Here is a 144,179-nt window from a genome sequence, read left to right on the forward strand (position 1 = left end):
ACGGTATGCATATTAATATTTTTCACACTCAAACATTTAGTACATAAAATCAATTATTATTGTTATTTATTAACTTTTTTTTTATATCGTCAATACTAAAACAAGAACAATATTATAATATACTATGATTAATCATACTTCAATTTTTTTTAAATGTATCACTAAAAAACCCGTTGGAGTGTATAATTGTAACACGAAACCCATTTTAGTAACTACAACGAGTGATCAGTTTTAATTAGTATTTTTTTTAATATCTCTAATTAAACACCGCAATTGCCTAAGTTTTATTATTATATTCAAAAAATATATGTGGGTGTATGAACTATATATTAATAAAAATATATATGAGTATATGTTTGTTTATGGGAATATATTAATATATTAATATTTTTTACGATAACACTATTATATAATACGTTAATTATGTTTTTCCACGGGATGCATATTAATATTTTTCACACACAAACATATTAGTAAATAAAATCTATTATTATTGTTATTTATTAGCTTTTTTTCATATCGTCAATACTAAAACAAGAACAATATTATAATATACTATGATTAATCATACTTCAATTTTTTTTAAATGTATCACTAAAAAATTTGCCTGAATTGTATAATTGTAACATGAGATCCATTTTAGTAACTACAACGAGTGATCGATTTTAATTAGTATTTTTTTTAAATATCTCTAATTAAACACCGCAATTACCTAAGTTTTATTATTATATTCAAAAAATATATGTGGGTGTATGAACTGTATTTTAATAAAAATATATATGAGTATATGTTTGCTTTATAGGAATATATTAATATATTCTTATTTATGTAATCTAATGAGAACTATATATACTGATAAAATATATATGAGTGTATGAACTATATATTAACAAAAATATATCTCACTGTATTTTTTTACGGGAATATGTTAGCATATGTTTATTTATGATATTCTTTCAAAAAAAAAGTTTATTTATGATATATATTTTACGATAACAAAATTGTATAATGCATTAATTATGATTTTTCACGGAATACTTATTAGTATTTTTCAAACTAAAACATATTAGTAAATAAAAACTATGATTATTTTTATTTATTAACTTTTTAATATCGTCAATTCTAAAATTAAATATATATTTGTTCATATTAAAATTTAATAATTTTATAATTTTTTATTACTACCGATCAATATAGACATTATTATGCCTTGAATACTTTACATATTTTCACCATGGACAAACAAAAATCACTATTGCAAGCGCAGCCGATACTCGACACGCGGCGGAGCCGCGGCCATACAGCGCGGCGAAGCCGCGCTACCCGTGCTGTAGGATTATCTCTAAAGTAATGATAATTATTATACACTTGAAAAATTATCGTTGCTAAATGTTTTATACAATATAGCTTAAATGCACGGGTTAAGTTGTCAATGACTAAACTAATACTGATACACTGGACATGTTTAACTTAAATACACGGGTTCAGTTGTCAATGACTAAACTAATACTGATACACGAGACATTTTATCATTGATACAAGGTTTATAATAATTGTAATACACGGGCCATGTTGTTATTATACACTTGAAAATTTGTCGTTGCTAAATGTTTTATACAATATAAAAAATTCTACACAATGTTAGAAAGGGATAAGGTGGCTATATATTAAAGTTTCATAAATTGCTAAAATGCATAAGAGAAGTTGGTATCGATTAAATAGAACTATTATACTTGAGACAAGCTGTCGTTAATAAAATTCACTAAAACTTTGACATTAATTAAACGAAATTATCATGCACTTGAAAAGATTTGTGATCTTATTTCATAATTAACTTAAATGCACGGGTTAAGTTGTCAATAACTAAACTAATACTGATACACGAGACATGTTTAACTTAAATGCACGGGTTAAGTTGTCACTGACTAAACTAATACTGATACACGGGATATGTTATCGTTGATACAAGGTTTATAACAATTTTATTTTAATGAATCCAAATATCATAAAATTAATTATACAACCACTACAAATAATTAAATAATTATTCACAATCTCATTATTATTAACCTTCACCCTATATCTTTTTGTCCAATCATTCTCTACTTTTAAACGACATTTTATTCATTAATTATTAAATACAAACTTATTTTCATGACTACTAAAACAAAAATTCATTTTCCATTACTTTTGTACATGCTATTAATGCATTATTATCTAAATTTTCCATGGAATAATTTAAATATCAAACTCTTACTGAACCCGTGCGAAGCCGCGCTACCCGTGCTGTAGGATTATCTCTAAAGTAATGATAATTATTATACACTTGAAAAATTATCGTTGCTAAATGTTTTATACAATATAGCTTAAATGCACGGGTTAAGTTGTCAATGACTAAACTAATACTGATACACTGGACATGTTTAACTTAAATACACGGGTTCAGTTGTCAATGACTAAACTAATACTGATACACGAGACATTTTATCATTGATACAAGGTTTATAATAATTGTAATACACGGGCCATGTTGTTATTATACACTTGAAAATTTGTCGTTGCTAAATGTTTTATACAATATAAAAAATTCTACACAATGTTAGAAAGGGATAAGGTGGCTATATATTAAAGTTTCATAAATTGCTAAAATGCATAAGAGAAGTTGGTATCGATTAAATAGAACTATTATACTTGAGACAAGCTGTCGTTAATAAAATACACTAAAACTTTGACATTAATTAAACGAAATTATCATGCACTTGAAAAGATTTGTGATCTTATTTCATAATTAACTTAAATGCACGGGTTAAGTTGTCAATAACTAAACTAATACTGATACACGAGACATGTTTAACTTAAATGCACGGGTTAAGTTGTCACTGACTAAACTAATACTGATACACGGGATATGTTATCGTTGATACAAGGTTTATAACAATTTTATTTTAATGAATCCAAATATCATAAAAGTAATTATACAACCACTACAAATAATTAAATAATTATTCACAATCTCATTATTATTAACCTTCACCCTATATCTTTTTGTCCAATCATTCTCTACTTTTAAACGACATTTTATTCATTAATTATTAAATACAAACTTATTTTCATGACTACTAAAACAAAAATTCATTTTCCATTACTTTTGTACATGCTATTAATGCATTATTATCTAAATTTTCCATGGAATAATTTAAATATCAAACTCTTACTGAACCCGTGCGTTAGCACGGGTATACTACTAGTTATCTTTAAAAGGGTTTGCTTCTCTTCCTTTTTAGTCATCACTCTTCTTTTTCTTCTTATTTGTGCAATGAGTGAAGAAACTAAAAATATCTTTCATTTGTGAGCAGAATCAACAATGTTGGGGCTAAAAAAGGTGGTGATGACTATAAAAGCTAAAATAAAGTCATTGAAGAAAAAGAAGGAATATAATAAGGTGGAGAAGAGTGAGAGTATGAGAATGGAAATAAGGAGCAGGAAGGCCAAAAAGCTCATTGAAGAGACTCTCAAAGTAGCTGATTCACCTAAGTCCAAAACTTTTGTCTTATGATGATGCTTTAGGTTTTAGAACTTTTTTTAAAATAAATTATGATTGTAATTAAGTTTATTTATTTTGTTCATCCTATGTTGTTTCAAAGAGATGTTGGTAACATCCACCATGAACCAATCTAACCAAGTGTTAGTGACATGACATATTTGTGGTGAATATAATTCTAGTAGTTGGATATTGCGTGAGGAACATGTGTTGTATTTTTTATTTGTTTTTGATATATGGGTGAATGTTTTCTCTGTGTATTTTATGACATAAAAATTGATGAGACCAAATAAAAGTATAATTTAAATAAAAAGGTAAAAGCTTATCTAGCTAATTTTTTGGTAATATTTTCTTTTATAAAATATGTGGTTCTTTTGAATCAGTGTGTTACGAATTAAAACTTATTTAAAAGAGAATTAGTCGTTTGTGTAATATGGCTTGACTCGAAATATCAGCCTTCACAATTGTAGGTGGATGATCAATTTCAAAAATACATTTTTTTTTAAGATAAAAAATACAAAGAAGCTAATAATAATGTATTTTTATTAGCTTGTTAGCTAAAGTTAACAAAAATACATTCTCTTTTTTAGGGGTTGTTAACAAAAATACATTCTCATTAGCTTCTTAATTATCCTTATCATATAGACACAAATATATATGACTTTGTTAGCTTATTAAGGTCACATGTTTTTGTTAGACGAAGTATAAATATGATCTGACATTCACATACATAATTACGATGTTACAAGTTTGAGTTGCATTTGCCGGTTAAGGTAGAACACGCATGATTTATAGTCCGAACAATTATTACGAATCTCATTGCTTTTAGATATATTTCCAAAATTAATTTCATGTCTCTTTTTTATTTTTATTTTTGACAAAATGTCTTTTTTGATTTTTGATCCGCCCAATTATTGTGAATCTCATTTCTTTCAAAAAAAAATTCCAAAATTAGTTTCTCATCTCTTTTTGGTTTGATGACAAAGAATCATATTAAATTTTTACAAAACGAGCATAATCACTTTTTTGGGTTGATGATATAGACACAAATGGAAAATTTTAGGTTCAAATCCGAATAACCATCTTTGTGGTATTTGGCTGTAGTTTTCATGCTGTGAAGCAAACAAAGTGGGGTTAACAATGGAGGACAAGAAGATCATGTACAAAGTGGTTTCTGATAAAAAAAAAACAAATACCTGCACATGAAAAAGAAAGTTCAAAGGAACCACAAAGATACTTTGAAAAGAAAATGACTTTTGCATGAATGTCTCATTCAAATGCCTTTGTCGATATATTCATACCACCACACATCTTATTAAAAACATGACTTATCAAAGATATATAGCAGGGGGAAATATTCAGTGACAGAACAACGCTTTTTATCTTAAAGATTTGGAGGATATTTATTTATCTTCTAAATTGTGCTCTTCCCGTAAAATTATAATTTAGAATAGTACTAAAATACACAAGAGCACTAAAATAAAATTGTGAGTCAATTCTAACTTAACAAGACGTTCTTAATTCGAATTCAATCATAAGAATGGAACAATTTTTTATCATCCATTATGATCCTACTTGGTTTAGCACAATTCACACACAAAATTACCAAAAAGTATAAAAAAAATAAAATGATTGAAATTTTCAACTAAAACTACTCGGTTTAGCACAATTCACACACAAAATTACCAAAAAGTATAAAAATCGGTTTAGCACAATTCACACACAAAATTACCAAAAAGTATAAAAAAAATAAAATGATTGAAATTTTCAACTAAAACAATTTAAATTAATAAACAGCTCACAATGTTTTTAATGAAATTTTCTAACTCACTAATAGTTTTTTTTTCCTTTTCAATTTGATCAATAACTCACTAATGTTACAACATCAATCAGCTATAATCACATTATTTGGTTGCTACTACTTGGGGGATGTAATATACGAGAAATATAATATTTTTTAGAGGGGAACTATTAAATGTTGGGGATTTGGTGGAACATATAAAGTTCATCTCTTGGTTTTCATTCACTGGGAGAAGGAGTAGAATTTTAAATTATGTATTTTTTAGATTGGTGGCGAAATCCTTTAGCATGCTTAAAATGCATCTAAGGATATCCTTGTAAAAGTTTGAGTATCACTTGCACTCAAGTTAGTACCTCTATGCTTATGAAAAAGAAAATAAAAACATCAGCTATAATCACCCAGCACAGGTTGAGGCATTTCGTTGAGTTGAGCACATGAACAAGGGACCGATAATCCAATTCAATCACAAGATTAAGGCCAAAGTCGCAAACAAGTTCATTCGTCATGCAGACTTCTATTGTCTCAGCGGACCGTGAGCAAAGTCGAGGCAATAATGATACTATCAGATTCATTTCTGATATTTTTCATTAATCCTACACATTTAGATTTAGATAGAGAACCTAACATACATAAACACGATCCCTGCATTGTCGCCTTTATTTAGTGATGTTCCACTTCAACAGTCATGTGCTTACAATTGAACAGAATTATAAAGTGAAAGTTCAGTTGAACTCTCTCAACTCATGTTAAATCACATGGCGAGATTACTCCTAAACAGATAACCAAATCAAATTGAAACGACAGATGTTGACAATTTGAACTCGCTTAAAATACTATAGTTTTGCTTTGAATTTTACAGCATGTGAAAGCTATCCCCCACAATCACAAGTACAACAAACTTCATACTAGCAATATTCTTAGAACATCATTTAACTCTGAAGACACTTGGGCGTTCCATGAGTCATAGTAATGGATGGATACAAAAGTGCTTACTAATATAAGCGGTTACGATAAAGCATTCGAAGTTCCTTGCAAGAAGTGCATGTCCATGGTCGCAATGGAGGGTCCATGCAATAAGAATGAATTCTTCGACATCGACAAACATCACAATTCTCAAGTAAATCTTCAGGTTCCCGACCACCGCAAATTACACAAGCACCTGCCTGTGAGGACTGTATAAGCAAAATACAAGTCACAAATCATACTACAGTAATGCATAAACTTCCAGCCAAAATGTGTACAGTAAAGATTAATGAGTTATTCTAACATATCATCAGAATTCAGAAGTGCGTTGTAGAATAAAATATTAGGTTAAATATGTTTTTGTCCCGTAAAATGAGCAAATTCTAGTTGTCTCTTAAATTTTTTTCTTTGGTTTTCATCCTTCATGTTAGAATGAAAGAATCTTATCCAAATATTTATCATTCACAAAATTAAAAAGCGCAGGTACTACTATTTGATTTAAGTTTTAAAATAGTACGAGAATATTAAAAACAATTAAGGATAAGCCAACAATAAATATAGTTTAATACGGATAAGCATACCTCTAAGCTATTGTCTGGAAATTCTTGATCAATTGGGATATAAAAATCTGAGCTAGTGTAATCACATGGAATTGTCTGGTAGTATGCTTTTTGATCACTGGTGTCTGCATGCTCAACTTTCATGATCTTCATAATACTTGCCTTGCACAAAGGACAGTTTGAAACTTTCCCCATTGCTTTCTATAAATATTGAAAAACAATAATGAGAATGAAAGAAACATTGAAAATGACATCTATAGAGTAAAGTTATACAAGACTGTCAAATGAGTTCTACATATTCGATTCAAAGTTCCGTATATAAACCATAACCTATTGTAAGGGAAAATTAAAATAAACAAAAATACTACAGCAACAACAAAATCCTTTTCACAGTTGAAAATCGAAGATGCATTGGAACGTTTTTCCGGTAAGAATGAAAGGATAACAAAGCATATAACCAACTTTCAAATTCATTCAAAAGAAAATAGCCAGCATAAGACAAGACTATACTAATCAATTAATAGGCTCTGATGTATAATAATAAAAAGATATTGGCAAAAGACATACTCTGCGATCAACCCAACCCTGGATGCATGAAAAACAAAAACGATGTCCGCACTCCAAAATCCCCCTTGTTGAACTGAAATCTGTCCAACATATAACACATGACAACTCATTTGACGTAGGGGAGTCATCAAAATTATCAACCACATCACCATCGGAGAACTTTTCAGCAGCACTGGAACATAAATCTACTGATGTTTGTGTCAGAGGAAGGGGATCTTCTATAAACAAAGTTGAATTTCGGAGAGTAGATATATGATTCGAATCTCTGCTCTGCTCAATGCCATCTGAACTTCCATCGATAGTTCTACTTTGACTAGATAGTCCAGCATCAAGTCCTTCACTATTTTCTTGAATATTGTCAATATTGACATGGCGAGAAAGGCTAGATGTAACTGCAGCTTCAGTGTCTTGCCTATCTATTTCGCAAAGTTGGTCATCTGTGTTTAAATCCAAAATTATAGGGGCAAACGTCACTTCACCATCATTTTTCACAACCCTTCTTCCTTTACGAGAATGTCTAGCCGTGGTACTAACATCATTTCCTCTATTTCTTTTACCTTTCCTTGACAGTCTAGGTGGATATGAACTTGACTCCCCATGCTTGAAAAAAGGAAAGTAGAGACAAATAAGATTAACGGACAATCAAGAAGAACATAAACATAATTCATTTACTTGGTCCATCATATAACATAATGCACCTACAGGATTGTAATGCCCTTCTATTTATGGGATTAAATAAATTCATTGTATGTTTGTTCTTGTACCTAAAGACACATGCATAAATAACAAGTTGAGAAAATGGATACGCATTAACTGTTAACATGAGTATTAATTACACCACATATCACATCCTGAAAGCTGAGCCCTATTCAGAAAATTAAGCAACATATTTATGAATCAGAATTCAGAACATGCTCGGAAACATGAAAATGAACATTGCATATAACGATTGAATTCTTAAAAAAAAAATATAACGGTTGAAAAGGAGCTAGAGGCGAATAGAGAGAGCAAAAAGCCTGTTGTTACCTGTTTGAGTAAAGAAGAATCTTCCAAAACAGAAATTCCACAGACCCCAGAACTGAAGTCAGTATTTTGCCTTTCAGACACAATATCACATGATCTGCCTCTGACCACTTTATTCTTGGACAAGGTACTTGCTTGAACATTGACTGGAATTTCCATTAATAATGGCCCTACTTCTTGTCCACTGAAAAAAATAATGATAATAATAAGTTAACTTAAGAACAAGTGTTCTCCAAATTTTACTAGACAGCAGATTATAACAAAGGGAAGCATCAGTAACATGAACTCCAAACTAAATAACCGCCTTATTTGTTAATAAGGTCAATGATGCTAAACCTCAAACTACAAAACAGCCTTCAGCAAGCTCAGACTCCACACAGAGAAGCCCACCACATAACATAAATATACATAACACATAACAACAAAAACCAGTGAGGTTTAACTCGTCAGCTTTTACCACTAACAACACTCAAAAACAATCTTTACTTAAAATTTAAGCTACTAGATTCAGGTCTACGAATGGTTCTATACCTGTAAAAGTAAATTTCAGTTTAAACCAGACACGACCCAAAGCAAAACTTGTCACAGCAAATTGAGCAGTTTATGCATTTCCAAAAGTCATTTAAATTCACACTCACAAAATCCCATGGTGCTGTCTTTTTTCTATCAAAAGGCCCTAATAATTTTATAAAATCCAATGCATTTTGGTATAATTCTACAATAATTGGGAAGAAAAAAAGAGAGAACAAAATCACCTTTGCAAAATATAAGAACCTTCTGGCACACGCCTTCCTTCCTTTATACAGTCTTCAACCCAACGGTGGTTGACTATATATATTCCTAACTTACGGGCAATGTCATACTTCTTTCCTTCAAACTTCCAACACACCTGAACATTCAAACACAATATTCAATTATAAACAGAACATAAACTGAACAAGAACACAGAATGCGATTAAACAAATGTCATCAAACCTATATCTATGTAAAATTAAACTAATAAGTATCTAAACATTTGGAGAACTCTTGTTTAAAAGCTAGCTACAAAGGAGAAAAAATTAAGCCACTTAAACGCTCCACTTAGCATCTCGTAGACGCATAGTACTCAATGTGGAGCATCGGCCTCACATAATAGTGTTGTTAAATAGCTGCTATAGCGGAGCTATATCTCTATTGCATAGCGAAATTTGAACAAATCGTTATTGTTCATTGATACGCCATTTGGTATAAATTATTGTGAAATAGCTGCACTATAACACTCATGTGTAGCGGAATTTGAACAAATTGCTATTTTTTCCTATCCGCAATTGACAACACTACCCATAATACACAATCCCTATCATAGCCTTTCGCTGAAAGCTGACATCCCAGCGGCTTCACTCTACAACACTTCATTCAGCCTCAAATAGTTTTCTGATCAATTCTATAAAAAAAAATTCCCTCTCTTCAACTTTTTTCTTTTTAATTTCTAATATTCAAATTTCCTAAAATTTCACTAATTCATCCACTTCATCTCTAACAAATTAGCGAAAAAAATCCTAATAAAGTTAGATTTTGTTAAATCTGAACACTGTATACAAGCAATCGAACTACACAACAATCAAAAAGCTAAATTCTTTAACGAAAACGAAGAAACTAACTAACCAGATGCGTAATTGACTTCGACATATCTCCAACGTAACTGGCACCGGAACGCGAAATGAGCTTAATAAGATTGAATCGCTCGAGTTCACGGTAACCACTCACTGTTGCAACCACTCGATCCATACCTTGAACCTTACAACCTGCTCAATCGAATTCAGCAAGGAAAAAAAAAAGTAAAATTAAAAAAGGAAAAGCGTCGAATTCAACAATTTTAAACAGAATCGAAACGAGAATTAGAATTAGGAGAAATTGAAGTGAACGAAACCCTAACACAGTTGAAGGATTCGATTATGAGCTGAAACTCGAAACCCTAGAGAGAGAGAGAGAGAGAGAGAGAGAGAGAGAGAGAGATTAACCTTTGTATTGTTCAGTGAAGAAGCTATTGCCGGGAAAGTTCAAAATTTCGAAATTTTGAAGTGAAAAAGAGATTAATAAAGAGTTTAATTGTTGTATTTATATTAACATAGGGTTATATTTATTGGGCTATTTTATTAAAATTTGTCTAAAAAATTGTATAGAATTCATCATCAAATTGAACAAACAAACAAACAATTTAATATTATTACTTTCTCTATAAAATATTAATATAAATTAAAAGGTCTTTAAACTATTCTCTCATTTAACTATTGTGGCCTAGAGACTAAATTGATGTATTTTCCACAATTTAAGAATTCACAAACTAAATTGATAAAAGAGTGATAATTTATGTGTAAATTGTCTTTTCATTTTAAAAAGTTCATAAATTATTACTTTTGAAGAATTATTCATTTTTTTTTATCAATCAGCCTCCATTTAAAGTTTATTATTCCATAGTTGAAACACTGATTCTTACATAGTGCAATGTTACACTAACTTAGAGCTCTTTTGGATGAACTTATTTTTAAATTTATGTAAAACAATTTAAGCAAATAAATGATATTTATATATTATTCACAAACTTTTGTTTTTGACAAAATATATTATTCATAAACTTATAAACTTATTAAGGTAGTTTGTAAAATAATCTAATTTTCATTAGAGAGAATTTATTAATTAACATATTAACATAAACACTTATTTTGTAAAAGTCACTTTGATTCCTGAATTTGTAAGGAGTGGTCACAATAGTCACTCAATGTATCAAAATTTTAAAATAATCCTTGATTGTGCACTTTGTTAGTCAAAATATTCTACGACGCTAAAATAATCCATCAATACTCACAATAACTCTTTTCATACAGGGACTGAAATGAAAATAACTAGGTATTTATAAGGACTGATACGACAATAAATAAATATATTGAAGTACTAATATGAATATTAACAAAGTACTTTAATATCAGAGACTAAGTTGACTAACGAAGTGCACAATCAAAGACTATTTTAAAATTTCAATACAATAAAAGAGTATTGTGGTTATTTGTTACACATTCAAGAATCAAAATAACTATTAACCTTTTTATTTATTTATATAAGCTATTGCAATAACATACTATTTTTCATAAATTTATGGAGTATAGTAAACCACCAAATTGGACCTTGTCTTTTTACCAAATTCTCAATTTGATCATTGACTCTATTAATAACTCAAAATGGTCTACATCGTTATCAAACACTTATAAAAATAGAATAAAATCACTACTTTTAGCTGCAATCAAGGCTGATTTAGAGTTAAAGGACGCATGCCCGACTGATTCGGTGTTGAAGGAACTAACGGAGGGATCTAACTAAAAAACAATTGACAAAGCATTAACCATTTTAAGTCATCAATAAAATTAAGACTAAATTGAGAATTCGGTACAGGGACAAATTTGATGGTTTCCTCAAAATTTATGTTATTGCAATACCTTCACTATTAGACGTTGAAGAGAGACTGACCAAAAAAAAAAAAAGAAGTTGAAGAGACAAACGACATCGTTTTATTTCAAAGCATTGCTTTACCAATTACCATATCGTCATCATCAATTGATTTCATTTTCGAAACCCTAACAAACCTTCATCATCGTTTTCCTCCAATCCACCTCTTTTCTTCTTCAATTCTCACTCATCCTAGCTTCCATTCAACTTCTCAATTCACACTTTCTTCAATTTTCACCCCCTCTTTACAAAACCCTAACTCACAGTGAGAATGAAGAAATCTTCACAACAAACAGTGGCAGCAACACATTCAGATCTACCTGACGAGTGTTGGGAGTATATCTTCAGATACGTCGTTATAGACGATTTGGATTCTGTATCCCTTGTCTCCAAACGGTTCCTCTCTATCTCGGACCGTCTCCGATTCTCAATCCTTGTCGAAAGTGAAACACTCCCTATCCTCAATCGCCTCCTCGAAAGGTTCACCAACCTCAAATCCCTGAGTTTCTCGTTTTTTCACAACGACAACCTTGACATCAACAACCTTCTCTGTAATATCTTTCATTTTCCATTGAACAAACTCACATCTCTAGATATTTTCGCTCTATGCCCCTTTCCCTCAAATGGGTTTCGAGTTTTTTCAAAAAAGATTGCAACTTTGACCTCTCTAACTTGTTCCTACAGTTTTCTTAGTAACAACGACCTATCACTCATTGCAGAGTGTTTCCCTTTGCTCGAAAAACTCAACATCTTTCGGCCTTTTGATAGACAACCTTTATCTAGAGTAAACAAACTTAACTTTATTGATGGATTGTACTCTCTGTTATCCAAGTGTCGATTTATACAACATTTGAATCTTAACCACGCAGGTTTTCTGAACGATCAACATGTTGCCGAGTTGTCTTTGTTTCTTGTTGGTTTGAAGTCCATTGACCTTAGTTTTTGCTATGATCTGACAGAATCAGCCTTGTTTTCGCTCGTAAGAAACTGTCCTTCACTTAGTGAGATTAAAATGGAACGCACAAGTATTGGGAAAGAGAGTGCAGTGAGATCTAATATTTTGAGGGATTTTGTTGGTGCAAGCTCTCAACTGAAGTCTCTCTGTTTGGCTCAATGTGAGCACTTGAAAGATGAAAACATCATATTGTTTTCTTCCATTTTCCCCAATTTGGAGCTGCTTGATTTGAATTATTGCGATCAAATATCTGAAGGTATTTGTCAAGTTTTAAGGAGATGTTGTAAGATTAGCAATTTGAATTTAAATGGATCTTCAAGAGTGAATCTACTTGGGATAAACTTTCTAGTTCCCAAGCTAGAGTTGTTGGACTTGTCATATACGAAGGTTGATGATGAAACACTTTATGTCATCTCAATGAATTGTCCTGGGCTTTTGGAACTATTACTGAAAGGTTGTGAAGATATCACACCAGATGGAATGAAACACGTGGTAAAAAACTGCACACAATTGAGAAAACTGAAAAGTATGTTTGGGGGGTTTTCTTATTAGCAACGAAATTAGGAAACTCTTCTCGCGTCGGGGATGCCTTCTTCGCACGCATCTTTGAGATGATTTTTGAACTTTGTAAGTTGCTTTTGTTTTTAGATTTAATTGTCCGAGAAATTACTTTTTTTAAAATATCTACTCCCATATGTGCATTTATGATAAGTGAATGGTTGCGAGTTGTTGTACATTCAAACAACTCCCACACAAGGTCAACACTCTTCAAATTACCCTTCAACATTGTTCAGCTGTTTAGTCAATGGTAGTGAGATCATGTCCTTCAAACCCTTTTAGTGAACGGTTGCTAGACAACCATCATCTTTTGTAGTGTATGAATCTCATGTCTTTTCACTAACAATTTTTGTTCAATTTGTCATCATTGCATCCAAATATGGTTTTTGATAGAACACTATGGCGTCATTTGATCCATGTAGCCGACCCCACTTAGTGGGATAAGGCTTGGTTGTTGTTGTTGTTGTTGTTGTTGTCATCATTGCATCATTTGTTTGCTGATGTTGTTGAAATTAGTATCTTACGTTTGATTTATGCCGCTGGCTTAAGTTCGATAGCATTAGTGTAGTAATATTATATCACTTGTCACAAATCTGTCAAAAATGTTTTAGACTTAGAAGAGCATTTCTCTTTACTGGTTCTGTAACTTCTATTTGGTTCTTTAGTCTAGTGGTAGCGGGAAGACAGTTTATTTCATTAGCTACATTACACGCAGGAGAATCAGAAGTATGATATCTGAGAAAATCTGTTGTTCAATTTGTGGACTTTTGATTACCAAGGAAAAGCAAAATAAGTAGAATGCTAATAATTTTTCAAATGCAATTTCTTTTCATTATGATAGTTTTTCTAATTTAGTTACTTTACCAAGGTTTTGGTGACATTGTAGATGTTGCAATTTTGCTTAAACAACAGAAAGAGTATTATATTGTGTACTTTTTTGAATTTGTTTATATGGATTCTTTCATCTAAGTAACTAAATAGTGTATTATTTTTACAGTAGTTGGGACTTATGATCTGTTTGGGACTTATGTTTCCTTGTATTTCCTTTAAGACAACCCGAGTATGTATGTACTGTATTAGCACAAAATGTATGATATCGTGTTACTGTGTTGTAGACTACCTAGGAACCATAGTTGTGTTGTTATTTCAGTGATATCCTACACTATTGGTTATGTACGTACACTTTTGTGCGCCATAGAATATCTATAGCGTTTGATTTTTTTATGAGAAAATTTGATTTAATTATATCCGTTGGCTTAATTGAAGGCAGGCACAACAACTAATATCACATGTATGACATAAATGCCTTACTTATATGAGTTAGGATCCTATCCATTTCTGCATTTCCCAAAAGAAATTGAGGTGTCTATTACTATAGTTTTAAAACAATAAAAGGGGATTAATGCACACATTTTTAGAATTTGTGACATAAATTGAATTTATCATAAATATCTCAACACTCATAACAGATCCCAAATTTCATGTAATTTAGATCTTTCAAGTAATTAGGATATTTCTTGTAACAAGATAACTGAATTTGTAATTTCTAAAATTTGCATATAGTGGCAATCCTTGTTATTAGCCTCAGTTCTTGTGCATGAAGTTTTTATAATTTGGCAGGACAAGCTCCATAACCATATCAGAGAAGTATCATTTATTACTTGACAGCAATCACATACTCATTCTGAACAACTTAAAAAGATGATCCAAAGCAAAACTTAACCAAACTGAATCTACCGTATGCATTCATATAGTTGTGTCTTATTCTCATTCCGGTATACCTTTATATGTTACTCAGTAGTAAACAAAAAAAGGCATTCTGATATGCTGCATGTTTTTTAGTGAACTGCTGTTAAGATTTGCTTGTTTTGATGTCTGTCTAGTTATTGATCAGTTTTTTGAGTGGGGTTTACTACAGTGCCGCGGCTGTTATATAGCATACATGACAGCAGCAGCTTCAATTGATGCAAATTAGCTGATGTAGTTTTAATTTAGGGAGTGTTGGTGTCAGTGTGGTGAATTTGTCTTGGTCTGCACTGTGTGATTCTGTCTTGGTGTAGTGATGTATTTTCAATTTATGGGGCTGCTGTTTGGTAGAAAGGTTATAATAATGCCTCGTCACTACTCTTCTTTATCTTATATTCGCAAATGCCTCGTCATATGATTTTGTCAAGTTTGCTCTTTGAGATCCTAGTTAATATATGTATAAAATTTTCTTTTTGGAATCCAGATGTGTTTGTGTCATTCTAATAACACATTTAATTTAGGTAATTTAGGTATATATGAATAGGATCCTAAGTCATTTTGTTTCCATCATCAAAGTTCTGATATCTAGCTGTTGGGTCTTTATTTCTGCGGTTGTGGTTGTTAATTAGGTGTAGGCTTCACAGCCAATTGAGTGACATTTGAAATAATGTTCATTCATTTTGTGTATGCTGCTACAGGTTACCGGAGATCGAGGCAAAGATTGCAAGATTGCAGTTCAAAGAAAAAACCTGTCTTGTTTGATTAGTGTGAAGTGTTCCAGCTGATCTGTTGAGTGACAGATTTCATTAACCTTGTTACTATTTATTCTGACTGCTGGGGTTACTCTTGTTTTAATTTGCTAATGAATTTGATGAAATGTATCAACCTTAGGTTAAATCAGACAATCATTTGTTTCTTTTACTTGAAAAGAAGCCTTTATAGGTTTGTAAGTGATTATCTATAGAAAAAGTCAGATCAGGGAGAATCTAATATATTTGTGAATTCCATGTCATATTGGTTTGAATCGGTTAGAAATTTGTCTAGATATTCTGTAAAATGGTGTCTTGTGAGATACAAAAACTTACATTTGCTTTCATCAAGTAAAATGATGAATCTTGTAAAGTTGAACAGTTGCCAGGCTTGCGCAGTTACTCAAAATACAAACAAAATAGACAATCATTGCATAGCTTAGACCATGCAATCTACATACATATGCTTCTACCTTGTCACAGCTAATCTAGAATATATACTATATGCTACATAAGCTAGCTACTTACAGAACAACAAACAGATCACCAACTCAAATTCAGCAGCAACAAATTTGGCATTCATATCAGCAACTTAAAGTTAACAACTAATATTTAATATAAGTAGTTCTAATGTTCTATAAATCTAAAAGTGGTTGCTGCAAAGAAAGCTGCAAGTAATGACCTCATTATTGAAATACAATTCTTGAAATACAAATTAGCAATACTAATTCTTGAAAATGGTTCATAAGCTCTAGGAATAATAGTATATAATACTTGCAACTTTTTATAAAGTCTATGTTCTGGCATATTGTGTATTATAGTCGCAACCTTTTTTGAAGTGATCTTAAAATTTTTAAGTCTTTGACCTGAAAGTTTCTTACTTGAACACACATAACCTCAAAATGTTATAAGATCACTTCGAAAATGGTTAGGCTCCCATTTGTACAAGTAAGAAAGTTTCATAAAAACATATAAACTTTGATATTAGTAATTTGCAACTTTCATATAAGCTTTAACAAAAAAAAAACTGGCATTAGGAATTTTCGTAAAAAAGAGAGTATAGGAGATTCTAGGGCTGGAGCAACAATGTTTTCTATTTTTTTCTAACTCACAAAAGTTTAAATTATTGAAGAATAATGTACTTTTGAATCATATAAAAAAATAGCATTATTGTCTTAAAAAGTTATGTAGAATTCAACTTCAAATTGAACAAACAGTCAATTTAATCCTATTATAGTTTAGTGACTAAATTGTTGTGTTTTTCCATAATTTAAGAATTAATAAACTAAATTGGTGAGAAAGTGATAATTTATGTATAAATTGTCTATTCATTTTAAAAAGTCCATAAATTATTATTTTTGAAGGATTATTCATTTTTTTTGGGGGTTAAACAACCTTCATTTAAGGTGAATAAGTGATGAATCCTTAGTTGAAATTCCAATCCTTACATAGTGCAATGTTACACTGACTTAGAGCTCATTTAGATTGACTTATTTTTGAATTTATGTTAAACAGTTTATGCAAATAAATAATTTTTTACGTATTATTTATAAGCTTTCAAGGTAGTTTATAAAAAATCTGCATATGAAAATACAATTTTCATTAGTGAGAATTTATGAATTAACATATTATCATAAAAACGTATTTCTTTGTATAAGGTATTTTTCATAAGTTTTAAAATAAGTCATTACAAACAAACCCTTGGAGCATCCACAATGATAGTATACTAATAATGACTTTAGAAATAGACCACACATGTACACATCATTTATTTATATTTTTTTTTAATAAAAGTATTTATTAAGGATCCAATAACTTCAATGGGAATACATTATAGAAACTCCAATAGATTTATTAAAAAAAAAAAAAAGGAATTCCAATAGATGATTGTTAAATAGGCCTCATTATCTGCATATGTACTATGTCTTTTTTTTTGTCATGAGTGTAGTAGTTAGAGAAATTCACCTTTTAGATGAATAAGCGGGATGTTCGAGGTTCGAACTCGACCCCAATATGTATTATGCATTAAAAAAAGAATCTAAAAATAAGTAGAATAACATGAATTTGATTTGGGGTGTACGTGGGTCAGTTTGAGTTGCGTTTGGTCAAACCCAAAATCCGAACAATGTAGGGTACTCCCGTTTGGGTGAGCTCAAATAATCAGTCATTGCAAATAGGGGTCATTTAAAATTTAGTCCATGAATTTGTTAATCCTTGTTTTTTGCCACTACACAATTTAATCACTTAAAAAACTGGTCCCTCAATCAAGTTAATGGCTGTCACATCATCAATTAGCTGACTAAAAGTTGATTTTTTTTTAGAGGGACTAAAATAAAAAGTTGATATATATTCATAAAGACTTATGATCACGATGATATAGCTGTGAGAAGTGAACATTGACATAGCTATTTGATGAGAGGAATGCTAGTAACACACATTCTACCACATACATTTCAACACACTCTTTTTGATTGATTAAAATTCAAATGGGTCCACCAAATCATGTGGGTCCTATGTAAATTTGGTGGGATGAGCCTCATGTGGATTTTAACCAATCAAATAATGTGTGTTGAGAAGTGTTTATTAAAATATGTGTGGCTAACATTTCAAATTTGATCAACATTTAGAAGTTGAAGTAGACAAACGGCATCGTTTTATTTCCTTTCAAAAAAAAAAAAAAAAACGGCATCGTTTTATTTGAAAGCATTTAGGAGTGAACTTTAGCATCGTCGTCATCAATTGATGCGATTTTCCAAACCCTAACAAATCTTCATCATCATTTTCCTCCAATTCACCTCTCTCTGCAAAACCCTAACTTACCAATCAGTCTCTTCTTCTTCTTCAATTTTCACTCATCCAAGCTTCCATTCAACTTCTCAACTCACCTTTTCTTCAATTTTCACCTCTCTGCAAAACTCTAACTCACAATGAAATGGAAGAAACCTTCGCAACAAACAGTGGCAGCAACACATTCAGTTCTACCTGACGAGTGTTGGGAGTGTATCTTCAGATTCCTCGTTAAAGACGATTTGGATTCTGTATCCCTTGTCTCCAAACGGTTCCTCTCTGTCTCGGACCATCTCCGATTCTCAATCAATGTCGAAAGTGAAACACTCCCTATCCTCGGTCGCCTCCTCGAAAGGTTCACCAACCTCAAATTACTCAATCTCCACCCATCAGACATCATCAACCATGACCTCAACAACCTTTTCTGTAATATCTCTCATTTCCCATTGAACAAACTCACATCGCTTGATATCTGCTATCTACCCTCCTTTCCCTCAAATGGGTTTCGAGTTTTTTCACAAAAGATTACAACTTTGACCTCTCTCACTTTTTTCTACAGTTTTCTTAGTAACAACGACCTATCACTCATTGCAGAGTGTTTCCCTTTGCTTGAAAAACTCAACATCTTTCAACCTTTCGCTAGAGTACCTTTCTCTAGAGTAAACCACATTAACTTTATTGAGGGAATGTACTCTCTGTTATCCAAGTGTCAATGTATACAACATTTGGATCTTAGTCACGCTTATTTTCTGAAGGATCAACATGTTGCCGAATTTTGTTTGTTTCTTGCTGGTTTGAAGTCCATTCACCTTGGTTCTTGCTGTGATCTCACAGAATCAGCCTTGTGTTCACTCGTAAGAAATTGTCCTTCACTTAGTGAGATCAAAATGGAATACACTTGTATTGGGAAAGAGAGTGCAGTGAGTTCTAATATTTTGAGGGATTTTGTTGGTGTAAGCTCTCAACTGAAGTCTCTCTCTTTGGCTCGCTGTGGGCACTTGAAAGATGAAAACATCATATTGTTTTCTTCCATTTTCCCCAATTTGGAGCTGCTTGATTTGAGTGGTTGCGATCAAATATCTGAAGGCATTTGTCAAGTTTTAAGGAGATGTTGTAAGATTACTCAGTTAAACTTATTTGGATGTTCAAGAGTGAAGCTACTTGGGATAAACTTTGTAGTCCCCAAGCTAGAGGTGTTGGACTTGTCATATACGAAGGTTGATGATGAAACACTTTATGTCATCTCAAAGAATTGTCCTGGGCTTTTGGAACTATTACTGAAAGGTTGTGAAAATATCACACCAGAAGGAGTGAAACATGTGGTAGAAAACTGCACACAATTGAGAAAAGTGTATTTGGGGGGTTTTCATATTAGTAACGAAATTAGGGAACTCTTCTCGCGTCGGGGATGCCTTCTTTTCAAGTATTTTTCTGCCGACTTTTGAACTTTGTAAGTTGCTTTTGTTTTTAGATTTAAGTCTGAGAAATTACTTTTTTATAATGTCTACTCCCATATGTGCATTTATGATAAGTGAATGGTTGCGAGTTGTTGTACATTCAAACAACTCCCACACAAAATCAACGCTCTTCAAATTACCCTTCAACATTGTTCAACTGTTTAGTCAATGGTTGCGAGATCATGTCCTTCAAACCCTTTTGGTGAACGTTCACTAGCAATTCTGGTTCAATTTGTCATCATTGTTTCATTTGTTTGTTGTTGTTGTTGTTGGAACTAGTATCGTACGTTTGATTTATTCCGCTTGCTTAAGTTTGATCGCATCAGTGTAGTAATATTATCTCACTTGTTCACTAGTTTTGCTTGTTTTGATGTCTGTCTAGTAATTGATCAGTTTTTTGGATGGGGTTTACTGCACTGCCGTGGCTGTTATATAGATATATGACATAGCAGCTTCAATTGATGCAGATTAGCTGATGTAGTTTCAATTTAGGGAGTGTTGGTGTCAGTGTAGTGATTTTGTCTTGGTGTAGCGATGTAGTTTCAATTTATGGGGCTGCTGTTTGGTAGAAAGGTTATAATAATGCCTCGTCACTACTCTTCTTTATCTTATATTCCCCAAATGAACAAGTTGTTGCGCCACTTTTTGTTGTTGTACCACTACCGCACAGACTTTCTTTCGCACATCATATGATTTTGTCAAGTTTTCTCTTTGATATCCTAATATATGTATAAAATTTTCTTTTTGGAATCCAGACGGGTTTGTGTCCTTCTAATAACACATGTAATTTAGGTATATAGAATAGGATCCCAAGTCATTATGCTTCCATCATCAAAGTTCTGATATCTAGCTGTTGGGTCTTTATTTTTGCGGTTGTGATTGTTAATTGGGTGTAGGCTTCACAGCCAATTGAGTGACATTTGAAATAATGTTGATTCATTTTGTGTATGCTACAGGTTACCGGAGATCGATGGAAGATTGCAGTTCAAAGAAATTTAAGCAAGTTTGGATTAGTGTGAAGTGTTCCATCTGATCTGTTGAGTGACAGATTTCATTAATCTTGTTACTGTTTATTCTGACTACTGGGGTTACTTATGTTTTCATTTGCTAATGAATTTGATGAAATGTATCAACCTTAGGTTAGGTCCATAGGTTAAATTAGTTTCCATCTTTCAAGAGCTTCTCAAATGAGACAATAATTTGTTACTTTTACTTGAAAAGAAGCCTTTATAAGTTTGTAAGCGATTATGTATAGAAAAACTCAGATCAGGGAGCTTCTATTATGTTTGTGAATCCATGTCATATTGGTTTCAATCTGTTTGAAAGGTATCTACATATTATGTAAAATGGCGTCGTGTGAGATACAAAAACTTACATTGCTTTCATTAAGTAAAATGAAGAATCTTGTCAAGTTGAATGAATAGTTGCCAGGCTTGTGCAATTACTCAAAATACAAACAAATATACAATCATTGCCTAGCTTAGACCATGCAATCTGCCTACATATGCTTCTACCTTGTCACAACTAATCAAGAACATATACTATATGCAACAAGTTTGGCATTCATATCAGCAACATAAAGTTCATGAACTAATATTTAATATAAGTAGTACAGCTGAAAGTTGTTTGATAATAAGAAAAGTGCAAACTCTTTGAGGAGGTTGCTGCAAAGAAAGCTGCAAGTAATGACTTGAAATACAAATTAGTAATACTAATTCTTGAAACTTTTTATAAAGTCCTGCAACCTTTTTTGAAGTGATATTAAATTTTGTAGTCTCTGACCTGAAAGTTTCTTACTTGGACACACATGACCGCACAATGTTGTAAGATCACTTCGAAAAAGGTTAGGCACCCATTTGTACAAGTAAGAAATTTTCATAAAAACTAATAAACTTTGATATTAGTGATTTGCAACTTTCATATAGGCCTTAACAAGAACCCACTAGATAAACCAAATAAACATTGATTTACATATGCAAATAAATTTCATAAAAAAAGAGAGCATACGAGATTCTAAGGCTGGAGCTACAATGTTTTCTAATTTGTTCTAACTCGCAAAAGCTTAAAGGAATGAAAAATAGTATACTTTTTGAATCATATAAAAAAATAGAATTATTGCCTTCAAAATTATATGGAATTCAACTTCAAATTGAACAAACAGTCAATTTAACCCTTAAATTATTACTCTGACATCGGTTTAGTCCACAAATTATTGATATAAATCAAAAGGTCCTTAAATTATTCTCTTGTTCAACGATTATAGTTTAGAGACTAAATTGATGTATTTTTCTATAATTTAAGAATTCACAAACTAAATTGCTGAGAAAGTGATAATTTATGTATAAATTGTCTATTCATTTTAAAAAGTCCATACATTATTATTTTTGAAGGATTATTCATTTTTATTTTTATTGTTTTTGGTCAAACAATCTCTTAACGTGATGAATGATTATTCTCTTAACGATTATTGTTTTTGAAGATAAATAAATGATGAATCCAGAACTAAAACTCTAAACCTTACATAATCATATTGCTCTCTTAACGTGTAACAAATGATCATAATAGTCCTTCAATGTATCAAAATTCCAAAATAGTCATTGATTGTGCACTTGATTGTCGAAATAGTCTCTAACGTTAAAATAGTCTATCATTAATTTGTTCCATATAGGAACTCCTATGCCAATAAATAAGTACTTATAGATACTGATACAACATGACAAATGAGAGATCAATAATATAATATTAATAAAACATTTTAACGTAAATGACTATGTTGATTAACATAGTGTCAAATCAAGTACTATTTAGAAATTTCAATACATGAAATATAATGTGATTATTCCTTATAAATTCAGAGATCAAAATACAAGGGTTAAATATATTTTTGGTGTCTATAAATATATCAACTTTTCGTTTTAGTCTCTCTACAATTTTCCTTCAACTTTTTGCCCCTATAAAAATTTCAATAATTACTTTTGGTCCGTATTTTTAAGTTAATTTTGTATTTTTTTAATGAAATTATGGAGAAATGTGTAGAATATTGTAAAATCTTAAAAAAAAATAGATTTTTTTTTTAAAAAGCACAAATTAAATATGAATTCTTAATCGCCAAAAATATAAAAATTCATATTTAATTCATGTTTTGTTAAAAAATTCTATTTTTTTTGGAGAGATTCTTATAATATTATAAATTTTCTGCAAATTTTTATTCAAAAATATGAATTCTACATGTGAGTTGAAGATGCCAAAACTAAAGATGGAAATTTTTAGAAACTAAAAGTTGAAGAATTTTTTTAAAATGACTAAAATAAAAAGTTAAAACTAAAAAAAATATTTAATCCAAAATACAATGTGTTATTCATTAACTGGGCTATGATATCTTACGATGAGAAGTGAACATTGACAAGTTGAGATAGCTATTTGGGGCCGTATGGATTAACTTATTTTAGAGTTTATAAAAAACAGCTTATGTAAATGAATAAATTTTTATGTATTATTTATAAGTTTTTAAAGTAATTTATGAAAAAACAGTTTATGAAGATATAATTTTCATTTGTGAGATAAATTAAAATAAAAACTTATTTATTTAAATAATTTATTTTTGATAAGTTCAAAATAAGCTCAATCCAAAAGGACCTTGGTTTTGAAGTAGACAAACGACATGGTTTTTGATTTGAAAGCATTTAGGAGCGAACTTTACCATCTTCATCATCATTTTCCTACAATTCTCCTCTCTCTTTCTTCTTCAATTTTCACTCATCCTAGCTTCCATTCAACCTCTCAATTCACACTTTCTTCAATTTTCACCTCTATCTGCAAAACCCTAACTCACAATGAAAAGGAAGAGACCTTCACAAGAAACAGTGGCACCTACACATTCAGATCTACCTGACGAATGTTGGGAGTGTATCTTCAGATTCCTCGTTAAAGACGATTTGAATTCTGTATCCCTCGTCTCCAAACAGTTCCTCTCCATAACCAACTCTCTCCTATTCTCACTCACTGTCGAAGATGCAACGCTTCCTATCCTCGGTCGCCTCCTCGAAAGGTTCACCAACCTCAAATCCCTCAGTCTCTACCCATCAGACATCATCAACCTTGACCTCAACAACCTTCTCTGTAAGATCTCTCATTACCTATTGAAGAAACTCACATCGCTCAAGATCTCCAACCTACACACTTTTCCCTCGAATGGGTTGCAAACATTTTCACAAAAGATTACAACTTTGACCTCTCTCACTTGTTCCTACTGTTTTCTTCGTAACAACGACCTATCACTCATTGCAGAGTGTTTCCCTTTGCTCGAAGAACTTGTCATCAATAACCCTTTAATGTTCAAGTATTGCAACCCTTCAATAACCAACACGCCCACCAACTTCATGAATGGAATGTACTCTCTGTTATCCAAGTGTCGATTTATACAACATTTGGATCTTTACTGGGCTTCTTTTCTGAATGATCAACATGTTGCCGAGTTGTCTTTGTTTCTTGTTGGTTTGAAGTCCATTGACCTTAGTTTTTGCTATGATCTGACAGAATCAGCCTTGTTTTCGCTCATAAGAAAGTGTCCTTCACTTAGTGAGATCAAAATGGAACGCACAAGTATTGGGAAAGAGAGTGCAGCGAGTTCTAATTTTTTGAGGGATTTTGTTGGTGTAAGCCCTCAACTGAAGTCTCTCTATTTGGCTCGTTGTGAGCACTTGAAAGATGAAAACATCATATTGTTTTCTAACATTTTCCCCGATTTGGAGCTGCTTGATTTGAGTGGTTGCCATCAAATATCTGAAGGTATTTGTCAAGTTTTAAGGAGATGTTGTAAGATCAGGCATTTGAACTTATCTGGATGTTCAGGAGTGAAGCTCCTTGGAACAAACTTCGTAGTTCCCAAGCTAGAGGTGTTGGACTTGTCATATACGAAGGTTGATGATGAAACACTTTATGTCATCTCAATGAATTGTAGTGGGCTTTTGGAACTATTACTGAGAGATTGTGACAATGTCACAGAAAAGGGAGCGAAACATGTGATAGAAAACCGTACACAACTGAGAAAAATGTATCTGGGGGGTTTTCATATTAGTAACGAAATTAGGGAACTCTTCTCGCGTCAGGGATGCCTTCTTTTCAAGTATTTTTGTGCCGACTGTTGAACTTTGTAAGTTGCTTTTGTTTTTAGATTTAAGTCTCTGAGAAATTACTTTTTTTATAATTTCTACTCATATATGTGCATTTATGATAAGTGAATGGTTGCGAGTTGTTGTACATTCAAACAACTCCCACACAGAATCAACGCTCTTCAAATTACCCTTCAACATTGTTCAGCTGTTTAGTCAATGGTTGCAGATCATGTCCTTCAAACCCTTTTAGTGAACGTTCACTAGCAATTCTGGTTCAATTTGTCATCATTGTTTCATTTGTTTGTTGTTGTTATTGGAACTAGTATCTTATGTTTGATTTATTCAGCTCGCTTAAGTTTGATCGCATATCTGTTGTCAAAAGCGGCCGCGCTGACCACTATAGCGAAAAAGTCACGACCACTGCGCCAGGCCGCATCGGCGCGTGTCACAAGTGGAAAGCGGTCAAAGCGGACCTGTCAATAGTAAAAAAATAACTTGTACTAGTTGTATATAATTGGTATTGGCAATTTTCGATTTTGCTATCCCTTTTATTTCATATTATGAATACTTCATGAAATTTTGAGTAATGTTTAACGTATTTTAGTATTTCTTTTTTAATAGTATGATATTTAGTATTAAATTTATTAGTGGCCGCACCACCGAAATAACGTCCGCCGCGCGCCGCGCAAATTTTTGTGTTGGCTGCGCCGCACCAATTTTTGTGTTGGCCGCGCCGCGCCGTATTTACCGCATTGACAGCAGTGGATCACATCAGTGTAGTAATATTATCTCTCTTGTCACAAATCTGTCAAAAATGTTTTAGACTTGGAAGAACATTTCTCTTTACTGGTTCTGTAACTTCTATTTGGTGTGTTTTAGTCTAGTGGTAGTTGGAAGATAGTTTATTTCATTAGCTAAATTACTTAATTGCTACGTAATGACTTAATGACTTTCACCTCAACCACACAGGAGAATCGGGAGTATGATATTTGAGAAAATCTGTTGTTCAATTTGTGGATTTGTGATTACCAAGGAAAAGCAAAATAAGTAGAATGCCAATAATTTTTCAAAAGCAATTTTCATTATGATAGTTTTTCTATTTTGGTTACTTTACAAAGGTTTTGGTGACATTATAGATGTTGCAATATTGCTTAAATAACAGAAAGAGTATTATATTGTGTACTTTTTTGAATTTGTTTATCTGGATTCTTTCATGTTAGTAAATAGTGTACTACTTTTACAGTAGTTGGATGCTACTCTCTACTTCATTTGGATGAATATATATATCATAACAACAACATTGCTTCATATATGTTTCTTTCCAAAGATTAATTGCATTTGATTCTGTGAAATATTGTTGCAGTAGACAAATAATTGGTCAACTGCTTTCTTGCTGCATATGACTGACCTGATATATCTGTTTGGGACTTATGTTTACTTGTATTTCCTTTGAGACAACCTGAGTTTGTATGTATTGTATTAGCACAAAATGTATGATATTGTGTTGCTGCATTGTAGACTACCTAGGAACCATAGTTGTGTTGTTATTTCAGTGATATCCTACACTATTGGTTATGCACGTACACTTTTGTGCGCCATAGAATAGCTATAGTGTTTGTGACTGTTTTACGAGCAAATTTGACTTAACTATATCCGTTGGCTTGATTAAAGGCAGGCACAACAACTAATTACACATGTATGACATAAATGCCTTACTTCTATGAGTAAGGATCCTCTCTATTTCGCAAAAGAAATTGAGGTGTCTATTACAATAGTTTTAAAATAATAAAATGGGATTAATGCACACATTTTTAGAATTTGTGACTTAAATTGAATATTTATACACCAAATCTATAATAATGGAGATGTCTATTTATTTTAAGAAATGGAGAGGATCTCTACTCAACTTATTTCAACAACTTCTAAGTATGTGGCTGTGTATAAATGTACCCTTATCATAAATACCTCAACACTCATAACAGATCCCAAATTTCATTTAATTTAGATATTTCAAGTAATTAGGATATTTCTAGTAACAACATAACTGAATTTTTAATTTTTAAAATTTGCATATAGTGGCAATCCTTGTTATTAGCCTCATTTCCCTTGCAGTCAGTTTTTATTGTTCGCCAGGACAAGCTCCAATGCCATATCAGAGAAGTATCAATTATTACTTGAAAAGATGATTCAAAGCAAAACTTAACCAAATCGAATTTACCATATGCATTCATATGGGTGTGTCATATTCTCATTCCGGTATACCTGTATAGGTTACTCATTAGAAAACAAAAAAAAGGCATTCTGATATGCTGCATGTTTTTTAGTGAGCTGCTGTCAAGTTTTGTTTGTGTTAATGTCTAGTAATTGATCAGTTTTTTGGGTGGGGTTTACTACACTGACGTGGCTGTTATATAGCATATATGACAGCAGCAGCTTCAATTGATGCATATTAGCTGATGTAGTTTTAATGTAGTGAGTGTTGGTGTCAGTGTAGTGATTTTGTCTTGGTCTTTTCTGCACTCTGTGATTCTGTCTTGGTGTGGTGATGTAGTTTCAATTTATGGGGCTGCTGTCTGGTAGAAAGGTTATAATAATGCCTCATCACTACTCTTCTTTATCTTATATTGGAAAATGAACAAGTCGTTGCTCCACTTTTTATTGTTGTACCACTACCACACAAATTTTCTTTCGCACATTGTATGATTTTGTCAAGTTTGCTCTTTGAAATCCTCATTAATATATGTATAAAATTTTCTTTTTGGAATCCAGATGAGTTTGTGTCCTTCTAATAACACATTTAGTTTAGGTATATATGAATAGGATCCTAAGTCATTATGTTTCCATCATCTAAGTTCTGGTATCTGGCATTCTGGCTGTTGGGTCTTTATTTTTGCGGTTGTGGAATTGTGGTTGTTAATTGGATTTGGGATTCACAGCCAATTGAGTGACATTTGAAATACCGTTGATTCATTTTGTGTATGCTACAGGTTACCGGAGATCGAGGGAAGATTGCAGTTCAAAGAAATTTAAGCAAGTTTGGAATTAAAGAAAATGTGTCTTGTTGGATTAGTGTGAAGTGTTCCATCTGATCTGTTGAGTGACAGATTTCGATAACCTTATTACTGTTTATTCTGACTGCTGGGGTTACCTATGTTTAATTTGCTAATGAATTTGATGAAATATATCAACCTTAGGTTAGGTCCATAGGTTAAATTAGTTTCTGGCTTTCAAGAGCCTTTCGAATGAGACAATTATTTGTTTCTTTTACTTGAAAAGAAGCCTTTATAAGAGTGTAAGTGATTATCTATATAAAAACTCAGATCAGGGAGCTTCTAATATGTTGAACAGTTGCCAGGCTTGTGCAGTTACTCAAAATACAAACAAACTATATAATCAATGCCTAGCTTAGACCATGCAATCTGCCTACATATGCTTCTACCTTGTAACAACTAATCAAGAACATATCTATATGCTACATAAACTATCAAGTTTGGCAAATTCAGCAGCAACAAGTTTGGCATTCATATCAGCAACATAAGTTCATGAACTAATATTTAATATAAGTAGGAAAACTAGAAGTTGTTTGATAATAAGGAAAAGTGCAAACTCTTGGAGGAGGTTGCTGCATAGAAAGCTGCAAGTAATGACTTCACAATGTCTAATTCTTGAAATACAAATTAGCAATACTAATTCTTGAAATTTTTTATAAAGTCTATGTTCTTGCATATTGTGTGCCTGCAACCTTTTTCGAAGTGATCTTAAATTTTGAAGTCTTTGACCTCAAAGTTTCTTACTTGGACACGCATGACCTCACAATGTATCATCACTGTGAAAAAGGTTAGGTTCCCATTTGTACAGGTAAGGGATTTTCATAAAAACAAATAAACTTTGATATTAGTAATTTGCAACATTCATATAGGCCTTAACAAACAAAAAAAAAAGTGGTATTAGTATTTTGCAGCCCCTGTCAATTTAGTTTTTGAATTAGTCACAAAAGAGAGCATTGATTTCCTGTCAAAAAAAAAAAAAAGAGAGCATTGATTTACATATGCAAATAAATTTCATAAAAAAAGAGGGCATAAGAGATTCTAAGGCTGGAGCTACAATGTTTTCTAATTTGTTCTAACTCACAAAAGCTTAAAGAATGAAGAATAGTGTACTTTTGAATCATATAAAATCACAAAAGCTTAAAGGAATGAAGAATAGTGTACTTTTGAATCATATAAAAAAAATAGAATTATTGTCTTCAAAATTATGTGGAATTCAACTTCAAATTGAACAAACAGTCAATTTAAACCTTAAATTATTACTCTGTCATTAGTTTAATCTATAAATTATTGATATAAATCAAAAGGTCCCTAAATTATTCTCTTGTTCAACTATTATAGTTTAGAGACTAAATTGATGTTTTTTTTTCTTCATAATTTAAGAATTCATATATTAAATTGCTGAGAAAGTGATAATTTATGTATATATTGTCCATTCATTTTAAAAAGCCATACATTATTATTTTTGAACGATTATTCATTTTTATTTTTTATTTTTTCTGTCAAACAACCTTCATTTAAGGTGAATAAGTGATGAATTCACAATTGAAACTCTGATCCTTACATTGTGCAATGTTCTTACATAGTGCAATGTTATACTGAATTAGAGCCCGTTTGGATTGACTTATTTATGAATTTATGTAAAACAGTTTATGCAAATAAATAAATTTTTACTTATTATTCATAAGCTTTCAAGGTACTTTATAAAAAATCTACATATGAAAATACAATTTTCATTAGTTAGAATTTATGAATTGACATATTAACATAAAAACTTATTTAATTGTATAAGGTATTTTTCATAAGTTTTAAAATAAGTCAATATAAACAAACCCTTATAACATCCACAATAGTAGTAAACTAATAATGACTTCAGAAATAGACCCCACGTGTACACATCATTTATTTATAATTTTTTAATAAAATTATTTATTAAAATATTATAAATAAGCGGGATGATGGTTAGAGAAACTCACCTTTAAGATGAATAAGAGGGATGTCTGAGGTTCGAACCCGACCTCTACATGTATTATACATTATTCATTACCAAGTGAGTTAAGCTTAGAGGGACGTGTACTGAGTTCTTTATGTGTGCATTAAAAAAAAACCTAAAGATAACCAAAATATCATGAATTTGATTAGGGGTGTACATGGGTCGGTTTGAGTTGCGTTTGACCAAACCCAAGACTCGAACCATATATGGTACTTCAGTTTGGGTGAGGTCAAAAAACCACCTGTTATACTATTGGGTCGGTTTTGACAAACCAACTAATTTTCGGTTTGAGTTTAGTTGGGTAGTGAGTCACCCAAATTATTTTTCTCTATTTTGTTAATATTAAATAACTAATGACATATCCTCGTATATAACTAATGGCGTGAACCTTTCGTATCCCACTGGTGTGGATAACAAAAGACACGACTTAAACATGTTTTAAATATCTCGAAACTGATAATAAATACGTATCGATCCCATTTTTAACATGTAAATAATTTGCTGGGTCAGTGGTCTACCTGTTAATATTAACATAATATGATAATCATTATTCATGTCATATTCATATAGCTAGTTTTCCCGTATTAGCATGTCATAAATCTATGTTATATTGCACACCATTGGTACATCTTATTTTATATTATCCCATAACCCGTACAAAGTTAAACTCTTAATTCTTTCTCAATGACACTCTATTGAATCAAAAAATATTTAGAGTGTAATAACTTAATTCATGCCTCTTTTCATATGAGTTATGAAATCAAAAGCCAAGTCCATAATCTTTAAAAAAGGTTCGGTATTTCTGAAATTGAAGTGAGGTAGTTAGGTGATTGAAGAGGCCAGTTTAAGGATTGGATTTTGAAAGGAATTGATGAGAATTTGAATCAGATCGCATGCGAATAATCTCGGTTGTAATCCAGTAAAGTTTGAATTTCGAGTTTGAATATTTTTTCTAGAGGGATAGAGTGTAACATTCCAAATATAATGAAGAGAGTAATATGGGAAATACGCATTGGAAGTCCAAAATCACAAAATCATTTCTCCTCCTCCCTTTCTCTGTTCTTCCAGCCGAGAGTTTTCTCTCTTCCTCAGTCCTCACCCATAAGGGCAATATGGGAAATATGAAAAATAAGTTTTTGACAGCTTTTACATGAGATAAAATTCATGGAAGTGACAACCCTTAGCATTTCTTCTCCATGGAAGTGTATGTGACCTTTTCCCCAATTTCTCTTTTTCCTAATTTCCTAATGTGTAGTTTTCGGTAATTAAAGGTTTGTTGGATTGATAGGAGCTGCTGTTGAATATGGATTTGGAGAGATAAGCTTAATCTGATTCAGAAGCTGATGGTGAGTTCTATATTGAGCTTGAATTTGATTAGATAGAAATGGATTTGTTATTTTGGTTATGGTGGAATTTTAAGAAATGTTGCTTAAAATTTGTATAGACCTAGTCGTAAATACTTGTGCAGGAATCGTTTTTGAGTGTGAATTAAACCATTGAAAAATAGACAAAATTTAACACGAAATAGGCTTTGGAATGGACTAATTCAGTTATGTTATGATGGAGAAAAATGAGTTACTAGTTTCAGCTGTTGAATCAAAAATTCTGCACTAATATAGTTGGAATGTTTATGTTATAATTTTCGGTACAGTGGTCTGTTATTTAATATTGTTTTTTTTTTTTTTTTTTTGTTTTTGTAGGAAACTATTGTTATCACTCTCTTCGCACTTTTGAAGTTTGACATATCTATTTGTGAACATTGAGAAATTGGAGGAGGCAAACGACATCGTTTTATTCAATTTTCACCTCTCTGCAAAACATCATATTGTTTTCTTCCATTTTCCCCAATTTGGAGCTGCTTGATTTGAGTGGTTGCGATCAAATATCTCAAGGTATTTGTCAAGTTTTAAGGAGATGTTGTAAGATTAGGAATTTGAATTTAACTGGATGTTCAAGAGTGAATCTACTTGGGATAAACTTTGAAGTTCCTAAGTTGGAGGTGTTGAACTTGTCATATATAAAGGTTGATAATGAAACACTTTTTGTCATCTCAAAGAATTGTCCTGGGCTTTTGGAACTATTACTGAAACGTTGTCAAGATATCACACCAGAAGGAGTGAAACATGTGGTAGAAAACTGCACACAATTGAAAAAAATGTATTTTAGGGGTTGTCATTTAAGTGACCAAATTAGGGAACTCTTCGCACGCATCTTTGAGATGACTTCTTCGCACGCATCTTTGCGATGACTTTTGAACTTTGTAAGTTGCTTTTGTTTTTAGATTTAATTGTCAGAGAAATTACTTTTTTCAAATGTCTACTCACAAATGTGCGTTTATTCATGCATGATAAGTGAATGGTTGCGAGTTGTTGTACATTGAAACAACTCCCACACAAACTCAACACCCTTCAAATTAACCTTCAACATTGTTCAGTTGTTAAGTGAATAGCTGCGAGATCATGTCCTTCAAATCCTTTCAGTGATCGGTTGCTAGACAACCATCATCTTTTGTAGTGTATGCATCTCATGTCTTTTCACTAGCAATTTTGGTTCAATTTGTCATCATTGTATCATTTGTTATTTGTTGTTGTTGTTGTTGGAATTGGTATCTTATGTTTGATTTATTCCGCTTGCTTATGTTTGATCGCATCAGTGTAGTAATATTATCTCGCTTGTCCCAAATCTGTCAAAAATGTTTTAGACTTAAAAGAGCTTTTCTCTTTATTGGTTCTGTAACTTCTATTTGGTGTTGTAGTCTAGTGGTAGTTGGAAGATAGTTTATTTCATTAGCTAAATTACTTAATTGCTATGTAATGACTTAATGACTTTCACCTCAACCACACAGGAGAATCGGGAGTATGATATTTGAGAAAGTCTGTGGTTAAATTTGTGGACTTGTGATTACCAAGAAAAAGCAAAATAAGTAGAATGCCAATAATTTTCAAATGCGATTTTCATTATGATAGTTTTTCTATTTTCGTTACTTTACAAAGGTTTTGGTGACATTATAGATGTTGCAATATTGCTTAAATAACAGAAAGAGTATTATATTGTCATTGTGTACTTTTTTGAATTTGTTTATCTGGATTCTTTCATCTAAGTAAATAAATATATAGTGTATTACTTTTACAGTAGTTGGATACTACTCTCTACTTCATTGTTGCAGTAGACAAATAATTGGTCAACTGCTTTCCTGTTGCATATGATCTGTTTGGGAATTATGTTTCCTTGTATTTCCTTTGAGACAGCCTGAGTACGTATGTATTGTATTAGCACGAAATGTATGATATTGTGTTACTGTGTTGTAGACTACCTAGGAACCATAGTTGTGTTCTTATTTCGTGATATCCTACACTATTGGTTATGCACGTACACTTTTGTGCGCCATAGAATAGCTATAGTGTTTGCGACTGTTTTACGAGCAAATTTGACTTAATTATATCTGTTGGCTTAATTAAAGGCAGGCACAACAACTAATTACACATGTATGACATAAATGCCTTACTTATATGAGTTAGGATCCTCTCCATTTCCCAAAAGAAATTGAGGTGTCTATTACTATAGTTTTAAAATAATAAAAGGGGGTCAATGCACGTATACATTTTTAGAATTTGTGACATAAACTGAATTTTTAATTTTTAATATTTGCATATAGTGGCAATCCTTGTTATTTGCCTCATTTCCCTTGCTGTCAGTTTAGTATTTGCCAGGATAAGCTTCAAAGCCATATCAGAGAAGTATCACTTATTACTTGAAAAGATGATCCAAAGCAAAAATTAACCAAACTGAATTTACCGTATGCATTCATATAGGTGTGACATATTCTCAGTATACCTGTATAGGTTACTCATTAGTAAACAAAAAAAGGCATTCTGATATGCTGCATGTTTTTTAGTGAGCTGCTCTCTAGTTTTGCTTGTGTTGATGTCTGCCCAGTAATTGATCAGTTGATGCAAATTAGCTGATGTAGTTTCAATTTAGTGAGTGTTGGTGTCAGTGCAGTGATTTTGTCATGGTCTTTTCAATTTATGGGGCTGCTGATTGGTAGAAAGGTTATAATAATGCCTCGTCACTACTCTTCTTTATCTTATATTCCCCAAATGAACAAGTTGTTGCGCCACTTTTTGTTGTTGTACCACTACCACACAGACTTTCTTTCGCACATCATATGATTTTGTCAAGTTTGCTCTTTGAGATCCTAATTAATATATGTATAAAATTTTCTTTTTGGAATCCAGATGGGGTTGTGTCCTTCTAATAACGCATTTAATTTAGGTATATATGAATAGGATCGGAAGTCATTACGTTTCTATCATCGAAGTTCTGGTATCTGGCTCTTGGGTGTTTATTTTTGCAGTCGTGGACTTGTGGTTGTTAATTGGGTGTGGGTTTCACAGCCAATTGAGTGACATTTGAAATACTGTTGATTCATTTTGTGTATGCTACAGGCCAGGTTACCGGAGATCATGATAAGATTGCAGTTCAAAGAAATTTAAGCAAGTTTGGAATTAAAGAAAAAGCTGTCATGTTGGATTAGTGTGAAGTGTTCCATCTGATCTGTTGAATTAAAAAAATACTGTTACTATTTTTTCTGACTGCCAGGGTTACTTATGTTTTCATTTGCTAATGAAATTGATGAAATGTATCAACCTTAATTTCCATCTTTCAAGAGATCAGATGACTTTAGGAGTAAGCTATGGTTTAGAAGTTTGTATCCATTAGGCTGAATACTTCCTGCCGTTCTTAAAGCTAGATGTTTTTGATAAGGTAGTCTTTTAAATTTTTTTTGCAACAAGTTGGTCATTTAATTTAAGTCATAATATTTTTCCACCATTACCCTCTTTAAAAATAGTTTACGTGGATGTTTAATGCTGAAGTTGGTCGGTTCAAATTCACTTATCCCAAAACTATGATTCATAGGCGTATTATCCAATATTGCTGATAAACAAAATCAATCGGTTGCTTAATTTATGATGTTGTTCATGAGACCTTTATCAAACAGGGAAAATGGTTGTCGTTTGTATAACTACAAGAATATTGCTAATAAGATTCGGCAGTATTTCAACTTTGAAAATACTGATAGTTATACAAAATCACGCAATTGACAGTATTGATAGTTCTACAATTGAAAGTACCAACAGTTACACAAAACCAAAGAATGAAACGGTAACATAATCAAGAAAGAGAGGGAAAATGGTGTTCACCTGTCCTTCCTTCGAGCACCAATGACGTAATATCACGCAACACAGAATACAATAAACCCTTTTATCATGAATGTATGCTGCCATTTCCTCTTCGATCGGTCTTACTTTCATCATATCCCTTTAACTTACAAATAATATTTAAATTGCATCCACTTTATGCATATGTTATCCTCAAGCATTTTTCCTGTTTGCTTAGACAGTTCAGGAACAAATTGAAACTTGCTCTGATTTGCTCAACAAAAGAAATATAAGTTAGAGGAGATGAGATGAGAAATTAGCTCAAGCATGTCAGTAACGAATGACTCATGTAATTCAACTTCAAATCCAACAAACAGTCAATTTAACCCTTAAATTTGTATAGACCTAGTCGTAAATACTTCTGCAGGATTAATCGTTTTTGAGTGTGAATTAAACCATTGAAAAATAGACAAAATTTAACACGAAATTGGCTTTGGAATGGACCAATTCAGTTATGTTATAATGGAGTGATAGAGTGTAACATTCCAAATATAATGAAGAGAGTAATATTAATTAGAATTATCTTTAAGTCAAATCAAGAAAAATAAGTATTTTAGTCCTTCCCAAAAGGGCAATATGGGAAATATGCATTGGAAGTCCAAAATCACAAAATCATTTCTCTCTTCCTCACCCATAAGTCCAAAATCCTCCATTTTTGACAGCTTTTATATGAGATAATGAGTATCTAAAATAGTACAAGAAAAATTCATTTTCCTATGGACGAAAATCATCATCACTCAAGTTGCCTCTTATTTTCCCTCTTTAACAAAACCCAATTTCTCTTTTGACTATTTTCCTAATGTGAGCATATGTTGTTGGATTGTTGAATATTGACATAAGGAATCAAGTAGGATCTGAAATTGAAGGATTGAAGAAAGCCTAAGACTTGGAGAGATAAGCTTAATCTGATTCAGAAGCTTATGGTGAGTTCTATATTGAGCTTGAATTTGATTAGATATAAGAGATGGATTTGTTAGTTTGGTTATGGTGGAATTTTAAGTAATGTTGGTTAAAATTCGTATAGACCTAGTCGTAAATACTTGTGCAGGAATCGTTTTTGAGTGTGAATTAAACCATTGAAAAATAGCGTTTTTGAGTGTGAATTAAACCATTGAAAAATAGACAAAATTTAACATGAAATAGGCTTTAGAATGAGGGAGAAAAATGAGTTACAAGTTTCAGCTGTTGAATCAAAATTTCTGCACTAATATGGTTGGAATGCTTATGTTAAAATTTTCAGTACAGTGGTCTGTTATTTAATATTGTTTTTTATTTTGAAGGAAACTATTGTTATTTAAGCATGTTGGATCTGTTGAATTAAAGAAAATACTGTTACTATTTATTCTGACTGTTGGGGTTACTTATGTTTTCATTTGCTAATGAAATTGATGAAATGTATCAACCTTAATTTCCATCTTTCAAGAGATCAGATGACTTTAGGAGTAAGCTATGGTGTAGAAGTTTGTATACAATAGGCTGAATACTTCCTGCCGTTCTTAAAGCTAGATGTTTTTGATAAGGCAGTCTTTTAAAATTTTTTTTTTGCAACAAGTTGGTCATTTAATTTAAGTCATAATTTTTTTCCACCATTACCCTCTTTAAAAATAGTTTACGTGGATGTTTAATGCTGAAGTTGGTCGGTTCAAATTCACTTATCTCAAAACTATGATTCATAGGCGTATTATCCAATATTGGTGATAAACAAAATCGATCGGTTGCTTAATTTATAATGTTGTTCATGAGACCTGTATCAAACAGGGAAAATGGTTGTCGTTTGTATAACTACAAGAATATTGCTAATAAGATTCGGCAGTATTTCAACTTTGAATACTGATAGTTATACAAAATCACGCAATTGACAGTATTGATAGTTCTACAATTGAAAGTACCAACAGTTACACAAAACCAAAGAATGAAACGGTAACATAATCAAGAAAGAGAGTGAAAATGGTGGTCACCTGTCCTTCCTTTGAGCACCAATGACGTACTATCACGCAATACAGAATACGATAAACTTACAAATAATATGCTGCCAATGGTTGTCGTTTATCATGAATGTATGCTGCCATTTCCTCTTCGATCGATCTTACTTTCATCATATCCCTCTAACTTACAAATAATAATTTAAGTCATAATTTTTTTCCACCATTACCGTCTTTAAAAATAGTTTACGTGGACGTTATATGCTAAAGTTGGTCAGTTCAATTCACTTATCTCAAAACTATGATTCATAGGTGTATTATCCAATATTGGTGTCAAACAAAATCGATCGATTGCTTAATTTATAATGTTGTTCATGAGACCTTTATCAAACAGGGAAAATAGTTATCGCTTGTATAACTACAAGAATATTGCTAATAAGATTCGGCAGTATTTCAACATTGAAAATACTGATAGATATACAAAATCATGCAATTGAAAGTACTAACAGTTACACAAAACAAAAGAGAGGGAAAATGGTGGCCACCTGTCCTTCCTTCGAGCACCAATGACCTATATCAAGCGACACAGAATACGATAAACCCTTTTATCATGAATGTATGCTGCCTGATAGATTTCTGGCAAGTGTACCAAAACGCTATCGAAGTAGTAAAAATATCGATCCCACGAGGACTGTGTTAATCTCAATTCAGCAATAAGGTTAATATTTAGGATGTGTAAAATATTTTGTTTGCCACTAGGCAGAAGATTTGGTTTGATTGCATAAAATTAAATAACATAAAATAAAGATTCGGTTAGAAAATAAGAGAGAGATGAGATCAGGTCTTTCGAATCATCTATGTTCCCCTAATTGGTATACTGCACCTATTCTTCTGAATGATTTTCTAGTTCCACGATAGTTAACAAAATAGTCCTAATCAATCCCTTGAGTTAGGACCCTCTTCTCAAACTAAAGCCCCTAATTCCTTAGGCGGTCTAATAATCTTTGAAGGTTTAAGCACGTTAACCTAATATCACTAACAAACGATTATCCATTCCTAGACTAACCCTGTTTATTAGAACAATTCAATTAGGTCTAAGTAGAAAGCTATGGTCAGTAGTCATTCATTCTCACTAAATCATGTTTATATTTGATCAGGATATAAAAAGCATTAAGAACAATTGAATTGAATAAAAACTAGATTGTCATTCACAATAAATAGAGTTTCACAGCAACATGAATCAATTAGGGTTACAAAGAATCATCTCAGACCTAATCTCTAAGAGATTTAGCTACTCATAATTGAGTTTACAAATTGCATAATCAATAGTGGAATCAAAACATACATGAACTGATAGAAGGTTGAAGAAATCGCCCTCCTAGCCGTCTTTAGGTCTCAAAATCGCACTTTTCTGTCTCCAATTCGTAACCCTTATGTTTGAGAGTGAGCTGAGCTTAAATAGGCAACTTCTGGATCGCCCAAAATCGCGCTACGGTTGTGAAAATCGTACCACGATTTCACTGCTTCAAAAACATGCATTCTGCCAAGCCAAAATCGCGCTACGGTTGTGAAAATCGCGGTACGATTTCTGGTTTTCCAGCACTTCCAGATTTTCTGCTTTTCACACCCCCAGTCTGTCTAAAATTGCTACAGACTCAATAAAAACATCAGCACAACTGTTTCTTCAAAATCTTCTATTTTTCTGCTCTTTTTGCTGCTTAATCTTGCTTGTGAACTCAAAAATGTCATGAAAAAGACTCTAAAAATAGTGCATGACTGACTGTCATCACTGCCATTTCCTCTTCGATCGGTCTTAATTTCATCATATCCCTTTGACTTACAAATCATACTTAAATTGCATCCACTTTATGCATATGTTATCCTTAAGCATTTTTTCTGTTTGCTTAGACAGTTCAGGAACAAATTGAAACTTTCTCTGATTTGCTCAACAAAACAACCATTTTGTTAGGCATAACACAAAAGAAATAAAAGATAGAGGAGATGAAGCTGAACTATTAAAAATTTATCTAGACCTGAATTAGTACAAGCATGTCAGTAATGTATGACTCATGTATGTCTCCAACAAAGACAATTGATATGAGCACTTTGATGTCTCCAGTCTCCTTACCAAGATCCCTATTGCATTCAATAGATTTTTACCTTCCCAACTGATTGGATTGCCCAAAGGATCTACATCAACAAGTACAAAGTCTCCGTCTTGCATGTCCCAAACATCTCGCATATTTGTATAACCTCGAGTTCTCTTTCCTTTACTTGAACTTTCACTTGTACTGCTGAAAGAGACTCAATGTGATTTCCCTCTTTTCTTGAGTTCGTCCAAAATTTCATATAACATTCAACTTTCTACAATACCTCATCGCACTTTCTACAGAAAGCAAAGCCAAACATGCATGATCAACAATGCAACATAACATGGTTTTTAAATTTGCAACAACCTTAAAAGCATCATGAATACTTTCTAGCACTATTGCTGATCACATGCATGCAAGTATGAGCAGCCTCTATTCCCAGTGTCATGCCAAAAATTGATTGACTTTGCAGCCTCTATTCACATTAATCCAATCACACTTGAAAAGTAACACCTTAGGACAAGAACGCCATGTACAATAAACTTATGAACATGGTGTTTGATTTTAAAAGAGATTAGTATCTAAGTGATTGACACCTATAAATACACAAAACAGAGGGTCAAACTTTTGACATAGTTAATAAATTTTTTTTTTTGTTCAGAGTTAATAAACTTTTGAATGGTTAAAAAGAAACGTTGTCTTCCAACTTAAATTAAAATTGTTAATGAAATTTCAAAAACTTCTAAAATAGTTACAACACTCTTTGAAGTTATTTTAAAAAATAATGATTTTTTTCCTTAAAAAAGTTGTAACAAACGATCTCATAGAGCTAATTTGTTACGAATTAAAATAAAAGTGACTTTAACATTCAATATTTGAGAGATTATTTCTTAGAGATTTTATAAAAAACTAGAATCTATTTTGTGTTTGTTTTTTGTAATAAAAATCATTTTATTTTAAAAAATTATTTAGTTAGTTACAAAATTATTTCAATATTTTTCCCTAAAAAAAATTATTTCAATCTCTTGACATTAATTTCTTTCTCCTCTAAAAGGGATTTTTTTATTTTTTAGTTTTTACAAAAAAATATTATGGAGTTGTTTTTTTGGTACAGAAAAATATGGAGTGGTTTTTTTTTTTTGAAACAAAAAATATGGAGTGGTATTTTTTTTTGAGAGAAAATATGGAGTGGTATTGTTGTGTGGAAAAAAAACAAAAAAATATTAAAAAAATGGACAAATAAATCGATATAGTGAAAGAAAGATTGTCACAAACAAAGCGCCCTAGTTCCTTTACGGAAACCCTAAAACACAATAAACCGGAGGCGCCGTATGATTTCTCTCTTCTATTTGCTTTCCCACCGGCGTCGTCAGTGCTCATACCATTCCCTGCCAATGAAAATGAATAGAAAATCTTCACTGGAAAATTTACCACCAGTGAAACTCTTCCGAAATCCAAAGAAAAGGAAGAAGAGAACTTCTTCTTTCAAATCTCCACAACAGTTGGTTCAGGAAGAAACATGTTCATATTTACCTGATGATTGTTGGGAAATTGTCTTCAGATTCCTCATCATCAACGACAACAACCGTCATCACTGTTTAAATTCTCTATCCCTTGTCTCCAAACAGTTCCTCTCTATCACCAACCGTCTCCTATTTTCGCTGTATGTCTCGGATCAAACACACCCTTTCCTTGATCACCTTTTTGAAAGGTTCACAAACCTCAATTCCCTCAACATCTCGCGTAAAATTCCCACTGATGCAATCCACTCTTTGATATCCAAGTTTCGATGTTTACAACATTTGGATCTTGAATGCTATTATGATCTGAACGATAAACATGGTGCCCGGTTGTCTTTGTTTCTTGTTGATTTGGTGTCTATAAACCTTAGTTATTGTTCCGGCCTCACAGAATTATCCTTGTTTTTACTAGTTAGAAATTGTCCTTCACTTAGTGAGATCAAAATGGAAGATACGGCTATTGGGCAAGAGATGTTAGAGAATAAGGATTCTTTGACAGATATTGGTGTATACCCTCAATTAAAGTCTCTCTGTTTGGGTGACAATAGGTTGTCAAGTGTCGAAAAAATCAATATGTTCGGTTCTTCTTTCCCTAATTTGGAGTTGCTTGATTTTAATAGTTGTCATTGGACATCTATAAATATCTGGCAAGTTATAAGGAGATTTGATATGATTACACATTTGTACTGTAATATCCCGCTTGTCAGCTAATGGGAAATTTCATCTGTTAAATGTATCAGAGGACTAAGATTCATGGAAAGTGATTTTTGGTGAAGAATGTTAAGTACCACGAAAGATATTAATGAGTAATGTCAGTCAAGAATGGGCTTATGTGTCAGTGTCAGGAAACACGACTAAGGCGAAGGGTAAAGTGGTAAAATGTCGCAAGCGACTATATAAGGCCACAAGGGCCATTTTTCCTCATTTCTCACTTCACTTTCTCTCTCTAGGTTTTTGGGAAAACATTTCTCTCCTCCTTCTCTCTAGAAATTCGCCTCCCTCTCCTCTCTAAGACATCTAATCTTCCTTCAATACATGATCAAGCATGGCTTAGCAAGCAAGAAACAAGTAGAGAAAGAGATTAAAGCATAGTTAGGAGGAAAGGGCTAAAGATCAAGAATGAAGAGGAAATTAGGGTTGATGCTTGAAGCTTGAAGATCAAGTGCAAATCATTAGGTGAGTTCTTAGATAGAACCCACCATTGGGATTATGTGTTTAATTGCAAGCAAAACATGATTTTTAGTTAAGATTAGAGAAATGAGAATTTTATACCCTAGCCTTGATCTAGTCTTGTACATGTTAATATTGCCATGAAAGATGTTTTATAATGTATATATATATTGCTGGATGTTTTGGTGCATTGCAGGAACCATTAGAATGAGTTTTGGGTCAAAAATTGGAAATTTGGTACCACAGACCCGAAGAACCACACTATTAGCGAAATTCTACGCTAATAGCGTAATTCTCCAGAAATGCCACGCTCCAGGGGCGCTATTAGCGCAGCCCTCTGGTTTGGCCAACTTACCTTTGGCCTGTTGGCCCTTCCTCGGGTCGGTGGTGCATTCCATAACTTTTCTTTCAACGTATTACAACTTTGTAACCCCAAAACAACATCTAGGTAATGCACATAACATCAAACGATTCTTGAAAAGAAAATCATGGCAATCTTAACAAGAATGGCAAGAGTGATTCAAGAGAGAATAGCCGATTTACTCGGGTAGCAAAGAACTAGGCGTGGGATGAAAGTAGAGCCTTGACATAGCTTGTCAAGAACTAGAATAGTTAGTAAAGAAATAGAATGTTAGGCATGAGTAGTATGCTTGATTAGATGCGAAGTGATATAAAGTATCCTATTCGTATAGAACCTAGAGTGCCATACAACTATGACAAGACGTGAATTGATCAGACATCTCTTCACATAGCAAGTTAAGCAAGCATATAAGTTTACCTCTAGTTGGATCGTATAGGAATCCGAGGTAAAAGAGATAGCTTGTATAGATTTAATACTCATGCATATATATAGAACAAGACTTTCAAGTTAAAGGTGCCATGTCTCTTGTGTCCACACTAGGATGGCTCAAGGGGTTTCCATTAGGTGAAATGGGGTTAGCCGTAAGGAACCCGCATGTCACTTAGTAAGCAAGATGTAGTGGTCGTGTCTCTTGTGCCCACATTAGGTTGGCTCAAGGGGTTTCCATTAGGTGAAACGGGGTTAGCCGTAAGGATCCCGCACGTCACTGCAGGAGTGCCATTGGTTATACCTTAGATAGGTTTCCATCGGATAGATAGGGATTGCGCTCGGGGTTACTCCACTCGGGGCTTTCCGTAAAATGAACTCAGATAATGCTTGTTTGTTAAACGCTAACTTATGAATGAATTTGACTGTGCATATTTATTAGATATATTTATGTTATGTCATAGAGCCTTGACATAGATCGTCAAGAATTAGTAGAGCCTTGACGTAGATCGTCAAGAATAGTAGAACATAGACGTAGATCGTCAAAACTAGTATGATAGCAAGATAAGATACGATGTTAGAAACATCGTATTTTGCATTAGAGCAAATAGAGAAAGATATGCCGATGACGATCTTAGGTTTCCCCTAATCGTCCGGTTTAGAATCGTGTCATGAATATAGTATGCTTAGGCCTCGATACGTAGAGCGTATTCTTGGCAAAGCGGTTTTAGATTCCCCCTTGACCGCCATGACACGTATAGAAGAGAAACCTATAACAAGTTAAGTTGAGGCTATGACGGCCCTAGTATGCACGACCGTCTAGTATGCAGTCCCCACACACGTATAATCAACCGCCAGGTTGTATTTTAGACACGTGGTGACCGTAGGTTTCCCCTGAGGTTACCTATAGCCTAGGATTTAGGGGAACTCACTGAGACCTTATGTCTCATCCCAATCCTTATTTGTTTCAGATAAACAGGTTGGATTAGCAAGCTAGTAGCCGAATGGATGATGCGACAAGTGTTCGTTTGTACCGCTGCAGGATGTATGGATAATCAAGGTTGCATATAATATATTTATGAAAAGCTGAGTTGTATTTATGTTGTACAAACGCATATGTTGTATAAGATTATTCATTCGAAGTTTTAATGTTGTAAATTTTAATGTATCCAGTACTAAACTAATACACATGCTAGACTTTCTAGATACGTCTAGTATGGGTGTTACATGTACTTAAACGGATGTAATGCAGATTTGGACATATCTGAAATGAACTTTGTACTTCCCAAGCTACAAGTGTTGGACTTGACAAAAACAGGTGTTGAGGATGAAACACTCTCTGCGATCTCAAAGATTTGTCCTGGGCTTTTGAAACTATCACTTATAGGTTGTTACTATGTCACAGAGAAAGGAGTGAAAGATGTTGTGGAAAACTGCAAACAACTGACACAGATTGAAGTGCCAGAAAATAGTGATAAAATTTTGGAACTCTCCATGAATCCCTTCTATGCTAGTGTTCTGAAATTGACATGAACATTGTAAGAAATTATTTTAATATCTACTTCTCTAAGAAATTATTTTTTAAAATTGTCAACTTACAAAGGTGCAGTCTGTTGTTTTTGTTGTTGTTGTTGTTTATATTGAGAATTCATAACTGAAGTATCTTGGGGTGGGAGTAAAATTCTATATTGAATTCAAATAAATGTGAAACAAAAATGGTATGAAGTTCATTAGTTATTTTATTGGCTAATTAGAACTATGATTCTTCGTTTAAATTTTTGAAATATAGATTTTGAAAAGTAAAGGGCTGGTTTTTGAGGATGTTATGCTTAGAGTTTTATAGATTTGTGTTAAATTTGACCACAGACCTACTATTATTTTCCATTTTTCTTTAAACTTTTTTGATAGAACCATCAAATAAAAGGATCTTGAGTTCATAGTTTTCACCAACAATAATAGATATCGACAATAACCGGTTTAATTTTAAATCATCCCTAGGGAACTTTTGCTGGTGTAAGGCCTTGCTGTACTCTAATTTAATAGGGATCTGGTTTGAGTTTCACCCACGTGCACCGGTTCTTAATGAATTCTTGTTAGAATTCTGTTAACAAGATAACTGAATCAGTCATCCTTAAACCTTACATATAGTGGCAATCCTTGTTATTAGGTTCTTAAATGTTTTCTTGTTAGAATTCTGTTAACTTGAGATTTAGTGTGCTTTTGTAGGTAAATTTAGTTATTTGACATGACAAGCTCCAAAACCATATCAAAAACTAGATTAAAATTATGATCCAAAGCCAAACTTGAACAAACTGAATTAAACATTTATATATGGTCCATGTTTTAGGTACGCTGCTGTAAAGCTTTGTAATTTGTTTTGATGTCTGTTTAATAATGGATCAGTTTTGTTGCTGCGGCTGTTATGGCATAATATGAAATTCATGTGGCTGCTATTTGGTAGAAAGGTTATATAGTTCTATACGCCGGAAATTCATAAATATTATCAGTTTTGATAGATCCGCTAAAATCAAGATATGCAGAATGTGTTTGTGTCCTTCTAATGTCTTTAGTTTTATGCACTTCTCAATCAATTGAGTGACATTTTCTGGTTGTGATTTTTTTTTTTATGCCTACAGGTTACTGGAGATCGGGGGAAGACGGTTGCGGTTTAAAGAAATTTAAGCAAGTTTGGAATTAAAGAAATAGGTAGAATGGAAAGGTTCCAAAGAAAAATTGAGGGCCCAGGAATTTGCTTTATTTTGTTTTTTTATTGAACAAGAATTTCCTTTATTTTGTTATAATTATATCGTTGGAGCAAAAAGTTTGTCTTGTTGGATTAAGGTCTAGTTTTCCAAAAGTATTTGTTCAGTGGCAAATTTTATTAGCCTCATTGTTACTGTTGATTCTGATTTGTTTGCTAATGAATTTGATGAAATCTATCAAGCTTAGGTTAGTTTCAGGTACACGTAGTTTCTAGCGTAAGATATTGTATACCCTCTTGATACAATTTATACAATTAGAACCAAATAAAAATCAAAATGATGAATGCATATATTATAGCAACCCTAAGATTGACATATTATTATTATTATTGCACAAATTCCCTTAATATTTCCTAGTAGAAACTAACTTAAATTCTCATTCATGTTGAAACTCATCCACACATTTCATGAATACAATGGTCATTATATTGATCCAAGAGATTGAACATCCACAGTGGCTCTTCACTCCACATGTAATATTTTTGTTGCCTTGGAGATTTTCACTTGTATTACTATATGTGAACTAGTTGTAAGTGAGGTCTAAGAAGTAAAGAATTGAGATGGTCTTTCCAATAGGAACGTCAATTCCAATCGGACTATGAAACAGAACATTTGAAAACATGCATGGAATACTGGTCAGAGAATTCGAATCGGACTAATATAGTATCACAAAGCATCTGTTTTACTGCACTTGATCAGTTTTTTATGTCTTAATCGTTTGCGAGTAAAATACCATTTAGATCATTAACCGGAACTTCATCTCAGTTTTTGATAAATACATTGATCATAAAGTAATTATCATATTGAGTGGATTTGTTTGATGATTTCTCTTAGTGACTAAGGGATTAAACAAGCAGTGATAAAGTTTACAACTCTTGGATTATTAACCGGAACTCCATCTAAGTTTGATAAAATTGATCAAAACCTGATTATCAGATGCTCTTTGTTAAAATACCCTCACAACCATTTCTGGTTATTAATGCAGTTATTGTGCTATTTAAGTATAAAATATGTTTTAACACACACACAAACACACACACACACACAAACACACTCTTTAATATTATTTAAATATACGAGGTAAAGTCGTTTGAATTTACGTCGAGTTTACGTGTTGATTTCAGATAGACAGAATAGACATGCTTAAATTTTGTATGCTGACAACCTTGAATAGAATAGAACCCCACGTTCAGGTCATTGGAAGCTAATTTTAGCATTGAATCTCATAGCAGAGTCACCGTAATATATTTTTTTATTATGCTAAAATATATGTTACCATGAGTGAATTTCAGGCACAAAATTCTAACTCTACACAAGCTAGTGAAAAACATATAGTTTGAACAAAATCCTTAGTGAAATATGTTCTTGTTACAGAAGATGAAAGTAAATGATGAAGACCTTATTTCTCAAACTTGCTGCCTTTGAAAAACTCTGATAAATTTTAATTGAGAAAAAGGTCACAATTAAGTATTTCATATTTTTCAAAGTTTAAGGCAAAGTATTATAAACTAAGTGGAACAATATGTTTTCATTGTATCTGTTTAATATATTCAATAACATCTCTCTATTTTCGCCACCCGCTCTTAAATAAATATAAAAAATATTATTTATTACTACTATTGCTATTGAGTGTAGCTCGACCTAACCTATTCCAGATGTATGATAAACTTTTGTTTTTATTTTGAAAGGATGATAAACTCTTCTATAGTCTTCGGAATAAAAAAAGGAACACAAGGTGTTTTAATTTTCAATTTCAGTAAAAATAAAACGTTGATTTCAGTAAAAATAATTAAGTATGAAGCAAGGGCTAAAAGCGTAAAAACACTTGACCTTCTACAAACCCTGATTTATACAGTTTTTTTACTACGTCTTGGCAAAACCCTGATTTCTCTGTGACACAGCCTTTTTGTGTTCTCAAAACCCTAACTCTCTCTAATGGCTGAAACAACAATTTCACATATGAAAAGGAAGAGAACTTCTCTCAAATCTTCTTCACAACAAATTCAGCAACATATTTATATTTACCTGATGAGTGTTGGGAAACTGTGTTCAGATTCACCATCAACAATGACGACAAAACAACAACCGTCGCAACATGATTTCTCTCTCCGCCGTATCCAAACAGTTCCTCTCCATCACAGACCGCATCACCGGCCGCCTCCGGTTATTGCTCCCTCTCCGCCGGAATCAAACACAACCTTTTCTCCATCGCCTCTACAGAAAGTTCACCATCCTCAATTCTCTCAATCTCTCGCGATATAGCGGTTATGACCTCGACGACCTTCTTTGCCAAATCTCTCGTTTCCCATCATTGAAAATCACTTCACTCAATCTATCCTATCAACCCACTGTTCCGGAAAATGGGTTGCGAGCTTTCTCTCAAAATAATACAATTTTGACCTCTCTCACTTGTTCCCACGTTTATGATATCAATGCCTCTCATTTGTTCCTTATCGCAGAATGTTTCCCGTTACTCGAAGAACTCGATCTCAGCCACATTGGAATGTTCATGCACACTATGGTACACGAGACTGAGAGCTATGTCCTTGGGGTACAGGCTCTCTAACTAGCACTTTTCAAAGTTTGCAAGGTTAATCTTTCTTACTTTCCCATCAACAATCAATCGCTTTTCCACTTGTTCAACAACTGTAAGCTTCTCCAGGAAGTCAACATGTTTGGTTGTCGTGAATTAACCAATGCAGGCATTGCTTCTGCTCTCCGTGAGAGACCAAAATTGACGTCTTTATTGTTATCAATATCACTTCATCATGTTGAATTCACTGCTTCACATTTAATTGACTCATTGGTGAGCTTGAAGAGTTTGACTTGTCTTGGTTTGTCTGCTTTGAATATCTCCAATGAGTTGCTCTACACTATTGCAAGGAAACGTCTTCCTTTGACAAGACTTCTCCTCAAATATTGTTCTGGCCGTTATTATGATGGACTCTTTTGTTTGTTATCCAAGTGTCATAAAGGTTTCCAACATTTGGATCTTGAAGATAATAGGTTTCTGAATGATCAACATCTTGTCAAATTGTCTTCATTTCTTGGTGATTTGGTGTCCGTAAACCTTAGTAATTGCAGTAAGATCACAAAATCAGCTTTGTTTGCACTTGCTAGGAACTGTCCTTTACTTGGTGAGATCACAATGGAAAATATTAGGGGTAGTGTAGCAATTTATGAATCTTCGGTGCATATTGGTGTATATCCTCGATTAAAGTCTCTCTATTTGGGTAAAAATTCATGGTTAAGTGATGCAAATATCATAATGTTTGCTTCCATTTTCCCCAATTTAGAGGTGCTTGATTTCAATTCTTGTAATAACATATCTAAAGGTATTTGTCAAGTATTGAGAAGATGTTGTAAGATTAGGCATTTGAACTTAGCCTTCTGTAAGAAAGTGAAGCTACTTGGAATGAACTTTGTAGTTCCCAAGCTGGAGGTGTTGAACTTGTCAAATATAAATGTTAATGATAAAACACTATATCTGATCTCGAAGAATTGTATAGGGCTTTTGCAATTATCACTTCAAAATTGCAATTATGTCACGGAGGAAGGAGTGAAACATGTGGTAGAAAACTGCACAAAACTTCAAGAGATTTATTTGGGGGATATTCATTTAAGTGACAAAACTAGGGAAATCTTCTCGCGTCATGGATGCCATCTTTGCTAGAATTTTGAAATTGCTGTGCTAAAGTATGAACACTGTAAGTTGTTTTTGTTTTAAGATTTACTTCTCTCAAAAATTACTTTTTCAGAATTTCAACTTAAAAATGTGCATTTATTCATTAGTTTGTACATGATAATTCCCTAAGGCTTTGTTTTGGAGTTTGGAGGGAGGGGAAGACTTTGGAGGGCTGAATATAGGGGAAAAGGGTAAAATCTTTCACAATTTTTGAAATTCTGATATGCTGCATGTTTTTTAGTGATCTGAGGTTTACTGTGTGATTTTCTCTTCATGTAGTTTCAATTTATGGGGCTTCTGTTTGGTAGAAAGGTTATAATAATGCTTCATCAGTACTCTTCTTTATCTTATATTCGCAAATCAACAAGTCGTTCCTCCACTTTTTGTTGTTGTACCATTACCACACAGACTTTCTTTCGCACGTCGTATGATTTTGTCAAGATTGCTCTTTGAGATCCTAATTAATATATGTATAGAATTTTCTTTTTGGACTCCAGATGGGTTTGTGTCCTTCAAATAACACATTTAATTTAGGTATATATGAATAGGATCCTAAGTCATTATATGTTTTCATCATCGAAGTTCTGGTATCTGGCTGTTTGCTGTTGTGGAGTTGTGGTTGTTAATTGAGTGACATTTGAAATACTGTTGATTCATTTTGTGTATATATGCTACAGGTACCGGATATCGAGGGAAGATTGTAGTTCAAAGAAATTTAAGCAAGTTTGGAATTAAAGGAAAAGCCTGTCTTGTTGGATTAGTGTGAAGTGTTCCATCTGATCTGTTGACTGACAGATTTCGATAACCTTATTACTGTTTATTTTGACTGCTGGGGTTACCTATGTTTAATTTGCTAATGAATTTGATGAAATGTATAAACCTTAGGTTAGGTCTATAGGTTAAATTAGTTTCTGGATTTCAAGAGCCATTCAAATCAGACAATTATTTGATGAAAAGAAGCCTTTATAAATTTGTAAGTGATTATCTATAGAAAAACTCAGATCAGGGAGACTCTAATATATTTTTGAATTCAAGAATTCAATGTCATATTGGTTTGAATCGGTTTGAAAGTTATCTACATATTATGTAAAATGGTGTTGTGTGAGATACAAAAACTTACATTACTTTCATTAAGGCAAATGACATTGATGATACTTGTATTTCCTATAAAACTGTTGGCTTGAAACCAGTCAATCGATTAGAACTAGACTATTGTTCACATTTGAGTAACTAAAGCTTCATACTCGTGATTGAAACCAGATTTCCCAAGTTTTCAAAAGATTATCTACACAATCGAAGGTTCCAAAGAAGCATGTGTTGATTGTAGAGATAAAGTTGCAGAACTTTTAGTAATTGATTTAGTAAAATATTTGAACTATGTTATTATTAATTAAAAATTGAGAATTCTATATGGAAAAGATAAAGAAGCTTGTATAACATGTTCTTGCAAACAAATCATCATATGACATTTGCAAATGAGGTTGTACAATTTATAGATAGCGATTGGTGATATGCCTAAGTCACTAATTATATCCATTGCATATCTAAATGATCGATTTGGTCCTTGCTGCTAATGAACTATTGAAGAGGGTAAGGAAAACTTTAACTACAACAAAATCTTGTCTTATTTGAAACATGCACAAGTACAGTAGTGGCAAATCTTGTATTATTAACTATAGAACTAGTAACTTAGACATATTACTTAAATCCTTATTTACTCCATTCATCCAAGCCTTGATCTCTTCTTAGGTATTGGGTGGAATCAAACTTTCTCGAATATCTTCATAAGATCTGACCAAGGAGGCATACAAAACGATTGATCCTTTTGTATAATGTTGACCAAATATTGAGAACATGATTATTTCATCGTCGTTGTTCTTGAGCTTCATCTGAATGAACCAAACGCTTCCATCTGAGCCGATCGATGGACGACGATAATCAACATTATCCATCCTCATCATGTATTTGGGGTTGAGTTGGCGATTAATTTTGTTTAGATGATCCTTCAACCTGGATAATTTAACATCAACCCGAACCTTGAAAGGATTGGGTTTTTCCACGTAATAGTAAACTGCGGCTAATTTGATATCTTTTATATAAGAGTTCATGGTTCTTTTTTGTGTATTCCAAATGATCCAATACTAACCTATTTAAATTATAAAAGTTTATGTGCATCATTGGCCACATAAGTTGTCGGTGCAATGTGAACCTCAGAAAAATTATACAATCAGAAATGTCCCAAACCATACAAAGTACGAGTTATAACACAGTGTTGTGTCGGCAAGATTAACTCATTAAACATGTTTTTATGAGTTGCTAAACCAGACTTGATTGGTCAGGCTAATGGTATCCACACTTTTTTATCCCTATTTATTGACAGTTACACTCTATCCAACCTCCGTTCACAAATTCCCCGTTTAAATACCCACCCATTCTTCACAAATTCTCATTCCTTCTTACATTCTATTCTTCTCTTTTATAGCAGTGCTCAGTGTATGCTCCAAATTTAGCTTTAATTTACCCCTCCTCTCCCATCTTCGCATTTCTTGGCATGCTCCAGATTTCTCTTTACACCTCATCTCCTTTCTGAGGATGCTGCAAATTAAAACTCCTCTCCCTTGTAAGGATGTTCGAGAGGGATGACAAATATTTCCCTCCTTCTCCCTCCATCTTCTTTAACCACAAATTCGCAATAGGTGTCTCATAAATTCTTGTAATAAGCATTATGATAATGTATATGTATTATGAAACTATTGATCAATTAATAAAAGTCTTAAATCATTGAGAATTTATATCACGTCTCATTACATTTAGGTTATTTTTTGGATAAATTACACAATTAGTCCCTTAACTTAATTTTAGGTAACACTTTCGTCCTTTATCTTTCACGATTTAGTCCTTTATCTTATAAAATGACAATATCTTATCATTTTTTATGAGATTTTTTCAATGAAATTTGATTTTCTAGGCTTGTATGATGAAAATTTTCGTTTGTCTATGAGTTTGATGATTTTTTTTGGAGTTTTGTTTGTTTTTTACATGAAAAAGGATAACTATGTTGTTATTTTATAACATAAAGGACTAAATCGTGATAAAAAAAAGATAAAGGACGAAAGTGTTACCTAAAATTAAGTTAAGAGACTAATTGTGTAATTTTGCCTTATTTTTTTGACTTTCAATTATGTCATTTTTATAGTGTATGTTATTTATATAAATTTATTTTATTTTTCCGTATTCCTTTTTTTTTTAATAAAATCTTATTCTTTTTTTTTTTTTTTTTTATAAAATCTTATTCGTATTGTTATTTCCATGTTAACATAAAAAATATTAAAAAGCCTTCCTTCAAAAAAAAAAAAATTAATAAAAAGCCTGAAAACACCTCACCTTTGTAGCGTCACTTTTATTTATTTATTTAATATTCACGTATCCAGTAAAACCCTTATTTTCACTACACCTATCCCTCGTTCTGTTCTCATTCGAAACCCTACAACACTCAAAACTAGCGCAGTATGACTTCTCATAGCTTCTATTTCCTTTACCACCGTTGTCGGCGGCGCTCATACCATTCCCGGCCAATAAAAAGGAAAAGAAAATCTTTACCGGTAAGTTTAACACCATTGAAACTCTTCCGAAATCCATTGAAAAGGAAAAAGATCAGAACTTCTTTCAAATCTCAATTGTGTTCAGATTTACCTGATAATTGTTGGGAAATTGTCTTCAGATTCCTCATCATCAATGACAAAAACCGCCATAGCTGTTTAAATTCTCTATCCCTTGTCTCCAAACAGTTCCTTTCCGTCACCAACGGTCTCCTATTCTCGCTTACTATCTTCGATCAAACACACCCTTTCCTTGATCGCCTTTTTGAAAGGTTTACAAACCTCAATTCCCTCAACCTCTCGCATTACAAATGTGACCTGGACATGCTTCTCTGCAAAATCTCTCGTTTCCCATTAAATATCACATCACTCAATATTTCCAATAATTTGGTCTTTCCTGCTAATGGGTTGCGAGCTTTCTCCCAAAAGATTACTACTTTGACCTCTCTCAATGCTTCCGACATTCATTCTCTTGAAAGCTCTCACCTTTTACTCATTGCCGATTGTTTCCCTTTGCTTAAACAACTCAACCTCGGTAAAAGTTTCAGAAAAAATCACACTAATTTTCTGAATGATCAACATGTTGCCCAGTTGACTTTGTTTCTTGCTGGTTTGGTGTCTATAAACCTTAATGGTTGTTATATGCTCACAGAAGTATCCTTGTTTTTACTTGTTAGAAACTGTCCTTCACTTAGTGAGATCAGAATGGAAAAGACTGATATTGGGAATGAGAGTGTAGAGATTAATGATTCATTGACAGATATTGGTGTATACCCTCAATTAAAGTCCCTCTATTTAGGTAAGAACTATTGGTTAACTGACGAAAACATCATAATGTTTGGTTCTTCTTTCCCCAATTTGGAGCTGCTTGATTTGAGTTATTCTGGTTCTTTAATATCTGGAGGTATTTGGCAAGTTGTAAGGAGCTTTTATATGATTACACATTTGAACTTAGAGGATTGTCCAAATGTGGACATATTTGAAATGAACTTTGTACTTCCCAAGCTAGAGGTGTTGGACTTGTCAGATACAAATGTTGATGATGAAACACTCTATGCGATCTCAAAGAGTTGTCCTGGGCTTTTGGAACTATCACTGATAGATTGTAATTGGGTCGCGGAGAAAGGAGTGAAAGATGTCGTGGAAAACTGCAAACAACTGAGAAAGATTTATTTGGATGATTTTCATATAAGTGATAAAACTAGGGAACTCATCTCTCGCCATGGATGCCTACTATGTAAGTTGTCCTTGTTTTAATATTTACTTCTCTAAGATATTTTATTTTTTTTTTTTAAATTGTAAACTTACAGAGGTGCATTTACTAACCAGTCTGCTGTTTTTGTTGTTTTGTTTATATTAAATTCAAATAAATTTGAAACAATGTGATTACTTTTTTGAATGATATAAATATGTTTGTCATCAATAGTGCTATGCTTAGAGTTTCATTGAGTATGAGTGTTATCTGGTGCTTGTTTGCAAGTGTTGATAGCCTTGTTTGTTGCAAATGAATTTTGCTGATCAAGGAGATGAAAGTATTGAATTGGTGTTTGAGTGCAGTATTTTGTGATTTCCAAGAGATCATGTATACAAGATATATTAATGGTTCAGGTGAATTAACTAGTGGTAGGAGCATAGATAGTTCTTTTGTTTTTATCTTCCTCTTGATAAAAATAAAACAGTACTCCAGAGACTAAAATAGTAGTTTGTTAAAAAACTATTAATTTATTTTTAATATTTTAGAATTTACAGTTTTTGGAGGGTCAAATATCTTACTGACTAGAATTTCATCTCTAAGGTGACCAAATGGAGAATTATGACACTTGTTGATTCATTTTGTGTGTGCTACAGGTTACCGGAGATCGAGAGAAGATGGTTGCTTTTCAAAGAAATTTAAACAAGTTTGGAATTAAAGAAATATATAGAACTAGAAGATTCCAATGCTCAAATGAGTGCCTGAAGAAATTTATTTATTTTGTTCAATTTCTCATTCATTGTTTTGTAATGATTGTTGAAGCAAAAAGTCTGTCCTATTGGATTAAAGTGAAGTTTTCCAAATGAACTGTTGATTGGCAAATTTTATTAACATCATTGATATTGTTTATTATGATTTCTGGGGTTACCTATGCTTTATTTGGTAATGAATTTGATGAAATGTATTTACCTTAGGTTAGGACAAAGTTAAAATAGATTCTAGCTTATGACAGCTGCTCAATGAGAGAATTATTTGTTAATTTTACTTTAAAGTAAGTATTTAGAAGTTTATAGGAGTATATCACATCAATTACCTGGACAAAATTTCAGGTGTGAGTAATTTAATCTTAGAGATATTACGCTACAAAAATCTGAATTTTTATTTTGAAGCTTTCCTAAAAAATTTCTTTATTAAAAAAATTATATCAAAAAGATATTACGCTACGAAAATCTATTTTAAAAAATGCTATAACAAACGGCGCTGAAATCTCTAAGAAATCATCTATCGAATATTGAATGTCAAAGTCACTTTTATTTTAATCGGTAACAAATGAGCTCTATCAAATCGTTTGTTATAACTTTTTTAAGGTAAAAAAAATATTTATTAAATAGTTTTAAAAGTATTTTATCTATTTTAGAAGTTTGAGAAATTTCATTCGTAATTATTCACAAACATTTCGGAACTGTAAAACTTCATCTGGGTATAGCTCCTAAAATGGATAATTGACTATCACTTGCCAAGCATTCATGATGGTGTCAAGCAAATCCGAGGATTTCATATGTTCTCCTTTGTAATCTTTGACTTTGCAATCCAATATGCATCCAACTCTCACATTTTTTAAAATATGAAATTCACACACTAAAATAGTAGATGTTAGAAATTTTTTGGCAACAACCTTCATCAGTGCAATATCGTTGTTAGTAAATATTACCTTCTACATTTTTATTTAACTTCAACATATTAGGACACTCTTGTAGAGCCCAGGTTAAATTTTCCTCTTTCTCCATAGTGAAAAAAGCAAATCCGACGACATTATATATCATCTTGGTTGAGGTCAAACCAACAATCTCATCAAAATGGCATTTTGTATTGACTATTTTTATAATTCGAATTCATCACCAATACAGTTGAAAAGATGTTAAACAATATCACAGATTCAGGATGTGCCAAAATATATCTTGTACAATTTTTGACCCATTAACCGTTCTACAATTGAAAACATAGTTGTTTTCTTCAAATTTGTTGAACTCTTGCATCTCTGTTCTCGAACCTCTGATTCTCAGTTTGTATCGGTGACGTGCATTATAAGTTTTTCTGGCGACTGTCACATTGTCTTTCTGTCTACCTTTCAAATCCAAAAGAATATTTTTCGGTTTTATCAAATTTCTTGTCATATCACCATCAATCTTTGTCTCATTCGTAGTTACTCGACCAGCCAACATAAGACCTTCTAATTGTGGCACCATCTTATGATTATGCAATCCTGAAAAAATATTGAGACCCTAGAGTTTTGTTGAACTGAAATAACCATGCAACCTAAAGGAACACCCACATTTGCTTGAACCTATGTCTTTTCGTTTAGACTTCTTCTTTGATCCTTTATACTTTCCACTTCTTTCACAAGCTTAAACAAGATTCGGTTGTCTGCGTCCGGAACCACTGTATGATTTATCTATTTTAAGCGTAAATCAAACCTATAGTTCTTGACAACGAGCCTAGTTAATCATCTCCTCTCTACATACTTCTTTTTCTCTTTCTGACAAAATATTCAACAACATCAACAAAATATACCTTTGGATCCGGCTTTGAAACAAAAGCAGGTTCAACCATATACATGGATACATAACAAAAAAATTGTGTAAAAAAAACCATTAAAATACTAAGCAAATGCGTAAACAAATGCATTAAAGTAATAAATTATTTATAAAAACTAGCTGTCAACCCGTGCTTCGCACGGGGTGGATTGCTTTTTTTTTTTTCGGATAATTTTGTTGGCAATCACATTTGTTAACGGTTAAAAGTGAACTGATTCTAAGGAGTATTGTTGAAATCATAGAACACTGTTGTCCTTTTCAAATATGGAAATGAACTAACATACCAACTAACATAACAACCATTGTTATTACACATATAGTGTACTGCAGTCAAAATATAGATGTTGCGATATAGTCAAAAACCTATTTAAGTTTGATTACCAAAAAAGGGTTGGATTATTATATCCAAACCATCGTTTCAACACATAGTCATCGAAATATTATACAAATTGTACATTGTTAACACATTTGCAGAAGTTGAGCTCCCAGCGAGATCCAAATCATTTTTAGCATAAGCAAAGAGAGATTCCTGTTGCAATAAAGAGAGGACAGAATAATGTATAAGCAAATAGATTTGCAATCTTAACACCAAAGAAACATGTTTCTTTCAAAAGTAATCAGTACCTTTTGTTGTTTATTGGTCGGAGTCAGCATCCATTTCTTGGCTTGGGAGAGAGGATTGTTGTCTGCGCTGAAGGGTAGAGGAGTTGTTTGTAGAATAGAGGAGAAATTGCATCTTGCGTGATTTTTTTTTCTCTGCAAACTTAATGGGCCAGGTTATTGGGCTTTGATGAAATTGAGAGCATTTTAAACAAATTCTCTCAAATGGGACATGGTAGTATTTGCATTGGTGTAAATAGCAAAACTAAGAAATAAGCATACATGTTTGTATTGGTTTGCTAATTGTTTTATTTGATAAAAATAAATTGAATTCTTGATAAATTGCTGAGTTTATAATCTAGTTAATCTAAATATAATTTTTTTTTGTTGTTGTTAATAATTTTTTTATTCTTGTCTAGTTAATCTAAATGTAATAACGATGTTTTTTGCCATGATTGAGTCACACTTGAATTCCAATTTGGTCCTAGGAGTGATGCAATTACATGAGCAAAATCTTTTCCACCCATTTCCGATTATAGTTGTGTTGATATTTGTTTCTGGGTCATTTATGAAAAACAATTTACATATTGTAATTGTGTTAGCGGTACCGCATAGTCTTAGATATTCGTGGTTTTTAGTTCGTAGAAAGTTACCAAGATCAGTTGGTAAAACCTGCAAAATGAAAAAAAGGAAATAAAATAGTAAATCATTTGTAAAAATGATAGAAACTTAAATGATAATAAATAATTTGAGATAATTGAACTCGAATATTATGATACTTACAAATTTTGGACCAATTGGTGAATTTTTGGAAATTGTGACTTGGAATATTAGGTCTCTGGTAATGCAAGTGGATAACCGATGATAAGATGGATATTCATTTGTTGTTGCAGAACCCTCGAATATCTTGGTTTGAAAAACACTATTTCCAAGATATGTGAAAGATATAAGTGGTTTCATTTTTATATTATAGTAATCTCTGAATTCGTCCCAACCAAAAGTAAGCATTGGTGTCGTCATGATTTTGTTAAACGTTACTCGATGACTATTACCAATACCATCTTGTAGCGTCCAATGTTCTTCTAATTCATCGAAATGTTCTGCAACAAAAATTGGATCTAATTCGCAAATTATCTGGAAAATAAAATAGAGAATGTTAATTGTTTAGTGAACTAAAGAGAATAAGTAAAAAGATGATAAAAGAAATTAATGAGTTATGTCATTAATACTTCCGTGCACACAGCTAAGAAGGATGGTCTATTGGATTCAATTGCCATTAATGGAGCTTTGCTGGTTTCTCCTCTTCTTTGATTTGGTGGTAGCTCACTGATGGAGGAGAGCTTGACTCCATTAGTGATGTATTTAAGAAGAAATGTTTTTAAAAAGAAAGTTTCGTTAAAAATTTAAAATATTGTAGTTGTTAGTAAGTATTATTGAGTTGCGGTGTGTAGAAGGAAGGAGAAGAAACTATTATTCTACAGAAGCTTTTTTTTTTCTCAATTGAAGTGGAGGAAGTATGTAGGATTATATATAAGGTAAGTTTTATAGGATGTCGATGATGTAATTTGCACATATTTTTTGGAATATAAAAGGTTTGATTGAGACATTAGTGACATAAAGACTGAACATGTTTCTTGCATGTTGTACATTCACACATAAACTTTATTTAAATAATAATATAATTATATTACAGACATTATATAATAGAGATTGAATAGAGCAGGATGCATAATTAATATTACAAACACAAGACAGTTGTAGTATGCAGAATTAAGTATAATCTGCCTGCCCTCATCAGCAGATTATTTCTTTTTCTCCTCCTTAATATAATTTTGTCCTTGTAATCTTTAAACTGATCACATAGATGTTAACTACTATCGACAATAAAAAGTTTCACACCCAATTTATCTGCAGGTTCCCTAGCTTCAGGGCTGACTTTGACTGGCATCAAACGCCAATATACTACAGGACCTATGCTAATAGCACTCACATGAATATTCACTTCTGGAGATTTGAAAAACTCCAATAGAGCTTCTCACAATGAACCAAGGGTAGATGCAATGCAAGGGCACAAACACCCTCACCACTCCTGTAAACCGAGCTCAAGAATATAATAGCATGTTCAAGTCCCTGAAATAACAGAAACTCTTATCAAATATTTGATTATCTACACATTTATAAACATAATTGGATAAAATGTGATGTTTATACAAATTTAAATTGATCCATGAAGTTATCCCGACACCATATGAGACTTGTTTTACCTCTATTCTAGATCTCTATCTTGCAAGTGTCGGGACTTCCAAAAAAAAAATCTTCATCAACTCTGAATTTTAATTTGACAGTATTTTACGTAGCCAACCTATGTAGAAGATAGTTGGAACACTGAACCAAATGCCAAGAAGTGAAACATAATATAAGTTAAGACAGTTACAACGTTGTTGTCATTATAGAATCACATTTAAACTCTAAAATATTATTAGATCAATTAAATTTGTAAGAAAAATCTTTTGCAGACACGTCCGATCTTGACGATACAAGTTCCTCGTGTTTAGGTTAGTACATTTGTTTTCCGTCTAATTTTTTCGTATTTGGATAAGTGATAGACTTGTTTCCCATAGATTTCTTACAATATCAAAGCTACATCATATCAAACTTAGCTTATAGTAATAGGCTACCAAATTTAAAGCAAAACAAAATTAAAATTGTCTTTGTAGAGCATTGACAATGTGAGTGAGTTAGAAAATATAATAAAAAAGTTATGATTTGTCAAGGATATGTGGAAAAGCTAAAAGAAGAAAAAAAAGGCGAGATAGAGAGAGATTACTCACCAAAAAAATGCACTCAATGCTGAAGAATGACATAATCATATAAAAGCAGATCCTCGCCTCCTAGAATGAATTCATCACTACATTTACAAAATTATACATAACCAATAATTGAATAAAAGAATGAAAAATTAAAAGATATTTCCCCTACTCATTTGCTGCCCTGATGATTAATATAAGACCTTCTTACCTAATCTATTTGGTTCCATCAAAGAATTTAAGTTTTAAAAGTATTGTAAAGAACTAATTCTACATAGCTTAAATAGATATGACACAACTATAGCAAAAATGATTGATATCAGCCGCCATTTCCCCCACTCACTTGTTGCACTGTGATTAATATAAGACCTTCTTGTACATACTCTAATTATACATGGCTTAAATAGATATGTCATAGTTATAGCAGAAAATATGGGATATCAGTCGCCAGTTACCAAAACCGAGAACATAAAAACTATCACCGCAATCTGCCATAGCGCCATAGTGACAGATATTCCATAACAATGCTAAGAAAAAGCATTAGAAACAAATTAATTTTTTCCAGAATCTCACCTTACAATATGTCTGGATAGTTGATCAGAAGTTGTTCACCTTATAAATTGTGCAATCTCACATTTCCTTCTCATGTGACTTCTTTTTTTATTAATAAATTGTGCACCTTCTCTTGATTAACCAACCTTTTAGCATCTTCAAAAGCCTATAGAACAAAAATGGAATCACATTTCTCTTCCATCAAAAGTGCTACAACAATAACTAATTATACCTTAACCACTAAACACCACTAACCTTTGGTTCAGATTGTTTAGACACTTTATAAAGTTCAACACCACTAACTTGATCAGTACCATCATCATTCCCTTTGTACCTATACCAACTAAAAGACAATACGAAGTAACCCAAATTAACAACTTAAACTTGCCATATCAAGTTGCATAAATTAATCTCAAATTGTAATCTGCAGCTATAAACTTAAAAATCAGGAGGGAGATCCGCAAGCTTGTTGCTGATAGCAGGCACCTTAATGGATTTATTCACTCTATGCTTCCTGTCAAGAACACGTCAGGTTATAAATATCATATTATTACGGTTTCTTAAACTTTTAAAGTAACAGAAAATAACTATTAATGTAGCAACCATAAGAATTACCTCTTCAAATGTCTCCTTCTCATTTTGCACATGATTTGAGGTTCCACTCCCCTCCCTCAAATTTTGAAAAAGGAATACCTACCAAAAAAAGATAACTATAGAAACCATAGTCACAAACCAAGAAATGAAATCCACCAAATCAAAGGACATAATTGAATTCACACAAGGGAGACATAGAAAGGTAATAGCAAAGAAAGACTTTCTTTATTGGTCATGTGTTGGACATAATACTGGGAATTTTTTTTTTTAAGGCGGCCAATTGGTTAAATTTCTGGAAAATATTAGACATTTAAGAACCTCAATTCTGCTATCAATTGCTAATTCTTCAAAAACCATATAGATGACAAATATGTTTTCACAGAATGTAGAACCCTATAAACTTTGCTACTTGCATAATCATAAGCTTTATAGAAAATGTAGAGCATGAACTTCGGCAACAGACCGGAGTTCCCGTTCAAAGTTTCATATCCTACCCTCAAGTTTTTATTTTTTATTTTTACAATTGAATAAAAACTCATTTGTGTAAAATAAATCACAATTTCAACTTAATGAATTTAGTGGTACACATCATATTCATTGCTTTAGGTCTCTAAAACTGCAACATAGTAGCTTAAAAAATCTTAATATACATCATGCTAGGATTAACAAATGAAGATATTTGACAGATAAAAATGCAACAAATGATGCTTGTTAAGTGATACCAAACTTCAAAACAACTTATATTCATAGTTGTTCCTTAGCAACTTAAAAATACCTATTGTTAAGTGATACCAAACTTTAGCACATCAAAACAACTTATATTCATGGTTCAGCACAAATTCCTACTTCTGCCCCCAACTTCAAAATCGTCTACAGACTTCAAATCTGGACCAAAATCAATGAAACTGGTACAAAAACGTCCAGAATTTCGTTAGCTAACCATAGCATCAAAAATCACTTGATTCCAAGTTACAGGGAGTGAGTTCTTACCGTTTTAGTGGAGCCCTGTCCCAAATACGGGTTTCACCAAACTTCTTCCAAAAACAGCTTATTCCTAGCTTGTATCCCAATCAGCAGCCTAATTACAAATTTATCCACTTCTGCCCTTGCCCTAATCCTCCATAATCACTTTCTGTCAGCTTCTAAAACAGCTCAATTATGATTTAAGCAATTCTGTCAACTCCCAAAATAGTTTATCAGTTCACCAACTACTCATATGGTAACTTAAATATAGCATTGGTAATATAAAGAACACATAACCATACCTGCAACAACTTGTATTCCAACTTAAGCTTCTGCAAAACAACTTAATGGACAACTTATTGCTTCTAAAGACTTCAATTTTAACCCAAACACTAAAACATCAATTCAAACATACCCCACAACAACTTAATTGCTACTTTCTAAACAATCTGATGGCAATAGTTCAAAACTATACAAATTGAGAAATTTTATTTCACATATTGAGACATTGCCTCAAACACTTGGTGAGCGCCACTCCCAACCCATTTATTTTTTACATCAATTCACTTTTTACATCAAACAAAAGTCATAACTGATAACTTATAAAGCAAAAATCTGAAATAAATAATTTGTTTAAATAAAATCACATCATTGAGAACAGAACATTTACCAGCTTTGAACAATGCATTCCCTTCTTCCTTCTTCTTTCCATCTGCATCAATCTTCTCTTGCGTATTAAGATCCCATGATTACACTTTCACTAATGAATATCATCTCTAGCCCTCTTCATACCTACACAATCAAAATCAATTAACAATTCATTTGATCAATTATATCAACAACAACATTAACAACATAATTAATAAAAAAAAAGTGAGAATTCAAAAATGTTGTTTGAAATTTTTAAATTCTAAAACAGAATTTCATCATTTTAACATTTGAATAATTAAGGATTAAAAATAAAAACTCATGAAATTTACCATAAAGTAGCTTCACTTTTCGTTCAAACACAATCACAACACCTCCTGATAAAAACCAAAAATTGATATTATCTCTATCAATGAGAGAGATAAAGCTTATAAAAAAGCACTTTACTTAATTATTTCCTTTCAAATCATACACAACTTCAAAACTGAACCTCCAACACCAAAATCAAATCTTCAAGTTCAACCCTGCAGTATTTGAAGCAAACAGGAATCACCAAAAGTTGTTCTTTGTGAGAAAAATATTGCATGTGAGAAAAATCATTTGAAGCAAATCAGAATCACCCAAAAACAGACAAAAACCTCAAAATCAAACCCTTAAAATAATAAGAATAACTTTCTCAAAACATGCAACCAGAATCAATGTTGAATAAAAAATGAAATCAAGAAAAAACAAACCCTCTAACATTCAATTGAATAACCAATCGCACAAAAAAAAGGAGGAAAACGCAGAAAAGTAAACAGAAAACACAGAAACCTTAAACCCTAAACATGCATGTTGTTAGATTGATGAAAAGATGAAAAACCCACCTTTGATGATGCTGAAGCAGCTCTGCGTTTTTCTACGATCCAGAACCGTGACCTTCTCCCCTCTTCTCTGGTTCCCTCTTCTTTCTCTCGTTCCCTTTGCTCTCTTCTCTCTATTACTGTAGCATTCATACCACTCCATATATATAGGGGAAAGACATCATTTACTAATTTACCAAACTGCCCCCACAGGGGTAAAATTGGAAAAAAAACGGACAAAGATTTTTCTATATAGTTTAGTTTAGTAGAAAACTCATTATGGTGTAAACAAAAAAAATTATGGTTTAGAAAAAACTGTAAAAAAAAAAAAAGCATTATAATACTATCTAATATGTAAATAAAACTAAAAAAAAACATCTTAAGGTAATTATCGGAGGTGCAAAAATGAAATTTTAAATTGAACATCGGATAGTGTTGTATATCAGGAGTGTTATTGAGGTCAGTTTCATAATTTCAAACGGCTTAAAAAGAAATCTTAAGTCACACACACACACACACACACACACACACACACACACACACACACACATATATATATATATATATATATATATACATATGTATATGTATATGTATATACATATGTATATGCATATGTATATGGATATACATATGCATATGTATATGCATATACATATGCATATGTATATGCATATACATATGCATATGTATATGTATACATATACATATATATAAGCTAACCCTGATCCCAACTTGATCCCAAACCTGAAGCTAAACCCTCAAATCATCAATCGGATATCACAAAGGTTGAAGTTCCTAAGTTGGAGGTGTTGAACTTGTCATATACAAAGGTTGATGATGAAACACTTTTTGTCATCTCAAAGAATTGTCCTGGGCTTTTGGAACTATTACTGAAACGTTGTCAAGATATCACACCAGAAGGAGTAAAACATGTGGTTGAAAACTGCACACAATTGAAAAAAATGTATTTTAGGGGTTGTCATTTAAGTGACAAAATTAGGGAACTCTTCTCGCATCGGGGATGCCTTCTTCGCACGCATCTTTGAGATGACTTTTGAACTTTGTAAGTTGCTTTTGTTTTTAGATTTAATTGTCAGAGAAATTACTTTTTACAAATGTCTACTCACAAATGTGCGTTTATTCATGCATGATAAGTGAATGGTTGCGAGTTGTTGTACATTGAAACAACTCCCACACAAACTCAACGCCCTTCAAATTAACCTTCAACATTGTTCAGTTGTTAAGTGAATAGCTGCGAGTCAAATCCTTTCAGTGATCGGTTGCTAGACAACCATCATCTTTTGTAGTGTATGCATCTCATGTCTTTTCACTAGCAATTTTGGTTCAATTTGTCATCATTGTATCATTTGTTATTTGTAGTTGTTGTTGGAATTGGTATCTTATGTTTGATTTATTCCGCTTGTTTATGTTTGATCGCATCAGTGTAGCAATATTATCTCGCTTGTCACAAAACTGTCAAAAATGTTTTAGACCTAAAAGAGCTTTTCTCTTTATTGGTTCTGTAACTTCTATTTGGTGTTGTAGTCTAGTGATAGTTGGAAGATAGTTTATTTCTTAGCTAAATTACTTAATTGCTATGTAATGACTTAATGACTTTCACCTCAACCACACAGGAGAATCGGGAGTATGATATTTGAGAAAATCTGTGGTTAAATTTGTGGACTTGTGATTACCAAGGAAAAGCAAAATAAGTAGAATGCCAATAATTTTCAAATGCGATTTTCATTATGATAGTTTTTCTATTTTTGTTACTTTACAAAGGTTTTGGTGACATTATAGATGTTGCAATATTACGTAAATAACAGAAAGAGTATTATATTGTCATCGTGTACTTTTTTGAATTTGTTTATCTGGATTCTTTCATCTAAGTAACTAAATAATGTATTACTTTTACAGTAGTTGGATGCTACTCTCTACTTCATTGTTGCAGTAGACAAATAATTGGTCAACTGCTTTCCTGCTGCATATGATTTGTTTGGGACTTATGTTTCCGTGTATTTCCTTTGAGACAGCCTGAGTATGTATGTATTGTATTAGCACGAAATGTATGATATTGTGTTACTGTGTTGTATACTACCTAGGAACCATAGTTGTGTTGTTATTTCGTGATATCCTACACTATTGGTTATGCACGTACACTTTTGTGCGCCATAGAATAGCTATAGTGTTTGCGACTGTTCTACGAGCAAATTTGACTTAATTATATCTGTTGGCTTAATTAAAGGCAGGCACAACAACTAATTACACATGTATGACATAAATGCCTTACTTATATGAGTTAGGATCCTCTCCATTTCCCAAAAGAAATTGAGGTGTCTATTACTATAGTTTTGAAATAATAAAAGGGGGTTAATGCACGTACACATTTTTAGAATTTGTGACATAAACTGAATTTTTAATTTTTAATATTTGCATATAGTGGCAATCCTTGTTATTTGCCTCATTTCCCTTGCAGTCAGTTTAGTATTTGCCAGGATAAGCTTCAAAGCCATATCAGAGAAGTATCACTTATTACTTGAAAAGATGATCCAAAGCAAAACTTAACCAAACTGAATTTACCGTATGCATTCATATAGGTGTGACATATTCTCAGTATACCTGTAGATAGGTAACTCATTAGTAAACAAAAAAAGGCATTCTGATATGCTGCATGTTTTTTAGTGAGCTGCTCTCTAGTTTTACTTGTGTTGATGTCTGCCTAGTAATTGATCAGTTTTTTGGGTGGGGTTTACTGCATTGCCGCGGCTGTTATAGAGCACATTTGACAGCAGCAGCTTCAGTTGATGCAAATTAGCTGATGTAGTTTCAATTTAGTGAGTGTTGGTGTCAGTTGGTCTTTTCTGCACTGTCTGATTCTGTCTTGGTGTGGTGATGTATTTTCAATTTATGGGACTGCTGATTGGTAGAAAGGTTATAGTAATGCCTCATCAAATATTGGCAAATGAACAGGCCGTTGCTCCACTTTTTGTTGTGGTACCACTACCATACAGAATTTGTTTCGCATATGGAATGATTTTTTAAGTTTGCTCTTTGAGATCCTAATTAATATATGTATGAAAATTTCTTTTTGGAATCCAGATGGGTTTTTGTCCTAATAACACATTTAATTTAGCTATATATGAATAGGAGCGGAAGGCATTATGTTTCCATCATTGAAGTTCTGGTATCTGGATGTTGGGTCTTTATTTTTGGACTTGTGATTGTTGTTGAAATATGATGCACATTTCTAGAATACATTAGAGAAAACTAGAATAACATAAAGTTGCTACATGTTTCTAGATTGTTCTATTAATGTCTAGGTTAAGTTAATGCCTAGAAACATCCATAATATTCTAATGTAGAAAAGGCAAACAAAGGCCTAGATTATTCTAGTTCTAGAAACATCTACAAGCACTTATAAATAGACTTATATGGGTGCAATTGTATTCAAGCCTTTAAAGCCTTTAAGCCTTTGAGATGCAATGTCAATAATATTGAAGGCTTCACCATATCACTAATGTGTCTCCTCCTACAATATGCTCATCACTAATGTGTGTCCCTACCACTAGCTTCCTCACGCTCTATATTTTCCAACAGTGGTATCAGAGCTGCGTTCAGTCATTAACAGGGCGTAGCAAAATATGACCTCGTGTCACCAACTATATGTTCTTCTATAACATGAATTCTTCAAAAGTAGAAATTCTCAGTCTACGACTCAAACACAAAAGGAGTACATGTAGCCACAAGGCTCTACTCTGTTTGAGTTCAAACAAAAAAAAAACTAAGAAGGCTATAGAGGAGTTCAGGTAGCCTAACAGCCCGATCCTCTAAAGTTCAAGTTCGACTAATGTCGAAGACCTATGGCGAATAAGACACTCAAGTTCAAATAGAGCACAAGTCCAGGCAATAAATATAAATGGAGACCTGTGACCTCTGATGCTTAACTTGAGTACAAGCATAGGTAACTACTAGAGCAAGAATGAGTCCCTGTCAAGAATCTACTACATGAGTGACAAGGAGACTCACAAGCAACTATGAACAAGAAATTCTCCCTGTCAGAAATCTTCAACAATGTCGACAAGGAGATTCACATGCAACTAAGGAGGAAGAATGGTCCATGCAGAAGTCTTCATCAAGACCAATAACAAATATCATGGCTGGAACAAATTTTCTATCATGTCAAATTGATCAACTATGAAGAGTATCAATGCAGGAGGAGATGATAGCACAAATCTATGTTTGAGCAACTACGTACTACATTGGAAGTTTTCGAAATATACATCAAGGAGGAGTGTTGAAATATGATGCACATTTCTAGATATTTCTAGAATACATTAGAGAAAACTAGAATAACATAAAGTTGCTACATGTTTCTAGATTGTTCTATTAATGTCTAGGTTAAGTTAATGCCTAGAAACATCCATAATATTCTAATGTAGAAAAGGCAAACAAAGGCCTAGATTATTCTAGTTCTAGAAACATCTACAAGCACCTATAAATAGACTTATATGGGTGCAATTGTATTCAAGCCTTTAAGCCTTTGAGATGCAATGTCAATAATATTGAAGGCTTCACCATATCACTAATGTGTCTCCTCCTACAATATGCTCATCACTAATGTGTGTCCCTACCACTAGCTTCCTCACGCTCTATATTTTTCAACAATTGTTAATTGGGTGTGGGCTTCACAGCCAATTGAGTGACATTTGAAATACCGTTGATTCATTTTGTGTATGCTACAGGTTACCGGAGATCGAGGGAAGATTGCAGTTCAAAGAAATTTAAGCAAGTTTGGAATTAAAGAAAAAGTGTCTTGTTGGATTAGTGTGAAGTGTTCCATCTGATCTGTTTGAGTGACAGATTTCATTAACCTTGTTATCATTTATTCTGACTGATGTGGGTACTTATGTTTTAATTTGCTAATGAATTTGATGAAATGTATCGATCTTAGGTTAGGTCCGTAGGTTAAAATAGTTTCCATCTTTCAAGAGCTTTTTAAATGAGACAATTATTTGTTTATTTTACTTGAATAGAAGCCTTTATAGATTTGTAAGTGTTTATCTATCTATTGAAAAACTTACACTGCTTTCATTAAGGCAAATGAAATTGATGATACTTGTGTGTGTGTCTATATATATATATATATATATCCTATAGAACTACAATTGTTCACATTAGAGTAAAGCTTCATAATCGTGTATTATAGCTTGAAACTAAATTTCTTTAGTTTTCCAAAGATTATCTACACAGCCAGAGTTCTAGAGAAGCATGTGTTGATTGTAGAACCAAATAAAATCAAAATGATGAGTACATACATATTGTCGCAACCCATGAGAATGAAATATTGTTTATTATGACTTCAGACATAATAAAGAATATGTCAATTCTGACATGCTTAAATTGATATTTTGCAACGCAACCATACTTTCTAAAAAAAACACAACCAATCATTTAAAAACTAAAATTAACTGTCCTTCAACCAGTAATGAAATTTAATTCATATATATTGGACCTTCTTTTTATCATCGTCACTCCAATCGGCTTTTGGCTTTTCTAGTGCGATATCGTTGGCAACAACTTGTGGTTGAAACCACCCGTTGACGACGGCCTCCCACACGTCCATGTCAACCGATTGAATATGAACGCTCATGCATTCTTTTCAATAGTCGTAATTTTCTCGATCGAAAATAGGTGCTCTATTATACGCCCCCTTGGGCTCCTTATTTGTCATATGGATCAACTCTTCCTGTAGTTAGCCGTTAAAGAAGAGACCAAGCTCTATGATACCTCCTATTCTTCTATATGACCAATTAGATTGCGCGCTAGGGGGGGGGGGGGGGGTGAATAGCGGTTTTAAAAGTTTTACGACCCCGTCCCGTTTGGAGAATGACCCTTATGGCATGGCTTAGTCAGTTATTCTCGCAGTTCAGATAAGATTCGGACCGCCAATTCTCTGAAAGCATGGTTCTTGCCTTCCTCTTTCCTCCCTCCTTGGAGCTCGTCCATTCGTTAGGTGATCCCTTGCTCTCACGTTCGAGTGTTTGCTCGTCGTTTAGGCCGGTGAGTGAGATTTCTGCTCATTGCAGTCACCTCCAGGGTTCTTCGCACCTGGATAGTACCAGGACCCTTGTGTCCCGACCCTTGATCAGATAAATCCTCCAGCACTTAAACCAAAAACTAAAAATGAGCCTTGCGACGAGACGCGAACATCCCCCATGCTGCAGTTCCCTCCGGTCCGTTCCCGGGTTGGGTTAGGGGAACATCCGAGCGATTGCCTTCGGGGATCCAAACGCGCTCACAAGGCGCACAATAAGAATAAGACCAATTGAGACTTCATAAGAGACCATTTGAGCTGCAGATCGTAATGCTCCTAGAAAGGCATATTTCGAATATAGAGGAGTGAAAGTTCCCAACAACGAGTTGATCATACCCTTCTTAGAACCGTACGAGCACGTCCTATGTAACCCCCCATCGCGCTTACGGCTCTATACCCCAACCCAACTAGCTCTGGCCCCCGGTCCTTCCTTTCTATTCCTCGGTAAGGGGACCGTGGGAGCATGGGGGGGGGGGGGGGGGGGGGGGCGATATCCGCTTTTGACTGATAGAAAGCATCTCTCTTTTGTCCCTCCTGACCGAACCCGAAAAGAAGAACTTTATGCCACTTTGTACACTTTAGTGTAGGCACCTTCTTTAAACGTGCCAAGCTTTCAAATACGATTTGAAATGTTTTGACTAATTGGAAACAAGCTTGAACAATCACAACAATTACAAAAAGTTAAAGCTATGTGCCAATGAGATTTACAATAGAGTTGAGAAGTACACAATGTAAATCCTATTACAATCAAATATTAATAGTTCTTGACGATTTGCAAAACTAGACAATTTCAAATCCAAACCTATAATGAAATATAACAAGCTATCAATCAAAAACACAATGTATATGCAATTGATGAATTATATAGGAATTGAAACTAGTTGATCCAAGCACAATTGTTAAACTTAACTCATTGAATTAGATAAATTTTTATCAAAATTACTTAGATCAATTATCAATTTTATACACTATCACGTTATCAATTAACATATACAATTAACGAAAATTAAAGAGGATAAGGAAAAGAGAACGACACCGATATTGTGTTTTATGGAACACAGTGTTGGGTCATTATGAACAACCATGAAAATAAAGTAAGTGTGCGGGGATGGGGATGTTGAGTTTGATGTTTGGCAAGACTAGATGGGATAAGATTAGAAATGACAACATTGTAGAGATAATTGGGGTAGCACCTATAGTATAAATATTGTGGAAAATGAGTTTAGGTGTTTTGGATATGTAGAGAGAAAACCTATGGATTCTTTAGTAAGAAGAGTAGATAATATAGAGGATAGTTATGTTACAAGAGGTATAAGAAGACCTAGAAAAACTATAAGAGAAATTATTAGGAAAGATTTATAGATTAATGAGTTGGATCAAAATATTGTATATGATAAAATAATATGGTGTATTTCGGTCGATGTAGTAGACCCCACTTAGTGGAATAATATTTGGTTATCGTTGTTGATGTTGTTGTCGTCCTTTTCATCGTTTGGAAGCATTAACTCATGCTCAACAACAAATCAACAACTAATATTTCATTTTTCTTCAAAAAAAAAAAAAAAACTAATATTTCATTTAACGATCAACTGTCCCATTTATTTATCAATGAGAAAATCAACTTTCCATGCATCACACGGGTCCAAATACTAGTATTATCAAAAAGATGATTTTTTTTTCTTAAAAAAGTTATAACAAACGATCTCATAGAGCTCGTTTGTTACGGATTAAAATAAAAGTGATTTTGACATTCAATATTTGAGAGATTATTTCTATTTTGTGTTTGTTTATTGAAATAAGAATCATTTTATTTGAAAAAATAATTTAGTTTGTGCTGTTTTTGGATTTCCAAACTGTTGTATTTGGATTTCCTAATTCTATTATCTACCGAAGTTGTTACTAGGTTGAGTCACGACCAGGTCGCTCTCTTTAAGACGTTTCGTGGCACTGCCCAAAATTGTGCAAGACAGACTATCAACCACGCCGCCTCCAGGATAAAACAAGCCCAGCTACAACTGTGCGATTAAATAGTGCACTGTAGAAAACCGTTCGAGAATTACACATTCAATATGGTACTAAGACCACTCTTTTAATACTGAAACCACTTTAATATGGTATTATTACCATTCTATTATGGTGCTAAGACCACTCAAATATGGTGTTTCCACCTTTCTAACCTTTAAGTTCTTCAAACTATCAAAATGGTACTACGACCACTCAAATATGGTGTTACCACCATTTCTCCTCAAATAGAAAAAATATTGTTATAATATTTATATAGAGTTAAGATCATTCTTGATTCCAACGGGACATTGTTATTCCAAATAGGGACTATGATCTTAAAAGTACTCTTTATTCCGAAGGGACGTATATTACCGAAGGGACTATGTTTTTAAGACCATTCTTAGTTCCGAAGGGACATTATACCGAAAAGGGACTATGGTCTTAAGAACACTCTTAATTCCGAAGGGACAGAAAAAAAGGAGATGAAGAAAAGAAGGACTCGTCAACACAAGTCAAGAAAGGGAGAAGAGAGAAAGAGTTCTCGACAACTCAATGAAACTCTTTGGTGTGTAAAATGCACTATGTGAGTTCCCCATTTATAGGGAAAATTCACAACTAATAAGTGAGAAACTTTGGGAACAAGTAATATGAGAAACTTTGGGAATAAGTAATATATTACTTTGTGATTAAGTAATTCACATATTAGTTCTAATACAAAAATATCTCAATTGAGTACCAAAATATATGTACAAAAATATATTTCAGATCAAGTACTAAAATATATTAGATTGCCTACCAAAATATTTCAGGTTGTATTCCAAAATATTCTAGATTGCGTTCCAAAATATTTTAGCGAAACTTGGGGACTAAGAAAACACTTTCTAATAATGATTAAATTAATTATTTAATTTATCATTTCCAAATAATAAAATATATATCAATATATATATATATATATATATATATATATATATATATATATATTTTTTTTCTATAGTGTTTACTTCGTTCACATAATTATGTACCCCCATTAATTAGAGGTACACCCCCAAATAATAATGATTAAATTAATTATTTAATTTATCATTTCCAAATAATAAAATATATATCAATATATATATATATATATATATATATATTTTCTATAGTGTTTACTTCGTTCACATAATTATGTACCCCCATTAATTAGAGGTACACCCCCACTATATAAACACTACTAATGTGTGTTTTCCATCCGATGTGGGACTTCCACTTTTTTCAATTCACACAACACTAGTTCTACCCAACATGGGAATTTGTGTTTAGTATTTTTGCTCAATTTCCACACATGTTCCAACAGTTTGTTACAAATTATTTCAATCTTTTGACACTAAGTTTTTTTTTTTTTTTTGGTACATGGCACTAATTTTCTTTCTCCTCTTAAAGGGATTTTTTTTTAATTTATTTTTTTACAAAAATTATGGAGTCACATTTCTTTGTACTGAAAAATATGGAGTGATTATTTTTTTGAAGGAGTTGTTATTGTTGTGTGGAAAAAGACACAATAAGATAAAAAAAAAATTGGACACAAACAAAGCCCATTAATATTGTCTAATTCAAATATATTAATGGAACGAACAATTGTCGTTGGTTAATTTACAAACTACTCCTAGTTCTTTTACCGAAACCCTAAAACACAATAAACGGGAGGCACCGTATGATTTCTCTCTTCTATTTCCTTTCCCACCGGCGTCATAGGTGCTCATGAAATTCCCTGCCAATGAAAAGGAAAAGAAAATCTTCAACGGAAAAATTACCACCAGTGAAACACTTCCGAAATCCATTGAAAAGGAAGAAGAGAACTTCTTTCAAATCTTCACAACAGTTGGTTCAGGAAGAAACAAGTTCATATTTACCTGATGATTGCTGGGAAATTGTCTTCAGATTCCTCATCATCAACGACAACAACCGCCATTACTGTTTAAATTCTCTATCCCTCGTCTCCAAACAGTTCCTCTCCGTCACCAACAATCTTCTATTCTCGCTTACTATCTCCTATCAAACACGCCCTTTCCTTGATCGCCTTTTTCAAAGGTTCACAAACCTCAATTCACTCTTTGTTATCCAAGTTTCGACGTGTACAACATTTGGATCTTGGAGGCAATTATTTTCTGAATGATAAACATGTTGCGAAGTTGTCTTTGTTTCTTGTTGATTTGGTGTCTATAAACCTTAGTCTATGTCGAGCCCTCACAGAAGTATCCTTGTTTTTACTAGTTAGAAATTGTCCTTCACTTAGTGAGATCAAAATGGAATATACAAGCACTGGGGAAGAGACGTCAGAGAATAATGATTCTTTGACAGATATTGGTGTATACCCTCAATTAAAGTCTCTTTATTTGGGTCATAGAGAATGGATAAGTTTCGAAAAAATCATAATGTTTGGTTCTTCTTTCCCCAATTTAGAGCTGCTTGATTTGACTTGTTCTGATTCTTTAATATCTGGAGGTATTTGGCAAGTTGTAAGGAGGTTTTATATGATTACACATTTGTGCTTAGAGGATAGTTCAAATGTGGACATATCTGAAATGAACTTTGTACTTCCCAAGCTAGAGGTGTTGGACTTGTCAGAAACAGATGTTCATGATGAAACACTCTATGCGATCTCAAAGAGTTGTCCTGGGCTTTTGGAACTATCACTGAAATATTGTGATTGGGTCACAAAGAAAGGAGTGAAAGATGTTGTAGAGAACTGCAAACAACTGAGAGAGATTGTATTGGAATATAATCATATAAGTGATGAAATTAGGGAACTCGCCATGGATGCCCACTTTAAAAGTGTTCTGAACTTTGTATGAACAGTGTAAGTTGTCCATGTTTTAATATATAATTCTCTAAGAAATTATTATTTAAAATTGTCAACTTATTATTCATAACTGAAGTATCTTGGGGTGGGAGTAGAATTCTATATTCTATTCAAATAAATGTGAAACAAAAGAAACAGTCAATTAGATAAATTATCCCTGTTGATTCATTTTGTGTATGTCACAGGTTACCGGAGATCAAGGGAAGATGTTTGTTTTTCGAGAAATTTAAGCAAGTTTGTGTTGAAATATGATGCACATTTCTAGAATTCTCTAGAATACATTAGAGAAAACTAGAATAAGCTTAAAGTTATTATATGTCTCTAGATTGTTCCATTAATGTCTATGTTGAGTTGTAGCCTAGAAACATCCATAATATTCTAATGTAGAAAAGGCAAACAAAGGCCTAGATTATTCTAGTTCTAGAAACATCTATAAGCACCTATAAATAGACTTATATGGGTGCAATTGTATTCAAGCCTTTAAACCTTTGAGATGCAATGTCAATAATATTGAAGGCTTCACAATATCACTAATGTGTCTCCTCCTACAATATGCTCATCACTAATGTGTGTCCGTACCACTAGCTCCCTCACGCTCTATATTTTCCAACAGTGGTATATCAGAGCTGCGTTCGGTCATTAACAGGGCGTAGCAAAATATGACCTCGTGTCACCAACTATATGTTCTTCTATAACATGAATTCTACAAAAGTAGAAATTCTCAGTCTATGACTCAAACACAAAAGGAGTACATGTAGCCACAAGGCTCTACTCTGTTTGAGTTCAAACAAAAAAACTAAGAAGGCTATAGAGGAGTTCAGGTAGCCTAATAGCCCGATCCTCTAAAGTTCAAGTCCGACTCATGTCGAAGACCTATGGCGAATAAGACACTCAAGTTCGAATAGAGCACAAGTCCAGGCAATAAATATAAATGGAGACCTGTGACCTCTGATGCTTAACTTGAGTACAAGCATAGGTAACTACTAGAGCAAGAATGAGTCCCTGTCAAGAATCTACTACATGAGTGACAAGGAGACTCACAAGCAACTATGGACAAGAAATTCTCCCTGTCAGAAATCTCAACAATGTCGACAAGGAGATTCACATGCAACTAAGGAGGAAGAATGGTCCATGCAGAAGTCTTCAACAAGACCGGCAAGGAGACCAATAACAAATATTATGGCAAGAGGTGGCACAAATTTTTCTATCATGTCAAATTGATCAACTATGAAGAGTATCAATGCAGGAGGAGATGATAGCACACATCTATGTTTGAGCAACTACGTACTACATTTGAAGTTTTTGAAATATGCATCAAGGAGGAGTGTTGAAATATGATGCACATTTCTAGATATTTCTAGAATACATTAGAGAAAACTAGAATAAGCTTAAAGTTATTATATGTTTCTAGATTGTTCCATTAATGTCTAGGTTGAGTTGTAGCCTAGAAACATCCATAATATTCTAATGTAGAAAAGGCAAACAAAGGCCTAGATTATTCTAGTTCTAGAAACATCTATAAGCATCTATAAATAGACTTATATGGGTGCAATTGTATTCAAGCCTTTAAACCTTTGAGATGCAATGTCAATAATATTGAAGGCTTCACAATATCACTAATGTGTCTCCTCCTACAATATGCTCATCACTAATGTGTGTCCCTACGACTAGCTCCCTCACGCTCTATATTTTCCAACAGTTTGGAACTAAAGAAATAGCTAAAACTAGAAGATTTCAAAGCTCAATTGAGCACAGAAAAAATTATTTATTTTGTTCACTTTCTCATTCATTGTCTTGTACTAATTGTTGGAGCAAAAAGTCCGTTTTCCAATTGAACCGTTTATTGGCAAATTTTATTAACATCATTGTTATTGTTTATTCTGATTGCTGAGGTTACCTATGTTTTATTTGGTAAATGAATTTGATGAAACGAATCAACCTTAGGTTAGGTCAAAGATAAAATAGATTCTAGCTTATGACAGCTTCTCAATGAGAGAATTATTTGTTTATTTTTCTTTAAAATAAGCATTTAGAAGTTTATAGGAGTTCATCACATCGATTACCTGGACAAAATTTCAGGTGTGCGTAATTTAATCTTTAAATTTTATTGTTTGGTAAAAGGAATAGGTAAACCAAAGAAGTAAAATGTTTCCGAAAAAAGTAAACATAGTTGGTTGAATGGACAGATAGTGGTGGTGATCGAAATCAGAGCATTAAGCTTGTTTCAGCAATCAGTTCCTTGCTAAGTGGAAAAGGAAAATCAATTAATTTCTAGCAACTAAAATGTTATAATTTACCAAATTGGGATAACAAAACTAAAATGTTATAATTTATATGCTGATAGTTGTTGTATTAATTAGTTGGTCACTCTGCACAAGATAGATACACTTACGCGTCTTTCAATTTTTATTGAAGGAATTGCATGACTTGGCTACCATTAGACACGACTGCAAACAGTGAAAGAGGAACTGCGGAACAAAAGTGCAAAATCGATGATCCTAGGACTAATTTTTGTTCCACCACAGATCCTAAACAAAATAGGAAAACCGATGATCCTAGGGCTAGTTTTTGTTCCACCACAGATCCTAAACACATTAAAAAGTTACATGTTAGGAATTATAACTACTTGGAATGTAGCTTTAGTTATTCCTCACACATTTGTAGAGAAATTGCATTGAAGGTTGAAGAAGAAATACTGAATTTTGGAAGCTTAATTCTCTATTTAGGATAAACCACATCTTGTTAGAAGTAAAAGGCAAAGTACTTCTATTTCTCAGTAACCTGTCCATCTAAGGTTATCTGAGCAATTTGAGGTTTCGCCATCTGATATTACCCCAAAATTGAAGGTTTTTTCAACCTACTGATGAATTATCTTATTTAATTAACTATATTGATACATTTTTTTTCTTTTAAGAATAACTATATTGATACATTATAACCCCTTTCTCTTTATTTCCCGCCACTTATACTTCAAAAAAGGTAAGACATTAACATTGGGATGTCTTGTAAAGTTTAAATTACTCACCTGTTTGGTAGAACACTAAACCAATGTGACTCACATTGGGATGTTAAAGACTAAAAATGATATGTTTTTGAGATACATACTCATATGATACCCGTACGAGACATGCCGGATAACTAAGAGAAGTATCCAGACCTAAACAGTTGTTTTTTGTTTGCTTCGACATACCTTGGGCATCCATCAATCACACAAGGACTTGTCTGTGGTAATCATAATCCTCAGCCACCCCAGTTTATTAAATGGTTAACTAATCCTCATACCTAACCTTGCCACATCAGCAGTGGCTCTAACTAACTCTGCCACATCAGCAGAAATAGCTAACTATAACAGTACTTGTGCTGATGGCAACAGTAGAATTTCTTCACAAATGCATTTTTCAGTTCAACTATTTTAACAAAATGCGGACTGTGGAGTCTTTCATAGTATGCAAGCTATTATTTTTTGTAACTAGCAGGTTGTCATGTGTACTAATAGATTTATCTTTTGTTTCCATAGTCGTTTAATTTTTTTTTTTTTTTTTTGCAACAAGTTGGTCATTTAATTTAAGTCATAAAATATTTCCACCATTATACCCTCTTTAAAAATTGTTACGTGGACTTTTAATGCTAAAGTCGGTCGGTTCAAAGTCACTTATCTCAAAACTATGATTCATATAGGTGTATTATCCAATATTGGTGTCAAACAAAATTGATCGATTGCTTAATTTATCAAACAGGAAAAATAGTTGTGGTTTGTATAACTACAGGAATATTGCAAATAAGATTCGGCAGTATTTCTACATTGAAAATACTGATAGTTATACAAAATCATGCAATTGACGGTATTGATAGTTCTACAATTGAATGTACTAACAGTTATACACAACCAAAGAATGAAATATTAACAGAATCAAGAAAGAGATGGAAAAATGTGGTCACCTGTCCTTCCTTCGAGCACCAATGATGTACTATCTCACGACACTGAATGCGATAAACCTTTTTATCAGGAATGTATGCAGCCATTTCCTCTTCGGTTCATCATATTCATATCCCTTTGACTTAAAATCATACTTAAATTTCTAAAATCATACTTAAATTTCCTCCACTTTATGCACATGTTATCCTTTTCTGTTTGCTTAGAAAATTCAAGAACAAATCAAAAAAATTTAAGTTAGAAGAGATGAGTTGAAGCTGAACTATTAAAAATTTATACTGGACCTGAATTAGCTCAAGCCTATCAGTAATGTATGACTCTTGCAAGTGTTTCCAACCAAGACAATTGATACAAGCACATTGATATCTCCTTACTTAGTAATGTATGACTCATGCAAGTGTTTGCATTCAATAGATTCATCTTTCCCAACCGATTGGACCCAAAGGATCTACATCAGCAAGTACAAAGTCTCCGTCTAGAATGTCCCAAACATCTCGCATATGTGTATAACCTCGAGTTCTCTTTCCTTTCCTTGAACTTTCACTTGTACTGCTGAAAGAGACTCAATGTGATTTCCCTCTTTTCTTTGGATCGTCCAAAATTTCATATAACATTCAACTTTCTACGATTACTCATTGCACTTTCTACAGAAAGCAAAGCCTCTATTCATTCCCAGTATAATGCAAAAAATTGATTGGTTTTGCAGCCTCTATTCACATCAATCCAATCACATATGAAAAGTAACACCATAGTACAAAAACTTTTAAAAACATAGTGTTTGATTTTAAAAGAGATTATTATCTAAGTGAATTACACCTAGAAATACACAAAACAGAGATTATATTAATAAAATTTTCAATTAAACAAGAACCATTGTCTTCCAACTTAAATTCAAATTACGAATGAAATTTTACAAACTTCTAAAATAGATAAAATACTTTTAAAACTATTTAATAAATATTTTTTTTACCTTAAAAAAGTTATAACAAACGGTTTCATAGAGCTCATTTATTACAGATTAAAATAAAAGTGACTTTGACATTCAATATTTGATAGATGATTTCTTAGAGATTTCAGGGCCGTTTGTTATAGCATTTTTTAAAATAGATTTTTGTAGCGTAATATCTTTTTGATATAATTTTTTTAATGAATTTTTTTTTTTTTTAGGAAAGCTTCAAATTAAAAATTCAGATTTTTGTAGCGTAATATCTTTTTGATATAATTTTTTAATAAAGAAATTTTTTAGGGAAGCTTCAAATTAAAAATTCGTTTGAATAGCTTATATTAAAATATCACTCTAAGTATTTTACGATTCTGTTAGTTTTTTTTTGGATACTAAAATTTTTCTCTAAAAATACCTATTTCAAATAGTTTTCATAAAAATAATTTTTCAAGATGTCGTTTTGAAATAATATGTGATTTTGAGTAAATTTTCAATTTTTTTTTAGAAATACGAGGAAAAATCCATTTTTTCAACATCTATAACAAACGGGCCCTTTATAAAAATAATTTTATTTTCAAAAACAATTTAGTTTTATACAAATTATGTCAATCTTTGGTGTTTTTTATTTTTTTGTACAGAAAAATATGAAGTTTTGTGTTTTTTATTTTGTTGTACTGAAAAATATGAAGCGGTGATTGTTGTGTTGAAAATGACACGAAAAGACAAAAGAAAAAAGGACAAATATATCGATATATAGTGAAAGGAAGATTGTCCATAAGCAAAGGCCATTGTCTAATAAACCCTAAAACACAATAAACCGACGCCGTTTGCTTTCTCATATCTTCTATTTCCTTTCCCACAAGCGTCCACTAGCGAAACTCTTCCGAAATCCATTGAAAAGGAAGAAGAAAACTTCTTTCAAATCTTCACAACAGTTTGTTATGGAAGAAACATGTTCATATTTACCTGATCATTGTTGGGAAATTGTCTTCAGATTCCTCATCATCAACGACAACAACCGTCATCACTATTTAAATTCTCTATCCTTAGTCTCCAAACAGTTCCTCCGCCTCACCAACGGTCTCCTATTCTCACTTACTGTCTACGATGAAACACGCCCTTTCGTTGTTCGCCTCTTCGAAAGGTTCACACACCTCAACTCCCTTGACCTCTCACACTACAACTGTGACCTCAACCAGCTTCTCCGTGCAATCTCTCGTTTCCCATTAAATATCACATCTCTTAATATCTCCAATAATCGGACCATTCCCGTTAATGGGTTACGAGCTTTCTCCAAACAGGTTACTACTTTGACCTCTCTCAATGCTTCCAACATTCAATCTCTTAAAAGCTCTCACCTGTTACTCATTGCCGATTGTTTCCCTTTGCTCAAACAACTCAACCTCGGTGAAAGTTTGAGCAACAATCACACAAATGCAATTCACTCTTTGTTATCCAAGTGTCGACATTTACAACATTTAGATCTTGATTGTAATTATTTTCTGAATGATCAACATGTTGCCAAGTTGACTTTGTTTCTTGCTGATTTGGTGTCTATAGACCTTAGTCTATGTCGCCACCTCACAGAAGTATCCTTGTTTTTACTAGTTAGAAATTGTCCTTCACTTAGTGAGATCAAAATGGAAAGCACAAGTATTGGGGAAGAGACTTCAGAGTATAATGATTCTTTGACAGATATTGGTGTATACCCTCAATTAAAGTCTCTCTATTTGGGTGAGAACTATTGGTTAAGTGACAAAAATCTCACAGTGTTTGCTTCTTCTTTCCCCAATTTGGAGTTGCTTGATTTGAGTTTTTGTAGTGATTGGACATCTGAAGGTATTTGTCACATTTTAAGGAGATGTTATAAGATTACACACTTGGACTTAACCGGATGTAATGCAGATGTGGACATATTTGAAATGAACTTTGTACTTCCCAAGCTACAGGTGTTGGACTTGTCAAGTACAGATGTTGAGGATGAAACACTCTATGCGATCTCAAAGAGATGTTCTCAGCTTTTGAAACTATCACTGATAGGTTGTGACTTGGTCACAGAGAAAGGAGTAAAAGATGTGGTTGAAAACTGCAAACAACTGAGAGAGATTGTATTGGAAGATTCTGACGTAAGTGATACTATTAGGGAACTGGCCATGGATGCCTTATTTGCTAGTGTTCTGAAATTTCTATGAACACTGTAAGTTTTCTTTGTATTAATATTTACTTCTCTAAGAAATAAATTTTTAAAATTGTCAACTTACAAAGGTACATTTACTAATCAGTCTGTTGTTTTTTATATTGAGTATTTGTAACCGAAGGATCTTGGGAAACAAAGATGTTTCCATGCTGCAATTGCATATAAAGTGATATGTTGTTTATATTTAGAACATATGACTTTCAATTTTTACAATATAGATTTTGAAATGCTCTTTAGCTGTAACTATCAAATAATACGATTTTGAGAGTTCGTAGTTTTCACCAACAATAGCTGTAAGGCCTTGGTGTGAACAATGATGTTGATGCATATTTTTGCCAGCCTTATTTGTTTGCAAATGAATTTTCTGCATCAATTACATGCTTTGTATTTGAGCCTTGGTGTATATATAGGTGAATTAACTAGTGGTAGCTGGTGGGTGTCTAGTCTGATACTAATATACATTAATAATATTGATGTAATAAAAGTAGTTCACTTGTTAATACATTTACATATATATTGGATTACCATGTTATTGATCTACAATTGTGGTAAATTTAACTTGGAGATCCTAATATCTTTGTATAGATTTTTCTCTCAGGAATCTAGATGGGTTTGTGTCCTTCTAATAACACATGTAATTTAGGTATATATGAATAGGATCAAAAGTCATTATGTTTATTTTCGCGGTTTTGATTGTTTAATAGGCATGGGCTTCACAGCAAATTGAGTGACATTTGAAAGAGAGGAAGTTACAGGAGATCAAGGGAAGATGGTCGATTTTCAGGAAATTTAAGCAAGTTTGGAATTAAACAAACAGCTAGAACTAGAAGATTTCAAAGCTCGATCAATCACCTAAATTTTTTTTTTTTGAGGGAAACCTAAAAAATTTATTTATTTTGTTCACTTTCTAATTCATTGTTTTGTAATGATTGTTGGAGCAAAAAGCCTGTCTTATTGGATTAAAGTGAAGTTGTCCATTGATCTGTCTTACTGATGATTGGGGTTACCTATGCTTTATTTGCTAACAAATTTGATGAAATGTATCGACCTTAGGTTAAGTCCAAGTTAAAAATGATTCTAGCTTACGACAGTTTCTAAATGAGAGAATTATTTGTTTCTTTTACCTTAAAATACGGATTTAGAAGTTTATAGGAGTTCATCACATTAATTGGCTCGACCATTAGACATGACCGAAAGTAAGATTAGCAAGTAATATAGACAATCCATATATTGTTATAGTAAAAGGCAAAGTACTTCTATTTCTTAGTAACTTGTCACCTGATTTTCTCATTACTTATTCCAGGAAAAAAAAAAAACTGGCCAAACTGAGCAATGTGAGGTATCTCCATGTGATATTACACCAGAATTGAACGTTTATCCCATCTACAGATACACCAGAATTGTATACACTAGAGATTCATATATATCGAGTTCAGTTTTGATAGAACCCGTAAAATCAAGATGCATGTGTGGAATGTGTTTGTGTCCACTATGTTGCCAATATCGAAGTTTTGCTATCTAGCTGCTTGGTCTTTATTTTTCAAGTCACTGTTGATTGTTTTTTTTTTTTTTTTATGCCTACAGGTTACTGGAGATCAAGGGAAGGCGGTTGCAGTTCAAAGAAATTTCCGCAAGTTTGGAATTGAAGAAATAACTAGAATCGAAAGGTTCCAAAGCACAATTGAGTGCCTAAATTTCCTTTATTTTATTATTATTGGAATAAGGTGTAGTTTTCCAAAAGGATTTGTTGAGTGGCAAATTTTACTAACCTCATTGTTACTGTTTAATCTGATTTCTGAGGTCACCTATGCTTTATTTGCTAATGAATTTGATGAAATGTATCAACCTTTGGTTAGGTCAAGGTTAACGTAGTTCCTACCTTATGATCAACAAATTTGTGCAACATTCCATGGCAATTTTCAAGCTTAATGTTGTATACCCTCATAGTATAGTTTATACAATATATATCGTAGCAAAAAATAAAAATCAATATGATGAGTGAACACTTGCAATTAGCACGATATTGCATGCCAGAACAGATTTAACTTTCTGGTTTGCCTAAACTCATCGCTACTTTATAAAAAAAAGCAAAGCATATGTAGAAACTAACATAAATAATGGAGCTTGTTGTAATAGAGCTCTAAGATGTAAAGAATTGAGAAGGTCTATTGAATGGGAACATCAAGTTAATTTGAATCGGACTATGAAACGGAACATTTGAAGACATGCATGGAAGACGAGTCAGAGAGAATTCCAATCGGACTAATATAGCATCACAAAGCTGCATCAAAGTCTGTTTTACTGCACTTGATCAGTTTTTTATGTATTAATTGTTTGCGAGTAAAATACCATTTGGATCATTGACCGGAAATTCATAGTTATTCCCAAACTAGTTTCCAGGTCCCTTTCAATGAATATAAAATTCACAATAATATCATAAACAATGACAAACATAAGTTTTAGCAACTACTAGTAAATTAACGCAATAAACAAATAGATAATTTTGTAGCAACAACTTGAATAAAACAGAAAACGCTAGTGGGATGAAAATAAAAGTTGAGAGTGTTTTGTGATCTGATGGATAGACATTTTATACACGTAGGCAATTTAGATGAGTTGGATCATTTCAAGGGTTCTAATTGTTGAGGTATCGATATATAGTCATAAATAGGTGTTTTTTTTTTTTTTTAAACAGCCAAATATATTAAAAAAGCCACAAACCCCACTCAAGATGAGCAAGGCTGCGCATAACAATTGTTACAGCAGAGGAATGAAAACAAAAACCCCAATAACAGCCCCTTACACCAGTAACAACAAAAACACCAAATAAATGACAGCAAAACTAGTGACAGAGAGCAATCCGCAATACACAGAGCCCACTCAGATTGCCAAAGCTTCCTAATGCCGCAACTAAAACCAAACAGTCACACTCCAAGAAAAAAACGGGGATTCCAACACCATTCATAATATAAGCACGTCGCAATTTTGAGCCTACTCAAGCTCCATTGCCTCGAAATCACCTTAAAAATCTGATCATTTCTCATCATCCAAACCACCCACACAACGGCGTGCCAAATTAGCCAAGCTCTTCGTCTAAGTTTTTTAAACCGCACCTCACTAAACCAACAAATAACATGAATAAATAAGTTCGGGGGCGTGATAAAATTAAAATTCAACCACCTCATCACCTCTGTCCACACCCTCGAAATCACCCCACAATGAAGAAATAAATGGTTAACGTTTCATCTTCACTATCACAAAACACACACCTTTTAGAATCCTCCACTCCCAGTAAGTGCCTTCTTGATAGGTTTACCTTGGTCGATATACGGTCAAGAAACAAGGTCCAAGAGAAAGCCAACACCTTGGATGGTGCCATACTCTTCCACAGATCTCTAAAAACCACCTCCTCCTCCGTCGACAAGCTTTCGTCTAAACGCCTCAAATTTTGTAAATAAGAAGACTTGACCGTAAACACTCCCACCTTATCCAGCTTCCACACCTATATATCAACACCCTCCCCTATCACCGCTCCCTCCAAACACAACAAAAGAGAGTTAAGCATATTCACCTCCCACGCAAAGAACTCTCTACGCCAAGAAAACCGCCACATACCACCGGCTACGGCGGATTCCCACAACTCCCCCACCTTCACCTCTTGAGTATTTGCTATGGAGAATAACCGCGGAAAAGTGACCATAAGCAGAACACTCGAGACCCACGTGTCCTTCCAAAACAATGTTCCCATTCCATCCCCCACCTTCCAAACCAACTCCCTATTAAACCATCTCACCCCCCCTTCCTCCTCTAAAGACACCACATCTTTCCACCAACGAGAAGCTAAAGACGGCCAAATTTCCCCCTCCAAACGGATTCTACTACTAACCAAAGGCCCATATTTGTCCTCTAACACCTCCTTCCACATTGACGCTTCATTATCATGAAGACGCCAACTCCACTTACCTAAGAGACTAATATTAGCCAAACTAATATCCCTCACGCCTAAGCCCCCTCTACTCTTAGGTTGGCACACTTTCCTTCACTTCACCCAACAAATCTTATTCACCCTATCGTAAACTCCACCCCAAAGGAACCTTCTTTGGATACAAACCACCTTCTTAATCACCTTAACAGGCATTTTCAAAAAAGAGAGATAGAAAATAGGTACCGAATTCAAAACCGAATTTAGAAGGACAATACGACCTTCCAAACTAATATAATTAATTATTCCCCCATGAGTTGAGTTTGGCATTAATTTTCTCCAACACCGGTTCCCATGTTGACAACTTCTTAGCATCCGCCCCTACCGGTAAACCCAAATAAGAAAAAGGAATAGAGGAGAGACTACAATTTAGGAGCAAGGAAGCCATCTCCATAACTCTGGCGCCACATTAACCCCCATAAGACAACTTTTGTGAAAATTTACCTTTAAACCCGAAGCCATCTCAAAACCCCTTAACACCGCCTTAGTAGTCCAAAGATTTTCATTTTCATTTCCCTAATACACAAAGTGTCATTGGCATATTGCAAATGTGAAATTACCGACCCACCCCTCTTCACTTCAAAACCTTTAAACAAATTCCGATTGACCGCATTATTCATAAGACCACTAAATCCTTCCGCCACTAAGAGGAATAAAAATGGCGCCAAGGGATCCCCTTGTTTCAAACCCCTTTGGATATCAATTTCCTTCGTTGGACTACCATTTATCATAATTAACATGCTTCCTCCAAAAACACATGACTTCATCCAAGCTATCCACTTGGCATGAAATCCCACCCTCCTAAGCATATACTCTAAGAAGCTCCAATCCACTGAATCATAAGCTTTCTCAAAGTCCACCTTAAGAATAAGGCACGGGTCATATCGAAGGCAATATTTGACAGTAACATGTAACAAAATAGTTTAGTTGAATGTCATAATTGTTCTAATTAAATTCATAATATTAATTATCATAGACATTGGTACTGTACCATATCATATTATGTCCATGACCTCGACCTTGATATTGTAACATGACATCGACCCGACACAGATTTTGATCTTTTAATTGGAATGAACAATAAATGCGATTATCATTGAAATTAGGAACATAATTTGACAAACATAATAGCGAGACGGGTTAAGATTTAAGTAATAGCAAGACGAGTTAAGCTTTATTAATAAGTGATAGGGTTAATATTGTAAAATTAAGCAGAGAAATTAGGGTAAATCTAGTGCAAAATATTCCTTACGGGTTAACTTTAAGTAATAAGAGATAAGAGATAATAGAAGAGATATGGTTAATATAGTAAAATTAAGCAAATAAATTAGGGTAAATCTAGGGCAAAATATTGCTTACGAGTTAACTTTTAAGTAATAAGAGATAATAGAAGAGATAGGGTTAATATAGTAAAATTAAGCAGAGAAATTAGGGTAAATCTAGGGCAAAATATTGCTTACCGGTTAACTTTAAGTAATAAGAGATAAGAGATAATAGAAGAGATAGGATTAATAAATTAGGGTAAATCTAGGGAAAAATATTGCTTATGGGTTAACTTTAAGTAATAAGAGATAATAGAATAGATAGGGTTAATATAGTAAAATTGAGCAGAGAAATTAGGGTAAATCTAGGGCAAAATATTGCTTACGGGTTAACTTTAAGTAATAAGAGATTCATGGTTAAGGGGTGAAAACATCATAGTTTTTGCTTCCATTTCCCCCAATTTGTAGTTTCTTGATTGTCATTGGTGTAATCGCATTTCTGAATGTATTTGTCAAGTTTTAAGGAGATGTTGTAAGATTAAGCATTTGAACATAGTTGCTAGATAAGGTTAAGTTTACAATCACATATGTTGTCCCATCATATGACCTAGAATCAATTAACTATTTTGCTAGTCATCAAAAGTTAATTGGTACCATAGATTTCACGTTGTTTGCCAGATATGAAAACATACGATGTAGGACTTGTAAAAATATAATTGAATTTTAGAAAGTATATAATCAACTAAGAGAATACATTGAATGCTTAGCTATACCATGGTCTAATCTCAACACAATTTGTTTTTCATATCTTTAATCCTTTTTACTCTCTTACCAAACAAACTCTTTCAATCATTTATTTACTTACTGCTGTGAAAGAATACAAAAAAAGTCCTCTTATAATCTACGCATCATTTTGATGCAAGTACATACTCTTGACTTACTTAAAAAAATAATTAATATAATACAGTTATTTCATTTCTAATTAGAAAATATAAAAAAATCACTAATTGATTAGTGACTATTAAAAAAATAATTAATATAATACAGTTATTTCATTTCTAATTTAGAAAATATAAAAAAAATCAACTAATTGATTAGTGACTAACAATTGTCTTGTGTATGAATAATGAAGTGTAAAAAAACCAACATAACTTTTATGGTGACTTTCACTTGTACTGCTGAAAGAGACTCAATGTGAATTCCCTCTTTTCTTTGGATCGTCCAAAATTTCATATAACATTCAACTTTCTACCATTACTCATTGCACTTTCTACAGAAAGCAAAGCCTCTATTCACATCAATCCAATCACATATGAAAAGTAACACCATAGTACAAAAACTTTTAAAAACATAGTGTTTGACACCTAGAAATACACAAAACAGAGATTATATTAATAAAATTTTGAATTAAACAAGAACCATTGTCTTCCAACTTAAATTCAAATTACGAATGAAATTTTACAAACTTCTAAAATAGATAAAATACTTTTAAAACTATTTAATAAATATTTTTTTTAACTTAAAAAAGTTATAAGTATTCATTTGTTACCGATTAAAATAGAAGTGACTTTGACATTCAATATTTGATATATTATTTCTTAGAGATTTTGGGCCCGTTTGTTATAGTTTTTTTTTTTTTTGAAAAGGTCTGTTTCGAAGAGAAAGTCGGAAGAACAAGTGAGAGAGGTCAAAGTTGTAATATTTTGGGAGAAATCTCTCAGCCCATTTACGGGAAAGGTGTTGTAGCCGCTGGAGACAATGAGCGATGTGAGTTTCTTCAACGGGAAACAAGAGATTAAGTGAAAAACGTTGTCGAAGTCAATGCCGTGGTTGAGCCTAAGGGAAGTGAGGTTGGTGAACCTTTTGAATAGGCGTTTGAGGAAAGGGACTCTTGAGGGATAGATAGTGAATGAGAATATATGAGAGTTTGTTATGGAGAGGAAGTGTTTGGAGACCAGGGATAGAGATTTCAAACAACGACAACCATGGTCGTCGTTAACGATGAATTGGATAATAGATTCCCAGCAATCATCAGGTAAATATGAATATGAATATGATCTCTTCTTCTTTTTCATTGAAAGTGAATCGTATGAGCGTTTCCTTTTCATATATTGTTGACGCTGGTTCCGATTGATGATTTTAGGGTTTATGTTTCAGGTTTCGGATCAAATTGGGGTAGTAAATTAAATACTGTTATATATATATATATATATATATATATATATATATATATATATATATATCCTTATTTATTATTTTGTTAAGTCTGTAGCTACTTAACCTAATTTTTTCCCACCACTAATCCCTTATTAGGTTTGCAACAACTCAATCCTAAAATTTTGGCTCTAAATTTGCATCATTAAATGCTAATCCTCAACCCTATAATTTTGGCTCTAAATTTGCATCATTAGTTTGTGATTATCCATGCTACCTCAACCAAAACCCTAATATTTTCCTCTTTTTTTTTTTTTTACCTATACATTCATATATCTCAAGGTTCGCATTAAACCTTTCTCTCATCCTTCTTTGTTTACTTTATCTTATAGCATTCAGATAGAATCTATAGAAGAAATTGAATATATCCAAAACATTAGTGTTTATTACATTTGTTATTTTTGCTGTTATTTTTAGTCCTCACAGGCATAAAGATAGGCTATGGTAAAGAAAGATTATTTTGATTGGAACAAATTTAAAGAAGCAAAAGTAATATTTATACCACGGGATACCAATTATTTCATCTCTTATACTTTACTTTTATATATTACAGTCTATTCGACTCGTTCGGCGCACGGGTCAACAATATATATATATATATATATATATATATATATATATATATATATAGGGATAGGATCAAATGACACCATGGTGTCGAATTAAATTTGACACCAAATCATAACCATTAATCCAACTTTAATCCGACGTCTCTCATCAATTTATTAAATGCTCACATACATACTTGATCTAAATTTTAATTTTAGAAACAATTTATTCTTTCTTTTTTTGATTATTTATTTACCATTTGATTTTTCCTTACAATTTTTTTTTTTTTTTTGAGATTCTATTTACTAATCTTTGTTCAATCATCTTTGTATCCCCTTTGTATTGGCTACTCTTTCATTTGTTGCATGGTAGTATTCTTGAGTTCATGCTGCTAATATTCTTGTATCCGATGTTCTAGCATTTGTGTTTTGCTTTCGCTTAGTAGGATATGTTCTTTTTAATTTTTTGGTGCAATTGTTCTGGTGCTCTTTATAAATCAATTTTCTTTGGATTCTTCTAAGAAAAATAAAAATAAAAAAGGTTAATAGGAATAAAGAAATAAGGATGTTAAGCCCTTAAAAAATGACAGTGAATAGGGTGAGAATTGGGGGTTTGAGAGAGATATTGAGTTGGCTTTTTTTATTCCAATTATACCCTTCAACAAATTTTTATATAATAATATGATATTGTTGATTTTATTAAAAAAGATAAAAAAAATTGTTATATTATTGTTGTCATTGAAAATATAAATATGGTTTGTAAAGTCTGTTATACTTATAATTTGTTATCTATATCAAAAAATTTATATAAAATATCGTTTGTAATTTACACGCAAATTAAAAATATTCCCTCACCTTCCCTCCCCTCCAAAACTCTCGAACCAAACAGACTCTTAATCTCATGTATCCATCTTCATAGATATGGATCAATGTTTTGTGGGTTCTCTGGCTTATTTAGGGGATTTGAAACGGCCGTAGACAACCCTCTGGACGGGTTGATACACTAATATTAAATTCGTCCCCATGGGTAATAATATTGTGTTGCTCTGGTGACCGATTGAAGGTGAACTAGTGAGAGTGATGAAGAAAAACCAAAAATGGTGGTTAGGATGATAATCTTGTGTTGCTCTGGTGAACTAGTGAGAGTGATGAAGAAAAACCAAAACTGGTGGTTAGGAAATTTCTGAGAGTTTGTTCCTCGGTGTTCGACGACGATGGAGACTTTAAGGGCTGTGTGGGTCAAGACCTTTCGTATTCCTTTGCACATTTGGGATATACATGAAATGGTGCACCTAAATTAACATAATCTCCAATGTACGAAGACCATTACAAACTACATACTATGGTTATTCATTACTTTGAGTGGATAAAACGTTAATAGTTAAACTTTCATTAAACGTTCCTTAAATTAATAGTTAAGCTAATGGTGTGCTCACGAGTTAGTCAGGTAGTCCCATATAATCCTAGCCTCCACAATTATTCTCATGTACGGTCATGTATCTGGCAAATGTTAGCAAATGAAATGCAATGAATTTCATCCTTAAAAAAATTAAAATTAGTGAATTTGAAAACTTGGGAGAAGTAAATTTGTGAATTAGTGAATGTGAAGTAGAACACATCTCATATTTCTCCAAATTTATAGTTAATATATCTTTAATTGATAGGATTCTAGGAGTAATTACATCACAATTTAATCACTTCCGAATTCGCGTGAGCTGCTAATTTAAGTTTCCCCGCCATCATGTACACATCTTGATGCTAGCATATTGATGACAGTTCGTCATATCATATTTTTTAGAGTCTTTTTAAATAAGTTTTGATTGTATTTTTATTAGTTTAGTAATTAATTTAAAGTCCTTTTAAATAAAATGTCATGTCCTTGTTTATTGAGTCAAGTAGTGTATTGTTACTATTATTGTCAATTAGTATGACATATTCTTAAGTTTAAAGAGAATGAGAAACAACTAATATTTTGCCACTATTGTGCCACTGGTCTAGCCTAAGAAGAAAGAGAGGTATGAATATAAATATCATTATGCATAATTAAATAACAATGGGGTTTGACCAAGTGAGAAGGTTGACCCGAATTGGGAGAAAGTAAGGCTGCCGCACAACAAAAAGGAAAGAGCCACACGTTTTGGGAGAGTTCTTTTTGTACAGGAGCTACACAACAGCAAAAGAGGAGGGTCACGTTCTTCTTGTACAGGTAGCATATTTTTTGGGAGAATTTTGGTTTGGCATTTCTAGAGAAACACAAAGCAAGGTAGTTAGGAGTAGATTCAACCCAAGATTTGTTGAGACATCATGGATCTAGGCATTGAATCTTCATCTTTTCTTCATCCTTTGCAAAGCTATCATAGATATATGTACCTACATCTACTCTTGTGGTTTTGAGGTATTCATACAAGCTATTATGTAATCTTTTGATCTTTTAATATATGGTTCTAGTTATTTATTCAATATTGTTGTTATTCTTGCATTTAATGTTTTATTGAGATCTAAAATGATATGGACACATACTTTTGAATATAGAAATAGAATAACAATCTATCTTAAGTTATCACTCTAGACATGAATGTTAATATTTGATAATCACTTTTAATCTAGAACTTAATGTTTTTGGGTCATTTAATCGGTTGGAAATCGTCGATTAAACGATCCGATCGACTTTGTGCTCGTTTAAATGTTTGGAAAATCGATATTTAAACGATCCCTTAGAAATAATGATATCATTTGGACACGAATGATAATGTCGAGTGATTGTGATAATATCGTTTAAAAAGCTAGAATCTGTTATTTGATCGAAAGATTGCAGTTGTTACGCTTGGTTGAGTGTCTCTGACCCCAAGCGAAATGGTCATATAACTTCTCTATTTATTTTATGTCAAATAGATTATATAGTTTATGTAACGCCCCGTTTTTCAGCACCAAAAATTGTGTCTGTTTTTTTTTAAACGAACAAAAGAATAAATAAAACCTTTATAAACTCAAGTCATAGAGTTTTATTCACAAAATACATTAAAGGTTCCTTTTCAAAATGAAGGTCTGAGTTATATAGAGCTTTGTATGACGATTGATCAAATTATAATAAACGATTACATCCCTACGCAGAGGGAAAATTTCCTAACAAAAGTACTATCCAAAATTAAAAGACTACTAAGCTGATCTCTAACTCTATAACAAAAAGTTGGGTACTAGATCCACCAATTCTATCAAGCCTAAGGCTTTGTACCTACTAACTATGTGAGTATGTTACCCTTAAATGTGACCTGTCCTGACGCCGGGTCGAATCCCCAAAAGGTAGTAGTCCAGATATCAGGGAAGCTGAACTTCGTCGTCTTAGATGGAAGCGTCCGAGATCCCATGGTTTCGTCGTAATCTATGGCATATGGCCCACACATCCACTGAAAGGGTCACCATTTCCGAAAATAACATATACAGGAAACATAAACAGAGAAAGCATTATACGTGAATTAGAGATCTCAATCTAACTCAGGTACATAAACAAGTATAAAAAGGTGATCATAATAAAGATAATTAAGACTCGAATCCTAATGCAATGCCTATATGCCGATGCATATGATTCCGGAATTAATACCGCTCCGCAGAGGGTTGTGGCAACTCCACTAGGGAGATGAGTATCTACTCATCTATCAGACTCAATGATCCACTACGGGATAAGGTGGTTTTAAAACACACCCCGTGCCACCTCTCCGGTGTGCACCTCGTGACTCCTCTCTGGTGGTCACGTAACTATGAATGCATGGACATATTATTTTCACCAGGTATGTGGACTTTTAGTCACATGTTACTACTTAACTATACCATGAACAATTGTTTTCTCATGCATAAATGATCACGTATATATTTTCATTTAATCAGCTTGAAATTTACAAGAAAACACATATGAAAAAGAGCAGATATACAAAACAAATTAGCATGTATAAGTATATCTAAAAAGTGGATAGGGCCCTTACCTCGAATAGCTTTTCATCCACACAAATATGTTTATTGTCCCTTTAATTTCTTTTAGTCATGAAAGTCCCTCCAAGTAAATGTTACAATAAAAGGCGCCTTTTATTGTAACAGCCCTGCAGGGTGGGTCCCGCATGCACACCTCGGTGGCACCGGCCTCGCCTAACGACCCCCGACACTATTACTCACAAGCTTAATCACTACCCCCCTAGTAGTCTTTTCTTTTTGCCTCCCGTGGGAATGCATTGAACTAGTACTTATCCCCAGGTACTAGGTTCGATTCCCACGGGAGGCAAAAACACTACTAGGGGGTAGTGATTAAGCTTGTGAGTAATAGTGTTGGGGGTCGTAAGGCGAGGCCGGTGCCACTGAGATGTGCATGCGGGACCCACCCTGCAGGGCTGTTACAGTTTACACAAACACACATTTTAAATTCATACAGTTAGAACAATATTGATGTTGAATGGCTTGAATATCGCGCTAGTCCCTGTGGAGACGACATACACAAAAATACTTACTTTTGATTAATAGAAAAATACTACATCAAAATGGCGCCGTTGCCGGGGACTGGCGTTTAGATATTTTAAGCATCACGACAATTTGTATTGTTTTGAGCATTTGTATATAATTTGTAAATATTTTTTGCTATTATATAGTTGTTTGCACTAACCCCTCTTTGGTATACAAAGAAAAATTTCTTGTTAGTTATATCAGTTTCATATTGAAGAAGTGATGATTGTTGTAGAGAGAAAGGAACAGTTACTTAACAAGGAAGAATTATGTGAACAAGAGGGGAAGAAGGTATTTCTATTTGATAAAAAAAAAAAAAAAAAAGATGGACAGAAAGAAAATCAAAAATCAAAGTCCACATAATTCGTTTTTTTTTTCAATAACTCGTATTTGTCAATTGTGTCAGTTGAACTTTTAATTGTTGTGTTATTTATTTGGATAACTCAGTGTAACCCTTGTTATGTAATTGAATCTGAACTTGTTTATTATTGAAGAATTTGCTTGTTTATTGACTTTTTCCATTTTAGTAACAATTTTGTATTCAAACGGTATTCCAAAAGTTCATAAGGAGGGAGTGACTTGAAATTCAAAGGCGAAGTGTATGGCATATGTGTAGGTAGTCACAACTCCCAGAAATCTAACACTGTAAGGTTCATAGCTAAATTTTATTTTTCAATTTACTTATATAGAGTGTTCCGTGCAACTACATTTCTAGAACTTGCATTGTTTTTTTATTGTTGATTGGTCTTTGTCATTTACACACTGAGGCGAAATTGCTTGGTCCTGTGATGTTAGCCAATATATTTTACTAGCTGTAATAAATGTGGTCAAAGTATAGTTGACCTAGATTTAAAGAAGATTCGAACAGAGTGTTGTATTGAAAGCAAATATGGGTTCGAAGATGGTAGAAGACTTCGATAAAGCAGTTTTCGAAGGTGGTTATCAACGGTTATTCTTTAAGTCAGTTTGTATTTTAAGTTTGTTTTCAAATAAGTAAAACTGTCGACTTGTGGCAGTTGTAGTTTGAATTTCAAAGAAGTGTAGTTATTTCTAGACTTAGTATAAATAGTAGTTTTTCATAGGAAAAACAGGTCACAATTCCATCATACAAACTTACACTCAAAGTATCCGTATGGAAGCGAGAAACGAGTCACAAGTTGCAATGTATGAATCTGTGTACCAACTCTTATTTAATCAATGCAATTTACCCTTTTTTCTTTAAGTGTTCTTGCACTTTACTTTGTTAAGTTCGATTGAGTTCAAGTGGATTGAATTCGATTGTTTTTATTGTATTTCTTATATTTTCGACACCAAAACACAGAATTTCTAACAACAAGAACAAACACAATATGTCCTAAGATTTACTGGTTGATCTTGCAAGTTACCATGTGTAAACCAGCGGTTGTTTACGAAAATCCAACGTAAACAAATTGGCACACCCAGTGGGACTGTTTGTGTTTTTTGTTTATAGTTTTTGTTAGAGTTTCTTTTAATTCTGGTTTGTTTTGTTGTGTATGCAATTAAGAAACAAGAAATTGCTTCTTAATATGACACGCGCTAACAACCAAAAGAAAACAAATCCAACATCTTCAAATGAAGATGTGGATCAAGTGACGGTTGAAGATGATGTTTCATCCCCAGGGAATGTTAGAACATCACAGGCTGTTCCGATTAGTAATACAGTCACTCAAACATCGTCTCAGGCCATGCCTTCGATGGCCACAGTAATTTCTCAAGCCATACCTTCGATGGTTACCCAAACTTCCCATGATTATCCAAATAATACTTCTATTCAAGGAGTTTGGGATCATAGATCAATGCCATATGGTATGCCATCATCATTGATGCAAGGCTTACAAACTAGTGGTAATATGTTTTCAGAGAATTTAAATGTATCATTACCACAACTTTTTGGTCCTGGGATATCTACAACATATAGAAGTTCCCAACAAAATTTAACCAACGCTTCTATGGCTGCCATTAGGCAAACTATGGAAGAAACTAATCATGATATGGTTAATATGATGACCCAACAAATTGGTACTGTCATAAATCCTTTAATTCGAGACACCAATACTAGTTATCAACGGTTGTCTGATCAAATGGAAAGAATTGCCAATTTCTTTGGCGCTCCACCAATCCAAAATACCCAATTGCCTCAAAATCGAAATTTGAGGGCAATTGAAATAATTGCTGATGAACCAGTGGTTCGAAATCATGAAAATATTGTCCAACCACAAGTAGTACAACCACAAGTTCAGGCAGAACCTGAAAGACAACCCATTTTGGTTAACAGAAACCAAGATGCCGATCAAGTGGTTTTACAAGCCCGTCGAAACAATTTCGATGGTCAGAATAATATAGCGGGTATTGTCGAGGCTTTGTTAGCCCAAAATGGTTTGAATATGGGTTTACATAGACCAAATTTTGTGTCTCCTTTGTCTGAGTATGTTTTAGACGCTGAATTGCCTAGAAATTGGAAAATTCCGAAGTTTACCAAATTTGCTGGAGAAACTAATGAATCTACTGTCGAACACATTGCTAGGTTTCTCATGGAAGCAGGAAATATTGCAGAAAATGAAAATTTGAGAATGAAATATTTCCCAAGTTCTTTGACAAAAAATGCTTTTACTTGGTTTACAACTTTACCTCCTCACTCAATTTATAGTTGGAACCAATTAGAAAAAGCCTTTCATGAACAATTTTACATGGGTCAATCTAAGATTAGTCTGAAAGAATTGGCCAGTGTTCGACGTAAAAGTCATGAGACAATCGATGATTATCTCAATAGGTTTCGTCTCCTTAAGGCTAGATGTTTTACTTCTGTTCCAGAATATGAATTGGTCGAAATGGCTGCTGGTGGCCTCGATTATTCTGTTCGAAAGAAATTAGATACCCAGTACCTAAGAGACATGGCCCAATTGGCAGACAGAGTTCGACAAGTTGAAAGACTTAAAGCTGAAAAAACTAGAACTCATAACAAATTTCCTAAAAAGGAAAAAATTGCCTATATAGAAACAGGAGATAGTGAATCCGAATTTGATTGGGGTTTAGATATCATTGAAGACAATGATATAAACCTAGCAGAATTAAAAGATGGACCTCCATATGCTTGTAAAATGTTGAGGCCATCCAATGGAAAAAATCCTGAAGATCCCAAGAGTGACAAATATCCTTCTAAAACTTATACTTTTGATATTACTAAAAGTGATGAAATCTTTGATCTTTTAGTTAATGATGGCATAATATTAGTGCCACCTAATATGAAGTTGCCTCCTTTGGAACAAAGGAAGAAAAGAGGATTTTGTAAATTCCATGGTTTTTTAGGTCATAACTTATCTCGATGTACTCGTTTCAGGGATTCTGTACAAAAAGCTCTTGACGAAGGGAGGCTGAAATTTGGAGAGAAATCAAAACAGCAAGTGGATGGAGATCCTATGAAAAAGGCAGAGTCCATGTTTGCTGATGTTTCTGCCAATGTGGCAGAATCCATGTTTGCTGGTATTTCTATCAATATGGTGGAAATTTCAGATAATATTGATACAGAAATGGTTACTGAGGACCATCAAATTGAAGAGCCAGTAGTTACTGAAGATCAATTGGCCAAGGAAATGGAGAAAGCATATCCAAAGGCTGAAGAAGATTTGGTTGATTTTTTAAACCGATGTAAAATATCTAACACCAATGCTATGCTTTGTCCTCGATGCAGTGCAGTGTTCGATAAAGAAGCTGCAAAAGCAGTTGAAGGATATCAACCTCAAACAAAACGTAAAGGAGGGTGGTTCGAGAACCGTTCTAAATTTGGCTTTAACAAAAGAGGTGTTCCTTACAAGATGAAAAATTCAGAGAAGTATCAAGTGAAGAATCATAAGAAGACGTTCGTTCCTTCATCGAAGTCTCCTATTGATACTTGGGTTTTCTCTGGGGGCAAGAAAACTGGTCATTCTGCGCCTCCAGCACCACCAACAAAATGGGTAAAAAGAGCTGTCAAAGTTCCGGACCAACCGGAGAGTTCTAATCCTAACAAGTATGCTTACAAAAATAACTATAAAGGTAAGAATCCTATGACTAGAACTCAATGGCGCCATTTTCAACGCCAGAAAAAGGAAGGAGTTTTGAAAGATGTCACTAATGATGACAAAAGTAAGGGAAAACAACCAATAGTTTTCGAAATGGTTAAAAAACCAGCTACTGAAAGAATTTTCCCGCCATTATCTTCTGCTTTAAACATCCCCAAAGGGGATGATGATATTCTAACTTCTACTTTTTCAGATTCTGAACCAAGTCTTGACATTATATGTGTGGTTTCTGTACTACCAATTGAATATGCGTATGATGTATCTTCGAAAACCAATCATGATGATGAATGTGATTTCACTGAGGAAATGGCTCGTCATAGGCCTCTGTGTTATTATGTTATGAATAATGGCTGCATCGAAGATCAACATGCAGTGTTCGAGAAACCTGATGATAGCATGAAGCTTCATTTAAAGCCTTTGTTTATTCAAGCTAAGTTAAATGGTGTTGGAATTAACAAAATGTTAGTAGATGGTGGTGCTACTGTTAATCTCCTACCACAATCTTTTCTAAGGAAACTTGGTATTTCTGAATGTGATTTGAAACCACATAATGTAGTGCTCACTAATTATGAGGGCTCTACTGGACAATCTCTTGGTGCTATCGAACTAGAATTGGTAGTAGGAAGCATAACCAGAGCAACTGTGTTTTTGGTAGTTCCTTCTAAAGCCAATTTCAATGCATTATTAGGAAGGGAATGGATCCATGCTGTAGGTGCAGTTCCTTCTACAATGCATCAAAGGATTGTGATTTGGAGGAAAGATGGTTTGGTAGAGAATATTGAGGCTGATCAGAGTTATTATTTCAAAGCTGAAGTTGATAATCAAGATATCAACAAAAAGAACTTTGACAAACAGCTTCAATATATTGCACCATTCATGGAAAATGATGCATCAAGTTCTATGACTAAAGAAGAAAAATTCTTTGTAAAACTTGCACCAGAATGGGGTTTTCGTTGGAAAACTGCATTCGATGATGACTTCGTAGTGGTGAACAATGAAGATTGCCATGAGAAGATACCTGTAAAGGAAAAAGATTTGCTGAAGACAAGAAGTACTTCGTACAAGAGGGTTACTGATGACCAAGAATATTCAGCAAATGGAATCTCACCAACTGGGTGGGATATCAATAATTGATCGATGGTTGAGCCCAGCATATGGGAAAAGATTACGGCTTATGTAGCCGAGAAAAACTTCGATTTGGCTGAAACAGCCAAAGAAGAAGAGGTCTTCGATGCTTCAGTAGAAAATAATTCTGATGACCTCATTGATGATAAAAAATTAGACTGTATTTATGATGATGAACCTTTGGGTTTTGAAGAAGATCCAATGGGATCTACAATAAAAATGAAGGCCCAAGATCCTCTTGAAGAAGTGGATATAGGAGATGGTTCTGTAAAAAGACCAACATACATAAGTTCAAAGATTCCTAAGAGCTTCAGAGATCGAATTGTGGCGCTGTTGAAAAATTACAAGGATTGCTTTGCTTGGGATTATCATGAAATGCCTGGTTTGAGTAGAAAGGTAGTAGAATTGCAATTGCCAATCAGGACAGACAAGAAACCAGTGAAGCAAATTCCAAGAAGGTTTGCACCAGAGATTCTACCAAAAATAAAAGAAGAGATCGAAAGACTCCTCAAATGTGGCTTCATCAGACCTGCAAGGTATGTTGATTGGTTAGCTAATGTAGTTCCTGTTAAAAAGAAAAATGGAAGTATAAGAGTTTGTATTGATTTTAGAGATTTAAATCTCGCCACTCCTAAAGATGAATATCCTATGCCAGTAGCAGAAATGTTGCTAGATTCTGCAGCAGGTTTCGAATATTTGAGTATGCTTGATGGTTATTCAGGTTATAATCAAATATTTATTGCTGAAGAAGATGTTTCTAAAACAGCATTTCGATGCCCAGGGGCATTAGGATGTTATGAGTGGATAGTAATGCCATTTGGTCTTAAAAATGCTGGTGCTATATATCAAAGAGCAATGAATTCAATGTTTCATGATTTTATTGAAGATTTTATGCAAATTTACATTGATGATATTGTTGTGAAATCATCTTCTGAAAACAAACACTTAGAACATTTACGTTTATCATTCGAAAGGATGAGACAATATGGATTAAAAATGAATCCATTAAATTGTGCGTTTGGTGTTTGTGCAGGTGATTTTTTAGGATTTGTTGTCCATAAAAAGGGCATCGAAATCAATCAAAATAAGACTAAAGCTATAATGGAGGCTAAAGCACCCTCTACCAAAAAAGAGTTGCAGTCTTTATTAGGCAAAATAAATTTCCTCAGAAGATTTATATCTAATCTAAGTGGCAGAGCGCAAGCATTCTCGTCATTACTTCGATTAAAGAAAGAGGAAATTTTTAGATGGGAGCCTGAACACCAAAAGGCATTTGAAGACATAAAGTCATATTTATCTAATCCTCCTATTCTTTCACCTTTGTTGAAAGACAAAAAGATGAAGTTATACATAGCATCATCTGAAAGAACTATAGGGAGTATGTTAGCACAAGAGGATGAAAATGGTGTAGAAAGAGCCATTTATTATCTTAGTAGAGTTTTAAGTGATGTTGAAACAAGATATCATCCTAGTGAGAAATTATGTCTTTGTTTATATTTTTCATGTATGAAACTTAAGCATTATATAAAGCCTTTTGATGTTTATGTTTATTCCCATTTCGATATTATTAAGCACATGTTATCTAAACCTATTCTGCATAGTAGAGTTGGTAAATGGGCTTTGGCACTCACAGAATATTCTTTAACTTATCAATCTTTGAAAACTGTGAAAGGCCAAATAGTGGCTGACTTTATTGCTGATCATTCCATTGAAGAACCTGTGACTGGGGGCATCGAAACATTTCCATGGACATTATATTTCGACGGGTCTAGTCATAAAAATGGTTCTGGAATAGGTATAGTTATTGTTTCACCAACAAATGAGGTAACCAAATATAAATTTCGAATTAGCCAATATTGTTCGAATAATGAGGCAGAATATGAAGCCTTAATAAATGGTTTAGAGATTTTGCTCGAACTGGGGGCGAAATGTTTAATCATTAGAGGTGATTCTGAATTAGTAATAAAGCAAATAACAAAAGAATATAAATGCCTCAAAGAAACTTTGATAATGTATTACACTATAGTTAATGCATTACTTAAACATTTTGCTCAAATTGAAGTTCAACATGTTCCTAGAGCAGAAAATCAAGAAGCTAATGATTTAGCTCAATTGGCTTCTGGGTACAAACTTTCGAAGGAACAAGAGCAAGAGGTTATTGAAATTAAAACAAAGCGTAATTCGATAGACATTGTGCCTAACAAATTGTTAAGACCAAAACTTGGGGGCATGGAAGCATCTCAAGGATACCTTCAGAGTGAAAAATTTTCTGAAATTTTGGTCATTAACAATTTGGATGATAATGATTGGCGAAAACCCATAGTCAATTTTTTGGAAGATCCAGATGGCACAACTTGTAGGAAAGTCAAGTATAGAGCCTTGAGTTATGTGATAATAGGCAATGAATTATTTAAAAAGACTCCAGAAGGAGTTTTACTTAAATGCCTTAGTGAAGCAGAAGCATATTTGGCTGTATCGAATACTCATAGTGGTGCTTGTGGTACACATCAAGCAGGCCATAAAATAAAATGGCTTTTGTTTCGACAAGGTGTTTATTGGCCAACCATGTTAAAAGATTGCATAAATTTTGCTAAAGGTTGTAAAGAATGTCAAGAACATGCTGGAATTCAAAAAGTACCAGCTAGTGAATTACATTCAATAGTGAAACCTTGGCCATTCAGAGGATGGGCTTTAGATGTAATTGGGGAAATCAAACCTAAGTCATCCAAAGGCTACAAATATATTTTGGTTGGAATAGATTATTTCACTAAATGGATAGAAGCTGTTCCACTAAAAGATGTTACTCAAGATGAAGTTATAAACTTCATTCAAAAATTTATTATTTATAGATTTGGCATACCAGAAACTATTACTACGGATCAAGGATCTGTATTTACTGGTCGAAAGATGGTAAAATTTGCTGAAGAAATATGATATAAGTTGTTGACTTCAACACCATATTATGCTCAGGCAAATGGTCAGGTAGAAGCAGCAAATAAGAATTTGATTACTATAATCAAAAGAAAAGCTAGCCAAAAGAAAAAACCCAAAGAATGGCATGAGTTTCTTTATGAAGCTTTATGGGCAGTTCGAACTTCTCCTAAAGAATCTATAAATACTACTCCTTTTCGATTAACATTTGGCCATGATGCTGTATTGCCAACAGAAATCTTACTTCAATCTACTCGAATTCAAAGACAAATCGAAATTCCAACAAATCAATATTTGGATATGATGTTGGATGAATTAGTAGATATTGATGAAGAAAGATTAATGGCTTTAGAAGTGCTTACAAAGCAAAAAGAAAGAATAGCAAAAGCCTATAACAAAAGAGTTAAATCGAAATTATTCCTGCAAGGGGACTTAGTTTGGAAAGTTATCTTGCCGATGGATAAAAAGGATCGATGTTTAGGAAAATGGTCTCCTAGTTGGGAAGGACCATGGAAAATTCTAAGAGTTTTTTCGAATAATGCGTATGAGATCGAAGAATTACAAGAAGATCAGAGAATTATACGCATAAACGGTAAATATTTGAAAAAATATAAACCGATGTTACAAGAAATTAAAATTACACAAGAGTAATTTGATTCGAAATAAAAACTTGGCATTAATTTAAAAATGCCAACTGATGGGCTGGTTACATCGAAATGCTTAAAATGGAAAAACCATTACAAAAGAAAACACAAAGTACTTAAAGACTAAAAGCATTTAAAGATGGTTTTCACCATTCAGTTACAATCCCAAAACGATCGAGAAACCAGCGAATTTCTGTATCGAGACGACACTTGAAGCAAGCATTGACCAAGTAGTATTCATGATCTGGCCCAGGTAGAAGTGAATACCAACCTCCAATTCTCCCATCTCCTGCACAGTTGTGGTAGTTGTTGCAAAAACGACGCCTAGTAAGCCAAATAGGCATGGGCCTATTCCACCAAGGACAGCGAAATCGATAAGTTGAAGTTCCTCCCAAAATGTCGCTTCGAAATTCTGCCAATCGATGTGTCCATGCAAGATCTTCGAAGTTTTCGAGGATGTTTTCTGGCATAGGCATGGAGAGCGCATTGATGAGAAGAAGGTAGTACCTTGCACTCAGAGAGCCAGTGGCGTTGATAGCAGTAGTAAGGAGGCGTTTTATTTCTTCAATGTTTGGATTAGCATCCAACATGTGTTGAGTGCTTCGAAGAATACAGAACATGGCGTTGCCATGATTCCAGAGTCTAAGTTTAAAAGCAAACTTAGAATGAGCCACCATAGCATTGTTGTACCATTCATTGGGGTCGTAGAAGAAGTAGAGGACATCATTTCCAAAAGCCCTAGAAACTTCAGAATCCTCACTGACGCGCCAATGCCTGCTATTGGTATGGCGAAAAGCGAAAAGATCTTTCCTGCTTTGAGCAGCAATCTTTGCAGCAATCTTGACTAAAAGATCATCACTCAGATTATCAATGGTGGTCATGATGATTTAAGAAAGAAAAAGCTTTGAGTAAGAAGGATTTTTCAGACGAAGACGAAACAAAGAAAAGAGTGATTTTTATAAAAAGGAAAATCATATTTATAGTGGAGGGAAGTTGAAAGAAGTGGCTCAATCAAACGGTTCTTCTTGCTTTGAAGATGATGACACGTGGGAACAGTTATTCCGATGGCCAATGGTTACTTAACTTCGTAACCTGAGGGAAGTTTTAAAGGTTTTTTTTTTTTTAAAAAAAAAAGGATTAATTTGTGTTAAAAGGTCATTTATTTGTTTTATTCCTTTTCAACTTCCTAGGCAAGTTTAACTTGTTGGGTTAAACAAAAAAGTTACTTTTTTGTTTCCTCGTCATTAAAATGTCTTGGAAATTGTTCCAATCTTATTTGGATTTAAATAAAATTTAAATTCGATATAAGAAAATAAGAAAGGAATTTCGATGATTGAAAAGAAATTGTCGTTCGAAATAGAAAATGGTTCACAGATTGTTATAAAGACATTACAGACCAAGATATTCGATAAGGCTGAAATAAAATAAAAGTCTTAGAGAATAAAATGGAAACAGAACTAAATCTCAAATGATGAGATGAGTTTCTCGATTTGGCTCTTGTATTCAGCCAGTTGAGTATCGAGAGCATGGTTGTCACTTGCAAGTTGAGCAATGGTAGACTCTAGTTCCTTGGAGAGCTTGAATTTGTTAATAGCTTCATTGGCTTCTCGATTTCTGGCTTCATCCTTAGCCAAAATTTCAGCTTTTTGAGCTTCCAGTTCTTTAATTTTGGCATCGATGTCAACCACTTGCTGCTTCGCATTGTTTCTTTCTTGCTGAAGAGTTTTAAATTTCTCTTGGAAGGATGACAGTTCGATCACAATTTGATCATGATGCGCTTTCTTCTCTGCCATTTGAGCTTGATCAGTTTTCCTCTTCTGGAAGTTTTGATTAACACTCTCCAACATTGGTTCAAGATAATTAAACAGGTTTCGAAATTTCCAACCAGTTGGGAGAGCACCAAGTTTTTCAAATAAACTCCTGATTTCAGCAAGAGCTCCAGCATCTTTTTCAATCAACTCTAGCAAGTTGGCTTCGATGATCTTCTTTTGAAATTCTGCTAGCAGGTTGTTCTTTGAAGTCTCAGAGGGATTTCCCTTGGATGAATCAGAAGTTTGGCCAGTGCTAGTTGAGAAAAGAGTATTACTCTTAGCTATCAAGGCAAAGGCATTGAAAGGATCATCTTTGGCCAATCGATCGATTTCTTCTAGATCGATCATAGGGGTATCTTGTTGAGCAATCATTTCTGCATCACCAGGAGCATTTTGTCGAGTAGTTATGTTTGTATCTTCAGTAGCAAAGTTTGATACATTATCTCCAAGGGTGGGTGCAGAATAAGATTGATCATTGTTGAGTGATTCATCATTTACCAAGTCATCAGTGGGTGTTTCTGTTTGTTGTTGTTGAGGAGGATCCACTTTAAGACCTTCTGGACTGCTAGCATCATCATGCTCATCTTCTTTGTCTTCAGCAATTGGTGAAGTGGTCTTCGAAGAAGGAAGAACTTGCCCATGTTGTGATGGATTAGTTTGTTCTTGTTCGATACCCTAAAAAGAATAAGATCAATGCTTAAAACAAGATACTTAAAAACATTGCGTATAAAATATGGTTTTGATAAAATACCTTCGAACCATTATCACCAACATGTGAATGAGCACTAGAATGAGAAGTCTTTCGAAGACGTTTGAATGGTTTAGATGGTGAGATGGGGGGAGAACCTTCAGAAGCTTCCACTTCGACTTCCTTTTCTTGGACAAGTGAAATTTGTTCTTGTTTTCTTTTCCTTCTTCCTTCAGTATGGACTTTGGGAAGTGTTACTTTGGAAGCTTCAATCTGTTCTTTAGTTATCTCCACCTCGCTATCATCATCAGAGAGATCGACAGTTGCTTGTTCTTTCTTGTTCTTTGATCTAGAAGATCTTTTTGATGAAGTTGTTTTCACTTTGGGTTCCTTTGATTTAGAAGGTTCCTTTGATGCAGTCTCAGATTTCTTCGATTCAACTTCTTTAGTTTGGGAAGCTTTCTTTTTCTTCTTGTCAGACTTGCTTTTCGAAGTGTTCTGGGTGCTGGCATCATCGAGCTTTGCTTCTCCTGGAGTTAAAGGCAAAGCTGAAATATGTGATTATACAGATAAGTACTATTTCTTCTAAAAATAGTATTAATATATTTTAGTGAAAGAAAAATCATACCCATGATACTGGGAGTTTCGATTCGAACTTGGGATAATTCATAGCCAAGTTCACCATTATATTGGTATAAATGGCATTTAGCATAGGTTACTAAATTATTTTGTGGGAATTTGAAATTATAAAGTAACCATTTTGGGTATGGTGGCCTAAAGGCCAAAGCAAGATTACAAGATGGAAGTTTTGCTAGTTTCATTTTCTTTTCTAAAACATAAAGATATTTATTGGGTGTTCCAGGGGGAAAAATTGTTTCTGGAATTTTTTCTCGAACTTTATCTCTCAGAGTTTGAGCAGCATAATATACTGTCCTCTTTGGATGTAAAGGGTCATATGTTGTTTGATAATATCTTTGAAATTGCTGAATTTCTTTAATGTGCGTACCTCTAGTCTTCTTGTCTTTGTTCTGCAAAGTGTGAAAAGTACTGGTCAGTTGAGGCAGCAATTCATCAGGATTCCCTCGATTGGATTGGCGTGTGTAATAATTTCGCCACCATCGAAAGAATGCTTCAGAGCATGCAAATGATGTTGAGAAATATGTAGGCTCGAACACAGTTGTTTTCCTGGCTTGAATTATGGATTTCCACACAGGTTCGATCAGAGGAATTTTCCATTCACTTATACTTTTGAACAAAGAGCTGGGTTTCGATTGAACCATACCAAACTGTCTAGCTACATGGTTAGGTTGATAACCATATACTCCATAAGGACTACCAGGTGTAAGTCTGCTAGATAGATAGGTAGGGGTCAAATAAGCTTCCCATATAGCATTGATTTCTGTTTTGTTGGCTGCTTTCGAAGTAGTGGGAAAGTCCTCTTTGAACCAGTTAGGTCCATATTTCCTAGTGGTAAATGGTGCCATCATAGGGGTGAAAATGGGACAATCAAGCAGGGTTTCATAAGCATTCTCAAAAAGTTGTTGTGAAGACTTATTCCCATCGGGGTGAAACATAGCTAAGCCTATACCTTCAGTGGTCTTGTCTGAGTATGCTGATGTGTAAGAGGAAGGTAGGATCGAAGCAAGTTTTGATCCAAAAATGGCTAAAAGCCATAGTTGGAACAACCATATGGGTCCTGATACAACTAAATTCCCACCAGTTTGGGGATAATCTCTAAGATTATTAGTTGTATGGTTAAGGGTTTCATACAAAGAACCTAGAATCAGTTTGCTTAAACAGATATCTGTTCCTTCATGTAATTGACTAGCTAGACACATGAATTTCTTAGGGACTTGTACTGACCTTGAGCAAAAAACATGCATAGATAACCAGTAGGTCAAGAAAGCTACATGTTCATCTGCAGATACTTCAGCACATTCGGTATCATGGTTGTTAGCTATAAACAAACCATAGGCAGGGCTATCGAAATTTACTGAGTATTGAGAGGTGGTAACATCTGGATTAAAGGTGTATCCAGTTGGTTTTAAGCTAGTAAGGCCAGCCACATCTAAAAGGGTAGGAGTGAGCATTCCACATTTCAAGTGAAGGCTGTTGTTCGATGGGTTCCAAAAATGTAAAGCAGCAAATATCAATTCATTATGGTATTTTGGACCATATCGAGATATTTGGATGAGATCAAAAATCCCTTTCTCCTTCCAGAATTGTCCCTTTTGTTTTTGAACTTTGTCTAACCAAGCAATGTATTCTGGATAAGTTTTTGGTTCAGTCCTAATTTTGGATTTTACAAAACTTAGGTCAAAAGGACCTTTTGTGAAAATTAAAGGAGGTTGAGTTTCGATGCATGGGAAAAGAGAGTTAATCTCTGGAGTTTCAGGTTCTAGAGAAATGGGGCCTAAGAATGCATGTGGAGTATCAGTACAAGGGATGATTACCTGGGTTTTCCAGATAGCTTTTTCAGCTTCATTGATCTCTGGTTCGTTCATAAAAGCAGGAGCAGCACTGGCGATTTCTTTAGTAAAATCAATGGGTTCTTCGCGATTCACATGAGAAGTTCCTGCTGCGTTCGTCATTGTTTAAGTGTTTTTGTGAGAATTTGATGAATAGTGAAGATTTCGTGGTTAAAGATAGAAGTTGCAGAAAATTCAAAATGTTTTCTTCGAGAAAATTTTTGACGGAGAAGAGGAACAGTGAAAGTGAAAATGAAATGGTGAAAAGTGAGAAGAGTAAAGGTGAGTTTGTTTCTATATGGACCTTTGATCATGACACATGTCAAGATCTTATTTTGACAGTTTTACCATTAAAGTGTTGTCTTTTCCAATGTTAGAGAACGTGGCCCACTAACTAAGATTGTGGGGTCAGTATTTAAAGGAAATTTGAATTAGTTTTGAATTAAATACTGACATCATTCATTTCGATGGAGAATGTTAGTTATTTTTTTCAAAAACGTCTTTTTCTTCTTCGGTGAAATCGAAAATGGCGTTTCTGGGGGGCAATTTGTTAGCCAATATATTTTACTAGCTGTAATAAATGTGGTCAAAGTATAGTTGACCTAGATTTAAAGAAGATTCGAACAGAGTGTTGTATTGAAAGCAAATATGGGTTCGAAGATGGTAGAAGACTTCGATAAAGCAGTTTTCGAAGGTGGTTATCAACGGTTATTCTTTAAGTCAGTTTGTATTTTAAGTTTGTTTTCAAATAAGTAAAACTGTCGACTTGTGGTAGTTGTAGTTTGAATTTCAAAGAAGTGTAGTTATTTCTAGACTTAGTATAAATAGTAGTTTTTCATAGGAAAAACAGGTCACAATTCCATCATACAAACTTACACTCAAAGTATCCGTATGGAAGCGAGAAACGAGTCACAAGTTGCAATGTATGAATCTGTGTACCAACTCTTATTTAATCAATGCAATTTACCCTTTTTTCTTTAAGTGTTCTTGCACTTTACTTTGTTAAGTTCGATTGAGTTCAAGTGGATTGAATTCGATTGTTTTTATTGTATTTCTTATATTTTCGACACCAAAACACAGAATTTCTAACAACAAGAACAAACACAATATGTCCTAAGATTTACTGGTTGATCTTGCAAGTTACCATGTGTAAACCAGCGGTTGTTTACGAAAATCCAACGTAAACATGTGAGCCTTTGAAACCTACCCTTATTTTATTTGAAATTATCCTTTTTGAACGCCAAATTGAGCCGGTAGGTTTAGATCTTTTTGTTCGGTGACAAACTACATATTTAGCCTAGAGACTTTTACGATTTAACCCAAAATGTTATATTTGAGTTTGGCTAAGTAGGGTGTTGCTAAACAATAAGTTTGGGGTTGCTTTTGGAATTTGCAACCAACTAAGTTTGGGGTGGGGTACTAGATAACAAAGAACAAAGCATGAAAAATATACACAAAAAATGGTGTATCAAAAAAAACAGAGAGAAAAATAAAATGAAAAGAGAAATGGGACAAACAATGAAAAATTTGAGTAATTTCAAACTCGATTGTCCCGATAGTTACAAATAATCTCTAGTACCTTTACAATTGTTGTTTCAAAGGGTGAATGAGGGGTTGAATCTTTGCTTTAATTTTCGTAGGAGTGCCTAATTCAAATTTTATGTAGCCTACTTATTATCCAAATATTATCCCACCTTTACCTAAGCCCCGTTTTAACCGTGCAAGACCTCAAAGTGTGTAATGACATTGATTTTGATTGACGTTTAGAAACTTTTCAAGCGTATGGTAATATGTAGACATGCACGTTGATTGAGTGCGAACCCTTGTCATATTGTTGCGTGGAGTTGTGAATGGTGGATGCATGAAAGTCAAACTAGTTCATCATTGGCTAGAGGGAGATGAACTTTTGGGTACTACTACTTGGTTAGGTAATTGTTATTTTACTGTCGATTGTCAATTTTAGAAGTAAATTCCTTGAGGACAAGGAATGGTTCAAGTTTTTCTATCAATCAAAAGTAAGTATTTTTGTGTATATCGTCTCCACAGGGACTAGCGCGATATTCAAGCCATTCAACAATCAATATTGTTCAAAGTGTATGAATTTAAAATGTGTGTCTGTGTAAACTATATAAACTATTTGACATAAAATAAATAGAGAAGAGATATGACCATTTCGCTTGGGGTCAGAGACACTCAACCAAGCGTAACAACTGCAATCTTTCGATCAAATAACGGATTCTAGCTTTTTAAACGATATTATCACAATCACTCGACAATATCATTCGTGTCCAAATGATATCGTTATTTCTAAGGGATCGTTTAAATATCGATTTCCCAAACATTTAAACGATCATAAAGTCGATTGGATCGTTTAATCGACGATTTCACAACCGATTAAATGACCCAAAAGCATTAAGTTCTAGATTAAAAGTGATTATCAAATATTAACATCCATGTCTAGAGTGATAACTTAAGATAGATTGTTATTCTATTTCTAGATTCAAAAGTATGTGTCCATATCATTTTAAATCTCAATAAAACATTAAATGCAAGAATAACAACAATATTGAATAAATAACTACAACCATATATTAAAAGATCAAAAGATTACATAATAGCTTGTTTGAATAACCACAAGAGTATATGTAACTACATATATCTATGATAGCTTTGCAAAGGATGAAGAAAAGATGAAGATTCAATGCCTAGATCTATGATGTCTCAACAAATCTTGGGTTGAATCTACTCCTAACTACCTTGCTTTGTGTTTCTCTAGAAATGTCAAACCAAAATTCTCCCAAAAAATGTGCTACCTGTACATGAAGAACGTGACCCTCCTCTTTTGCTGTTGTGTAGCTCCTGTACAAAAAGAACTCTCCCAAAACGTGTGGCTCTTTCCTTTTTGTTGTGCGGCAGCCTTACTTTCTTCCAATTCGCGTCAACCCTCTCACTTGGTCAAAGCCCATTGTTATTTAATTATGCATAATTATATTTATATTCATACCTCTCTTTCTTCTTAGGGTAGACCAGTGGCACAATAGTGGCAAAATATTAGTTGTTTCTCAATAATAGTAACAATACACTACTTGACTCAATAAACAAGGACATGACATTTTATTTAAAAGGACATTAAATTAACTACTAAACTAATAAAAATACAATTAAAACTTATTTAAAAAGACTCTAAAAATGTGATATGACGGACTGTCATCACATATATCTTTTCATAATTGACATAAAATAATGGCTCCTTGTGACATATTTTTTTTTCGCACGGTTTCATGAAGCCGACATTCTTCAATTCATGTGAATAAGGATTATAGGGCGAAACTATTCTAGTTAAGCTAATAGGGTGCTCACTAGTTATTCAGGTAGCCCCATATAATCCTAGCCTCCACATTTATTCTTGTGTAACGTCATGTATCTGAAAATTGTTAGCTAATGAAATTGAAATGCAATGAATTTCATCCTTAAAAAAAATTAAAATTAGTGAATTTGAAAACTTGGGAGAAGTAAATGTTTTCTGAAAAGAGTATATAGTCTTAGAATGTGAAGCAGAACATATCTCATATTTCTCCAAATTTGTAGTTGATAGATTTTTAATTGATAGGATTCTAGGAGTAATTACTTCACACTTTAATCACTTACGAATTCGTGTGAGCTTCTAATTCACGTTTCCCCGCCATCATGTACACATCTTGATGCTCGCATATATCTCTTCACCGTTGACATTAAATAATGGCTCCTTGTGATATTCACTTTTCACACAGTTCCATCAAGCCGACATTCTTCAAATCATACTAATAAGGATTATAGGGCGAAACGATTCTAGAATGCAATAGCCATCGACTAGGGGATGCAACGTTAATATTTCTGGTTTACTTCTCATAACTTCTTCGTGCAGTTGTACTTCTAGGCTCTTCTCATTATCTGCTATTTTTCTGTTGTGTGGAATTTTAGTTCTTCCTCTTCAAGAGAAGTGTATGGATGAGCTCCCATTTGTCCAAATCATGTGGTTGAGGGAGTTAATGTTAGGTTTTCCAAATGGTTGCTAAATATCCATTTAAGTATGCCATAATTTTAAATCATTGTGGCATGCCATGGACTGCAGTTATAATAAAGAATGTGCCAATCTCAGGGCTGCTACAATATATGCGTGTGCACTCATCATTTTGTTTTTTATTTGTTGCTACAATTAATATATTGCATAAATTGAACCATACCACATGTGGGTATAGAATAATAACCCATCATTTAACATGTAGCTTGAAATTGCACAAATTTTACAATTAACAGATATGATACGTTAAGTGTATGTACAATAGAAACTCATCATGTAACGTGTGATTGCACAACATACACGAGGTTCTAAGTCACTAATTCTATCCATTGAGTTTCTAGATGAGCAATTTGGTGTTTCCTTCTAAAGAACTATTGAAGAGGGTAAGGAAAAAGACAGCAAAATCTGATTTGAAACATGCCCATGTTCAGTTTCTACTCATATTTGAGCAATTGTCAGCGATTCAAAGCTTTCGTGCCAGCTAGTTTTATTAGCGTTTGTATCTCACAAAGCAATTTAAAAGTAATATATGCAGAGTTTCACCCCCAGCAGGGAATAATTCTGCTATTGAACATAATAACCACAAGAGTAGTTACAATCAGATTATATCAATTTAGAAGAAGATCATATGATGGATACAGTTGGAGGAATATACATATGGTAAAAAACAAGTAAAAGGAAGTGAAAATCTAAGAAACTTTAGATGGACAAGTTACTGAGAAATAGAAGTACTTTTCATTTTACTGAGAAATAGATATTAATTGTCTATATTACTTGCTTATATTAGCTTCCAAAATTATGTGGCTCATGATTTAAGTTCTATCACGATTTAAGTTCTATCATGATGCGGAATCATTGTTCTAATTAGCCAATATAATAACTAATGAACTTCATACCATTTTTGTTTCACATTTATTTGAATTCAATATAGAATTTTACTCCCACCCCAATATACTTCAGTTATGAATTCTCAATATAAACAACAACAACAAAAACAACAGAATGCACCTTTGTAAGTTGACAATTTTAAAAAATAATTTCGTAGAGAAGTAAATATTAAAATAATTTCTTACAATGATCATGTCAATATCAGAACACTAGCATAGAAGGGATCCATGGAGAGTTCCAAAATTTCAGTTGTTTCTGGCACTTCAATCCTTGTCAGTTGTTTGCAGTTTTCCACGACATCTTTCACTCCTTTCTCCGTGACATCGTAACAACCTATAAGTGATAGTTTCAAAAGCCCAGGACAAATCTTTGAGATCGCATAGAGTGTTTCATCATTAACTCTTGTATTTGACAAGTTCAACACCTGTAGCTTGGGAAGTACAAAGTTCATTTCAAATATGTCCACATCTGCATTACATCCGTTTAAGTACAAATGTGTTATCACATCAAATCTCTTTATAACTTGCCAGATATTTATAGATATCCTCCAATGACAACTTTTAAAATCAAGCGACTCCAAATTGGGGAAAGAAGAACCGAACATTTTGAATTTTTCGACACTTGACAACCTATTGTCAGCCAAAGAGAGAGACTTTAATTGAGGGTATACACCAATATCTCTCAAAGAATCATTATTCTCTAACATCTCTTTCCCAATAGCCGTATCTTCCATTTTGATCACACTAAGTGAAGGACAATTTCTAACAAGTGAAAACAAGGATAATTCTGTGAGGTCCGAACAATAACTAAGGTTTATAGACACCAAATCAACAAGAAACAAAGATAACCAGGCAACATGTTTATCATTCAGATCATAATAGCATTCAAGATCCAAATGTTGTAAACATCGAAACTTGGATATCAAAGAGTGGATTGCATCAGTGGGAATTTTACGCGAGAGGTTGAGGGAATTGAGGTTTGTGAACCTTTCAAAAAGGCGATCAAGGAAAGGGCGTGTTTGATCCGAGACAAACAGCGAGAATAGGAGACGGTTGGTGATAGAGAGGAACTGTTTGGAGACAAGGGATAGAGAATTTAAACAGTGATGACGGGAAAGCAAATAGAAGAGAGAAATCATCCGCCGCCTCCGGTTTATTGTGTTTTAGGGTTTCCGTAAAGGAACTAGGGCGCTTTGTATACCTGGGATATGATCTAGGCAATGGGCACTTTGTTTGTGGCAATCTTTCTTTCACTATATCGATTTATTTGTCCTTTTTTTTAATATACTAGACTTTTCACCCGTGCTGCCGCACGGGTCATATAAATGGCAAATTTCACATTCAAAAACAAATTGACATATTACATAACTCATTAACCAAAACATTCACATTAAGATAATAAAGACAATTGTATTTCACGGAATTCATTTTGATAAATTAGTAAAACTTCTTTGTAAACCATGTTTGAAGTACTGATAATGCAAACAATGTCCTTGCTGTTAGGAGAATTTTCAGACCACTTTTAAATTATAATAGTAACAATTTTCAGACCATGATGAACTCTTAATCAATTAATTAATCATAACACAAAATTGTGCGCCAGTACCATAGATATTATACCACAGGTTCGCAACATACCACCAAAATAAAAAGCATTAATTAAAAAAATAAAAATTCAAACAGAAATGATTTAACTATTACATCAATTTTCAATCAATCCAATCCATAATATTTCAATGTGATAAAGAAAACTTCATTGTATTCAAGGGACGGAGCACCAATCTTTATCACCATTCCTTCACACAGTCCTAAACTTATGCAATAATGCTTCCAATCTCCACCAATTTTGCATTGCCTCAAAGGTGACCGTTCAAAATTATTCGTACAGTTCCAAGCATGTCCGGTATCATCAATCAGCTTAAATGTCTTGCAATCCTTTGAAAGCATCGAATCCATAAACTTATCATAAGACAATGTCTGCAAAATAATAAAAAAAATTAATTTGAAAGATACACTATTAAAATAATAGAAATGTAATAAAAAATTTATAAATATTTGATGTAAATGAATGTAACTTTAAAGACAAATACCAGGAGACAGGAGGTTATGTCCTTCTTCTTCAACCACTTGACAACAAATTACTTAAAGTTGCTGCTTTTATATGATCCGGGAAAAGAACACGACTCAATCTTAAACTTAAACAGGAACATGGGTTGGGTAGGAAATTTCATCTCCATAACTATCTTGCACCTGGATAATGAACCGATCAGGTTGAACACGTATTAAAGTGATTTAACCATCATACTTCAGGTTATAAATGCGATGAAGCTCAATCCATCCATGGGCGAAACAATATCTATTGTCTTTGACTTTAATCTTTACTTCAAACTAATTATAATTAGGATCACTTAGTTCAACAAATCGTTTCAGGTGACTCTTAAATATATCAATCAACAGATTTGGAACAACAGCAACAGCATGTGAGAAATGCAAATGTATAATTATATAGTCACATAAGTTTTATAAAACATCATATTAATAATATTATATAGATACACTGAATGAAAATGCATAAAACGGTTTCCCTAATTTGGATTGAAGTGAACACATAAATTACGGTACTTCAATCGAGATCAAGGACATCCAATCAGTTGCCGCTGCACATTAACAAATATGAATTGAAAAAAACACTTAATTCCATGAATCCTTTTATTCTTCTATCATGGTAGCATAAAAAATAAAAGAACTATCAAAAAAACGATAGAATGTGTGGTTTTTATAGATCTTTTTTTTTTTTTAAACTCAGCCGAATTGAAAGAGCACACAAACTTAAAGGAAATATGATAATAGTTTTAGCAGATGTATTTGAATGATAGCATTATAATGAATTTAAAAAAAAAGTTGCAGAAGAAGAATAACATTAACAAAAATAGAGAAAAATATATAACTGCAGAAGCTCGTAAAAGCATATTAGCAAATACGCCGAAGAAAAAGAATTATAAAAGCACTACACTATAACAGGAAGATCATGAAGGCATGTTCAGTATAGAATTTCTGTTTGCAAAAAATGATATTAGTATACATTAGCAGATTAGCAAACACAAAATTACATACCATCCTGCACAATCAAACACAAAATTACATACCATCCTGCACAATCAAAATTAGACCAGACAATCTCTTTATAAACAATTTGTCCTGCAATGTTCCGAATCACATTCACTATCACAATGCCTAACCTGCTCATAATCACTAAAATTTGCAACTATAATGGGGGACAATGTTGGGTTTTGTTTTAATGTCTCACCTGATATTTGCTTAAATGGGAGAGAAAGAATAAACAATCTGTCCTGCAATGTTCCGAATCACATTCACTATCACAATGCCTAACCTGCTAATAATCACTAAAATTTGCAACTATAATGGGGGATAATGTTCGGTTTTGTTTTAATGTCTCACCTGATATTTGCTTGAATGGGAGAGAAAGAAATAGCTGAGAATACACTGCAGAAAAAGATGTTAATGTGAGAACAGAGTTGAGAATGCAACAAAAAAGTTGCTTAAGAACCCCAACCGCAACAAAATTTGCCAACTGCCACAAACCAAACATTGCAAACTTAAACATGAACTTATCTCGGTAATTGATCGATCCTGACATTGCAGACTTGAAATTTGTCTAACACACATGGTCATGGTTTTTCTTTTTATTGTATGAGTGTAAGAGACAAAAAGAGAACTTTAGCTCTAATTGTGCATTTATACTACAAAATGAAGCCATGACATATTGTTAAAGCTTAGTTCAACTTAATACTACCAGTAAGCAGAATAATAAAATAAAATTAAAAAAGCTCAATGTATCTCAGTTCCATAAAAAAACCTACGCCAATGGTCTTCAATGAAAAAAAAAATGAAAAAACAACTAAAGAAAGATTAATTTACCAATAACAGTTGGAGATAAACCCTCAATTTGAAGATCCCTTATCTGCAAAATGTTTGATTTCTTACTTGCAAGAACTGCCCCTTAAAGAGTCATTCTACTTAATCATATGTTCATCACAAACATAAACATACAAAAAAATAAAAAATAGTTCCAAAAATAGGTTTGTGAATACTTTCTTATGATGCATATGTCAGTTTCTTTTGTACACTGTCACTGAAGCCGACAATGGATGTGTTTGTGTCTAACTTCAATTAAAATCGAAGCTTATGATGGCTACAAACACTGAACCAGCCTATAAATTATAACAATATAAAAAGACTGTAACAATTGTGATAGACTAACTTTGGGGATGATTCTATATACACCTACATAATTTCAATTTTAAATGCCTAAGATTTATAACAAAATAATCAAGTAACAATAACAGCCACGAAGGTATAAAATAAAGGAAGAAAAACAAACTAATGTATCAGGACCCTACCATTCTCAATTCAGGTTTAACCTTCCTTTATCACACAATCCAGGGAAAATAGATTGCGAAAAAACACAAATAAGTGTTAGAGAGAGTAATAAAAAGGAAAGATATAAATAATTTTAAGATAATGTGAATCAAAATAAAACAAACGGTCCCTATTTATACATGAGAAGTCCTAAAGAAGAGGGTAATGAATTCAATTGGGAAAAGAGTAAAACTGAATGAACAAACTTTATCCTACAAAACGGCTAAACAATAACACCAAAGGCAAACTTGAAACTGAAGTAGCAGAAAAAAAATTACATACCTATATGAACTCAAATCGAGCCACACCACCATCCTTCACATCAAAGTTATATACCTGCCACATTCTCAGTCCCCTCCACTCTTTTTTCTCGCTAATTATATTGAAGTAATCAAGAACTACATCCAAAAACAGCCAATAAAGCATGAAAAACATAATAGAGTCCAAACGCAATTTTACTCTAAAAACTCAGCAAAATAAAAGCTCAAACAAAAATAGGTACAAAATTAAAATCAATACAAAACATTTGTCATGAGATAACTACCACACAACCAAAATTGATTAAGAGCGTTACTTTTCTATCAGAAAAGGAAAACCTGTAATATTGATGAGAAAAAATAGGGAGATAAAATCAGAGAAAAAAATTAAATGAGATAGAGAGAAACTGATACACCCAATCCAAAATCGATGAATATTAAGATGAATAGATCCCTTATCTGCAAAATATTTGATTTCTTACTTGCAAGAACTGCCCCTTAAAGAGTCATTCTACTTAATCATATGTTCATCACAAACATAAACATACAAAAAAATAAAAAATAGTTCCAAAAATAGGTTTGTGAATACTTTCTTATGATGCATATGTCAGTTTCTTTTGTACACTGTCACTGAAGCCGACAATGGATGTGTTTGTGTCTAACTTCAATTAAAATCGAAGCTTATGATGGCTACAAACACTGAACCAGCCTATAAATTATAACAATATAAAAAGACTGTAACAATTGTGATAGACTAACTTTGGGATGATTCTATATACACCTACATAATTTCAATTTTAAATGCCTACGATTTATAACAAAATAATCAAGTAACAATAACAGCCACGAAGGTATAAAATAAAGGAAGAAAAGCAAACTAATGTATCAGGACCCTACCATTCTCAATTCAGGTTTAACCTTCCTTTGTCACACAATCCAGGGAAAATAGATTGTGAAAAAACACAAATAAGTGTTAGAGAGAGAGTAATAAAAAGGAAAGATATAAATAATTTTAAGATAATGTGAATCAAAATAAAACAAACGGTCCCTATTTATACATGAGAAGTCCTAAAGAAGAGGGTAATGAATTCAATTGGGAAAAGAGTAAAACTGAATGAACAAACTTTATCCTACAAAACGGCTAAACAATAACACCAAAGGCAAACTTGAAACTGAAGTAGCAGAAAAAAAATTACATACCTATATGAACTCAAATCGAGCCACACCACCATCCTTCACATCAAAGTTATATACCTGCCACATTCTCAGTCCCCTCCACTCTTTTTTCTCGCTAATTATATTGAAGTAATCAAGAACTACATCCAAAAATTGCCAATAAAGCATGAAAAACATAATAGAGTCCAAACGCAATTTTACTCTAAAAACTCAGCAAAATAAAAGCTCAAACAAAAATAGCCAAAATAAACAAACAAACCAATTGCAAAGGTATTGTGAAATAGTGAATTTAGGTACCTTGGCGAAACCTTTGGCGTTACCGATTTGAGTACCAAAGAAGACGGTGACTAAAAACCCTATTGATTAGATAAACCATAATTGAAAATTCAATCGCTTTTTAACATCAATATAATTCAAACATAAAGAGTAATAACAATTTGTAATCAGAAAAGTGAATAAAGAAAAGGTACCTGAAGCTTTTGCAGTGCAATTGGTTGAGAAACACCGGTGATGCTGATGAATGTGTCAATCGTCTCTTGATTAGGTGTCGCCATGGAAATCGAAATCGCAATCGAATTTTTGACTTGTATGGTTACGGTTGTGTTGGATTATGGCTTTGAGAGCTTGTGAGGCGATTTGTATTTACTGGATTTGTGAAGAATTCGGGGTTTGTGATGATTGGTATGGGTTGGTGTACGGTTCTGCTTCTGGTTTGTGTTGTGAAACCGGCTGTGAAATTGTGCGTGAAGAAATTTGCGGCTTTTTTTGTTATTGTGTTTATGCGTTTAATTGGCTGTGAAACCGGCTTGTTTGGGTAAAACAGTAATTGTAGCCATTAGGGTTTTGGAAAAATTAGGGCTTCAAAATAGGCTTGGGGACAACTTTTATATATAGATAGATTTTTTTGTTATTGTGTTTATGCGTTTAATTGGCTGTGAAACCGGCTTGTTTGGGTAAAACAGTAATTGTAGCCATTAGGGTTTTGGAAAAATTAGGGCTTCAAAATAGGCTTGGGACAACTTTTATATATAGATAGATTAGGGCTTCAAAATAGGCTTGGGGACAACTTTTATATATAGATAGATTTTTTTGTTATTGTGTTTATGCGTTTAATTGGCTGTGAAACCGGCTTGTTTGGGTAAAACAGTAATTGTAGCCATTAGGGTTTTGGAAAAATTAGGGCTTCAAAATAGGCTTGGGACAACTTTTATATATAGATTTTTGTGTCTTTTTCCACACAACAATAACCACTCCATATTTTTTGTTTCAAAAAAAAAAACCACTCCATATTTTTCTGTAACAAAAAAACAACTCCATAATATTTTTTGTAAAAAATAAAAAATAAAAAAATCCCTTTTAGAGGAGAAAGAAATTAATGTCAAGAGATTGAAATAATTTATTTTTAGGGAAAAATATTGAAATAATTTTGAAACTAACTAAATAATTTTTTAAAATAAAATTATTTTTATTACAAAAAACAAACACAAAATAGATTCTAATTTTTTATAAAATCTCTAAGAAATAATCTCTCAAATATTGAATGTTAAAGTCACTTTTATTTTAATTCGTAACAAATTAGCTCTATGAGATCATTTGTTATAACTTTTTTAAGAAAAAAAATAATTATTTTATAAAATAACTTCAAAGAGTATTGTATCTATTTTAGAAGTTTGTGAAATTTCATTAACAGTTTTAATTTAACTTGGAAGACAATGTTTCTTTTTAACCATTCAAAAGTTTATTAACTCTGACCAAAAAAAAATAAAAATTATTAACTATGTCAAAAGTTTGACCCTCTGTTTTGTGTATTTATAGGCATCAATCACTTAGATACTAATCTCTTTTAAAATCAAACACCATGTTCATAAGTTTATTGTACATGGCGTTCTTGTCCTAAGCTGTTACTTTTCAAGTGTGATTGGATTGAAGGGAATAGAGGCTGCAAAATCAATCAATTTTTGGATGACATTGGGAATGAAGATAGGCTGTTTTTACATGGTTCATACTTGCATGCATGTGATCAGCCGTAGTGCTAGCAAGTATTTAAGATGCTTTTAAGGTTGTTGAAAATTTAAAAACCATACTATGTTACATTGTTGATCACTACAAGAATTCCCCAATCTACTAACCAATACAAAATTGCATTACTGAGGGATTTAGGCCCTCAGTAATTACTGGCGGAATAAAGCTTCAGTAACATCCAAAAAAACCCTCAATTAAGTTACTGACGGAAAAATCCCACAATAAATCAGTGAGTTACATTACTGACGGATAAATCCGTCAGTATTTTCAATAAAGAACCTACCAATTATTACTGAGGGAATGGAAACATAATGACATTTGATCCTATTCATATATACCTAAATTACATGGACACATACTCATTGATCAATATGGTAATTCATATATATATATATATATATATATATATATATATATATATATATATATATATATATGAATTACTTTTATCACATCAATTCAACACTTGCATAGACAATGATGAAAACAAGCACAATATAATCAACAATGAGAACTATTGATGACACCAACCAACACACATCACAACACCCCTTCCAAGTACCATCACCACAAGAATTTACATCATGCAAAAAAGGACTCATTCTCCATAGTGGTGATTAAATAATTACACATGTTTGTGTTGATATAATAATTAATGAACTCATATCATCTTTGTTTCACATTTATTTGAATAGAATATAGAATTCTACTCCCACCCCAAGATACTTCAGTTATGAATGGTAAGTTGACAATTTTAAAAAATAATTTCTTAGAGAAGTATATATTAAAACAAGGACAACTTACACTGTTCATACAAAGTTCAGAACACTTGAGTTCTATAATTTCATCACTTATATGATTATATTCCAATACAATCTCTCTCAGTTGTTTGCAGTTCTCTACAACATCTTTCACTCCTTTCTCTGTGACATCGTCACAACCTCTAAGTGATAGTTCCAAAAGCCTAGGACAACTCTTTGAGATCGCATAGAGTGATTAATCATGAACATCTGTATCTAACAAGTCCAACACCTCTAGTTTGGGAAGTACAAAGTTCATTTTAAATTTGATCACATTTGTACAACGGTGTAACTTCAAATGTGTAATCATACAAAACCTCCTTACAACTTGCCAAATACTTCCAGATATCAAAGAACGATTCAAATCAAGCAGCTCCAAATTGGGGAAAGAAGAACCAAACATTATGATTTTTTCGAAACTTGACCAGATATTGTCACCCAAATAGAGAGACTTTAATTGAGGGTATACACCAATATCGTTCAAAGAATAATTATTCTCTGAAGTCTCTTCCCCAATACTTGTGCTTTCCATTTTGATCTCACTAAGTGAAGGACAATTTCTAACGAGTATAAACAGCGATAATTCTGTGAGGTCGGGACATTCACTAAGGTTTATAGACACCAAATCAACAAGAAACAAAGACAACCAGGCAACATGTTTATCATTCAGAAAATAATTGCAATGGAGATCCAAATGTTGTAAACGTCGAAACTTGGATATCAAAGAGTGAGTTGCATTAGGATTATTAATGGAGATTTTGAGTGATGTGATATTTAATGGGAAACTAGAGATTTTGCACATATGCATGTCCAAGTCACAGTTGTAACACGAGATGTTGAGGGAATTGAGGTTTGTGAACCTTTCAAAAAGGCGATCAAGGAAAGGGTGTGTTTGATCGAAGATAGTAAGCGAGAATAGGAGACCGTTGGTGACGGAGAGGAACTGTTTGGAGACAAGGGATAGAAAATTTAAACAACGATGATGATTGTTAGCGTTTTTGATGAGGAATCTGAAGACAATTTCCCAACAATCATCAGGTAAATATGAACATGTTTCTTCCTGAACCAACTGTTGTGGAGATTTTAAAGAAGAAGTTATCTTCTTCCATTTCTTTGGATTTCGGAAGAGTTTCACTGGTGGTAAATTTTCCAGTGAAGATTTTCTTTTCCTTTTCATTGGCAGGGAATGGTATGAGCACCGGCGACGTCGGTGGGAAAGGAAATAGAAGAGAGAAATCATACGGTGCCTCAGGTAGGTTTATTGTGTTTTAGGGTTTCGATAAAAGAACTATGGGGTAGTTTGTAGGCAATGGGCTTTGTTTGTGACAAATATTTCTTTCACTATATTTGTCCACACAACAATAACCACTGCATATTTTTATTCAAAAATAAATAAATAACCACTCCATATTTTTCTGTACCAAAAAAACAATTCCATAATATTTTTTGTATAATAAGAACATTTCCACATAAACATTGAATGTATCGGCAACCATTGTTGTTCAAGATTATCAGGTTTTTTGTTTGGATGAAATCCCATAGCAATCTCTGAGCCCACCGATCCTAGCTAATTCATCTCCTATTATTCATCACCGTGATGCCTTTTCCTCAACGTTTTTTTCACGCCGCCGCCCTGGTTGAATTTCCGATGAACTTTAGCTGAACGGGTACCCCAATTTTCAATCGATTATGGAAGTTCATCACCTGGCTATCTCAATTTCTGATTTCTCATCTGAGTAAGTGTGGTTCTCTCCTAAGGTCCCTTTCTCTGATTCTGTTCTTTAGTGGGAGCTGGGTTGTTTCGATTGATTGTCCCCAATCTAATCGATTTGTTTCTTCCTATTGCTGAGGAATCTGTCTAGTTTAGATTACATTCAATTTGCATAATCTCTGTCCTTATGTTGTGTTATCTATTGATGCTTGCTGTCTAGGCTTGTTAAGGAATTTCATTAAAAACTACTTTGGGTGGATTCGATAGGTTTTTCTTGTATGAATTAAATCCTTTTTGTTTCCGTTGCTCTCACTAGGAATTTGTTTGGTCGATTCTGCTTATGTTTCTATGTGCCTCGATACTGTTCATATGGTCTATTATCTTTGGGAAATTCCAATTTGAGAAAATTTCTTTACATTTCGGAGCTATTAAGGGTCTGATCAGCTGGTATTCTTATTTTGGGGCAGTTATATATAATCTTTAGTGTGAGATTGGCTTAGTACTTTGGTTTGGAAAGCGCACTTTTTCTCTTCATGGGTACTGTTGTGCAAGTCCACTAGGACTTATGATAGTGCTTAGTTGGAATTGCCGTGGTTTAGGCCACCCGGATGCAGTTCCGTCCTTAAGGGACCTTATCCGACATCACAAACCGGACATTATTTTTCTTTGTGAAACTCTTTGTCATGCAAATAAAATTGAGGAGATTCGTCGGAATGTTGGTTATGAGGCTGGTTTTAGTGTGGATAGAGAAGGCAGAAGTGGAGGTTTAGCATTATTATGGAAAAAAGAGAGATTTTGTGAAATCCAAAATTATTCACGAAATTTTATTAATGTTATTGTTAAAGAGGAGGTGACTAATCAAGAGTGGCGCTTGACGGGATTTTATGGAATTCCCCAAAGGGGCCAAAGAAGAGAGTCATGGAATATTTTACGCATGTTATCACAACAATCTTCGCTTCCTTGGTGCATTATTGGTGACTTTAATGATATTCTCTCAAATGATGATAGGCGCGGAAGAGTTCCACATCCACAATGGCTATTTAGTGGTTTTCGAGAAGCTGTTAATGACTGTGGCTTAATTGATATGCCTATGCAAGGACATGCATATACTTGGTCTAGAAGAATGGGATCGAATCATGTTGTTGAAGAGAGACTTGATCGAGCTTTGGTTACTAATTCCTGGATGACTATGTTCCCTCAGTGCTTACTTCAAAATTTAGTTACAGGGGTGATGTAGTTTCTTTGTACATGTCATAATCTATATATATGTTAGTATAGTATAGGATCGTTTCCACAGGGAGTTACGTTAATCATAAGCATTTTCACAACAGTTCACATTAAGGGTTTGGATATAAATTGATTGTTTGTAACACTATATCCACAGATGACATAAAAGTAAAAACGAGAGGAGATCGAACTATTTCGCTTGCGGTATAAGATAACGAGCAAGCATAACAGCAACAATCTCTCGATCGATTAACAGACTCTAGCTTTATAACCAATATTATTACAATCATTTCTACAATATCCTTCGTGTCCAAAGCGACATCGTTATTTCTAAGTTAGCGTTTAAACATTCGTGTCCAAATTCCTTAAACGATAACAAAGTCGATCGGATAACTTAATCGACCGTGTCCAGCCTGATTAAGTATCCGAAAGCATTAAAATCTTGATCAAAAGTAATTATCAAAGGTTTACAAACTTGTCAAGAGTGATATAACAAAAGATAGATTGTTATTTTAGTTCTAGATTCAAGAGTTTGTGTCCAAATCATCTTGAATCTCATTGAAAGCATTAAACATAAGAATAACAACAATATTGAATCATTAAGCTAGAACCTTATATATTAAAAGATCAAAAGATTACACAATAGCTTGTTTATTACCTCAATACTACAAAGAAGATGATAGCTACACATAGACATGTAAACTAATGCAAAGGATGAAGGAAAGATGAAGATTCCACGTCAAGATCCTTCGTGTCCAAAGTGATCTTGAGTTGAATCTACTCCTAAACCACTTGCTTTGTGTTTCTCTCTTGGAAATAGCTCTGACCTCTCTCTTAGAATGTATGAAAAATATCAATGGAATAGTGAATGACCTAAAAGAGAGGTAAAAATGCTATTTAAATGGCCTGTGTTTTAGTACATACGCCAATAGCGCAATCTACGCTAATAGTGTGGTAAGTCGGCCTATAATCTGGCCAATGAGCTTGTGCCACGTTGGCCTTGCCCTGTTTCTACGCTTCAGCTACGCTAATAGTGTGGTCCTCTGGAGCTTCTACGCTTATAGCGTAAATCACGCTAATAGCGTGTTTCTTCATGACCAGCTTCTGCTTCTACGCTCCAGGTACGCTATTAGCGTACCTCTCTGGACTGATTACGCTAATAGCGTACATTACGCTAATAGCGTGTATCTTCACATGTGCTCCAGATCCACGCTCCTTGTACGCCATTGGCGTATCACTCTGCAATTGGGTATTTCTTCATCACGCTAATAGCGTAGGACACGCTAATGGCGTATGAATTTGAACTTTGACGTTTCTTGCTCCTTGCTTGTATTTTCCTGCACAAAAAGGGTAGAATAAGGCTCAAAAGCATAAATGACATATTTACACAATAATTGGAGTTTTCCATAGAGAATCTTGCAAAACAAGTCACTAAAATGCCTAAACTCCTATATGAAATATATCACTTTTAAACACTTATCAAACTCTCCCCAACTTGGCTTTTTGTTTGTCCTCAAACAAATCAATTGAAAAGGAAACTAACAAGGCTTTGGACAAGGTTTTCAACAAGGTGTCAAACAATTCAAAATAAAAATAAACAAATGGATTTTCAAAAATGATCGCGTGGACAAGCATGAAGTCCACCGCTATTCTAGGTGCAAACTAAGAATGCGAAATATGTCCTAAGCACAAACTATACATCATAAACTTCAAAACATAAACATAACTATCTATGAACCACACCTAACACACTTCTTTAAAAGTAAATGGAATACTATGATAACAATAAGTAAGGTAATGAACACACATCCAACAATTATGCTAACATCCTATTTAAGTTAGGTGTCCATCCAAATATCGTCTCAAAAAGCATAAAAGCATGGATCAAAAGGTCTTAAAAGGGTTATAACTTGGCCGGGCTACAAAAGAAATGTCATATGTGGGGCAATTGATCAGAAAGCCTATCAAAGAGGAACATTTTTTTGTATCACAACTTGAAATCCAAATACTTCCCTACCAAGAATTACAACCTTTGGTGATTAACAATCAAACCAATAACCTTAACAACTTATTCTATTTTTGATTTTTCTCTTTCTTTTTCTTCTTTTTCTTTTCTTTTCTTTATCAAATGTACAACTTTTTCTTTGATTCAATGTTGTCAGGTTATTTTAACAATTTCACCACAAACTTGACATATAATGCCTCCTTTTTCTCCCCAACTTGAATACAACAAAACTCTAATTGAATGTTCCCCTATCCCAAGGCAAGGGACAAAGTACAAAAAGGTTAAGGGTTCTACAACGTAAAATTATCAAAGTCCTATAAGATTCAACCATGAACTGGATTTTTGAAAAATTTCAGGCAAATTCAACAAGCATTGTGCTTATGAATATTGACAGTTCATGTTTGAGGACTTGATTCATTTGGCTCGGATTGGGGTATCAGATACTCGCTCTTCTCACAGGTAGGCTTTATGTGGTCAAGTAGGTTAATCTCAATTCAAAAAGTGCCTTGATCCTTTCCATGCTTTCAAACAATTCAAAATAATTATCAGATTTAACATAACTAAAACAAGTTAGACGGTGATTATCGGTCTCCAGCATATATAACAGATTGAAGCTACCTCACATTTATGTTAAGTACTAAGTGGTTCAAAAATATTTATGTTTACGACAAGAATTAAATGATATATATTTTGTGCAATCTCATTAAAAACTACAGGAAACCAATACCTTGGCTTTACGCTTTCTCACTAGTAATATCATTATCACTCACCTGCTTTTGCTCAAACATTGGCTCCATGGAGCACTTTAAGATTTATTGTTCATGAGCAATTTTCTTTTGAGAGACACAAGCAAGATTTAAACAAAAAATTCATCCAAAACATAAGTTAAAATCCACAAGCTAAGTTATTAAACCATAGTAATATAAAGTACTAAAGTATCAGGTCGAGCACTAAAAACCACAGTGCTCGAAGAGTACAAAATATAACCAAAGTGCAAAATACAACCAAATTAAATAAGTTCCAACATGAAATAAAGAAAGCAAAAGTTCGAAAGCGAAAAGAAAAAACATCACTAAAAATCCAATGATATCACTGATCATCATCAGCATCACCCATGTCAAGATCCACATCCACATCTTCACCATCAACTCCAGCATCATCGGGAGTAGCCTCATCATCCACAGCATCTGCCACCCCCACATAAGGTCCTGGCCTGCCCTCAGGCCAATGAACAAAGCTCTGATACTGGTCAGGAGACATAACCGGGTACTCAGCATTTCCCGGATACATGTGAGCATTATAGAGGTCCTGATGAATGCCTTGGTTGCTCCTCCAAATTGCCTCGTTCTGATCCATCAAGAAGTTGTTCTGGTCCCTCACGTACTGGTTATGCATCTGCTGCTCCAGCATAAAGGTCTGCAAACCTGAAAAATCAAAAGAACCAGTGCCCTCAGATGGGCCAGCCTCATCATCAGAGAAATGGTATTGAGCTGCCCTCTGCTTTGTTTTCTCCCAGGTACGAAGAGAAGTGTCAGTAATGGCCCCCTCAATGTCTTCATCAAAGGGTCCAGAAATGGGCACTCCATAGGCCTTCAGCAATCCCATGATAAGTCCCGGGTAGAACAAAGCAACCTTCTTAGCACCTGTGGCAACCTTCAAAGCCACAGCTTTCATCTCATTGGCTATGATGCGAGCAATATCAACAGGCACTCCTTTCATAATGCACCAAATGAGTGGCAGAACGGCTTTTGGGGCATCGGATGTATGGGCTCTGGGAAGGGCATTGTGGACAAGAAATTGGAATACTAAGTGGGCCTTAGCAGTCATCTCCTTTGTGAGTGCATGCCTAACCTCTCCCCTATCATTCTTTACAAAGCACCTACCCTTGTTCATGATATCCCGCTCAATTTGGTCAAACTTCTAGTTCCCCTAAGCATTTCTCTTAGCATAAGTACATAAGGTGGGCATAGCGGGATCAGGTGAAGGCTCAAGGTCTAAAGCATTGTCAAGGAAATCATTAATGGAATCCCTATCAAATGGGATTTGCTTCCCTCGGACATAAGAAGTCCAGGAGAAAGCATCAGCAAGGGTGGTGGGTGAGGCATCAGGAACAGCATTACAATAGAACTCCTTGATTAGGTCAGTGTTAATTTCAGTTTTGGGAACAAGGAGTTTGGTCCACTTGCGACCAGTGAAAATGTGGAGCAAATCTGAGTATTCACCACCTGGTTGAATGTCAAATGTTCTCTCATGCCATGTTTTGTATTGTGCCATCTTTTTAAACCTGGCAGAGTGGGCAGGGGTGGGAAAACGGTTAGGGCTCACTGGTGTGGCTGAGGTGGAGGCAGATTTGCCTCTTGGACGTTTGGTCCCGGTAGTTTTTTCAACATTTTTCGGTGCCGTCTGCACCAAAACCAGGAAACACTAACATATTGCATAGAAAATATTAGCACAAACTAGAATTGGTCATTTAAAAACATCATAAATTTTGAAAATCTGGGCAAGTATGAAGAACCACGCTAATAGCGCCTGCCACGCTAATAGCGAAATTTTCTGGAAAAAATTTCGCTATTAGCGTAAATTTCGCTATTAGCGTATTTCTTCGTACCTGCAATTTTCAAATTTTCAAAATTCTTGTTCCTGCAATTTCACAGCACATACCAGCAATTTTCAACCCTAGGTTTCATCCTATGTCTCTACAACACAATATAATCTTGAAAAGGAATCAAAATCACAACATTGGCACACAAATCATTCAAAACCCTTATTTTTCAAATTTTTACAAAATGGGTCAAAATCAAAAGATGAATGTTTGTTGCATGTGGGTTATGATTCTTGTTCCTTTTCAAACTATAATCAATGAATAACAGTCTCTAATCACAAAGCAAAATTCTAACCCTAACCTAACCATTGTTAATCATGCCAAAACATGGATTTTTACAAATGAAGGACAAGGAAAGGAAAAGAAAATCAAACCTGTTAATGTAGTGAGCAGCAACACAAATGCTAGAAAGAATGATGCAAAATGGATGCTTGACTTGAATTGAAAAGTGGGTTTGAGTTTTAGGGTTAGTGTGTGTGAGAGAAAAGTTTTTGTGTGTGTTTGTGAGAAAATGAGAGAGTGAAACCGTAAAAGGGAAAAATGAGGAGTTGTGGGAAGTTAAGGGGAGTTAATCCCCTGGACTCACCAAAATTTTTCTCCTACGCCAAACCTACGCTATTAGCGTAGCTCTCTGTAGCTCCCACGCTAATAGCGAAATGTACGCTATTAGCGTGATGCTTCAGGATCAGTTTTTTCAAAGTTGTTTCAATTCAGCTTTCAATGCTTATGTACTACTACTATATGCAATAAACATAAAAATACTTACAAAACTGGGTGTGCCTCCCAGCAAGAGCTTGTTTTACGTCCTGAGCTTGATGCTTTTTGAAGAAATCATGGTTCGATTAGTGAAATCGTCGACAAACACCGATCAATTTTACCACCGAAGTAGGGCTTAAGTCTCTGCCCATTCACAGTCCAGTTGGCTTTTGTGACTGGATCCTCAAGTTCAACAGCTCCATATGGTTTGACCTCTTTAACCATGAAAGGTCCGGACCACTTAGACTTCAATTTGCCCGGAAACAGTCTTAGTCTTGAATTGAAAAGTAACACCATTTGCCCCGGCATGAATTGTCTCAGAATGATCTTCTTATCATGATATTTCTTGGTCCTTTCTTTCTAGAGCTTTGAAGATTCATAAGCTTGATTTCTCAATTCTTCAAGCTCATGCATTTGAACTTTTCTTCTTTCATCGGCGTTCTCTTGATCAAAGTTTAGGAACTTCAATTCCCAAAAGGCTTTATGTTCGAGCTCGACCGGTAAGTGACAAGATTTACCATAGACCACTTGGAAAGGAGTGAGGCCTATAGGAGACTTGTAAGCAGTTCTATATGCCCACAAACATCAAGTTTAGCTGACCAATCCTTCCGAGATGTAGAGACCGTCTTCTCAAGTATTCGTTGGACCTCTCGGTTGGAAACTTCGGCTTGTCCATTCGTTTGCGGATGATACGGTGATGCTACCTTGTGCTTGACTCCATAATGATCTAGGGTTTTGGCAAGTTGTGCATTGCAAAAGTGTGACCCTCCATCACTAATAAGAACTCTTGGTGTACCAAACCGGGTGAATATATTTTTCTTTAGGAACTTCACTACCGTCTTGCTATCGGCTTTAGGCGATGCTACGGCTTCCACCCACTTTGAAACATAATCAACAGCGACCAATATGTACTTATTGGAATATGAAGAAGGAAAGGGGCCAACAAAATCTATACCCCAACAATCGAACACTTCCACTTCAAGGATAAGTTGTAGAGGCATCTCATTTCTCTTTGACATTGATCCGGTTCTTTGGCATTCATCACAATGCTTGCAATGTGTATTAGCATCTTTGAATAGAGTTGGCCAATAGAACCCGGATTGAAGTACCTTTGTGGCAGTTCTTTCCCCGTTGAAGTGACCTCCATAGGGTGAATTGTGACATCGCCATAGGATCTTCTTTGCCTCTTCATCATCCACACACCTACGCAAGAGATTGTCCGCTCCAATTTTGAACAAGTAAGACTCATCCCACACATAGTGGTTAGCATCATGGAGGAACTTCTTGCGTTGTTGCCATTCAAAATCTTCCGGAATGAACCCGGTTGCTTTGTAGTTCACCATGTCGGCAAACCACGGTCTCACATTGATTGCAAGCAACCTTTCATTGGGAAATTCTTCACGAACTTCCGGTTCATTCATGGTTACCTCATTGTTTGTCAACCTTGAAAGGTGATCAGCTACAAGATTCTCCGTGCCTTTCTTATCTTTGATCTCTAAGTCAAACTCTTGAAGCAACAACATCCATCGGATGAGCCTTGGCTTTGAGTCGGACTTAGTAAGGAGATACTTGATAGCTGCATGGTCAGTATAGACAACAATTTTGGAACCTACAAGGTAAGAACGAAATTTCTCCATTGCATAAACTATTGCAAGTAACTCTTTTTCAGTTGTGGCATAATTAATTTGTGCCTCATTTAAAACCTTACTTGCATAGTGAATAGCATGAAAAAATTTGTCCTTACGTTGACCCAAGACTGCACCAACAGCATAATCACTTGCATCGCACATTAATTCAAAATTTAAATTCCAATTAGGAGCAATGATGATTGGTGCAGTGGTCAATCTTTCTTTCAAAGTTTCAAATGATAAAAGACATTCATTATCAAAAATAAAAGACTTATCTTTGTTGAGCAAGTTGCTCATAGGCTTTGCTATCTTTGAGAAGTCTTTAATGAATCAACGGTAAAAACCGGCATGGCCAAGAAAACTCCGAACACCTTTGACATTCACCGGTGGTGGAAGCTTTCCAATAACATCGACCTTTGCTTGGTCTACCTCGATACCCTTTGAAGAAATCTTATGACCAAGGACAATACCCTCGGTAACCATGAAATGACATTTCCCCCAATTGAGCACCAAACTAGTTTCAATACACCGCTTCAGCACGGTATCCAAGCTATTCAAACACATATCAAATGATGAACCAAAAACCGAGAAATCATCCATGAACACCTCCATGCATTTACCAATTAAGTTGGAGAAGATTTCTTGAACACACCGTTGAAAAGTTGCGGGTGCATTACACAAGCCAAATGGCATTCTTCGATAAGCAAAAATACCAAAGGGGCAAGTGAAAGCTGTCTTCTCGTGATCATCTGGGTTCACGGCGATTTGATTGTAACCGGAGTAGCCATCTAGGAAGCAATAAAAGGATTGACCAGAGAGTCTTTCAAGCATTTGATCCATGAAGGGCAAGGGGAAGTGATCCTTCCTTGTTGCTTGATTGAGTCTTCTATAATTGATACACATCCTCCATCCGGTGACGGTTCTAGTTGGGATCAACTCATCTTTATCATTAGTGATCACCGTCATTCCTCCTTTCTTGGGAACTACTTGAACCGGGCTTACCCAAGGACTATCCGAGATAGGATATATCATGTCGGCTTCAAGCAACTTGACTACTTCCTTTCGCACCACCTCTTTCATGTTTGGATTCAAGCGGCGTTGAGGTTGTGCTACCGGTTTGAAGTTTTCTTCCATCATAATCTTGTGCATACAATAAGATGGACTTATCCCTTTCAAGTCGGATAACTTCCACCCTATCGCTTCCTTGTTGGCCTTGAGAACCTCTACCAACTTTGTTTCATCATTGATGGACAAGGAGCTACTAATGATCACCGGTTTTGTACCATCTTTCTCAAGAAAAACATATTTCAAATTAGATGGTAAAACATTTAATTCTACCTTGGTGTCATCAACTTTTTTTTCCTCCTTGGGTTCTTCTTTCAAATCTTCAAGTATGGCTTGATTAGGAAGAATCTCCTTCAAGGAATCTAGCTCCTTCAAACACTCTTCAATGGCTCTTGCTTCATCTTCATCAATAACATTGAGTGCGTCCACCAAAGCACTCTGAAGGGGTGTTCTCTTGTGCAATTGCTTCCGAGTAGTTAAGATGACTTCTTCGGTTACATCCATTTTGAAGCATGCACCCTTGTCCTTTGAGTACTTCAAGGCTTCCCGGATGTTGAAAGTAACCTCTTCATCATTTACCTTGACCTTCATGATGTTATCATCAAGATCAATCATCATCCAAGCCGTTTGCATGAAATTCCTTCCCATTAAGATAGGCACATCCTCATCTTCTTCGACATCCATAACCACAAAGTCAGCCGGAAAAATAAATTTTTCCACTTTTACAAGAACATCTTCGGCCATACCTAGTGGTTTTGTAAAGGATTTGTCGGCCAATTGCAACATCATCCTAGTCCTCTTTATACAAAGGTCACCAACTCTTTTGGCAACGGACAAAGGCATGAGATTTATGCTTGATCCAAGATCAAGTAGTGCTTTACCTACATGTGTTGTGCCAATAGCTACCGGTAGAGTGACTCTTCCCGGATCTTGCTCTTTCTTAGGCATTGTTCTTTGAATAATAGCACTACAATTGGCATCAATTTGGATCGTCTCTTCATCGTTGACTCTTCTCTTCTTGGAAAGGATATCTTTCATGAATTTCGCATAGACCGGCATTTGCTCCAAGGCTTCTGAGAATGGTATATCAATTTGCAACTTCTTGAAGAGTTCAAGAAACCTTGCGTATTGCCGCTCTTTGTCTTTCTTCAATGGAGCATGTGGGTATGGTAAGCGTTGAGGCACTACTTGCTTCTCAACTTCTTGTCTCTTGCCTTTATCTTTCCCCACATCTTTCTTCTTCCTCTCCATCTCCTCTTGTTCCACTAGTTCTCTTTTTTGATTTTTTTTCTTTTTCAACTAATTCTTCTTTATTCTTTATATACACTTCCTTCTCTACCTCTACAACATCCTCTTCGAACTTCTCTATATCCTCCTCATTAACAACTTCATCATCCTTCTCTTCAACTACAATTTCTTCACCTACCCCTTTACCTACTACTTTACCACTCCTTGTAGCAATAGCTTTTGACTGCTATGCTTTGTGATGCTCCTTAGGATTTGGTTGAGTGTTGGCGGTGAAAGTGCCCACTTGCGGAGGACCTTGAGCCATTTGTTGTGCTAACTGACCAACTTGCGTTTCAATGCCTTTGATGGACGCGTCAGTGTTTTTCTGGTTAGCCATGGACATTTGCATGAATTGCTTCAAAGTCTCTTCGGTGCTTTGGGAATTGTTAGGTTGTTGGGGGTTATTTTGTGGTGGGAATTGGCATTGATTATTGAATGGTTGTTGAAATTGAGGGTACGGTTGTTGGTAAAAGTTTGATTGTGGATATTGGTAGTTATTATTGTAAGGTGCTCGCCATGGTCTTTGAAAGTTTTGGTTGGCCGGATATCTTCCTTGAAAATTGGAAGTACCTGGATTTTGGGATTGTTGTGAGGTTCCGGCTTGTAGTGGTTGGTTAGGTCTTTGTTGGTTTCCCACATAATTTACCTCTTCTTCAAAAGAACCAGGTGTGGGACAAAAGCCGGTGGGATGATCTCCCGTGCAAAGCTCACAAGTGTTAACCTGAGATGTTCCTCCTTCTTGCTTGAGAGATTCGAGAATTTGTTTTGGCATAGCTCTCATCTCCTTTTGCATAGCTTCTATTTGTTGAGTGAGAAGCTTATTTTGAGCCAAAACTGCATCATTTGCTTCTAGTTCAAGGATACCGGCTTTCCTTTGTTGAGGATTCCGGTTGTGAGTAGATTTTCTTGTGTTGAGAGCTATTTGGTTGATGATTCTGACATCATCAGCTGGATTTTTCAAAGCAATAGATCCACCAGCACTAGCATCTAACATTGTCTTGGACATATCTTGAAGCCCTTGATGAAAAAGATATAGTTGCATTTGGCTATCAAAACCATGCTTTGGACAATTCCTTAGCAATGATTTATAGCGCTCCCAAGCTTCACAAAGAGACTCACTTTGGCCTAGAGCAAAAGTTGTAATTGATGTTTTAGCTTCAAGATGTCTATCCTCCGGAAAGAATCTTTCTTGAAACGCTTTCTCTAGCTCCGTCCAGTTTTCCATCAAAGAAGTTGGTTGATCAATATACCATTCCTTAGCCTTCCCAATCAAAGAATGAGGAAACAATTTCACGAACATAGGCTCTTCCTCATCTTCCTTCATACCAAGTGTCCTGGCGATACCATAGAAATTGGTTAAATGTCTATATGGATCCTCATGATCCATACCGGTAAACTGGTTATGAGTTATCAAATTTATCAACCCCGACTTCAGCTCAACTGATTTAGCATTTTGATTTCCAAGATTAGCTAGCCTCCTCGGACTAACCCACATTGGTAGAGCATCATTTCTCCTTCATTAGCCATGACTACTTCGGGTTCACTCTTCGGAGATGATAGTTCAGAAGAGTGTGAAGAACCACCAAGTGATATAGTATGCACCGAACTGGAAGGAAAAGGAATAAAAAGTGAAGATTCCGGCTGAGCCAGCCCGGCTAATCTTTTAGCTTCCTTTGCTTGCTTCTTAAGTAACCTAGCGGTTTTCTCAATCTCAGGATCAAATTGAAGGTCTTCTTTAGAAACGGTACCTCGCATACACAAAGTTTAAAAAGACTATACCAGGTGGTTAGCATAAAAAATAATGAATGATATAAGTGTATAAGTATATGCATGAAAGAATTTTGTGCAACATTGACTTAACATGACAAAATTGTTTCAATACTTATAATAAATTTTCCGTTACTCCCCGGCAACGGCGCCATTTTGATGTAGTTTCTTTGTACATGTCATAATCTATATATACGTTAGTATAGTATAGGATCGTTTCCACAGGGAGTTACGTTAATCATAAGCATTTTCACAATAGTTCACATTAAGGGTTTGGATATAAATTGATTGTTTGTAACACTATATCCACAGATGACATAAAAGTAAAAACGAGAGGAGATCGAACTATTTCGCTTGTGGTATAAGATAACAAGCAAGCATAACAGCAGCAATCTCTCGATCGATTAACAGACTCTAGCTTTATAACCAATATTATTACAATCATTTCTACAATATCCTTCGTGTCCAAAGCGACATCGTTATTTCTAAGTTAGCGTTTAAACATTCGTGTCCAAATTCCTTAAACGATAACAAAGTCGATCAGATAACTTAATCGACCGTGTCCAGCCTGATTAAGTATCCGAAAGCATTAAAATCTTGATCAAAAGTAATTATCAAAGGTTTACAAACTTGTCAAGAGTGATATAACAAAAGATAGATTGTTATTCTAGTTCTAGATTCAAGAGTTTGTGTCCAAATCATCTTGAATCTCATTGAAAGCATTAAACATAAGAATAACAACAATATTGAATCATTAAGCTAGAACCTTATATATTAAAAGATCAAAAGATTACATAATAGCTTGTTTATTACCTCAATACTACAAAGAAGATGATAGCTACACATAGACATGTAAACTAATGCAAAGGATGAAGGAAAGATGAAGATTCCATGTCAAGATCCTTCGTGTCCAAAGTGATCTTGAGTTGAATCTACTCCTAAACCACTTGCTTTGTGTTTCTCTCTTGGAAATAGCTCTGTCCTCTGTTTTATCTTGGTTTTCGGGTGTCAAACATTGATTACGTTTGAACCTTTTTAACCGTTGATATCTCATTTTTTCTTGGGAAGGAAAAAATAAGCAAAACCCTTGAGAATCGAGGTCCGGGAGTTGTTTTCGCTACGGGAAGGTGTTAGGCACCCATAACGACTATAGTATCCTATAGGAACCATCTTTACTTTCTACGCGCGCGCTTTATTTTTAAATGCTATTTTTGAAAAATGATATTTAAACCTAAGAGTTTTCTAAGTGAGGAATTGGAGGGAGAAGAAGATGTTTGAGTTTTTATTTTATTTGAATTGAAGGAATATTGGTTCCTTGCCTACGTACCCTTTTAAGGGATCAAATCCACCGTAGTTCTCTTCCAAAAAATGTTTTTTGTTTTTGTTGGTTGATTTTAAGTTTGAAAATTGGAACTTTGAAGAATGAGAGAGAGAGAGGCCTCAAGGGCATAAGATTGTGAAATTGTGAGGTTTGATTAGTGATTTTTGGAAAGAAAAAAAAAAGTCAAGTATGATTAATTTTCATTGAAATTTGATTAAGAAAATAAAGAGAAAATGCAATGGGATTTTGATCCCAAGGTTTATTTAGAAATTGATTTGAGTGGTATTGTTCATATTTTTTTGGAAAATGATTTTTCTAAGTGTAAATCCTAGGCATTCATCTAAACATTCAATCCTAAACATACATCTAAACATGCATATCCTAGCCATACATCTAAAATATCTATGTGATGGGTGTGCATGTGTCGGTGTACATCATTAGAGTCCATTGTCCTTTACATCATGCCCTAGTTTACATTCTATGGTCTTGCAAGAAATTAAAGTTGCATGAAGTAAAATACAAAATTCCTAAGTGTTACATTCTAATTTTTGCGTGAATTTTGAAACAAAGACCAAGAATAGAAGATGGAGGATGAGATGCCTTATGGAATGCATGAAACATGAAATGAAGGAGTTAGTAGCACATGATAATATCAAGAAAATAAAGCAAGTAAAAGTTACTATAACAAAAGCAAAGAAATTACCACAAAACATAGCAAAAATGATGCAAAGCATAGCCAAAATTACACCACAAAATACAAAGCTCACATGACTTATAATCCTCACATTTTAACACATTTTAAAGACACGAACTCAGATTTTAAAATGGGGATCAGAGGGATATGAGAAACCATGCATTTTAATGGTGAACTTAAGCATATTTTTCATTATTCATTCACAAACAAATCTTGCAAAGCAAGTAACTAAACACAAGGCACATACATATAGTAAAAACACATTCAAACAGCAACAAGACCTTCACAAATCATATATCATGAATCAAAACATCCATCAAGAATTGGAATTGGAATCACACAATTTTCATAGGCTTTTTACATAAAGTTTCACAATTAAAGCACTAAAACACCATATTATTTTTTTATCAATTTTCCAACACAACAAATATCACAAAAGGACCACAAAAAATAAAGAAACATGTATGAATTTTTATAGAATTTTTCAAGGATTTTTAGACTCAAAAAATGTACAAAACTTCACCAATTTTAACAAGAATAGTAATCAAATTAGCAAGAAATACTAGATATATTTTCCTCAATGTTTTAACACATAAAGATATCACAAAAAGGTCAAAGAACATCTGAAAAAAAATTATGGAATTTTTGCAAGAGTTTTAGGCAAGGCAGGGGGTGCAGACAGCAGCACTGGGGGGCTCAAACAGTAACAGAAATAACAACTCAGTGAAACAAAGGAGAAAGTAGTTGGGCCTGGCATGGAAAACGAAAATGGGCTTATGGAGGAGGCATATAAATTCAATTTTGCTGCAAATAGACCTCATTCCTTCTTGTTCTCCCTCTCTCTAAAAAAATTTGCTCTCACTTCTCTCTAAAATACAGTCCGCCGGAGAAGATGAAGAGTGGTGGCCGGAGTTGCTCCGACGCGGTGGTCGGCCGGAGAGCCGCCGCGTCGGAGCTTTTTTTTTGTTTTTTTCGAAAATTTTTATATCAAAAGGCTCCACTCCTTCTCCTCTTCTCGATTCTCAATTCGGATTTTCAAGAAAAGGCTTCAATCTTTCTCGATCTAATCAAGCAAATATCAAGAACAAAAGAAAAGGAGAGATATACCTCTGTTTCGGATTGATTCGCGACAGCTTGTGTTGTTGTCGTTGAGCTCCGATCTCGCCTAAAAACGGTTGCACTTTCTTCTTCTTCCTCCTTCGCGAATCCGGTTCGGATTTGTTCTTCCTCACGTCAACTTCGATTCTGGATTTTTTGTTTGTTGTTACACGCTACTCCGTTGTGTTGTTGTGTGGGAACCGTTTGAATGGATGATGATGATGATGATTGTTGTAAGTTGTTGTGACGTTAAGAGATGGATTTGGACAAGTTTTGTATTGAATTTGGTTGAGAATTGAAGGTTGTTGGAGTGGAGGAAAGTGGTGGTTATGGAGGTTGAAGATGAAGTTGTGGTGGTTAGAAGAGTTTGAAGATGAAGTTGTGGTGGTTAGAAGAGTTTGTTATGGTGGAGATAGAGGATGAGAAAGGTTGTTAGAGGTGGTGGAAGAAGTTTGATGGTGGTTGGAGGTTGTTATGGTGGAGGAAGTGGTGAGAAAGTTTGTTAGAGGTGGTGGGAGAAGAAAAGGGCACGGTTAGAGAGAGAAGAGGGAAAAAGAAATTGATTTTTTGTGATTTTTGTGTATTTGTAAAAAATGATTAATGAGAAAAAATGATTAGTTCCTTTGACCTTGACCATGACTCATCTATTTATAGGTGATGAATGGGATTGATGGACCAATGAAACAATGCCATGTGTACTTGAACTTAACAAACTTTGACTTTGACTCTAACAAACTTGAAAAAGGATTAAAATGCAAATAACAAAAGTACAAGGACCAAAATGAAAATTAAAACTAAAATTGAATTGAAAAAGTAAATTGAAATTAACGTAAAGCGAGACAATTAAAAGCAACAAAGCAGATTAAAATGAATCAGAAATTTTATATGAAATGACCAAAACGCCCCCTAAGGACTAAAATGACTCAAAATGACTCAAATGCAATTTTAAAATGGTTTTTTAACAGGGAATAAAAGCAAGAGTTTATACAGGCAAATTAAAAGACTCAGAGACAATTTTTTAGGGATTAAAAGGAATTTTATCACAGGAAATGACTAAAATGCCCCTAGGGGCTAAACTGACTCAAAGACTTCAAATGTGCTTTTTGAAATGGATTTAAACATGGAATTAAACAAAAAATTCATTCAAACCAATTGAAAGGACTCAGGGACAATTTTTCAAAGATTGAAAAAAAATTTAACACAGGAAATGACTAAAATGCCCCTAGGGGCTAAACTGTCCCAAAATGACTTTAAACGTAATTTTTGAAATGGATTTTGACATGAGATTGAAACAAGGACCTATTCAAACCAATTGAAAAGACTCAAACAATTTTCAAGGACTAAAATGAGTTTGAATGCAGGAAATGACTAAAATACCCTTCTTCATGAATTTTGCAAATAATATTGAAATAAAATGCAGAGAAATATGCAATTGATTAGAGACAAATTCAAATGACTTGAAATGCAAGAAAAGATACTTTTGGATGACTTGAAATGCAAGAAAACATAGACAAAGTCACAATTGAAAGTATTTTTAAACATAGACAGTAGAAATATGCAAATATAGCAGAGTGAAATATCAGAGTAAACAGTAACAAATAGGCAATCTTTCAAAGGTCCAAAAGACACATATCAGAGATAGAAAACATCTTGAGAAAATATTTTTAGGTCCAAAATTAGGGTATAACAACCTCTCTCTTAGAATGTATGAAGAATATCAATGGAATAGTGAATGACCTAAAAGAGAGGTAAAAATGCTATTTAAATGGCCTGTGTTTTAGTACCTACGCCAATAGCGCAATCTACGCTAATAACGTGGTATGTCAGCCTATAATCTGGCCAATGAGCTTGTGCCACGTTGGCCTTGCCCTGCTTCTACGCTTCAGCTACGCTAATAGCGTGGTCCTCTGGAGCTTCTACGCTTATAGCGTAAATCACACTAATAGCGTGTTTCTTCATGACCAGCTTCTGCTTCTACGCTCCAGGTACGCTATTAGCGTACCTCTCTAGACTGATTACGCTAATAGCGTACATTACGCTAATAGCGTGTATCTTCACATGTGCTCCAGATCCACGCTCCTTGTACGCCATTGGCGTATCTTTCTGCAATTGGGCATTTCTTCATCACGCTAATAGCGTAGGACACGCTAATGGCGTATGAATTTGAACTTTGACGTTTCTTGCTCCTTGCTTGTATTTTCCTGCACAAAAAGGGTAGAATAAGGCTCAAAAGCATAAATGACATATTTACACAATAATTGGAGTTTTCCATAGAGAATCTTGCAAAACAAGTCACTAAAATGCCTAAACTCCTATATGAAATATATCACTTTTAAACACTTATCAAGGGGCGTCTGACCATTCACCTATCCTCCTCAGCACTGAACAAAAGTTGTATGAGTTCAAAAAGAGACAATTTCGCTTTGAGAATAGTTGGCTTGTTGAACCTGAGTTGGATTCGGTGGTCCATGACGGTTCGTTTCATGATGTTAATGAACCATTGATCACACGACTCCAGCACTGTACAGAGGAGTTGGACCAGTGGGGTCGCTCACTTCGTAAGAGGTACAAAGAAGATATTCAAAAGTGCAAGGACAGAATTAAAGAATTGCAAGGCTTGGGTGATGTGGAGACCGATGGTGAGATAGTTCTTTTGAAGGAAAAGCTCAATCTTTTGCTTATTCAAGAGGATACTTTCTGGAAACAACGAGCTAAGACTTTTTGGATGAGGGATGGTGACATGAATACAATGTTTTTTCATGCAGCTGCCACTTCACGAAAACAAAAGAATAAAATTACTAAGTTGTTTAATGATGAAGATATGGAAATTAGTTCTCAGGAGGGCCTTTGTAATTTGAGCATAGAATACTTTAGCAATATCTTTACAGCTGTTAGTTGTGTAAAGGAACCAGTAATACAGGCTGTGGCAGAATGTTTGAACGAAGAGGATAATCAATTTCTCATAGCTCCATTCAGTGACGAAGAATTTCGTGATGCTATTTTTCAAATGCAATCTGATAAGGCCCATGGACCTGATGGTTTGAACCCTGCATTTTACAAAAGATTCTGGACTCTTTGTGGTGAAGAAGTAGTGGCGGCTTGTCGCAGATGGCTTCATGAAGGTAATCTTCCCACTGTGCTTGGTGATACTAATATTGTTCTAATCGCCAAATGTGATCACCCTCGCACTATGAAGGATCTTAGACCGATATCACTTTGTAATGTGGTGTATAAAATTTTGGCCAAAACTTTGGCAAATAGATTACAAAGAGTCTTGGACAAATGCATTTCAATCGAACAGTCTGGTTTTGTTGCAGGGAGGACAATCACTGATAATATCCTAATTGCCTCAGAGATAATTCATTATCTGAAATGTAAGACTCGAGGTAATAAGGGTGAGGCAGCGTTAAAGATTGACATTAGTAAGGCATATGATCGTGTTGATTAAAATTGTCTATTTGGCATTATGGAGAAGATGGGATTTAATCTGATTTGGATTAAATGGATGCGCATGTGTGTCACTACCGTCAGTTATCATGTTCTTGTTAACGATGACAGAGTGGGTCCAATTTATCCAGGAAGAGGATTAAGGCAAGGTGATCCGCTTTCACCTTATCTTTTCATTCTTTGTGCTGAAGGCATGTCGGCACTAATTAAGCAAGCTGAGAGAAATAATATTCTACATGGAGTGAAGGTATGTAAGAGAGCTCCAACTATTAGTCATCTTCTCTTTGCTGATGATAGTTTTTTATTCTTTAGAGCAAATGAAAATGAAACTCAAGCATTGAAAGACATTCTTGATACTTATGCAAGTGCTTCTGGCCAGCTTATTAATATGCAGAAATTTGAAATTTATTTTAGCCGTAATGTTCCAGCTATTAAGAAGAATACTCTTTCTAACATGTTACGGGTTTCAGAGTGTATAGGCACTGGGAAATATTTGGGCCTCCCCTCCATGATTGGCAGAAGCAAGAAATCTATTTTTAATTACATCAAGGATCGTATATAGAATCGTATTTCTGGATGGAGTAGTAAAATGCTATCCCAAGCCGGGAAAGAAGTTCTGATTAAATCAGTGGCTCAAGTTATTCCATCCTATTGCATGAGTGTATTCCTTCTCCCTCATTCTATAGCAGAAGACATTGAAAAAATGTTGAATTCCTTTTGGTGGGGTATGAAAAATGAGGGGCGTGGAGGTATCCGATGGATGAGTTGGTAAAGGCTTACTATGAGGAAAGAATGGGGCGGAATGGGCTTTCGTCATATCCATGGTTTCAATTTAGAAATGTTGGGGAAACAAGGTTGGAACTTCTTAACCAACCTGAATGCTATGGTCTCTAGAATTTTCAAAGCTAAATACTTTCCGAATTGGGATTTTTTTAGGAGCGTCCTTGGGACACAATCCTAGTTATGTTTGGCGTAGCATATGGTCTTCTCGAATATTGTTGAAAATAGGTTACCGGTGGAGAATTGGTGATGGTTCAATTATTCCGATTTGGCATTCTCCTTGGCTCCGAAATGAGGCAAATCCTATTATATCAACTCCAACAATTCAAACCGCTGCAACCGCCACTGTAAGTCATTTAATTGATCCTCAAACTAGGTCTTGGAATGAACCACTGATTTGGAATGAACCGTGAGCAAAATGATGCAATTATTTGGAGGTTCGATAAGAAAGGTGTTTATTCAGTTAAAAGTGCATATCGTGTTTGTGTAGATGTGTTGATTAATAGAGATGAATGGAAAGTAGAAGGTGATTGGAATAAGTTGTGGTCTCTACCGATTCCTCCAAAGGTTAAGCATTTCATGTGGCGCCTTGGAAGGGACTGTCTACCGAATAGACAAAGGCTGAATTGTAAAGGAGTGGAGTGTACCTCAAATTGTGTAATTTCTCAATCTTATACAGAGTATAATTGGCACCTATTTCTTGTTTGTGCGGATAGTATAACATGTTGGCGGAAAGTAAATCTTTTGCCTTTGTTGGAAGAATTGATGGATGGGGCTGAAAGCTTTGGTGATGTCTTCACTTGCATGTGGCAGCGATTGTCAGTGAAACAATTGGTGAGTTTTTCTATGACTTCTTGGAGTATATGGAAGAGACGGAATTTGCAATTGTGGGAAAACAAAATTGAATCACCATATCAGATTTTGCAGCGTGCACAAGCAGTGCTTAATGCTTGGGAATGTGCTAGAAGAGTACATCAGACTCACATCATGACTCAGCAGCAG

The 144,179-nt window shown here is 33.9% G+C and overlaps 15 protein-coding genes, 2 long non-coding RNA genes and 1 pseudogene across 29 annotated transcripts in view; 10 read left to right on the forward strand and 8 right to left on the reverse strand.

Moving 5' to 3' along the window:
* LOC146912951 (uncharacterized) overlaps positions 1-3,741 on the forward strand; it is a 6,911-nt gene extending 3,170 nt beyond the window's left edge. The window contains exon 2 of the long non-coding RNA XR_015013213.1: positions 3,357-3,741. This is a non-coding gene — a long non-coding RNA (uncharacterized LOC146912951). The remainder of the gene's footprint in view (positions 1-3,356) is intronic.
* A 2,027-nt stretch (positions 3,742-5,768) lies between these two features.
* LOC146912952 (zinc finger (C3HC4-type RING finger) family protein / BRCT domain-containing protein) lies at positions 5,769-10,543 on the reverse strand. Of its 3 annotated transcripts, none has more exons than XM_085716250.1 (7): positions 10,456-10,543; positions 10,100-10,239; positions 9,211-9,344; positions 8,459-8,639; positions 7,433-8,032; positions 6,887-7,066; positions 5,769-6,514 (listed from the first exon to the last, which is right to left on the reverse strand). In XM_085716250.1, exons 2-7 carry the CDS (start codon positions 10,220-10,222, stop codon positions 6,335-6,337), a joined length of 1,398 nt encoding a protein of 465 aa, XP_085572376.1. In that variant the 5' UTR covers positions 10,223-10,239; positions 10,456-10,543; the 3' UTR covers positions 5,769-6,334. The 3 variants fall into 3 exon arrangements, with proteins under 3 accessions (XP_085572376.1, XP_085572378.1, XP_085572377.1); XM_085716252.1 differs by lacking the exon at positions 10,456-10,543 and adding an exon at positions 10,365-10,431; XM_085716251.1 differs by lacking the exon at positions 10,456-10,543 and adding an exon at positions 10,371-10,417.
* A 1,502-nt stretch (positions 10,544-12,045) lies between these two features.
* On the forward strand, positions 12,046-16,206 carry LOC146912953 (uncharacterized). 2 transcript variants are annotated; one of them, XR_015013215.1, is made up of 2 exons: positions 12,046-13,517; positions 15,893-16,206. XR_015013215.1 is itself a non-coding variant. In XM_085716263.1 (2 exons), the coding sequence occupies exons 1-2, from the start codon at positions 12,207-12,209 to the stop codon at positions 15,958-15,960; spliced, it is 1,008 nt and encodes a 335-aa protein (XP_085572389.1). In that variant the 5' UTR covers positions 12,046-12,206; the 3' UTR covers positions 15,961-16,206. The 2 variants fall into 2 exon arrangements, 1 of the variants encoding a protein (XP_085572389.1); XM_085716263.1 differs by having other exon boundaries at positions 12,046-13,146.
* A 2,459-nt stretch (positions 16,207-18,665) lies between these two features.
* On the forward strand, positions 18,666-68,984 carry LOC146912954 (uncharacterized). 2 transcript variants are annotated; one of them, XM_085716262.1, is made up of 2 exons: positions 18,666-20,180; positions 68,636-68,984. In XM_085716262.1, the coding sequence occupies exon 1, from the start codon at positions 18,871-18,873 to the stop codon at positions 20,173-20,175; it is 1,305 nt and encodes a 434-aa protein (XP_085572388.1). In that variant the 5' UTR covers positions 18,666-18,870; the 3' UTR covers positions 20,176-20,180; positions 68,636-68,984. The 2 variants fall into 2 exon arrangements, with proteins under 2 accessions (XP_085572388.1, XP_085572387.1); XM_085716261.1 differs by lacking the exon at positions 68,636-68,984 and adding an exon at positions 21,144-21,534.
* LOC146912955 (uncharacterized) lies at positions 23,858-75,044 on the forward strand. Of its 2 annotated transcripts, none has more exons than XM_085716259.1 (2): positions 23,858-25,339; positions 28,289-28,639. In XM_085716259.1, the coding sequence occupies exon 1, from the start codon at positions 24,021-24,023 to the stop codon at positions 25,332-25,334; it is 1,314 nt and encodes a 437-aa protein (XP_085572385.1). In that variant the 5' UTR covers positions 23,858-24,020; the 3' UTR covers positions 25,335-25,339; positions 28,289-28,639. The 2 variants fall into 2 exon arrangements, with proteins under 2 accessions (XP_085572385.1, XP_085572386.1); XM_085716260.1 differs by lacking the exon at positions 28,289-28,639 and adding an exon at positions 75,022-75,044 and having other exon boundaries at positions 23,901-25,339.
* Positions 40,976-44,585, forward strand: LOC146912956 (F-box protein At1g47056-like). The gene is made up of 2 exons (XM_085720815.1): positions 40,976-41,627; positions 44,305-44,585. The coding sequence occupies exons 1-2, from the start codon at positions 40,976-40,978 to the stop codon at positions 44,583-44,585; spliced, it is 933 nt and encodes a 310-aa protein (XP_085576941.1).
* On the forward strand, positions 47,774-49,487 carry LOC146912957 (uncharacterized; annotated as a pseudogene).
* LOC146912958 (uncharacterized) lies at positions 51,245-51,607 on the reverse strand. Its single transcript, XM_085720816.1, has one exon. It carries the CDS (start codon positions 51,605-51,607, stop codon positions 51,245-51,247), a length of 363 nt encoding a protein of 120 aa, XP_085576942.1.
* On the forward strand, positions 53,009-54,537 carry LOC146912959 (F-box/LRR-repeat protein 17-like). The gene has a single exon (XM_085720817.1). It carries the CDS (start codon positions 53,009-53,011, stop codon positions 54,353-54,355), a length of 1,347 nt encoding a protein of 448 aa, XP_085576943.1. The 3' UTR covers positions 54,356-54,537.
* On the reverse strand, positions 57,890-59,181 carry LOC146912960 (uncharacterized). Its single transcript, XM_085720819.1, has 4 exons — positions 59,176-59,181; positions 58,714-58,824; positions 58,268-58,618; positions 57,890-58,156 (listed from the first exon to the last, which is right to left on the reverse strand). Exons 1-4 carry the CDS (start codon positions 59,179-59,181, stop codon positions 57,890-57,892), a joined length of 735 nt encoding a protein of 244 aa, XP_085576945.1.
* On the reverse strand, positions 60,821-64,152 carry LOC146912961 (uncharacterized). 8 transcript variants are annotated; one of them, XR_015013223.1, is made up of 9 exons: positions 63,915-64,152; positions 63,381-63,572; positions 63,071-63,192; positions 62,428-62,732; positions 62,213-62,342; positions 61,459-61,553; positions 61,330-61,357; positions 61,099-61,186; positions 60,821-61,009 (listed from the first exon to the last, which is right to left on the reverse strand). It is a non-coding gene; the product is annotated as an uncharacterized LOC146912961 (long non-coding RNA). The 8 variants fall into 8 exon arrangements; XR_015013220.1 differs by having other exon boundaries at positions 62,428-62,966; XR_015013218.1 differs by having other exon boundaries at positions 60,822-61,009; positions 62,428-62,610; positions 62,703-63,192.
* Positions 73,735-74,829, forward strand: LOC146912962 (uncharacterized). Its single transcript, XM_085720820.1, has 2 exons — positions 73,735-73,874; positions 73,982-74,829. The coding sequence occupies exons 1-2, from the start codon at positions 73,735-73,737 to the stop codon at positions 74,826-74,828; spliced, it is 987 nt and encodes a 328-aa protein (XP_085576946.1). The 3' UTR covers position 74,829.
* A 5,610-nt stretch (positions 75,045-80,654) lies between the features above and the next one.
* Positions 80,655-81,905, forward strand: LOC146912963 (uncharacterized). Its single transcript, XM_085720821.1, has one exon. It carries the CDS (start codon positions 80,655-80,657, stop codon positions 81,903-81,905), a length of 1,251 nt encoding a protein of 416 aa, XP_085576947.1.
* Positions 81,906-85,412: 3,507 nt separating this feature from the next.
* LOC146912964 (uncharacterized) lies at positions 85,413-93,281 on the reverse strand. Its single transcript, XM_085720822.1, has 4 exons — positions 93,186-93,281; positions 86,453-86,752; positions 86,337-86,408; positions 85,413-85,823 (listed from the first exon to the last, which is right to left on the reverse strand). The coding sequence occupies exons 1-4, from the start codon at positions 93,279-93,281 to the stop codon at positions 85,413-85,415; spliced, it is 879 nt and encodes a 292-aa protein (XP_085576948.1).
* A 3,222-nt stretch (positions 93,282-96,503) lies between these two features.
* Positions 96,504-98,125, forward strand: LOC146912965 (uncharacterized). Its single transcript, XM_085720823.1, has 2 exons — positions 96,504-98,048; positions 98,111-98,125. Exons 1-2 carry the CDS (start codon positions 96,504-96,506, stop codon positions 98,123-98,125), a joined length of 1,560 nt encoding a protein of 519 aa, XP_085576949.1.
* Positions 98,126-102,559: 4,434 nt separating this feature from the next.
* Positions 102,560-108,319, reverse strand: LOC146912966 (uncharacterized). Its single transcript, XM_085716255.1, has 2 exons — positions 107,543-108,319; positions 102,560-103,687 (listed from the first exon to the last, which is right to left on the reverse strand). The coding sequence occupies exons 1-2, from the start codon at positions 108,268-108,270 to the stop codon at positions 103,327-103,329; spliced, it is 1,089 nt and encodes a 362-aa protein (XP_085572381.1). The 5' UTR covers positions 108,271-108,319; the 3' UTR covers positions 102,560-103,326.
* LOC146912967 (uncharacterized) lies at positions 104,638-106,500 on the reverse strand. The gene is made up of 4 exons (XM_085717749.1): positions 106,476-106,500; positions 105,743-106,227; positions 104,941-105,666; positions 104,638-104,757 (listed from the first exon to the last, which is right to left on the reverse strand). Exons 1-4 carry the CDS (start codon positions 106,498-106,500, stop codon positions 104,638-104,640), a joined length of 1,356 nt encoding a protein of 451 aa, XP_085573875.1.
* A 4,966-nt stretch (positions 108,320-113,285) lies between the features above and the next one.
* LOC146912968 (uncharacterized) lies at positions 113,286-113,828 on the reverse strand. Its single transcript, XM_085720824.1, has one exon. It carries the CDS (start codon positions 113,826-113,828, stop codon positions 113,286-113,288), a length of 543 nt encoding a protein of 180 aa, XP_085576950.1.
* Positions 113,829-144,179: the final 30,351 nt, after the last annotated feature.

Source organism: Medicago sativa, chromosome 6, assembly GCF_051527215.1.
Source record: "Medicago sativa cultivar Bolivia chromosome 6, Bolivia_mono, whole genome shotgun sequence".
NCBI classification, from domain to species: Eukaryota; Viridiplantae; Streptophyta; class Magnoliopsida; order Fabales; family Fabaceae; genus Medicago; species Medicago sativa.

Excerpts from the sequence above, each read along its gene's own strand:
- LOC146912952 (XM_085716250.1), bottom strand. The coding sequence starts at position 10,222 with ATGGATCGAGTGGTTGCAACAGTGAGTGGTTACCGTGAACTCGAGCGA. Across the intron at positions 7,067-7,432 it reads AGGGTTGGGTTGATCGCAGA|AAAGCAATGGGGAAAGTTTC; the intron begins GTATGTCTTTTG and ends CAATATTTATAG. Across the intron at positions 6,515-6,886 it reads TTCCAGACAATAGCTTAGAG|TCCTCACAGGCAGGTGCTTG; the intron begins GTATGCTTATCC and ends TTGCTTATACAG.
- LOC146912953 (XM_085716263.1), top strand. The coding sequence starts at position 12,207 with ATGAAGAAATCTTCACAACAAACAGTGGCAGCAACACATTCAGATCTA. Across the intron at positions 13,147-15,892 it reads TTGCGATCAAATATCTGAAG|GTTACCGGAGATCGAGGCAA; the intron begins GTATTTGTCAAG and ends ATGCTGCTACAG.
- LOC146912954 (XM_085716262.1), top strand. The coding sequence starts at position 18,871 with ATGAAATGGAAGAAACCTTCGCAACAAACAGTGGCAGCAACACATTCA.
- LOC146912955 (XM_085716259.1), top strand. The coding sequence starts at position 24,021 with ATGAAAAGGAAGAGACCTTCACAAGAAACAGTGGCACCTACACATTCA.
- LOC146912956 (XM_085720815.1), top strand. The coding sequence starts at position 40,976 with ATGAATAGAAAATCTTCACTGGAAAATTTACCACCAGTGAAACTCTTC. Across the intron at positions 41,628-44,304 it reads CCCTCAATTAAAGTCTCTCT|ATTTGGACATATCTGAAATG; the intron begins GTTTGGGTGACA and ends GATGTAATGCAG.
- LOC146912958 (XM_085720816.1), bottom strand. The coding sequence starts at position 51,607 with ATGAACTCTTATATAAAAGATATCAAATTAGCCGCAGTTTACTATTAC.
- LOC146912959 (XM_085720817.1), top strand. The coding sequence starts at position 53,009 with ATGACTTCTCATAGCTTCTATTTCCTTTACCACCGTTGTCGGCGGCGC.
- LOC146912960 (XM_085720819.1), bottom strand. Across the intron at positions 58,619-58,713 it reads TCTTAGCTGTGTGCACGGAA|ATAATTTGCGAATTAGATCC; the intron begins GTATTAATGACA and ends TTTATTTTCCAG. Across the intron at positions 58,157-58,267 it reads CACCAATTGGTCCAAAATTT|GTTTTACCAACTGATCTTGG; the intron begins GTAAGTATCATA and ends TTCATTTTGCAG.
- LOC146912962 (XM_085720820.1), top strand. The coding sequence starts at position 73,735 with ATGAAATTCCCTGCCAATGAAAAGGAAAAGAAAATCTTCAACGGAAAA. Across the intron at positions 73,875-73,981 it reads GTTGGTTCAGGAAGAAACAA|TTCCTCTCCGTCACCAACAA; the intron begins GTTCATATTTAC and ends GTCTCCAAACAG.
- LOC146912963 (XM_085720821.1), top strand. The coding sequence starts at position 80,655 with ATGGAAGAAACATGTTCATATTTACCTGATCATTGTTGGGAAATTGTC.
- LOC146912964 (XM_085720822.1), bottom strand. The coding sequence starts at position 93,281 with ATGGGATCTCGGACGCTTCCATCTAAGACGACGAAGTTCAGCTTCCCT. Across the intron at positions 86,753-93,185 it reads TCGACCCGGCGTCAGGACAG|GTGGACTTTGAGAAAGCTTA; the intron begins GTCACATTTAAG and ends CTTATTCTTAAG. Across the intron at positions 86,409-86,452 it reads AAGTGAAGAGGGGTGGGTCG|GGAAATGAAAATGAAAATCT; the intron begins GTAATTTCACAT and ends TTTGTGTATTAG.
- LOC146912965 (XM_085720823.1), top strand. The coding sequence starts at position 96,504 with ATGGAAAGAATTGCCAATTTCTTTGGCGCTCCACCAATCCAAAATACC.
- LOC146912967 (XM_085717749.1), bottom strand. The coding sequence starts at position 106,500 with ATGAAACTAGCAAAACTTCCATCTT. Across the intron at positions 106,228-106,475 it reads ACTAGCAAAACTTCCATCTT|CTTTGCCTTTAACTCCAGGA; the intron begins GTAATCTTGCTT and ends CACATATTTCAG. Across the intron at positions 104,758-104,940 it reads AAGCGCATCATGATCAAATT|CTCTCCAAGGAACTAGAGTC; the intron begins GTGATCGAACTG and ends AACAAATTCAAG.
- LOC146912966 (XM_085716255.1), bottom strand. The coding sequence starts at position 108,270 with ATGACGAACGCAGCAGGAACTTCTCATGTGAATCGCGAAGAACCCATT. Across the intron at positions 103,688-107,542 it reads ATGCATGTTTTTTGCTCAAG|GTACTACCTTCTTCTCATCA; the intron begins GTCAGTACAAGT and ends TCTGAGTGCAAG.
- LOC146912968 (XM_085720824.1), bottom strand. The coding sequence starts at position 113,828 with ATGGAAGATACGGCTATTGGGAAAGAGATGTTAGAGAATAATGATTCT.